Genomic DNA, 144,179 nt, shown 5'->3' with positions numbered 1-144,179 from the left:
AGAAAATGTAACAGTTTCATACTTCAAAGAACAAAAATGCTTACATTTTAAAAGGCAATTTCTGCTTTTAGAAAGCAGTTACAAATTTACGTATAATACAGAAAACACCAAAACATTTTTAAAATAATTGAGCCTTATAAGGAAATTATGACTCACAGTTCAAAATACCTCTAATATATTAAAAATATATCAAGTTTATGAAATGAATTTACTTACATAATGTGAATGTGCTAATTTCTTATTAACAGTTTCAGCTATATACATACTGTTACGAATTTGGTATTTAAAAAGTTAATGTTAGTTCAATTATAAATTAAATGGTTTTATTTCTCGCGCAGTGCAGCGCCTGACGAATATTAAAAGAAAGCTAAGCCGAAAAATTGAAAATACAAGAGCGCGTGCATTAAATAAATAAATATCTCTTTTTGATTTCGAGAAAGTACTGGAAAATTCTAGCGCGTGATTTTAAAATCTTATAAAAGTTTGTAGTAGTTGCTTAGTTTGTTGTTGTTTAGAAAACTGCTGTTGTGGATTATAGCGAATTCGCGGATTAGCGAATTCTTTAGCTGTTTTGAATTACGTTCTATTGTACATTTGAGTAGTTAAAAGATAACTACTGTGAGATATTGTAATACTGCATGATAATTTGAGAAAATTTAAGCATTTTTGTTGTGATAATAAAAAATTTTTGTTCATTTTTCATCGGACTTGTGCATTCACTTCATAACGAACCCGTACACACGCAACAATTTTTGGTGTCAGAAGTGGGATTTGAATGCCAATAACAAGAGCGATGGAAGAGCAATTAAGACATTTAATATCAGCCTTTGCCTCATTTAAAGAAGAAATGAAATTGGGCCAGGAATCCGTTAAGGACGAAATGAAAGCCGTTCAAGCTGGTCAAGAAGAAATGAAAAGAGAAATTACCTGCATAATAGAAAATAAATTTGAAGCTATGGAAGGCAGAATTGACACAGTTGAAAATAAAGTTGGACAAATTGAAGAAAAAGTTTCTTCCGTAAAAGATCAAATTGAAGAAAGAAGAAATAGAAGAAAGAGTTTCTTCTGTAAAAGAACATATAGAATGAAGAGTTTGTGCCGTCCAACACCAAATCGAGCAACAAATTGATGATAGGGTTTCTGCAGTAGCCAAAGAAGTGGATATTTTAAAGAAATTCGTAGCGACGGCAGGGAACAATAGTGATGGTTTTAAATTTTTACCCATACCTGCTAGTCCCTCTCTGAAGTTATCCACTTATGATGGGAAGACCTCCTGGCAAGTGTATAAAACACAATTTTCAATAGTGGCGGATGCGAATGGATGGGATTCCCAAACTAAGGCCTGTCATCTCGCCGCTTCGCTGAGAGCAGACGCAGCGGATATCCTGCAGACGCTTCCTGAAAACCAAAGACTTGACTTCGAAGCTCTATCCGGCGCATTGGAGCTGCGCTTTGGGGAGAAATGTTTAAAAGACTATAGTAGGCTTCAATTAAAATCCCGTCAACAGAAGCCCACCGAATCACTCCAGGAACTCGCCACGGATATTGAAAGGCTGTCCCACCTCGCCTTTACGGAGTGCCCGAGAGAAACAAGGGAAATCCTGTCGCTGCAATATTTCGTCGATGGCATCCGGGACCCTGAAATACAGAAAGCACTGCGAATGGCGGATGTTAAAGATTTGAAAAGCGCTTTAGTGTACGCCATGAAATTCGAGGCAGCCCAGCAAGCCACTCGTCGAGACCGCCACCCAGTCAGAGCTGCTCAAGTCCAGGAGCCAGGGAATAAAGTCACCGCTCGTCTAGACGATTTAACTAGACAACTGAACGTCTTGAGACGGAATAATGGTGAGAAGAAACCGACCGTTAAGTGCTGGAATTGCGGTGTTGAAGGCCACCTACGAAGGAACTGCAGAACTCCCCAGAGCACGGAAAATATAGCATACGATTTAAACAGACAATTAAATGCCACGGGAAGGAAAAGGACTGACAAGAAACCAAAGTGCTGGAACTGTGGAGCTGAAGGCCACGTACGAAAGAATTGCAGAACACCCCAGGGTACGAAAATTGAGACAATTTCTGAGCAACGATGCAGGAAACAAATTAATGACCATATCAAGGAACGGAGGTTGCCAGATAATGAAAAACCCTGTTTTAAAGCGCTTAAGAACTCTATAGTGAGTGGCAACAATAACGGACTGTCCATCAATGGGAATATCGATGGAGTTCCTTGCAATATGATCATTGACACAGGAGCTAATGTTACCATCATTAGGAAAGATTTAGCTGAACAGTTTAAAGATAAACTTATTTGGACGCCATCCTGTGTTACCTTTCAGACTGCGTCTGGTGACAAGATCGACATAACTGGGAAGTTAAACGTAAACATCACGTTTGGAAGTGCCGCCTACCATCACACGGCATATGTGGCGGATATTACAGATCCATGCATACTCGGATTGGACTTTTTAAGGAAATACAATTTTTCCTTAGATTTCAAAAACAATAAGCTGCTTTCAGCAACTGATGGCATGACTATCCATCCTCAAAAGGGATCCTCGCCTGGAAATGTCGACGCCTTGTCCGAAAGATCGAGCTCGGGAAGCTGCCGAAATCATACCAGGGTCGAAAAGAAACGCAAGACTACGAGCTATTCTCCATCCCAGAAGCTCTTCGGTCGAGACCTTCGTCTGCCTTGTGACCGCCTGTTTAGTCGCCCTACGGATGCGCCTTCAACGCCTGAGGAACACATCCAAGATGCCCAGGCCCGGTTTGAGGGGATGCACCGTTCTGCACGAAAGCGAGTCAACTTGGCGACGGAGAAAATGAAGACCAGATGCCACACAAGAGCTACTAGACATAGATCCAACAAAGGAGACAAGGTATGGTTGTGGAACCGGATTCAACGAAAAGGACTGAGTCCTAAATTACAGTCACCTTCGGATGGTCCATATACAGTGCTGAACACGAATGACGTCGTGGTTCGGATCCGTGAGTCTTCGAACTCTTAAGACAGGTTAGCTCATTACTATGGCCATAGTACGTAATGTAAATAATTGTAAATAGTATCAGACCATGGTCCTTTATGTTTTTAAATGTGTATTTGATTTGATTTGTATTTAGTATTTGATTTGTTTAAGTTAGTTATTGCATTTATTGTTCATGTTGTTTGATATTGTGATGTAATGTTTATGCCTCAGTTGCATTTATGCCACAGTTGTAAGTTTAGCTTCCTGTTCAGGGATTGTACTGCCCGGGACGTGCAGTCCTTGGGAAGGGGGCAGTGTTACGAATTTGGTATTTAAAAAGTTAATGTTAGTTCAATTATAAATTAAATGGTTTTATTTCTCGCGCAGTGCAGCGCGTGACGAATATTAAAAGAAAGCTAAGCCGGAAAATTGAAAATACAAGAGCGCGTGCATTAAATAAATAAATATCTCTTTTTGATTTCGAGAAAGTACTGGAAAATTCTAGCGCGTGATTTTAAAATCTTATAAAAGTTTGTAGTAGTTGCTTAGTTTGTTGTTGTTTAGAAAACTGCTGTTGTGGATTATAGCGAATTCGCGGATTAGCGTTCTTTAGCTGTTTTGAATTACGTTCTATTGTACATTTGAGTAGTTAAAAGATAACTACTGTGAGATATTGTAATACTGCATGATAATTTGAGAAAATTTAAGCATTTTTGTTGTGATAATAAAATTTTTTTTTTTGTTCATTTTTCATCGGACTTGTGCATTCACTTCATAACGAACCCGTACGCACGCAACAATACCTTAAAATTTATGATATAATGAGATTTATAATAGCCTGAGATATCTCAATAATTACTTCTGTAAAAATTAAGTAAGTTTAATTAATAAACTAATCACTAAAATTTTGAAATTATGTAATAAATACAATTTTTTAAAATAATAAATGATAATTAAGTAAGTAATAAATGAAGCTCCCATTTTGTCAAACGTGCTCTAAAATGAAAATATATTTGAAAGCATAATATTGTGTATGCAAAATAAAGTGCAACTCATTAGCCAATGGTTTTGTATTTATCTTTTTCTATCATTGGCTGCTCTAGGACACTTTTGCTTCAGCAGAATTCAAATGCCTACATGCCAGAAAGAATATGACATTCACGCCCTCTCTGAGATTTGATACATGAAACTGAACTAGGTTGAGGTGAAAAATTCTGTTTGACTATTAGGATTATCTGGGTTACTTGTAGAAGGCTGACAGCTATCTTGGGGTTTAGATGAATCAAGATGACAACCTTTTTTTACTAGTTACATATTTAGTAGCATTTTTTGGAAGTTTTCTTCTGGCAATTTTAGAAAACCTTTAGGAATACCTTCAGATTTTCTTCATTACTACCAGAAAAAGTATCTGGTTTCCTTTTAAGATGCAAGATTTCATTACTTTGTGTACTTAATTTATGTATTGTCAGGAAGTGTAGCCTGCTGTAGAAATAAAAACCCATTCCTTTCATTGCATAACATTAAGAGTTCTCCCCCCCCTTTTTTTTTGTTAAATATTTTTGGCAGTTTTCAAAGGTGAATTTATGCAAAGATCAATCTATGCAGTTGATTTGTCGAGCCATACATAGTATCTCTTGATTAATGATTCCATGCTCTGGTCCAATTCTTGTACTACCACTTTGATAGTTTCAATATCTATATAATTCAGTAGTATTCTTCAGTAAATGAAGTATCTATCTTGTTATGAAGTATTCATGCACAGGCTCATTCCAATCAATCTTTCCAAATGGAACAACATCACTCGCTGGCCTTCTAAGGCTGAAACCCGAATGTAAATTATATACAAGGTATGTCTTATGAATGTATACAATTATGATTTTTATGAAGGGTACACTTTTAAACTGAACACTCTGCATAATAAGAATTGAGCAAATTTTTAATTACACAAGTATTATTGGGGGCACATGTATGAATACAAGTCATTTCCAAAATGAACACCACAATAGTCTCAATATCACAGCTTAAAAACAGAAAATAAGTCCATAACTGTTTGAAAGAAAAATGTACAAATACAATGCAAAAATTTATTCCATCATAACAAAAATGTGCCCACCAGTGCTTGAGCAGTAAAGTTGCTCAAAGCTGGTAGTTTGACCTGACTACAATTCTAGGTAAACAGATTGGCTGCATGTGTAATGAGGATACGAGTGAGTGTCTTTTAGAAAGTCCTCTATGAAAACATGCTTCTGCTTATCAGGGGTGTTTGTGGGACCCCCAAAAATCCCCTGAAACTTTTACGGACTTACTACCGACATTTTGGAGTTTCGAGAAGGGAAGGGGGGGAGAAATGAAAAATTACAATTATGAAGTATTGAATGACCTAATTATAAAAGTTCAATGAATTACTTTTTTTTGAAAAATTAATAACCATAAATTTTCAAACATATAAACTACTACATTTTATGTAAATATTTTAAATTACCTGAATTAATTCTTTAAAAAAATTATCTAATTTCTGCTGCATTTTTTTATTTTCTGATGTTCGTGGACTTGTCTTTCTTTTGTGTTCATAATTGCAGGAAGGTTGACTTTTATTTTCCTCATTTACAGTTGAAGAAATTTCCTCGAGAACTGCACATGCAGAGTATGCAGAGTAGAACCAGTTTGCTTTTCTGCTAATGTAGAAGGTTTTTCAGAGACTTTTATAGGTGACTCATTTGAAATACATGTTTTTAAGTCCTCTTGATATGTTTTCCAACTTCTGTTCATATTCAGTAAGACATCTTTGTGAATTGGATCAGTCATTGGATTTTTTTAGCCATATTTTTCACATGAGGTTTCTTTAGAAGCCATTAAATCATATTTAATAGTCTGCACTGCATCTAGGGAATCAATCTTAAGAGAGGTTCTATAGTCAGGGACAAGTGCATCCATTAAGTTGAATGCACTTTCCACTAATGGGCCAGCTAAGGCAGGCTTTGACCAATTTAGCCAATGTAGGATACTTATAATCATTTGTGAAATCATCTTTTAAATTAAAAACTTTAGACTAATATTTATCAATTGTACACTTGACTTGATTTCCACTTTCATCAGATGTGTAGAGCATTTCTTTGGTGATATCAATATCACTCTGGTATAACCTTATTTCAGCTTCTACTTTTGACTTTTCATTATCACTAAAAATATGGGACATAAAAGATGATAATTTTTCAAAAGCTAATATTGTACTGGTTTTACCTCTTAGCTCTGAATCTAATGCTGTAAAACTAATTAGATATGAATTTTTAAGGGGTAATTTCTGTTTCATATGCTGTGCTGTATTAGTATAAGCTTTCATCAGAGAAATTTGGAATTCTTTTGCTATTGGATGATTTTTTAATAATTTCTTCAGGAGAGTGGAAGTTTCTGCACCAGTAAATATTACTTTGCTAGGTAGATGGAATTCTGGATTTGTGACATCAACCTATAATAAATAAGATGTGCACTCTATATTTTCCGGCTTCATAAAAAAAAAAGAAAAATTTTGCCATCAATTTATAAATACTGGAATGTATTAAATGAAGCACTGTTTTTTTTTTTTTGTTTCAAATAATTTAATATATGTGTTGAACTCTGGTAATACTGCTGAATATAATGCCATATGCAATAAAGTTTTGTTTTGCATAACAAATAACCCATTTAGTATTCTTTTTTCCCGAGCTAAAGCATCCTTTGTGAGTTGTTGGGAATGCAAGCAAGAATACACCCCTTCAACAATTTTTTTCTGAGCTGCAGAAAAATTTCCTTTATTGTATACAGTTTCAACATAAGAAAAATAATCCCCTTTATCAGTTTTATCCAAGTAGTGAAAATAAAATGCAATAAGAGCAATAATCCCACAGATCTTTGATTCTTTCTAAAACACATAAAATGTACACCCACCTATGGTCTGGTCTCTTCAAGGGCTTAAGTTTTTTAATGGCAAGGGATTCACAGATTTTTGAAAAAATTTTCTCTTTTACTGCAGCTTTTCATATCAAAATAGATGTCATCAAAAAAATCTTCTAAGTATCTATCAAAACATGAAGCAAATTTTTTTGCACAGTTATTAGCTGTGTGACATGTGTCACCATCAATACCTAATAAGTGAGGTGCTTTGTTTGATCGTAGTCTGGTTTCAACACCCTTTTTTTTTTCCACGCATGGTGTTACATGAGTCCATTAATACACTAATTAAGTTTGCCCATGGAATATTATTATCACCAATAGTATTAACAACTGCTTTAAAAACAGCTTCTGAATTGCAAGATTCCATCTTTAGACATGCAAAATGATGAACTACAACTTCATTTTGATTGTTGTCATAAAACTGCAGCAATATTGCCAGTATACTTTCTTGAGCATTGCTAGTACTTTCATCCAAATTTAGAGAAAATGGAGTCTCCTTTAAAGTTTTAATGATATTTTCCTTAATAGTTTTTGCGAGCCCATATTTCATCTTATAACACGCAGTAGTCCTGGAATGTAAATTATACACAAGGTATGTCTTATGAATGTATACAATTATGATTTTTATGAAGGGTACACTTTTAAACTGAACACTTTGCATAATAAGCATTGAGCAAGTTTTTAATTACACAAGTATTATTGGGGGCACATGTATGAATACAAGTCATTTCCAACGAGTTTAGTGCCGTCTGATCGCGGCTCAACTGTTTGCAGAGTTCAATTAAATTGGGAGCGACATTGAAAGAAAGAGAATTCTCGGCGATAAACGAAGTTATTAATACCTCTTGGCGTGCTTTTCTTGTCACTATATCCAATGGCCGAGCATCAGTCTCCGGTAAATCATCAGTATTTTTTGAATTAGCATAATTACTTAAAGCCATTGAATGTCTAATGCACTTTGAATATTTTTTGTGCGTCACAGTTTTAGAATGATTTGTGAAAGCCTTGAATCCTTCCCCACCATACTTCAGTAGTGAGTTACAAAAAACACAATATGCTTGCCCAGCAACATTTATTTTCTTGCACATGTGCCGATGGTATCCCCATTACCATCTCTCCGTTCAACCCAATTCTACCTAAATGCATTCCGGACACCTTCTTCTAATTGTATAATATCACTATTTATATCGAGAAATTTCATAGTGAAATTCTCTTGCGTACATAAATAAAAAAATATTTCAATAAACGAAACGAAAAATTTACACGTGCATCAATAAATGAAACGAAAATTTTACACAGCGGAGAAAAAAAGTTGAGAAGCGATCAATGACAAATAGCTAATACGGCGAAAAATCCCCCTTCTCTACTTATTGGCGCCACGCCAGGAGAGATAAGACCTTTGAACCCAGAGTCACGTGATCGCACATCTTGTCTGGTCGAACAAAGTCTCTCCCTTTTTTTTCTGCCGCGCCTACTTGCCGAAAAGAATCCCGAAGAGAATGTCCGAGAACCGGGGGAATGAGTCATAACTCGCAATAAGGAAAGAACAAAAAAGAAGTCCCCCCCCTTTTCACGCATTATCACTGCCTTTGGAGAAAGAAAGGAAAAGTTTTCACCACACACACTGACCTTGCGTTTTCTGCTTTCAAAGCAAACAAAATTACCCAGATCAAAATAAATAATTCATTATTATTCCTTCTTCCTTTTGAACGAGTATCGAAGTTCAAAATCCCCGGAATTCCGGGGTTTCCCCGGAGCACAAACACCCCTGGCTTATGCAAATAGCTCTCACATACTTTGCCATAAACAAATCACGCAGACCAAGCCAAATCAAATTAAAATAAAAATGAAAATCACAATAAAATAAGTCAAACTATTACTAAATAAGTAAATTAAAAAGTATGTAATTTGAGTTTAGCTGTAATTCTGTAAAATGCCCTATGCGTTATGTGTTTTTTTCAAGAAGTGGGGGGCAATTAGCTAATCTAGAATCAATATTATTGTTAAACATATTAGTTGAATAACTGTATTTCTCTTACATGAGTAACAGATTTTACATGTTTCATTATTTACATGCCTTACAGATTTTCTATGCCTCATTTTGTTTTTATTTGGTAAAAAGGGGAATAATAAATTTCATTGCAAAACATTTTGATAGGTAGTTATGTATATGACTATGATATGAACTCAATATTCAACTATCATATAAATACTATTCCTAATATACACAAAATTTAATTTTTATTTGCCTCTATAGTCAACCCTCTAAGGTATAATATAGCATGGCTTAAGTAATAATTTTCGCAATACAATGTATTGTGGAATGTGAAACATGAATACAGAAACATATTAAGTGCAAAGAACATAGAGAATAAAATGCCATTTTAATCATAGATATTTACAAGAAATAATGCTTGATATTTATCAGAATTGTTTAGATGAACTGTTACTAACTGCAATACATGCATCACAAGGACAAAGAAGTGATTGGCATATACTTTGAAAGCTATTCAGCAAGTCTCTGCTGCAGTGATGCTAATTGGCTGACAAGGTCTGCAGTAGAATCAATCTCTGTTTCATAAACAAGATACACTGTCAATTGTAATGCATGAAGTTTGCATTATCTATTTGTACAATTCATTTATAATAATTCTGAAATATCTTGCTGTAATCATAAACAATTACCAAGGACTTCAGTTTACTTAATTAAATTATTCATGAAGGAAATACTGCAAAATTTTCACTATCCCATTCTGTAAGTTGGAGATGATTTATATTTATGACAATTAAAATCAAAAATGAAACAAATTATTTTTAGTTTATTCTTATAGCATTTAAATCCACTTTTATTAACTGCATACAGCATTATTTTATGCAATCAGGAAATATTAATTTATTAAAATTTGAGACTTCTCAGTTCTTAATGCATTATATATATATAATAAAAGATGAGGAAATGTTTAATGGAAATTACTCTTTTCATTTCATAATGCATGTAACTAAATATGTGTTTAAATACTATAAAATATGTATCCTTCTAGCAGGTTTAATGAAATTTTTATATTTATACTGCAGTTAAAAAAAAAGAAATACAATACCATTGCATTTTGTCGAATTTTGAACAATTAAGACTTGAGAGTATTACATGTCTAACAGCACACAAATTTATTGCATACATTTTCTAAAAAGTTATTATTATTTCTAATTCATACAATAAATACTAAAAATATTCAGAATGAGGCTACAAATGTCCCAAAACATATATACTGCAAATATGTTTAGTCTGAGAACTTAGGTCTGTTCAAGCCAGATATTTCTAGCAACTGTGAAATAAAACTGCCACTCTATAGGCAAATTTAAAGTTCCTCTGAATTCAGATTATAGTACATAACTATAAATATGATATGAAAGCACACATTCACTTATTTTATTGCACTACAATATGAAAGCACAAATTGCAAGAAAGAAAGTAAAAGAAAATGTTTACAGATTACTTGCAATCAATGCATATAAAACAAATACTAAAAAGCTATAGAATAAACCATGTTTGAACACCGATGAGTACAGGGAAGCATAACAAAGCAAATGAAAACAGAAAATAAAGCATTAAATAAATATTTACAGGTGCAAGACACTTATTTTTACATATATTATCAATATTTTATTCAATTATGTGCTATTTCTAATTTAATACACTTTGCTTGATAAGGAAACATAACATTTTGCGAATACGTATGCGTATCCTGATTTGCTGCTACGGATAATCCCTTAGCAGGAAAAAGGTTTCATGCTGTCATCCTAGAAGAAGTACGTCATCGGATGACAACCATAACGTGGTCTACTATAATAAGCTGTTTCTCCCCGTTTTGGCGTTAAGGCTGTTCTCCGAACCTTATCCGAATCTCGGGTTCAGTCAAAGCAAAGCAGATCCGTGTCTTTTCACAAAAGTGGTTCGTGATAAAAGAATTAATTTAATAGCGTATGTTGATGACATCCTAATAAGTTCTACAGAAGAAGGACTAATTCTTCAAACAATTAATGATTTAAAGAAACGTTACCAAATAATGCATCTTGGTGAAGCTAAATATTTCTTAGGCATGGAAATAAATCGCAAGGAAGATGGAAGTTATCTTTTATCACAGAAAAATAAAATAAATCAACTTGTCAAGCAATTTCAACTTGAAAAAGCGAAACCCGCTAGCACACCAATGAAAACAAACTATTATAACCTAAACAAGGAAGAAAATCTCCTAACTTCAAATGATAAATTTCGCCAAGCTATTGGAAGTCTTTTGTATATATAGTCTATCACAAGATCAGATATCACAGATTCAACTCACATACTCAGCAGAAGGTGTAATAATCCACGTCAAAAGGACTGGAATGCTGTTAAAAGAATCATTAGATACTTAAATACGACAAAGAATCTATCCTTACAAATTTTGTTGAGTGAAGAACCTAATATTACAGTTTATTCAGATGCTGATTGGAGACAAGTTATTGAAGATAGAAAAACTACATCAGGATGTGTTATTTTATTAGGAAAAAACTGTATTTCGTGGTTTTCAAGAAAACAAACTTGTGTTTCTTTATCCTCAGCAGAAGCTGAATATGTTGCACTATCGCAAGCTACGCAAGAACTATTATGGCTATTAAAATTAACAGAAGATTTCAATCTACCTCAAACTATACCAAAAACGGTATTTGAAGATAATCAGACTACTGTAAGACTTGTAGAATCTGAAAAATTCAGTTCGCGCACAAAACATATTGATACAAAAGTTCATCATATACGTGACTTGAATAACAAAGGAATAGTAAAACTTGCTTATCTTTCAACAGACCAAATGGTTGCTGATATTATGACTAAACCAATTCCTAAAGCTAAATTTCAGTTTTGCAGGAATGAATTGCAATTGATATGAGTTTCATTAGCAAAACAGGGGCAATGTTAGCATAAATTTAGGTATTTTGCATAATGAAACTCAAAAGGTATACGAAACGAACGGGCGCCAAGATATATATTGGCGAAAGAAAGTAAAGTTCGTGTGCAATGCAGTACTATATTTGATTTTCACCCTAGCTACTTGTACCTGGCTAAAGGTCTAATACAGTTTAGTACTTTCTCTTTTCAGGTACCATGGCAAAGTATGTTCGCGTTTCTTTTTTCTTATTGCCTAAAATAGGTAAGCCTGATATTTAGGACTGATGATGATTCTATGTAAGTTACCTTCTTTTCAATACTTCAAGTTTTAATGTCTGTGAAGATTATTACTTTTTGTTATTTGTAGCAAAATTATCCTACTTTATTAAATAAAGATTTCATAGTTAACTTTTTGACTTATGATTCTTTAATGAAAACAGTGCTTGAAGAAACGTACTCATTACGCCTTCAGTGGTAATGCACAACCAACAGAATTCGACCATGGCAAGATCGTGGACTCTTTGGACTACGATTCATTCTTCCGCGACATTGCTGCCCGTGTTAGTCAGGATCCCAGAACTGTAAAGCGAATATGAGATCAATAGGTCCATATTGAACGCCGTGCAAAATCTCAGCAGCCTTGGTGCATTAAAACCCAAGAGAAAGTTGCGGGCAGCAAGATGACGTCTGCAGCACTACGGACAGTCAGCAGGGTGACCACTGTTGCTGCTTCCCATGACGCTACAACAGAAACAGGTGCACCTACAGTGGACGTCATTGACGACACTGGGCACAGGAGTGCACCATGTCGTGATTTAGACGAAATCCATTTTGCGTACAGCATGCTACGAATGCATTCGTGTGCGGAGGCACAGAGGAGAATGACGTTGCCAACTTGCATTCGTGAAAATCACACAAGCCCAGCACCTGTCGTGCTGGTATGAGGTGCCACTCCGCCTTCATCCTGGTTACGTCTTGTTCCCATAGCCGGTAATGTGAGCAAACGTCTTTACATTTGATGTGTAAATGCCCATGGCTGTGCCTTGTCTTCAAGGCCTGCATGATGCCATCTTTCAACAAGATGATACACGACCTTATGTTGCCTGTGCTGTTCTGAAGTTCCTTGAGACCGAATGTGTTCGAGTGTTGTCCTGATTAGCATATTCTCTAGATCTATCATTCATCTTATCATGGGTTGCCGGGAGATTTCCATGCCTTTACTGGCCAGAAAATAGAATTGAAGCTGCATGGAATGAAGTACCTGTGTTTGCCATTCGAGCTTAGTTTGATTAGATGCTCAGCCGGATTACAAATGTTGCTGCTGCCAGACGTGTTAGCTTTATGTACTGAATTGCGCATGTTATTAACCCCAAACCACTTGTTAATTTAATCATATCTTCCTCTCATTACATTAATAAATACGACGTCTGCAGCACCATGGACAGTGACCCTGTTGCTGCTTCCCATGACGCTACAACAGACACAAGTGCACCTACAATGGACGTCATCGATGACACTCGGCACCATATTGTGATTCAAACGAAACCAATTCTGCGTACAGCATGAGAACAAACGCATCCGTGTGTGGAGGCATAGAGGAGAATGAACGTTGCCAGCTTGCATTCGTGAAAGTCATACGGGCTCAGCTCCTGGCGTGTGGGCATGAGGTGCCATTCCACCTTTATCCTGGTCACCTCTTGTTCCCATAACCGGTAATGTGGGCAAATGTCATAACATTTGTGATGTCTTAATGCCCGTGCCCTGTCTTCAAGGCCTGCTTGACGCCATCTTTCAACAAGATGATGCACGAACTTATGCTGCCCTGAGGTTCTCTGAGACAGAATGTTTCCGAGATCAGCACATTCTCCAGGCCTCTCACTTATTGAGAAGATAACTTCTACATGATAGAATATATGAAAAGATTTATTTCCATATAATTAAAGAGTGTTTTTAAACTTAATAGTCCTCAAATAATATTAAAAATGATTATCATGGGTTGCAGGGAGATTGCCATACCATCACTCGCCAGAAAATAGAACTAAAGCTGCATGGAATGAAGTACCTATATCAGCTTAGTTCAATTAGATGTTCAACCGGATTACAGATATTACTGGCTGCCAGATGTGTCAGCTTTGTGTACTGAATTCCGCCTGTTATGAACGTCAAACCACTTGTTAATTTAATCATATCTTCCTCTCATTATATTAATAAATACAATACATACGATAAATATGATTCTGTTATTTGCTTTGCTTCCTGGTATAGAAATTTTAATGAACAGCATCCGTATTTGTTATCTTCTTATGAATCTCTACTGCAATCTAATTTTTTAAACTGTCGATATTAGCATCTTTATATCAGAATCTATCTCATATTCAGGTCCAGTTCTGTTAAGTGCGCAGTGCGTGCATGCAAAAAGGCCACCAGATCCCTAGTTCGATCTATAGTGCATTTTAAGGAATAAAATCCAAACATTTGGTTATATATGAATTTGGTGTTTCTATGCAGTTGGTATGCATAGGGTTGCCCAGACGGTATAGTGGTTAATGACGCTGAATGCCGTAGTGAAGGGTCTGGGTTCGAATCCCGAAAAAGGCGTAGCTATTGGTAAACTTATAATATCTTCACATTATAAGCTACCATGTGCATGGATGTTTCTCAGCTTATAATATGAAGCTATTATAAATTTACAATCATCCATGCTTTCTTCATGCGTGAAGCAAGCGAGCACTCAAAATACAAGGCCAGCCGAAATTCTCTCAAGAACCTGATAGTAGAGGAATAAAAGCTGGGAGACTCGGAAAACCCGCAGGGCCATCTTCCATTAAAAACTGAGATGCAGCTTACTAGTTAACAAGACACATCAATACACAATGTACTTTCGGGAATGGACGGGTGCGTACCAATTAACTTAACCTACAACTGCCTTTTCCAGTTGGGATGTTATGAATGAAACTTCTACATGATAGAATATATGAAAAGATTTATTTCCATATAATTAAAGAGTGTTTTTAAACTTAATAGTCCTCAAATAATATTAAAAATGATTATTAAGGGAAACATAGTGAGATATACCTAAATTTATTTACAACCTCTCCTGTATTCCCGAAAATTCTTATAAATGTCGTTAGTACAGGAAGTTTTCAAAGCTAAAAATTAAGAGCAACATAAATAAATGTACAGTGAGGGGGGGGGGGAAGAGAATCCAAAATGATTTATATAGTTTTTTTTGTGATCAGTACAAAATCTTAATTCAGAGTGAATTAGTTTCGACGTTGTTTGACTGATTGATAAATAGCGCTCTAAAATAATATTGGCTGGTTAAGTTTCGAATTACAAAACATCACCAGCATTATGTAGACAGACATTACTAGAAATGTGTATGTAGGAAGTCACTTGGCATGGATTAATAGAGGAAGTTCAGAGAGGTTTATTATAAGCAGTTACTATTTTTAGTACAGAAACTGAAAATACCTAAATTAAAATGATGAGTTAAGGGCAAAACAAATTTAAATTAGAATCTTAATTTACATAGTTTTTATCAATCAATCTCTAGATATACACTTAATAATATACAAGAAACATTAAAAAATTAATATTCTATTTTCTGAGGTATTTTTTAAATATATATGCGGAAAAAGACTTTATTATCTACAGTTCAGATTTCGGACACAAACTGTCTGCCTAAAGAGATTTGAATTTATTAAGTTATGGAAAAGTACGCTAGTGTATATTCCTTGATGGAATAATGCTGTTAAGGATGGCTTTCTGACGGAAACTGTCTTGTACTAATGTTATGCAAGGGAGAATCTATGAAAACGTGTATGCAGCCAATCTGTTCCCTGGGAATTGAACTTGGACTGAACTATCAGTGCTCAGCTGTCTTACCTGTTGGGCTGTGAAGGAAAAAAGATGCTTTCATGGATAACTTTCTACGAAGAACTGCCTCTGTTCATGTTATATATGGGGAAAACCACGGAAGCATCTACGGAGCGAATTTTTTCACCATAATTTGCAGTTTGTCTAACTATCAATGTTCAGCAGTCTTACACACCAGATTCCATGGTAGGCTGTATATATTACAGATACAGTTGTTAATCACATTTATGGATTTTATGCCATCTCAGTGTGTTCCCTAGGTTCCATTCCTTTCCAGTGCATATGATTTCAAACATGAAAGCAAGATTTCAATATGCAAGCAGTAAAAAATGTTTAATACATAGCACTAATGCTGTTATATGAGAAAATAAAGCAATGATTATACAAAATTCCGAAAAAAAAATTCATATTGCAGTAAACTACGTAACACCACATTTCACAAGTGACAATGTATTGTTTTCAGAGATTGTTTAAAGAATCTACCTGGTAATAACAAAAATTTTTCAATTTGTGTGAAAACTGTCACTAAATTTAGTTTGGTAATGACAGAAGATTTTCAATGTATTTTGATAATATTAAAGAACTTTGTTGTTCTGCATGTGATATGATACAAAATCAAAATGTTCATGTTATATCTATGACAGGCAATAGTTAAAAGAGGCAGAATAGTTTTAATTCTTAAAAAAAAAAAAAAAAAAAAAAAAAAAAAAAAAAAGTGATAATTTCTTAATAATACCATAGGCTTGAGCCACAGTTATATGGCAAAACTGTTGTTAATAGATATTTTTTTACTAAATTAGGTTACATTATTTATACTGCACAGCACATGAGGATTATCTGCAGAAGGGAGGGGGTACTTTTGTGGAGAACTTTCTTAAGGTGAGCTGGCTTGTATTACGTTAAACATGTCCAAAACCACAAAAATTCTTATGCAGCCAGCCCATTTACAAGGATTTGAAGCATCCATATTTAGGGATTTCACCACTGGTAGATGTTTGTTTATAGTATGGAAGACACAAACATCTACAGAATTCAGGTATGCTTGAGATTTCAGTCTCTATAGGGGTATACTGATAATCAGGGTTAGGTCAGATTAATTTATTAAAGCAAAACACATGAGAATATCTGCTCAAGGAGACATATATTTTCGTGGAGGACTTTCTAGAGCAAACTGGTTTGTATTTATGTTTCATATGGAAAGCCATCCAAACACTCATGCAGTCAGCCTGCTCATTGGGATTTTAACACGAGTCAAACTAACAATATTCAGCTTTCTTATTCACTTGGTCGCTGGTGGGCTACTTAGAAAAACTACAAGAAGTAGGTATGAAATGTCAAAATTTGTATTTCAGCTTTTTATCAGAATTGGTATTTTTATCTCTTACTCTTGCAGGGCAATGATATTTTTGAATAAAGACTAATCAAAACTATATCAATGTCCCTTTTTCAACTGACCATTTTTGTTAAAATATTCTACTTACTTAAGCATTTTAAAAAATTTTAATTAATGACTATTTAATTATAGAGATATAAAATATAAAAAAAAATGCCATCTTATTCATTTTAACTTTTATACAATAAATTATGAAAAGCAAAATAACATGATTTCTTAAACAACTCAAAATTAATTTTTAAGATGGTTTTAATATATAAATACCAAAGGAAGATTCATTAGACCAAATTATTTTTTTCACAGTTGAAAAAAAAAGTTTTTTTAATTTTATATTTTATTCACAGACATCATTGTTGAATTGATAAATAATTTAATTGCGTTAAACTGTCACATATCTGTAATTTGATAAAAGTTTAGCACAAATTCAGTATGTATTTTAAAGTACTTCACATTTTCTGTTTCTTTCTGATTAAAAAAAAAAAAAACTGTGTAAGTTTATATTTAATACAGTAGATAATAAACTGAAACCATAAAAACAAAACATTTAAAAAGGTAACATAGTTTTTTCTTTAAATAACAACAAGTCAAAATTGTTAAATAATATAAGGCTATTTCACAAATACTTTATATGCAAATATACTGTGCATTATTTACATGAATAATATCATTAACATGCATTAGTGACATTTGCCACATTCAAAACATCAGATGGCCTCCAATATTTTAAATCAAGTCCTTTATAACGGTACCAATATCATTATACTTAGAAAATAGAGCTGGTTAATTTTAAGACCATTAAATGCCACAATGTATTACATCTTAAAAATATAGATTACTGATTTCAAGAGAAGTTAAAATTTACTGTATTACCAAGATTGTTATTAGTGATAGTACTTTGATCCAGTATTTATGGTGTCACATACATTGAATGTGTACTCATAATTAAACAAGTTAATAATCATTACTGAATATCCAGTAATATAATTTCATCACTGTATATAAGAGGTAACAACTGCTAATGCCTAACTGAAACTTTCTAAATATTTTATGAAATTGATCTCCATTAGCTAAAATATTTTTCAATATACTTCACTTGATAAAACACTCACTTCCCAGTGGCGAAAAAATTAACATACATACATATTAATAATCCTTAGAAAAAACCCTTTAGCCAGGTATAAATTTCATAGCAACCATCCCTTGAATGCTTTTGTGAGATAAACATTCAACTTGATTTGAAAAATATGTTACTTTTTAAAAAATTTTCTTTCCACTCCTATCTTGATGTATCTTCCACAACAGAGATTTTCAACCAAGGGGACTTCAGAGGGAAGAACATGGTCAGCCTTTTATTTATATGTTAAGTATTTAGTTTTAGTTCATGAATATCAAAAGCTACTTTTGTTCAAGTTTTGGCACTTATCAACATTTTCTACACTTTTGTTGTTTAATTTATAAAACAAGTTGAAACATAGTATGAATCTAAATAAATGTATATGCATTTTTCAAGAGTTGGAGAGGGGGGAAGGATTTTCTAGCAATGGCAAAAGAGATGCATGGGGCAGAATAGGTTGTTTTATTATTTTTAATACATCTATGTTATAATATTTATTATAATTAAAGCTATGCCTTTCAGATACTTTTATAATTGATGAATCAAAGTAATATCCTTTTAATCTTCATTCAAAAACACATTACCATCATAAATATTCATCTAAAATGTGTACATAGGAAATATTTTTGTGTTTTTTGTGAAAGGAAAGGAAAAAGAAAGTCCATAAAGTACTGTACTTCCTTTGTATTCTCAGATTAGTCATGCTACTGTAACATTTATGTTCTCAAAACCCGTGCACCGTATTATCATTTTCCAGGTTACAACTTTAGTTTGACTAAAAAGAAAAATAAATTCACAAATGTTTTATTGCACAGAACTTATAAGTTCACAAAATGTAGAGTAGATATTAAAAATTAAGAAGAGTTGAAAATGGTAAAAATCATACCATGCAACCAACTCCAGAAACCACCTGTTGGTGTTTAATGATCTTTTGCACATGTTGGTTCATAAAGACTGGACAAGTTTCACAAAGATTTAAGAATATTTGCATAGGCAGTTATATTCCTGCATTAGCTAATTTTGTTTCAAAGTCATCAGACATCATGTCAGTAAGAACTGCATGTTACAATTCAGAAATATTTAAGAAACACAATTAGGTGCTTATCATGCTTCAAAACTAGCAAAGCTTTTCAACAAAAAAGAAATATTTTAAGTAAATTGCCAAGGGTTTCTTATTTCAACAATAATGCTTACTTACATGAATAAAGAAATAGCGGTACTGTTCTGTTATCAGGATCGAGTTCAGAAATTTATGTATGTGTTCATTGTATGCATAAGTACAAATATATGTACACATACAAATACACATATAAGCACATACATACCAACACACGAATTCCTGAATCCAGTCCCATGATAATAGAACAGTACCAAAATAACTGTTACTGCTTTTGCTCAGTATCCGAGGAAGCATATTCCTTGGATGTATGAATTGTAAACTTTTCTATACTTTACTTTTTTAGCTAATAAATAAAGCTTTTCCTTCAGATTTTCAATTTTTCTTTTTTAGTTATAATTAAAAACAGATTTTAATAGCAGTAAACAGAAAATAAAAGAAGCGACATACTGCTGTTTACAATAATGTAAAAATAAAGCAGTAATTCGAAAATACAGAACTATGGATTTTTTTTTTTTTTTTTTTTTTTTTTTGACTCTTGATCTATACAATCTCCTCATGGTAATGGTAAAAAGCATGGAAAAAAAAGGGGGGAATGAGACTGCAAGCTGTCAAACTATTGGGGTTATAGAAAAGTATAGTTAGCTTTTTGCTATTGCGTGGGCCTTCAGCCCATTTCAGGATCAAACCCCACTACTGTATCACATAACAACTAATTCGTTGGAAATTTGGATCATTAGATATGTTTTGTATTTCCTAATGCAAATCACAGTACAGATATTTATAGGACATTCAGTATGATTTGAGGTACATTATGAATGCAGGTGCTACCAGGATAAAAAAAAAAAAAATTATCTTTTCTGCTACGCTGATGACCACTACACATTTCAAGAGTAATATCAACATGGTAGTTACAGATATGGCACTGTATGACTTTTGTTTTTACTTATCAGAGATTAGCAAATAAGGCATAGTTTGAAATTATTATACACACAATGTGATTTCAAAAAATTAAATTAGTAATTATTAAAAAGACACACAAATTCTGTTTCAAATGACAATTATGTTTCAAAAGCAAAACAATGTGAGTTGCTTATTATGTGAGTAAATTACAATGAGAGTAAATTATGAATTTCGAGTCTCAGTTTGGCCATGCTCGATCTGTACATAATGTATATGGCATATAATTATAAAAAATAACTTCTAAGAAACAATATATTCTTAATTTGTTTTAAGAATATGTTCTGAAAATTATTCAAATTTTTGAAGTTTTCAAAAAACAACACTTTTTTTCACTTTCATACAATATATAAATTGCTTTTTCAGTGTTGATGAAGTATCAGACTTTCAATACTCAGCTACATAAATTTCTATCCATAAAAATTGTTTTCTTACTTTCTCATCAGCAACTAATAACAGATTGTATTTCAGATATAAAAAATGCACTCAGATATATATGTTCTGCTTTACTACTCAGAAATAATACTTAAGCGAATTTTGTGGCATGGGCTATACTTTCACATCATTTTGAGTTTATTTAATTAGAATATGGTGACTTTTATCTGGTTGCACATGTAGTCTCCCTTTTATTTTTTGTTTATCTCTGTTTTTAAAATATATTGAACTCGCATTCTCTACATTGATTATATATTCTTTATGAAAATGAATATTTAGACAAAATAATGCATAAGACAATTAACATTATATAACATTACAGAACTAGAATGGCTACTATGTGGAAGGCTATCAAATACTGCATTTTTAAAGTAAATAATAGAAGCATATTTCTATCGTAGTTATATGAGAACTGAATAATATGAGATTATAGTATAGTTAGTTATACGAGAATATCTGAAATAATATTTTCACAAGCATACACATAATGTTTCAATACTTGGGTTTTCAAAGCTGAAAAAGCTATAAAATAATACACATCCAGAAATAAGACTCAAAAGTAGTTAGTTATCTGATACATATGTAGATCATATGAGCAGGAATGGGATGTATTAATACATATATAAAATCGCATCGAAGAGTAATTGCCCTGCGTTTTCGCAATACACGCACATTACTCGACTTTTAATGCTAATTTAGCAACATAACAGAACCAAATTAGCAATCAGATACCAAACAAATACAAACACATCTTAATCCCGTTTTTCCCCATGTATTTTTCTTTTCTTCTTAGCACCTATTCCCCACATGATATTTACTTCCGTTCGCATAATGAAATGTCGCCCATATCCTGAAAGGGGAAGCGACTAAATTTCAACTCGGCAGGAAAATTTGATTGGTCAACGGTACACGTCACATGTGACGTCAAAAGCGGGATGTTTTAGATTTACCCCACAGGATTACCTGCCATTTTCGGTTGCTTGTTTGCTGAGCTCTGCAGTTATATTTTTTGGCGGGCTAAAAGTGTTTTTTGATAAAATATTTTAATTGGTAATTTAGGTATTGTTTGCTTGTAATTAAACATGTGATTACAAATTATTGTAAAGTATTTATTTTTGAGACAAACTTTTTGTAATCTATTTATTTTTCATATATTGCCTTTTGAGAACAGATAAATTTAGCAGAAATTTCCTTTGTTGAACAAAGAAAAATGAAAAATGTTTCAGAATAGCAAGCCGTGTTAGTTTCAGTCAAACATTAAATATTTTAATATCATATGCTACCATTTTTTGTGTCAAACATTAAATATTTTAATATCATATGCTACCATTTTTTTGTGTCAAACATTAAATATTTTAATATCATATGCTACTAGTTTTTATTCATTTCTTAATATATCTGATGACAAAATAAGTTTTTATTTTCTATTGCAGTACATAACTTTTTGTTATAACAATGGAATATGAAAAGATAGCAGTATTTGAATGTATGTACTGCTGCAAAAAGTACAAAAAGAAAAAGGTTTTATATGAACACATTCGGGAAGTACATAAAGTACCTGTTGTGGCTGAAGGAAATTTGAAATGTCCTATTAATGCCTGCAATTTTTCATGTAGAACGTTTGAAGAGTTAAGAAATCACGCAAGAGATCAACATGGATACACTCTTAACTCCGTTGAAATGACATTTAATACATATGAAGGTAAGATATTAGAAATTTGCATTTTCTGCGATAAACGTTTTTAATTTGAATAGCCCCAAACTGAGTACAAATTACTATTTTTGCAAATTCATTCATCAAGCTGGGGAATAAAATACATCTATTTTTGTGAGTATAATTGGTAACAGAATAATTTCCTTAGCATCTTGCTTTTTTCTGTTAGCCTGATAAACCCCCATTATTCTTCAGTAAAAATATTTCAAAGTAATATTTCTCTTCCTCAACTATTTGAAATATGAAGTAAACATTTTCTAAATAATAAAAACATATATAGAGATGCACTGCTGCATAATTATTTATACGTGTAATTCAGTGCTTCATTAAAAAAAAAAAGACTATCCTGTTATTACACAAATGGATCTCTTAATGCATATGTATATTGAAGATATCAAAAATGATGTGGACCTAATAAAAAAATTAGTAAAATCTTTATTAAAGTGGCAACCTTCAATTGTAAGTTTAGTATCATAATGATAGACACTTATTTTATTATATGTAAATGAGGCTTAAAATTTATTATATGTTATTTTAAAACTACTTAAAGAAATTTATTCGATGTCTTAAAATTTTAATAACCTATACACATTGTATCAGTTATCAAGAAACAGGCTACAATGTTTTTTTACTTTAGACATAGGCCAGATGACACTCATGTTATGGAAAATGTCTGATGACAATTTGTCTCTTAAGAATAAATTTCTTGCATTATTATACAACTTTGGGGAATATGTTTTAAGTCTTGTTTAGCTGGAACACGAGTACTAGTAACTGTCAAATAGGAAGAAAAATATGCCAATGTATAACTTAAAACAGAGTCGTAGCTAGGGTTTTCAGCGCCCAGGGACAACTAAAGGTTTCGTGCCCCTCTACTGCTTGCCAAGGATGAAAAACATTTAATTCTAAAATGTCGTAACATCAGTTTGGCGCCCCTTGGATTCTGCGCCCGGGGACAGATGCCCCCCTCTAGCTACGCCTCTGACTTAAAATTAGGCAACTTTATTTCAGTGTAGATTTTAAATAAAACTATCAGTTTTGAGAGCAATTAGACATAGGTTCCTCTTCTTGAAGAGAAAAAATATTCTGCTAAAGTGACCAGTATCTATTTACAATCAGTGCCAAAATAAGATTTTGGTTAGTTTTAAATTAGTAATTTTGTTTTAAAGATTCACTAGTTCACAATTATAATGGGCTTTTATATTGTATGTAGGCTAATGTTTACCCTTCAAATTTAGATTTCTTACAATGGAAAAGTGAGGAAGAACGAAGAGAAAAAATTTCTTACTTTTTGAGAAGTACAATAACTCTTAAAGAAGGTGGGAAAAAGAGTTACTTCCTTTGTAATCGATCTGGATTTTATAATTCTAAAAGTAAAGGTGTAAGAGCTATAAAATCACAAGGTACCTGCAAAATAGAGGGGCACTGTCCATCTACTATTGAAGTTACCAGTAATGGCATAATTAAGATTTTATATTTCCAAACACACGTGGGACACACAGTAGATCTAGAACATTTGCCATTAACAAAAGATTTGCGAGAAGTGATTGCAGGTAAGTTTCTTTATGAACTTGATTGTGAAATTCAATATAAAACAGACATTATTATACAACATTATCATATAAATGCAATATTTTCAGGTAAGTTAAATGAAGGCATTCCACCACAGAAAATATTAGATTCCACAAGGAATAGTATTAAAGAAGACATTTACAGGGAGCATTTATTGACAAAAAAAGACATACATAACATTTCTAATTCTTACTGTATTGGTAATGATGAACAATATCATCCAACTGATGCTGTCAGTTTAAGGATCTGGATAGAAAAAATGAAATGTTTAGATGATAATCCAGTTCTTTTTGTAAAATTCCAAGGAGAAGCAGCAGATCAGCACTTGGAAATTAGTGACTTCTGCATCATCATAATGACAAACGTTCAAAAGCATATGCTTTTAAAGTTTGGATCCGATAGCATATGCATCGATACCACACATGGGACTAATGCTTACGATTTTCAATTATCGACAGTTTTAGTCATAGACGAGTTTAATTCAGGATTTTCTGCTGCTTTTTGCCTAAGCAATAGAGTAAATTTAAGTTCAATGCAAAAATTTTTTCAGTGTATTAGGGACAAAGTTGGACTGCTGTCTGTAAACTGCTTTATGAGTGATGATGCACCAGTATATTATACTGCATGGACATCAGTAATGTGTGATGCCAAATTTAGGATTCTATGCACCTGGCACGTTAAAAAGGCATGGCTGCAAGCAGCAAATTCAATTATCCCCTCAAAACGAAAGGAAGTTTTGAAATTTTTAAATGTAGTATCTGAATGTCATGATATAAAAGAATTTGAAGCACTGATATCTGATTTCCTCAGCAAACTCTTTGCTGATAGAGATACAGACAAGTTTGCTAATTATTTTGCTTCAAATTATGCAAACAGATGTGAGTTGTGGGCTAAATGTTATAGAAAAAGATGTAACATCACAACTAACAATCATCTTGAAGCACTGCATCGAGTTTTAAAATATTCTTATCTTGATGGATTGAAAAACAAGAGGGTTGATAGGTGCGTTGCGAAGCTTATTAATATGGTGCAAGATAAATGGTTCCAGAGATTTATCAAAACAACAAAAGGGGCAAACACATCAAAGATCAACCAAACAAATTTACGACACAACAGAGCAATAAATTTTCCAGCTAATAATATCACAGAAATCAATGAGTTTTCTTGGCATGTGATTTCAGAAAGTGACCCTACTCTTGAATATACTGTTACTCAAATACATACACAATGCATTAATTGTAACATTGTTTGTAAATGGTGCAAAATTTGTAACGATGCATTTGTATGCACATGCACAGATGCCACGATTAAAGGAAGTGTCTGTAAACATATACATGCAATAATTTTAAAGACAAGATTACCTAATAGAGAACAGCCAGCTAAAACTAAAGAATCAAATGATGTAAAATCCTTTCTTGATCTATCAGCACAAAAATTTAAAAAATCAGGAACCAAGCACCATATTATAGATCAACTGAGTATCATATCAAAACTTGTAACATCAACAACAGTAAATAATATAACTTTGGGAGATATTGAAAACACACTGAATAAAGTGATTACAAAATTAAAGAACGAAAAGCCGAAATTGAAAATGGTGAACTATGAACCTACAAATAAAAAAGCAGAGAAACAAAAGAATTTCTTTTCTACGAGAAAGAAAAGAAAACGTCCATGCAGTACTGAAAATATTGCAACAACTTCATACAAGAAAGCTGCTATACATGCCATTGGAAATAATGAAACTCTTATAATTCATGATTCTTTTGATCATGCATATTGATATCTCATCATGTAAATATATTGTATATAAAATAATCTCTAAATAGTTTATAAATTAAAATATGATGAATTAAAAACAGTATATAAATTTAAAAGGCTCTTAATCTTGTCACTACTTCATCCTTGCTAGTTACACAAGTAATTTATTAATCAATTTTTGATCTGCATATTCTGTCGCAGTATTTCACTACTAAATTATTAGTGTAAAGTTCTCCAGTTGATGGTACACATACAGTACAGTTAGCAACATCATTTTACAAAACATCGACATATAATGTGTTTATTAGGACGTATCACAACAATATGTGCAAAAGAACTAAAAGTTTCAGCATGAAATATGCAGTTACAGATTCAGTCAAATATAGATAGTAACATCATATACAGATAGAGAACATAACAGGAATAACAATTGCACTTGATTATTACAAAGGAAAATCATAATTTAGTATCTGCTGACAAATGAGAGTGTGCTGGTATTTCTCTAAATAAATGATTAAAAATGCCACAAAAATATAATAAGTGCTTTAAAATTCTTAAATTCATATAAGTGTAAATCTTAGTGTTTTTGAAAATGCTACTGTATTTTGTTATTGAGCATTTTTGAATCGCTAGTTATTACAATAACAATTTATGAATAGTGAAAACTTAAATTATTCCAAGAGAATTGATTAATAAATTTCATACAGTAAATAAATCATTGGGCTGCAAAAGTATGCAGATATATGACAACCAATAACAGAAATAAAAATAAAATCTTTAAAAATTTTATGAAGTGGCGAAGCATGCAAGAGCTATTTATTTATCTTGTAAACAATACATTTTCAGTAGAATCAGTACTTTAAAAAATTGATATACTTTGGAAACATGCTCTGCAATGTAGTTGTTTTGTGATGAAACTGTTAATAGTGATGCTTTGATAATGCTTTTGTTGATTTGCTCCACACAGTAAAACTGTAGAATTTATGTATACATAGTTCTTGCTTTTATGTATGGATGCAAATTATACAGCTTTTAATTTTTCATGAAACTTGCATACATATTAAAGTCAAGTGACTTTTCAGAATATTACAACATTATAAATCTCACACCTTGAGATTACTAAGGCTTATACACAGATTTCAAAGGAAAATATTATTGATATAGACACAAGTATATAGTTTCCATTAATTAACACATTGTTATTGATGAAGATCTCTTTAATGATTCTTACATAAAGCTATTTGGATTTTTTTCCAGAGGAAAAACAAAGTTTCATTTAAGAAAATAAACCACAGAATATTCTTAATTTTATTATAAACTTTCATTACATCACATGAATCTGTAAACACTGAACTAATCGTTTTTAATTTAAATCACAAATGTATTCTTCATATTGATTTATTGACAGTATGAATAACGACCAAAACTTAATATTATCTGTATATAATAAGAAATCATTGATACATAGGGTAAAAATAAGCATGAAGTTAGACTATATTAGCATGCTAATGGATCAACTAATGGCAAAAGACTTAAAAACCTTTACCTAATCATTTGTACAAGATTATTTAATGAACACAAAATGTATAGGAGTTACTCCAACCCTTTTTTGACCGTGGACACATTCTAACATATATTTTGAGATCTTGTACCCTTATGACTAAACATTCAAACAGATTTCAGGCATGAGACTTTTAAGTGCTTCTTTGTCATGAAATTACCTTATGATCATTTCATTCAACTACTACAAATCAAGGAAAGGAGAATTAATTACCAGTGTTTTATACTTTTAGCCACTTGATAACGTTACATAATATGGATTAACTCAAAGCACATTCTACTGATTATAATCAGATAATTGCATATCTCTTCTAAGAATTTAGATTCTTCCGCATTCATTTCTTTGCAGATTTTGCTCTAAATAGATTTCAATACATATTTACCACTAATAATCGCAAATGATAGTAAATAACAAATTAATTTTTATTCTAAACATGATTTGGGATGGCTGCATAGGCGTTTTCGTGTTTTTCCTCATGTGTAACGTGTATATGAGCCAGTTTCCCTTAGAAAGTTCTCCAGGAAGGCATTCTTCCCTGTAGGCAGTTAGCTCTCGAGTGCTTTAATCAAATAAAAACCTATTTTAAACTACAATTTCAAATTTTGTATTTTGTCCTTATTTATTTCACTAAATAATTGAAGTCCTCTTTAGTACATACACATATCAGGCGCTATTTTATCTTCATTTACAAAATAAAACAGTTGAAGTAGTTTTAGGACTTTTCTCTCATGGGGAAAAAATATCTGCATTTTATCCAATTTCCTTTATGAAAACTGAAGTTTTCATACCAAACGACATTCTTACAATATAACCTTCCTTACGAACTCTCTTATTTACCATATAAACCATTTCGGATCTTTGCTTTGGTAAATGGTCTAAGGCATTTTACCAGTATATGGCTGTCATAATTCCTAAGGAAGCATATTAGAAAAACAAAACGGTCAGCTATACACAGGGTTTAATTTCAAAAATTAGAAGTACCAGAGCCCTATAGAAGACCTTCAGGAAAGAGGAACAAGAATAAATAAGAGAATAAGATGACTAATAAAATCATTAACAATTAAAAAATTAAATAATTCATTATTAAAAAAATTAATGGTTAAAGTAATTAAATAATTAAAATTTAATAAAATGCAAAGTGATAAATTAGAATTTAATAAGCAATTTTTAATATAATTTTATTGTTAAAAATAAAGCTTCCAAGACCAGGTTTCTACTGAAATTATTGTTCAGTTACATAAAAGAAGTGCCAAAGCCTTCTTATTTAGGGCTCCGGCTAAAATTATGAATTTTTCCTAAAACTAATAAGTATCTGAGCCAGCCTCCGGTGGGCTCCGACGCAATTTAAGCCCTGTCTATACGGATATCTTGGTAAAGCAAGAGAAGAACCCATCTTTGGTCATGACCAAACATGGCGCATGATGAGTTTTGATTGTAAACCACATGAGAGGCGGAGTTTAAATACGTTGAAATGACGTCACCAGAGCCAACCAATCAAAATTTCCTGCCAAGTTGAAATTTAGTCTCACCCCCTGAAAGGAGCCAAGTTGGCTCAACCAAGGCTGTTCTCCGAACACCGCTAATTCAACACCGAAATATAATGGCTGCTGTCCAGCCTCATGTATAGGAGCTCATGATGACGCATTTTTATTTCTGATACTTTTCTATGAAGGTATTGGCAACACTTCTTAAAATATCGTTACTGAGACTATTCTGAACGTGCATTGTTTTAATATAAGCTTCGATGTTGAGTAATAAATTTATGTTTTAGATTATCACGAACGCCATCAAAATTCTATTCGTTTCTTGAACAATTTTAATATTATACTGTGAAGGAAAAAAGAAGGCTTTTGGGTGAACATTAACACTGGTGTAGTAGTGGCATCTAATCGAATGGTCGATTCCTAGCATGGCTGTTTCTTGTGTTAATGGAAAAGTAATTTTCGTTGGGTGAGGTCCAGTCATTATTTGATACTTATTAGTTTACTGTGTGGAACGACAAACGCTCTTTGAAAATTTTGAGTAAATTTAATGTCTTGAACTCACTGAAAGAACGCATTGTATAATTTTTTAGGAAGTCGAAGTAGTGTTAATCGCTCTAAAAAAATTGTTTACTTTATTCTTTTGTAATAAGTTTCTGATTCGTTTTGATAGCTCAACAAAAAAATTGTGTGTAATATGGCATGTGCTACCTTGAAGAGGAGTTGCGAATGGGATCCTTTGCAGAGTCCTAATGGAAGATCCCCTAAACGACGACGATGTACCCCAGTTATGTCACCATCGCCCAAAGTTTTCAAGTCCGCGCTGGAAAGTCCATCTCCGTTTGGAGACGTAGCAACAAAGTTGACCTCAGAGCAGATTGCAGTAAATCTTAGGGAAGAAATTAAAAAATTGCATCGAAGAAAGCAGCTGAAATTCGATGCGAATGAAAGCTGTGACAACACTTCGACATCTTCTGGTGCGCCAAGCAGCCTAAATACCGGTCTGATGGCTCCATCATGCCGCGACCAGCCGCTCTTCACTTTTCGACAAGTTGGCCTAATCTGCGAACGCATGATTAAAGATCGAGAAAACCAAATTCGAGATGAATATGATCGTATCCTCAATGCCAAGTTAGCTGAGCAATATGATACATATGTGAAATTTACTTATGACCAGATACAGAAGCGTTTTGAAAGCTGTGTTCCAAGTTACCTGTCTTAATACCGAAAATTCTGCTGCAAATGCATATACTTGATATAATGTGAACTGCAATGTCTTATATTTCAAAATAAACTAAATTGCCAATAAATATGGCTTTCAAAATAATTGCTTAGTTATATATATTTTTCTTTTGTGTGTATGTTTCCTTGAACTATATTGAGTTCCATGTAGATAATTACAGCACAGTTTTACAGTATCTGATATTTTGTCAGGAAATACTGTTATTATTTTACAGATATTTCCTTCATCCTGTAGCTGTTAAATTTCGTTTTTTTAATAATGCGAGACCTGGAAATTTTGATTTTTTAGTAACTATTAGAATTTAATTATGTATCTTCAAGAAAGCTGCTATACCAAAAAAATTTTCTGATTTAGAATCATTTTTTGAACTGAAATCATAGGTAATTTGTCTTAAATAAAGAACTGCATTTTCAATATATTTGTTTTTATTATCTATGCAATATTTTATCAAACATTTTGTGTCTTTTTTTTTCCGTGTGTGCTTCTTTTTTGCATTTTTTAGTTTGAAAGTGCCTAATGAATATTATTATTTAATGTGTATACATATTGCATTCTGTAATTAAGAACGATATGACAAAGTATATTTTGTCTGTTATGTTATTGTATGTTACGTATTTTTTTCTTATGTCACAATTAACTTGAATATTTCAGCAATCAAATAAATGGAGGATCTTCCAAAAAAGCTCTGATCTCTAGGAGATTTATCTGATTACTGAAGTAATTAATAAACTTTTTTCATGTGTATCAGATTGAATATCTTTCTGGCTTTAGTCTAGATATTAGCAAAGCAAGAAAGGCAATATTTATAATTGAAGTGGGCCAATACGTTTTTTATGTATGGAATAAATCAAATCTGGTTGTGAACTGAATATTGGCTAATATGTTCTAAGGTGTAGCTGATATGTTGTTATTTAACTAAAGATGTCCATGAAGAAATATATTTAAAATTAATCTTACTATTTGACATTTGGTCAGTGATTGTCATATTTTTGCTTGCAGCGTTTTTCTCAGAACATTTGGATATGCTTTTCTTTCCAGGTATATCTTTTATTTCACCCTATTTATATGTTATGAGTCCTAAGTTATCATTTTTTGTACATGTGAAGTATGCATGCAGTGTAATTTTTTGTTTCAGTTTTATCTGGGACTTTGCAGATTTAAGGTAATAAAACTATTATTATTACCAAGCTTAGGAACTTTTTAAGTTTCAGTGATGAATGCCTTAAATTTATAGTTCAATGTTAGCATGTAACTTGTAAACATTTTATACTTGTACATTGCATCTTGAGCCTAAAGTAAATTACTTCAGATGAAGTGTCTGATGTATAGTGATTGTCTGGTACTTTATTTTATATAAGAGTGCATTTTGCATCAGTTCACATTTAGATATTTTGAAATTTGCTGATGGAGTTTATGAAAAGGCAAATGTATATACGTAGTTAATATTTGTCTAAAATGTGGCCATGTAATAATTTGAATATTTTATAGGCTCCTGTTACTGGTCAAAGACATAGTGTAATGCAGATGTTCATGATTTTTTTTTTCATAAATTGTTTAATAAATGATGTAACTTAATTCAAATATCTGTTATTTTTTTCACCCACAAAGTGTTATCGGATTTTTTCTTTCCTTTGTTTGAAATTTGGTAATTTCAGAACTTCGTAACTTATGTCTGCTACTATGAATTTAAGGCTCAGGGTTTTTTTTTTTTTTTCCGTTTAAAAGAAGTCTTTTGCAGTTAATTTTGGGAGTACTGATAGCAATCGAAGGAGAAAGTGCAGAATCGCCCGATGCTTGGTGCATTTTTAATTGCACATACTCGGCGTCCATGTACACGTCAACCTAGTTTCACTTTAAAAAAAAAATCCCAGAATTGCACAGCGCACTCCCTTTATCCATGTACACATCGACTTATTTTCACTTAATAAGTCAAAGAAACAAAAATCCAATTCTTCTTACTCTTGTAAAAAGCGCCAAACAAATAAGAGGGCGATTCTGCACTTTAGCTGTAATCCTATTATTATTTGACATTATTGTTCAGATTTGTTGTAAGGGTCCAAGTTGTTTTCTGAATATTCAAAATGGCATTATCATGGTAATGGTTATGATTACACAGCCAGATATTTTTAACTAGCCTATATGCACCTTCAATGCTATCATAGTTTCTCCTAAAGATAAGAGAACTTTTTTATATATTTGAAAACTGAATTAACAAAATCTGAATATGTGAATAAGAGTGTATGGTCGCATGTTTGATCTGCCATCATTTGAAAATTCTACCTCAGTTTAACATATTTTTATCATTGATAGTACCAGTTTACACCTTAAAATAAAAATGTTACTGTTATTATTTGGTAAATAAAATGATTTGGTCATGATCATCTGAATTGACATAAATTATAAATTCAAAAGAAAATGCATTCTGTGTAAAGTTTTGTTTTGTTCACTTTCCATATTTGTTTTCCACCTTTACAGTGATAATTTTGTAAAATATACAACAAGTATTGTTAATGTATTCATTATATTATTAAAAATTAAGCCATTTGGAAATATGTGTTGTGATAAATAAAACTGATTCACTTATAACTTAAATTTTTGTAGGATTTTGAAGGCAGAAACCTTTTGTGAAATATACTCCAATTTAACAACATTAATGTGAAAATCTACATTATATTCAATTACTAGTTTCTGTAATAATAACGAACAATCAACAGGGAATAATTTTAAAATATCCATAAAGAGTTCTGTGTCATTTTACCTGGAAAAAATTCTGTGAAATTTCAACTTACGGCAGTGCTTAATCCCTGAGCAAGTAAAACTTTGTTTTATGGTAAATGTAAACTGGAAGAATCATAAGTGCGTAATGTGAAGAGTATTATGCTAGATTTTTATGCATGCATTTTACTGCAAATTATGATTAATATTTTCATATTCATTTCAAGATTTTATTAAAACTTCTTTGTGCATTTTGTTGCATAAAGCAAATCTGTTAAACATTAAAAGTAATTTCTTTTAAGAAGCTCAGAAATATAGTTATTGCCATTCCAAATCCATTACCTTCAAAATGAGTAAATCATTCCAGTAGTAATATAAATGGCAGCCTAACTTATATTTACTAATGCATGTCTTAATCCTCTAAATGACAAGGCCATGTATATACGGCCTAGAATATTTTTTGTGATATTTTTAAGAATGTATATATATATATATATACATGCATTTTAAAATATGTCAAAGAAATTAAGGCAATATATCAAAAGAAAACAAATCCAGGTATGAAATACCAGGAGAATTTTTACATTAAAATCGAAAAAATAATTGGTTGATCTTTACATTACGGTAACTGGTAGTTTGGCGACATTTTGGAGGCGATAAAGGTTACTACCTGGGACTTTGGTAATAATGTGAGCAGTACTGAGTTCCGATTACGCATTATTTTGTGTGGGAGAAATGAGAGATCATGGGATATGTCGTGTGATATTAATCGACGAATTACGGTTCTTTAATCGGAAAAGGGGGCAAATCGGGAAAAAATCTGGAAATTTTGTATTTGGCTTTATTCTGTGTTGTGTGAAATAGTGTTTGTGAATTTTTGGATCCCATGGCCGTAAGTAAAGTGAATTCGAAATGGGTATTTAGTGGTATTGAAAAGGATAGTAAGAAATGTTTTTTAAGGTTGTGTGAGAGAGAAATAAACATGTTTTATTATGTTATTTATTTTATCTGGTATCTTGCTTTGAAAGATAAGTATGATTTTAAAGATTCTGAAAGAGAATGAAGAAAAGTGTATCCGCCACGTAATGAAGATTCTGAAGGAGATTAGGTAAGTTAGTATTTTTAATTATTTTTATGCATTGTTGGAAATGTAAGGTGGAAAGGAATTTGGTATTATTGGGAAAATTGTTATTAGCAATGATTTAGTTTAAAGTAATTAGGATTGTAAGGTAATTTTTATTAATTGAATGTATGTGCTCATGTATATTTTAAGTGGTGTTTTTGAATTTAATTATATTTTAATGAAATGATAGTTATTTTGTGAATTTTATACTTCTAGGAATTTGGTGTATGTTTAAGTTGAAATAAATGTGCATGGAAATAATTTAAATATTTGATAATAAATATTTGTAATGCTTCATGTATGAATTCGTTGGTGACGTGTATAATGTAATAGATGATTTAGAGGTAAAAGTTTTTGGATATTTTATTTATTTTATATGTGGAAATGTTCATATTTGTAAAGGGTAAATACTTTTTCGCGATCATGTAATTTCATACATGTTCTTTTTACCGGGTTTAAAGATTGAGAAAATTGTCATGTATTTTCGTGAAATTTTTTTAATTTATGAGATAAAAGCAGTGTACATGGATATAGTGAAGAGTGTGCGCAATGCCATTTTTGTGCAATTCTGGGATGTTTTTTTAAGTAAAAATAAGTCGACGTGTACATGGTTCAGTGACATTTTAATGAAAAGATAGTTATTTTGTGAATTTTATGCTTGTAGGAATTTGGTTTACGTTTAAGTTGAAATAAACGTGCATGGAAATAATTTAAATATTTGATACTAAATATTTGTAATGCTTCATGTATGAATTCGTTGGTGACGTGTATAATGTAATAGATGATTTAGAGGTAAAAGTTTTTGGATATTTTATTTATTTTATATGTGGAAATGTTCATATTTGTAAAGGTTGAATACTTTTTCGCGATCAGGTAATTTCATATATGTTCTTTTTACCGGGTTTAAAGATTGAGAAAATTGTCATGTATTTTCGTGAAATTTTTCGAATTTATGAGATAAAAGCAGTGTACATGGATAAAGTGAAGAGTGTGCGCAATGCCATTTTTGTGCAATTCTGGGATGTTTTTTTAAGTAAAAATAAGTCGCCGTGTACATGGTTCAGCGATATTTTAATGAAATGATAGTTATTTTGTGAATTTATGCTTGTAGGAATTTGGTTTACGTTTAAGTTGAAATAAACGTGCATGGAAATAATTTAAATATTTGATACTAAATATTTGTAATGCTTCATGTATGAATTCGTTGGTGACGTGTATAATGTAATAGATGACTTAGAGGTAAAAGTTTTTGGATATTTTATTTATTTTATATGTGGAAATGTTCATATTTGTAAAGGGTAAATACTTTTTCGCGATCAGGTAATTTCATATATGTTCTTTTTACCGGGTTTAAAGATTGAGAAAATTGTCATGTATTTTCGTGAAATTTTTCGAATTTATGAGAAAAAAGCAGTGTACATGGATATAGTGAAGAGTGTGCGCAATGCCATTTTTGTGCAATTCTGGGATGTTTTTTTAAGTAAAAATAAGTCGGCGTGTACATGGTTTATGTGTATGTGTTATTTTGAAAAACGCGTAAGGTGTATGGTATTGTGCACTTTTTCCGAATTTTGCAGTGAATATTTGTCATGATTAAGCAGTTTTGTTTGATAAAATTTCTAGCATAAGTGTAATTCGGCTAGTAGATTGTTGGAAGAAGTGTTCAGTAGATAAGAAGAAAAGAAACATGTCTTTACTTCGTGAAGACAAAATGGCGGCGGGGAAAAAAAAAATAGAGGGTTGCTGTAGGGTAGTTGGTCGCCAAATTTTCGCCAAAAAATCGCCAAGTTACCGTAATGTAAAGATCAACCAAATAATTTGTTCTCATAGTAGTTTTGGGAAATTTGTGCTTTCTTAGTGAAAACCCTGGCTGCTCCGAGGGTTAAGTCACATGTTGGAATGATGACTTCTATATGACGATTTAACTCGGTATACTTTCAGTTGCAAGCAATATACTTATACCATTGTTGAACAAAATTTTTGAATTCTCGTTTTTAAAAATACATGTACTTTTTACAGCCATTTTATGTATGTCAGTAAATAATTTTCTCTGTCCTTAATTAGGCTGAAACCGTTTGAGGTTGGGATATCTTATCTACACTGGTTATCATAAATTAAGGAAAAATAGTGATAACTCCCTCAAAAATAAGCCAAACGGTGTAAAATTTGAATATGTTTCCAAGTAAACTGCAATATGCAAATTAGTGGCGCTGCTTTCGGAATAAGTCATCTGCGAGGAGCATGAAAAGTCCATGTGTGAGAGCAAGCCTGCATATTTCACTGTGATAGTGACATCAGAAATCAGATAGCCAATTCGTAACAATGACCTACAGGCATCATTTGCCTGCAGAATTACAATAGAGATCCATTGGGAGACTAGAGGCAGGACAAAGTCAAACAGAAGTGGCCAAATGCAGGGCTAAAGAAAGAGAAGGGCTGGGTCATCCGTTTGAGAATAACGATGCCGACACGAACCCTCTTGGGGAGCATACCCGATGTTATGTGACGTCACTGGGTTCGTCCCATCGTCGACTGACCAGAGCATCAAGTGCGAAAGATTGAATCTTTAGTTCTTAGATTCTCTTTCTTTAGCCCTGTTAGTTTCAGAGAAAGAGGTGGTTTTTTATTTATTTTTTTTTATTTTACTTATTATTATTATTATTTTTTTTTTTTACTTGAAAGTTATAACTGATGATACTTTTAAAGGGATTTTGTATTTAGAAAGTTCTTGTAATGAGAAATCATTGAAAAAATACTATCGTGTGCCGTTGCTACCTGTAGTAATATATATCATAATACGAAAGAAACTAACGTGGTATTTCATAGATTTTCGTACAAAAATATTCGGTTAACGAAAGAATGGTTGCATAGTTGTCGAAGAGCGAATATTGTCAACACAAAGAGTGCTCGAACATGCAGCAATCACTTCACTGAATCTGATTATGAGGATGATATGAACAATAGCTGGGATTGCTGACAAAAAAGTTACTGAAGTCAACTGCTATTCCAACTGTTTGTATCACTTGGTTATTTATCAGAATACACCAAGGCAGCAAAGGCAACAAAAAAGAAAAAATTTACAAAGTGCATTTGAAAGAAAGAATTTAAGTCCTAAAAAGGCATGTCTGGAATTTCAAAACTATAACGATAATAGCTATGAGAAGCTCACTGAAAATAATATTACTCAGCAATGTTGCAACTGTTCCAACCTCCAGAAAAATGTGAATAATTTAATCACAAAACTATTTTACAGACTGAGAGAAAGCAGCATTTAAAAGCTATCTTCCAGCAAAGAAAAATATTTAAAAGGAACAGAAAACTAATATTAGAGAAAGTTCAGAAACTGAGGAAAGAAATTAAAAAAGTGAATCAATAAAATGAAAAACTAAGAAAAATGAAAACATATTTACCGAAACTCAAAAATAAATGCATTAATGAAAAAATGAGCGAATTAAATGGTCTCCAGACGACATTTCAAAAAGCATAGCAATCAGGTCATTATCCTTAAAGTCATATGACTTCTAGAAAGAAAAAATGGGTATTCCGCTTTCAAGTGCAAGTACACTGAAAAGATGGTGCTCAAGGTTCAATTGCATTCCTGGCATTTTAAATTATGTACTGTTATTAATAAAAAAATTTGCCAAAATGCAACTGACGAAGAAAGATTATGCGTATTAAGTTTCGATGAAATTCATATAGATTCAAGATTCTGTTATGATTCAAAATTAGATCAGATATTAGGTCCTTTTAAAAAGACTCAATTTGTATTGGTTCGAGGACTCATTTTGCAATGGAAACAGCCCATTTATTTTGATTTTGATCGTCAAATGAAGGAAAATCTTCTGTCTTCCATTTTGTTTGCACTTGTATCGTCTGGGCTTCGAGTCAAAGCAAGTGTATCTGACATGGGAGGTAGTCAGACCCTTTGGAAAGAATTACAAATTTCAACAGTTAAATCTTTCTTTTACATTCCCAAGTTCAGTACCAAAATATGGGTTTTCGCTGATATGCCGCATTGCATAAAGCTTTTGAGAAACCATTTTCTTGATAAAGGTTTTATTCTCGGAAATGGTACAATTATAAATAAAGACGTTATATATGAAGTACTAATAAAAATATCGGAGAAATTAAACTGTGCTATAAACTGAAACCTCAATTTTTATCTGTAAAAGGAAACGAGAGACAGAAAGTAGCACCAGCAAAAGCATTATTTTCCTCCACAACGGCTAAAGCAATTATGCATTTGACTGGTAATGCTGCAACAAGTAATTTTTTTTTCAGTAGTTGATGGTAATTTTTGACATTATGAATTGTAGTGTACCATTACCCCTAGCAATAAGCCTTTAAAAGCTGTTTTCTGCCTAGAAAGCTATTATGAAGTACAAAAAGAAAAAGTAAATGCGATCAAGCAAATGATTTTTGATCTCAGAATATGCGGAAAGAAGACAATTTCCAGAAAAGTATTATCATATCGATAAATTCGCTTTTCGGTTTATTTGATGACATAAAATCTATAAATGTGAAATATATTTTAAGACTGACTCAAGATGTATTAGAAAGCTTGTTTAGCCAGATACGGTGTCTAGGGCGTTTTAATGACCATCCGTCTCCACCAGACGTAATAATTTGCCTGAAAAGGTTGCTATTGGAAAACAAATTGTCTAAATTGACTGTGAAGATGTGAAGAAAGTTGAAGCATATTTGACAAAAGAGCTGTTAGAAATAGCTTTTTCTTCAAATGAAAAAACACAAATGTTTGAGTCTTCCTTATACGAAGATTATTTAATTAATTACGAAGATATCTATGATGAATGTACGTCACTTCCTTGGGAAACCGAAATTTATGATTCAACGAGAGATATATCTGTATACGAACAAGAATCGCTCACTTATTTGGCAGGTTATATTGCATCTTACTTTGGGTGAAATATCAAAAAAATTCGTAGATATTCCTAACGATTCAAATTGGATATTTTTATTATCTAAAGGAGAATTAACTGTACCATCACCAGTTTGGATGGAAACGATGATGAAAATAGAAAATGTTTTCCGTTCTTTTCATGGCAGTTCTTTCTGAAAAGGTAGAGGTGTAATTCAGAATCTTATTTTTGAGAAATGTTTTCCCTCCATGAATAAGAGTGCAATTTGTTTATTTTGCTGTTTACGAACATTTATAAGGGTTCGGCACTTGAATAGGAATGCAACCCGTGTATCAGCAAGAAAAGCTGACCAGAAAGCAAATAAATGGATGAAAATTAACAGAGGATTATCGAACTAAACTATATAGGAAAACAAAATCATGTAAGTTGATTCATATTATTCCTATCAAAAATAATAATTTGAATCATTACTTGGTTTATTATTCATTTAATTTGTCACCTAATTTATGCACGTTTCAGCTAATTATTTGGACTATTATATAAAATATTATATATTATTATATACTAATTTAAACTGCTAAATTTTACTATATAAAATAAACCATGAAATTCTGCATAAACATAAATTAGTATCAGAGCATATACTTTTAAAATGTAAGAATATATGCTATTATTACAAAATATATAAATACTACTTAAAAATATTTAAATTATTTTTTGAGTAATTGACGTTAAATAATAATGCGGTTGATCTTTACAATATGGTAACTGGTAGTTTGGCGACATTTTGGAGGCGATAAAGGTTACTACCTGGGACTTTGGTAATAATGTGAGCAGTACTCAGTTCCGATTACGCATTATTTTGTGTGAGGGAAATGAGAGATCATGGGATATGTCATGTGATATTAATGGACGAATTACGGTTCTTTAATCGGAAAAGGGGGGAAATCGGGAAAAAATCTGGAAATTTTGTATTTGGTTTATTCTGTGTTGTCTGAAACAGTGTTCGTGAATTTTTGGATCCCATGGCCGTAACTAAAGAAAAGTTTATCGGACACGTAATCAAGATTCTGAAGAAGATTAGGTAAGTTAGTATTTTTAATTATTTGAGGATATTATTTTTATGCATTGTTCTAAATGTAAGGTGGAAGTAAAGGAATTTGGTATTATTGGGAAAATTGTTATTAGCAATGATTTAGTTTAAAGTAATTAGGATTGTAAGGTAATTTTTATTAATTTAATGTATGTGCTCATTTATATTTTAAGTAGTGTTTTTGAATTTAATTATATTTTAATTAAATGATAGTTATTTTGTGAATTTTATGTTTGTAGGAATTTGGTATACGTTTAAGTTGAAGTAAACGTGCATGGAAATAATTTAAATATTTGATACTAAGTATTTGTAATGCTTGCGGTATGAATTCGTTGGTGACGTGTATAATGTAATAGATGATTTAGAGGTAAAAGTTTTTGGATATTTTATTTATTTTATATGTGGAAATGTTCATATTTGTAAAGGGTAAATACTTTTTCGCGATCAGGTAATTTCATATATGTTCTTTTTACCGGGTTTAAAGATTGAGAAAATTGTCGTGTATTTTCGTGAAATTTTTCTAATTTATGAGAAAAAAGCAGTGTACATGGATATAGTGAAGAGTGTGTGCAATGCCATTTTTGTGCAATTCTGGGATGTTTTTTTAAGTAAAAATAAGTCGGCGTGTACATGGTTTAGTGATATTTTAATTAAATGATAGTTATTTTGTGAATTTTATGTTTGTAGGAATTTGGTATACATTTAAGTTGAAGTAAACGTGCATGGAAATAATTTAAATATTTGATACTAAGTATTTGTAATGCTTGCGGTTTGAATTCGTTGGTGACGTGTATAATGTAATACAGTTAAAAGTCGTTAATCCGGACTCGTTGGGACTTCGGCGATTCCGGATTATCGATTTTTCCGGATTATAGATCATCAGTTTAAATCTAGTAAGATGGCATGCAGAAATTACAAAATTAAAAATATGAAACCGTAATTTATGAAATAAAGAACAATTATGATCTAAAGGGTATCAAAATTTACAAAAAGAAGAAGCTTAATATTTATTTGTTTACTTTATTAAACATTTCTTTCGATGTAAGTTGCTTCATTTCATGTAATAATACTTTCTCTTTAATTCTATTAAACAGACATAATTTCTTGTTTAGTTACAGAGTTCCGCTGTTCAAGTCCTATAATTGCTGTGTTGAGAATACCGACTAATTTGCCAATCGAAATGTTTTCGTTTTCAATAACCTCTGGGTCACTTTCTTCACTATCGGAAGCGAATTATAATGACGAGGAACTTGATTTAAATCATATCAAAGACGGACTACACTTAGTAAGGAATTATAAGCCAAATAAAATAAAAACATCTGCCCTGAAGATAAGGATAGTGCTGACGGATCAACTTCCAATCCCCGGGGTGTAATTGATAAACAGATTTCGGATTTCAAAACATACTTTCGCTTTGTAGATACAAATTACATATTAGTAAATATATATCGGAAATTCTATTTGACGTAATCGAAAGTTCAAGCTTACTTTTATGAAATTGCTCTAACAGTCTGCAAAAAATAATAAGCCGGATCCAATTCGCAATCTGCAACATTAACTGAATTAGATAATTTTAGCTTACCTCCGTTACACGCGCATGCGCACAAACATATTTGCAGCCGTAAAGGTCTTACGTGCACTCGTAAACGCCTGTGCGCATGCGTGAACGCAACGCATGCGCAGAAAGTTTGTAGCTTTGAGGTCCGGATTATAGATCATTCCGGATTATGGGTGTCCGAATTAACGACTTTTGACTGTAGATGATTTAGAGGTAAAAGTTTTTGGATATTTTATTTATTTTATATGTGGAAATGTTCATATTTGGAAAGGATAAATACTTTTTCGCGATCAGGTAATTTCATATATGTTCTTTTTACCGAGTTTAAAGATTGAGAAAATTGTCATGTATTTTCGTGAAATTTTTCTAATTTATGAGAAAAAAGCAGTGTACATGGATATAGTGAAGAGTGTGCACAATGCCATTTTTGTGCAATTCTGGGATGTTTTTTTAAGTAAAAATAAGTCGGCGTGTACATGGTTTATGTGTATGTGTTATTTTGAAAAACGCGTAAGGAGTATGGTATTGTGCACTTTTTCCCAATTTTGCAGTGAATATTTGTCATGATTAAGCAGTTTTGTTAGATAAAATTTCTAGCATAAGTGTAATTCGGCTAGTAGATTGTTGGAAGAAGTGTTCAATAGATAAAAAAAAAAGAAACATGTCTTTACTTCGTGAAGACAAAATGGTGGCGGGGAAAAAAAATAGAGGGTTGCTGTAGGAGAGTTGGTCGCCAAATTTTCGCCAAAAAAACGCCAAGTTACCATAATGTAAAGATCAACCAATAATGCTGATGTTCCATAATTATGCTTTCATAATAGCCATTGCAAAAGCTTACAAAATTCTACTTCTCATTATCAACGTTAATTGATAATCAAAAATGAAAGAAGTGAAATTTGTTTCGTTTTAATGTGTTATGAAATCTATTATTAAGTAATTTTTAATCAGATAGATGTGTAAAGTCTTTAGCATGTATTCTCATTTGAGACTAACTGATATTTTAACGCAAAAGAATTCTTCGTAAATGTAGAAATTTACGTGTTATCGGTGGGTTACTATTTACATATATTAAAAAATATGATTACAAAAAAGAGTTACTATATTTAGGGTATACTCGACCTAAAAATTAGTTATGTTTACGCATATGCGTTAATTAAAAAATTAGTTATGTTTATGCATGTTTTACTTACGTTTTACGCATATTAGAGTTTAATTTAGTATGACGTAAATACATTACTAGTTCATAAATAGATGCATGTGTATATTGCAATTTCATGAGCTAAAATCTCGGCTCATATTGGTTATTAAACTATTCTTCAAAGCGTTTTGACTCTCGTGCAACTGCTTAAGAAACTGAACAGCAGAACTGAGCAAGCGAACCCAACTACGTCATCAGTCTCTTCTTTTGGTTTCAGCCGCGAGAAGCTGATGAACTAGCCCTTTAGCCCTGGGCCAGATAGCTAAATGCGAGTCCTTCTGTGCTTCGCTTTGGAGGCTATTTCAAATTACAGGTTCAGCCAAGGACGGCCAACTGCTACGACGAATGCCGATGACCAATTTTTGACATTATGTGCACTCAGGAATAGAACCGCTACTCCGACTCTTCTTAGATCCTCCTTTGCTGCAGCTACTGGGAGGTTGGTGTCAGCGTCATCTGTGCATAGAAGGCTTCATGAAGGTGGTCTGTGTGCGAGGCGAACAACCATTTGCATGCCACTTAAGTCACGCCATAGGAGGGACCGTTTGCAGTGGACACGACAACATGCCCACTGGACGCCTGAGCAATGGAAGGCTATTCTCTTTATGGATGAGTCCAGGTTTAGTCTATAAAGCGATAATATGCGTTATTTGATATGGAGAGAACCTGGAACCCGTTATCTTCTGTCAAACATCCGTGAAACAGATGTATACAGAAGAGGCAGTGTCTGTATTTGGGGTGGCATCTCTGGGTGGAAGCATAGACCTCCATGTTTTTCCAAGGGGAACCGTGAATGCTCATGTTTATAGATGACATCCTTGATGCTTATGTGCGCCCATATGCCGGGGCAATAGGTGATGCTTTCCTGTTACAGGATGACAATGCAAGACCACATAGGGATCGCATTGTGTATGATTATTTTCAACAGAAAACAATTATGCGCATGGAATTACCAGCTCGATTCTCGGACTTGAATCTAATCGAGCATGTTTGGGATGCTTTAGGGAGACATCTAGCTGCTCTCAATCCACCCCCTTAGACCCTTGCCGCGCTTGCAACTGTTTTGCAAGAGCAATGGCTCTCGCTTCCTATGGAACTGATAAACCGCATAATTAAAAGCATCACACGTCGCTGAATGTGCTGTATTACTTCTAGAGGTGATTATATTCCATATTGAAGGTACTTTTACTATAGCAAACTGACATCTTCGATTTATTCATTTTATACATGTGCTAATTTCTATACTACCATAATTGTCTGGTAATTTCTTTTTATGTTATTTTATACCTTACTATGTGTTGCATATTGTGGGTAAGTTCCATAAAATTCTACATGTAACTTTTTCAGTAATCGTGATTATTGTGATTTTTCCTTAATTTATGATAACCAGTGTATATGATGAAAGTTCAGGGTTGCCACGCTACCTGGAAAACCGGGAAAAGTCAGGGAATTCGAAAATTGACCAAAAAATTCAGGGAATTTAAGTATTTTTGTCAAAATCTGGAAAAGTCGGGGAAGTTCATACAATGATCCCGCCAAAAAAACATATTTTTGCGCCGACGTCGGAAGAGAGAACTTTTTTGGCGAATAGCCTATCACGTGAGTGTCTGTTGGCATAGAGCCAATTTTCGCAGCTCCAATTTGATTGCCTTTTAGAAAGGCAAAGCAAGTTTCCCGCAACTTTTGGTTTCCAGTATTCTCGAGAATCGCATGTGCAGTGCATGAACTAAAGAAAGTACCTGTTCTCGTATAAAACAAAATGGGTTTAATCCTAGTATACGGTACCATGAAGAGTAGAATAAAAAAATATGTATTGTAAAGAAGGAAAACCTCTCTGCAACAGACGTGGCTCCGTTCCATCATAGAGGGAAACAGCTGTGCATGCGTGATATATCTGCCGCCAAAGCTGGAAACCGGTGTCGAAGTTCGAAGGTCACGTTATCAAGAGTTCATTAAATGAATATCCTTTAAAATTTCTTTAACCACTTGCTCTAAAAAGACGTGCCACGCACGTCAAGATGTTTTTGTCTCAAACTGCGAGCAACGTGAACACCACGTCGATAAGCATTTATCGCAAAAATGAAAATAACATGGTGCACACGTCGCCTAACAACGAGATTGTTTATTTCTCGAGTTACAGCTCTGGATTGCACTCGCAGATGCGGAGCGGCGTAAATGAGACACTTTACCACTTGCTATATTGTAGCGCACGGCCCCGCAACCGTGAAGTTTAGTCTTAGTGCAAGTAGTTAAACTCTAAATTAAAAGAAAATATTTTTTGGCGCAAGTAAATTAATTCATAGGTTAGTAATTTTCAGGGGGGGGAACTACGAAAATCCGTTTTTAAAATTATTGCGAAAAATCCAAGAAGAAACGTCCTTTGATAAAACGTTTCTTCTTGGATTTTTCGCAATAATTTAAAAACGGATTTTCGTAGCTTTCTTTTTGTCAAAGAACGTTTCTTCTTAACACGTTTCTCAATTTCCGGTACACATCGCGGAGAGGGAAATTCTGGCCGCCAGGTTCCGTCGCCAAATCCCTTGGCAAATTTTCCCTCCGCATTCTAGTGGCGTAATAGCATTTTACTTGTATGGAAAATTTTCTTCTTTACATAGACCAAAGAATTGGAGATTCTTTGCATAGACGTTTTTTGGTTAAAATAATCTCCATGTATGGATTTGGCGACATGATGATGCGCAGCAAACGAGTCATTTTGGTCTTGGCGACAATTTTCAAAATCGTGCCAAAGCCTTACCGTATACTAGAATTTTACCGCAAAATCTTTTTAAACTTTTCTTTTTAATAAATACCTTGCCATTTTGCAGTAAAATAAAAAATAGTAATCTGTCATCTAGGCTAACCATGTAATATAACTATATTCGCTAAAATATCGTTGATTATTCTAATTCAATTTTTAAGTAATTATCTTTATTTTTATGTTATTCGTATAATTTAATGATGCTTCTTCCCTCTAAATTTATTAATTATTAGTAAATAATATTTCTAAATTTCAGGAAATTTTCTCTGGCATAATCTTGAAATTAATTCTAGCAGTATGATGACATACCATCACGAAATTTAATGCACATATTTTTTTCTTATGTATGCTGGGAACTAAATATAAAATACCTCAATTTATTAAAATAGATTTCTTTGTTTCGTTTAGCTGCAGAATGTCTGCAAAAAAAGCCTTATTTTATTCCAGATTGGGAAGATTCTAATCTCAATCTTCAATGGAGAAAACAACAACTATTATAATTATATTTGTGTTTTCAAGTGTTAAGGTGCTTTTTAAGAACATACCTCACACAAATTAAATTTACCTAAAATCTAACCTAACTATTTAGCATTGCGTTGGGATTTATAAGGACCAGATTAGCCTCGTGTTGAACTGGTGATGATCATGAGTAATAATTAAATAAAACATACATTTGTTATCCAATGTATATATCTTAAATTTTATTAAGTTTCTTAAGTGGAAAAGTAAACAAAATTATCAAACAAAGTATACCAAGAATAATTAAGAATAAATGTCCTCTGGGATTTATTGAATAATTAAGTGAATTTGCTACACAATACAAGTAATACCATAATTTACCTCTTAGCGTAGCCAACGTACATTACGTGGATAGACTGGAATTTTCTTGAAATGCACCTGGAAAACCTGGAAAAGTCAGGGAATTTTATTCTCCTGTTTGAGTGGCAACCCTGTGAAAGACTACTGACCAACCCAGTTGGCGAATTGTATGAGTTGTTGCTAAAGATGTGTGAGGGTATGTTTTATCAATATGAATTTGGATCATGTTGAGATTTCTGTTAGGTCAACTCTTTCTAATGGCTTTGCAAAATTTTTAGCGTATCATCTGCTGGTTACAATATGATCATGTTCCAAAGTAATAAAGAAGAAATATGTCTTTGTCATGTTTAAAAGCAGTCATGAACTGTTGTGCAGGTTGCTAATCCTTGAAGATTTGTCTCATCTTTTGTCAAAATTGTAAAAGATACATTTTTATTGATTTAAGAAGCTTCTAGTAAATTAGTACAAATTGCTTTTTTTCCTTCTTTTATATCTAATGCCAGCTGTTGATGTACTCACTATTGTCTTTCACCATATTTTTTATTCCATTATGATCATAGCCCACTTATTCAGAAAGTTAGCAATCCAGTCCATCCTATCATCTGTTTTAAATTAAAGTCCTTGTTTGCAGTTGATGTTTTCAGTGTTGATTTCCCCTCATTATTAATTGGTGCTCTTTTATCATAGCCATCAAAGCAGAGAAGTATAGGTCCACTTTGCTTAGAATGCTGCGAGTATAAAACTTCCTGTAGGTAATTGGGTTAGAGTAGACTAAATGGTACCCCTTGTGTTATTGCAAAGTTGTCGTTTCATTTATCGCCAAGTTTGTGTAATTCTCCGATTTTTTTTTTTTTTTTTTTAAGTGATAGGTCGATGTGTACATGGATAAAGTCGAGATAGTGTGCAATGCCTAGTTTATGCAATTCTGTGATTTTTTTTAAATAGGTCAGTGTGTACATGGATACCAAGTTTGTGCAATTCTTTGACATGTTGTTTTGGCTTTGTGTAGCAGCAATTTTCAAAGAATTGTATAAATTTGGTATCCGTGTACACCTCCATTGCACAAACTCGTATCCCCAATTTTTGCCATGGGGTACCCGTAAATATACTTTTACAGGTAATTGTTCCAGGCTATTAAAGTTTTGTTGGCTGTATTCGGCTGACCATATTGTGTCAATTAACACACTTTTTTTTTAATGGTAGAATCTCATAACTTTAAAGATAATGTACTGCTTGCTGTTCTGTAAAAGGAAGGTCCTAAGATTAATCTTTTTTCCTCCCCAAACTACAGTAATAACAGATAATTTGCATCAGAGTTCGAATGCAAATTAACTGTTATTACTGTAGTACTGTCCAAACGAAAGTGCAGATTACTTGAAGACAATTTCATTGTTGATTACATCATGTGAAGGTACCAAAGGACCTTAACTAGTTTTCCCCATGCAATACCTTGAAGCAGAGAGATACCCCTTGTGATACTCAAAACATTTAGTTATTACTATTGAGCAATACAATTGTAGCCAAGTTTGGAGGTAGAAAAAATTATCGTAAATAAAAGTATAAATTTCTATATTTCTTTATTAACAATGAGAGACAATACGAAGTTCGATAATGGAATCCTGGGGACTTCAGTAATTCTTGATTTAAAATCATCAGTTTAGTAAGATTGCATGCTAAATTTATAAAATTAAAAATGTGATCCATTGTATGTGAAATAATAAAGCATTTATCATCTTCAGAAAATCAAATTTTTTTACAAGAAAGTTATTAAAGCAATTTTGTTTTATTGTTAATTCCTGAATTTTATCGAAATATATTTTCTTGTTGAATTACAAAACTTCACTGTTTAAATCCTATAACTGCTGAGAATTTTCAGTAAGTAATTGGAATCTTTTCCATATTAATAACCTTTTTATCTCTTTCTTCACAATCAGTGGCAATATTTTCTGGATTTAAAATTGCTGTCCATCTTTTAATTAATGAGTAGGGCATTGTTATCTCAGTGAAGACTTTAGTTATATCATCTTCATCTCCTTGCATTTTTTTCACACACAGACATACTACAGTATGCAAATTAATTGAGACAAAGTGATTTTTTTCAATAATTTATGTACATGCCTTCATTTACAGTTATAAAATGAATAGGATATATGTCCTCCTATAGCACAAATGACCTCTCTAATGCCCTTAGGCACTGACTCCGGTAGTCTTGTGCATATAATATTTACTTTGTTATAGAATCACTTTTATAGCATTATTATTAACCCTCTGACTGCTCAATTTGTGGACCGAAATCGCTTCAAAAATTGTGTAATTTTTTTTTTATTATATTGGAGAACTGAAAAATGCATTTTTCCTTTCTAGAAAATATTTTTTTATAGGTTATCATGAGAAGCTAAGTTGCCAGAAAAACAAATTTCAGATGTTATCACCAAAAAAAATTTTTTTTCTTTAAATAAATTTCAGTCAAATTACAGTTAATTTCTATTTATTGCATAATATAAAAAAGTAAAATTTAAGAAAATATAAACACTGAGGAAAACATACTTTAGAAATATAGTTTAGTACGATTAAAACGGTTCAAGGCAAGTGGACAACTAACTATATCTGTTCGCCAAAATGTAAACTAAACGTCTAATACTGTGTATAAATTATTTCAGTAGTTAAATGGGATGCGCTCCTCAATAAAGGAAGAAAAACACATGCCCGCAGGATGAGCAGATTTTGCTACTTTTGAGTTGCCCATGGAAATTGCGGGATGAGCAGCCAGAGCGTTAATGTACTATTTTGATGAGATATTCCGTCAGAATTTGCCATAAGTTTTCCATTGTTTAATTCTAGTAAATTTCCAGGCCAATTAGCTCAGTAATTTTATTTTACAATGTGAACTTTCTGACATTTTGAATTGTGGCATGGAGCCAGGTCATGTTGAAATCTTCCTGCGAAAGTTTTCTAGAAAGCCAAACAATCTTTTATTTCAAAATTTCCATATACTTCGATGAATTCATCATTCTGTCTATGGGAACTATATTTCCAGTGCCATCCGCAATGAAAAAAATCGGAAAACATGTTTTTAGGGTATTTTGTGGTTATCGTAAGATCTTATTGATTCACCCTTGCTTCTCCTAACAATGTTAGATGTATAACCATGAACAAATAAATCAGTCTCATTGTTGAAAGTGATGTTTTTCCAATAATTTGTGGTTCAGGTTTGCATTTTTTGGCCCATAATAATCACTTTACTTCATTTGATGTTCATTTAAGTTTTTGTATAAGAAGCAATTCTCATTTGAATGTCAGTGTCAGTAGGTTTTTTTTTATTATTATTTTTTATTGGATTAATAATGCTGTGTCGGAGTAGGTAATGTCAAATTTTTGAGTTATTTTCCATTTCTGCTTTTCTGGAGAAAATGATCTAGTTTCATTGTGTTTCCCCAAAATTCAAGAAACGCTTGATTTTCCAACTCTAACCCATGAAAACAATATTTGCTACAGTCATGGATGTGTGATTGTTAAGTGTGATAATAATCTCTTTCTAGGTGGTATATCCATTTTTAGTATGCTGAAATGAACAAATGCAAAACATACTTAAAATGCATGCGAAAGTAACTTCCTCCTTTGGTAGAAATAAGTTTAAAAATAAGGTGCAATAATCCTAATTTATTGCCTAAACCATTTTTAAGTAGTCAAAAGCAGACATCCAGATGACAATAACCCTTGAAAAAATCGAACCTATATACTTAAAATACCGAAATGCTTTTCATGCCAGTATCCCCTCCTCTCTGTCCATTAACACACAAAGAGGTCTGAGGTTGTGTAATCTAAAAAAGAGAAACTACAAATAAATCCTTGGAACTACTCTTATATGCGCCCTCCAGTCGCCAAATGCAGCGAGAAACTCCACTGTGCCATATTACTATCTAAATTTTTTGTCTACATTTCGAACTTTAAGCCTAAAATGTCTCCGAAAACGCGGTTTTCGCATATGCAAAAATCCCAAATAAAAATGTAAAGTTTCTAACCAAAACTATATGACAAGAATCCATGTACACAGCGATATGTGTTAACTTAAAAAATCTAGCCAGCGAAAGAATCTACGAACTATGCACACCTCGCTTTAATAAATTAACATAACAACAATAAATTTCAAAGAATACCATGTACACAGCATTCCCTTTTTAAAAAAAATCTACGAATTGCACTATCTAGGCATTGTGCACAAATCAACGAAATAAATTACAAATAATTCAAAAAACAACAATACTAACAGAAATTCATAGAAAAAATCAATGAACATAACATTCTACAAAATAAAAACAATAAAATAAAATGCACTTACCATAATCGATGCTTCTTCGGACAGTAGAACGTAGCTTTAACATGCCGCCACATACTCTCTATGGTATTTATATGACAGCCAGACTCACTATCGACAAAATTCATACTGGGATTCACAAATAAATGTTCAAAACTTTCTTTTCTTAAATCCTTGTAAGATTTCAAGCCATCCAAAAATATAGTTGTACAAGGCTCAATCCACTCTTTAATACACTGCATCAGTGTTCCCTTACTTCTATCATGCACACCACTAAAAATAATCTTCCACACCCTCTTGCAACCATGTCTCTCATTGCAACATAGGCCATTTCAAAACACGCATGACACGAACCAACGAGTAATTAAACCACTCCACCAAAAGAGTTTTCAACGTCAAAAGGGTTGCCATACAACACGCAATCACACCAGAAACCAGCACAGAACATGTATCGCCACATTTGGTGATCTTAGGGTGCATATAAGAGTAGAACCAAATCCTTTTAGGTCAAGTTGTCTGAAAAACTATTATAGTGCATTTGGAGAAACTAGGGAGAGAAAAGAAGAAAACATTGCACTCTCGGTTGGTTGTGGTCATTTGAATGAAAGGCTGTCTCTGGTGTTTTGGTCTTGAATAGGTTAAAGCAGTGAAACTGCTTTGAGGGACTAGCTGGTAACCAACTTTAAAGTCTATAAAAAAAATTGCTTTGTTCCAATTAATTTGCATACTACAGTCAAAAGTCGTTAATTCGGACACCCATAATTTGGAATGATCTATAATCCGGACCTCAAAGTTACAAACTTTCTGCGTCGCGTTGACGCATGCGCGTAATTCAGTTAATGTTGCAGATTGGGTTGTTCCTAAATCTTCGAATTGGATCCGGCTTATTATTTTTTGCAGACTGTTAGAACAATTTTGTAAAAGTAAGCTTGAACTTTCGATTATCTCAAATAGAATTTCTGATATATATTTACTAATATGTAAAGGATCTACAATGCGAAAGTATGTTTCGAAGTCCATTAAACAAAAAGTGGAATTGCTGCAAAAAATGGATAAAGGCATATCCTTTGTTTATCTAACCATTCCGAAATCTCTTTATTAATTGCACGCTGCTCTGCGGCGATGGGGGGGGACGCCGCGGCACGCAATGAATTGGAAGTTGATCTGTCAGCACTATCCTTATCTTCATCTTTTTATTTTATTTGGCTTATAATTCCTTACTAAATGTAGTATTTCATCTCGATGTACTCCATCTTTGATATGATTTAAATCAAATTCCTCGTCATTATAATTCGCTTCTGATAGCGAAGAAAGTGACACAGAGGTTATTGGAAACGAAAAAATTTCGATTGACAAATTAGTCGGTATTCTCGACACTGCAATTATAGAACTTCAACAGCTGAACTTCGTAACTGAAGAAGAAATTATGTCTGTTTATAGAATTAAAGAGAAAGTATTATCACATAAAAAACGAAGCAACTTAAACAACTTACATTGAAAGAAATGTTTAATAAAATAAACAAATATTAAGCTTTTTTTTTTTGTAAATTTTGATACCCTTTAGATCATAATTGTTCTTTATTTCATAAATTATGGTTTCATATTTTTAATTTTATAATTTCTGCATGCCTACTTACCAGATTTAAACCGATGATCTATAATCCGGAATCGCCAAAGTCCCGACGAGTCCGAATTAACGACTTTTGACCGTATAATGTATTTTTATACTACAAGTGTTGCTTATTTCTGTAAATATGTGTAACATTACAACTATTCATCTCATTTCACAACTATACTGCATACAGAAACTATTTCCTCTAAATATCTTAATACAATGGTTTTCAAGTCATTTTTACAGAACCTTTGAGTGCGTTGCAGGTTTTAAGGGTTCTACAAGTCAAAACAAAATTCGAAAGAATATTTTAATACCATGGTGGATTGCAGAGCTAATTCTCAAAAATAATATTTTTATTTCTATAGTTATCATTACTTAAAATAATATTAAGTAGATCCGTTCTTTTAAATTAAAGTTATGATAAAGTAAAATTAAGAGATGAAGCATATGCAGCATTGATATATTTTCAATATTTTTTTAACATATACTTTTCTGCAAACCATAAAGCGTTCCACAAATAAGCTAGTGTGGAATATGAGTAAAAAGGCATGTATATACAGTAAAAGCTTGGGAAATGTCAAACACTATAAAATTATGGAAATAGCTTATTGTTACCAACTTGAATATTAAGTGTACATTTAAAATTTTTTAAGATTTTGGCAACAAATGTGCATTTTACACATAAAAGCCAACATGAATGTTAGGAGATATCAGCTCCATGTGCCAATCATTCTTTATTTATCTAGATAATAAATATGTACAAATTGTCGATGCAAGTATATAAAACTTGCTTACCATAAATTTCACTTTGCAGTGTCAAATAAGTCATATATTGTGCATTGTGTGAAACCATGATTCTGTAACCAGGGGTGATTGTGGTTCGGATGTAACCAAATCCTAGATTTTTTACTTTAGATTTGAAATTTTTAGATTTGTGACATGTTCACTCATTTTCTTCCTCAAAATTTGTTTTAGATAAATTATATTACTCGGAGATTACATAAAATGAAAACTCTCATACTGAATAAACACTAGATACCTTTAGACATTTGTACAGAAACAAAAAAAACTGATATTGTAAACTTTTGGACTGAGAGGAGATGGAAAGCAGAAAAGCCTAGTATTTACGAAACTGATTAATTCTGTTTTAATTTGCTTCCATGGACCTTTTGCTGAAATACCACCAGCACCCAAGTGATAAATTAGCTAAACACTGGTAGTTTAGTCCAAGGCTAGAATCGCACTGAACGAGCTGGCTATAAGGGCATTTTCATGGTTTTCCCATGTGTAGCATATATACGAGACAGTTCCCCTTAGAAAGTCCTCCACAGAGACACCCCTTCCTTAACCAAACAGGCCTAGAGTGTTTTGCCGTAATTAAATAAACCAAACCATTTAATTATGAGGGTGGTGATATGATAGAATGCAGAACATCTTCTAACACTTATAGTTTGGCTTTAGAGACTATGAAATATTTCTTATTCTCATTATACAAAAATAAATAATGAAGCCTTTGGGATAGAGATTCCCTCTAAAGACCCTGTTGGTAAAGATTCTAGTGATAACTAATTGAATAACTGGAACAGCCTACCAAAATTCTTTACGTCCCATATATAAATTTGAAATGAAAAGCTGCTGTCTATCAAAATGTCATGCTGATCATATTGAACTTTAAATTATTAGCAAAGAAAAATACAAAAGCAGCAGTTCTTCCCCAAAAGCAAGCTAAACTGTGCAAAAGTGTTAAGAAACCAAAAAAGTGGGTAACTGTGAAGTGAGTATTAAAACATAAATTGATTTTTAATAAATTTTTAAAAAAATGCTTCAGTAATAAAATTGTTTGAAAATACGTGTGTATATCTGTATATGCATTAATATTCTGAATAATGTTGAAATTTTATTTTAATCATTTTGTAAAAAAGCAAGGAGGAAACAGAACTTATATCCTTCTTTACAAAAATCAAATTAGCATATCCAGAAATAATTAGGTTTACATAAAACCAAGGCTAAGTTTTTATGACTTGTGACCATGCATATCCATTACTGTCATTAAATCATACTGTGACAAGAATGTATGTGCTAATAACATAACAAACTCTATAACGGCATTTCAAATCACACAGTTGATTTTCCTAAACTATATTTTTGATTAGTTGAATGCTGACAGAGTTGTAGCTAGGGTTTTCTTTCAGCACCTGGGGACAGTTGAAAATTTTGTGCCCCCTCCTGTTTACCAAGAATGAAAAACATTTCATTTTAAAAATTCACAGTATCAGTTTGGCATCCCTTGGATGTTGAGCTCAGGGACATTTGCCCTCCTTTAACAATGCCAACTAGTTCGACTTTTACTTTGTCATGCAACAATCAATCAATCTGATTTTGGAACTCTTACATTCAGAATGTCAATATACAGCCATCCATTGTATGTACAATGCTGAACACATCATGAAGTTCATGTTATTCAGTATTTATAGGGTCATTTTTAGAGCTTCACCTAAGGTAATTTTTAAACAAAAATGCTATCATACAGCGTGTAGTTTCTGACTGCTACTATGTATATTGGAAGCTGCAGTGCATTAGCAGATGTTGTATCATAAAAGCATCTTGAAGATTAAAAATGCAAAGCTGAACTATTGTTTGATACTTATTTTGATTTAGCAAATTAAAATGGCTTCAAACTGGCTGTATGAAATAGCTTGGTGCTTCATCGTGCTAGAACGAAATAGTATACAAGATTTCTGAAATTTGCTGTTGTAAGATGAACTAATAATTTTTTTTGAAGTAATTCATAAACTAATTTTTATACCAATAACTTTTTCCAGTAATTGCCATGGTTAGACGACCTTACTTATCGGTGAATTGACATCATGATAAAATCCTAATTTATGATGCTCAAGGGACTAAAAAAAAATAGGATGAAATCACAATTCTTAATTCAGTTTTAAATCTGAGATATACTGAAATGTTTATGCACTGATTTTGCATTTCACTGCATTACTGAAGAGAAACAACATATCTAGTTTTGATATTTTCTATCGCATGTAAGAAATACATTTTCATTGCAAGAACAATTAACTTTTTTGCATGTGCATGAGGATATCCTTTTTCAGTAATTAATTCGGATATTTCATAAGAAGACATAATTAGATTTTCAGACAATGTCTCCTGAGAATAATTTGAAGACATAGTCTGTTTGCTAGCAATTAATTCTCCCTTTTTATTTGTAATGAAATCTAGCAGCTTGTTATTGTTGTAGTTCAAATGTTTTCATTCCAACTTCCACTTCTGCTGAAAGGCTCATGAACTCATTTCATAAGCCCATATAACAAATAACACACAACAGTTTCCCAACAGCAACTTTCATGAAACCAAATTTTATACATAAGTCAGAATACTGTAGAATACATTCTTTGTATGTGCAATGGACTTTCCATACGGCCATTTATAACAGTCATTCTTAAAACTTGTGCTGGGTTGAACAAGTAACTGTTTATTGTTAGTGTCATGAATAAAAAAATGTTCCTGTCTGGATGTTATTTTATTGCTTATTAATTATAAACATCAAAATTTTTTGTTTTATTAACCATTTATCTATCAATAGTTAGACCTGATATAATATTACTATAATAAATAGTTAAGTACAAAAAAAATTTTCCATACGACCTAATTAATAACTAACAAATCCTCACTGAAAGCGCGAATAAAGCTATGTCCCCATCAAAAGTTCACAGGAATACAGCAGTAGACCACAGCAATGTTTTCTTATTCGGTGATATTGCTCTCATACATAAACATTGGTTGGGTCTGCTGCCATACTGCAGTCACGCTTAATCATGTTCTGGCGATGCTGCAGATAACATTAAAATGAGAACTAAGAAACAAATTAATAAGCAAGAAGTTTCACTATCATATGTCATCTATGGAACTTTTAACATTATCTAATGACATTCATAATACAGTTTCACATTATTGTAATATGTAATGTTAATTTCATTAAGTTTATCTGTGACCTGGCATTTTGCTGGGTCATGACTAGACACTTGAGAAATACTGATGTAGACAACAGTATGCTAATGTAGAATGCAAAAGAGCATTAATGTATTTTATGAGGATATATGCATATCAAATTTGTAATTTCTCTCAACTATTTTAATCACTACACACCGAAATAGAACAGAAAATTCAGGAAAAACAACTACATTTTTTTAATAATGGTACACTAATTACTTAAAAAAAGGGGGATCTGAAATGTAATGATTCTTTTCCATAGAAATATAGAAAAAAAAAAAATAATAATAATGGCATAGTTGTTTAAATTATACGAAAATGTAAATGATTAACAGAAACAAATGTATTTTGTTATGTTTAAAAACTATATCTATGAAATATAGAAGTACATACGCGAATTTTTCTGATTCTCTTTTTGTTTTTAATCTTAAAAATAATGCACAAAAAAGCAACTAAAAACTCTTTTAACAGCAATCAAAAGTGAATACAAAGATATGATAAAAATAGCAAAATCTAATTTGAGAACTTCACATATTTTTAAAGCATTTATTTTGATTCCTTAAAAATGTAACATATATAACTTTCCATATCAAACTGTTTAAATAAATTAAAATTATTTATGATATATATAAAAAATACAACAGATAATAACTGAGATAGAAAAAGCAAATTCTGTTAGGATCTGTTTAGATTAATTAAAATTCAGAATAATACAAAATGTAAAGAAGGAAAGCTATAGTTTTAAAGAAAGAAATCACCATTATGAACTCTCTACATTTTTAAAAAGAACAGTAATATATTGATTATTCATCAATAGTCAATTAAAATTCAGAATAATACAAATATACTGTAGAGGGAAAAAGTCACATTTATTGTATTGCTACCGTGGACGGTATAATGTTAGTAGTACATGCTTGACTGCTAACCCAAAACCAAGAAAGTGGGTTCAATTTCCAGGTAAAGCTTTATAACGTATGAGTTACCTTCCCCTTCCTCTCTTGTGGGTGTAATATTAATTGCCTCCTAGGTAGCTTCTAACTGAGCCAGGAATGGTTAATAAATATTAACAGAGTTGAGAAGCTATTATATTATTGTGACCTTAATAAAATAGGAAAATTCTTTTTTTCTGCATACCTAATAAATCAAGTTTTCACTTCCTTTCAAGTATGAATCACACAATACCTGCAATTTTTGAATGCCATGCTAATTCAAAGGAAACAGCATAATTAATACGCAAATCCTAATGAATTTTTGTACGAAATACCAAATAAATGCACCATCCAAACTGTTAAGTAAGCAAATGGGGGAAAAAAAAAAAAAAAAAAAAAAGCTCCGCACTATTGTGCTTTAAAAGGGTGTTGGCAAACAAAGAATGAATGAAAAATATATAAAAAAATTTATTAGAATTTCCTATAGAGTTCACTTACATGGTCTTCACACACTAAAGGTTACTACTCAAAGTGTAATACAAATACCTGCATCTCATTCCTTATAAAATGCCTTTATTACAGATATTGCATGAGGAAAATCAAAATATTTGAATATGCTACTCAAGATATAAAGATGAAGCTACAAGATGTCTATAATGATGAAGGTACACAATTCACCAAGAAAGTAACTGCCTAGCAAAAAAATGGAGGCAGATATAATTTTCCAGTAGTAAACCAAAATCATATACAATGAAATAAAGCAAAAATTTTTATTATGTTGCTTTGAATGAATTACTGCATTTTTAACACCTGCTCAATTTATGAGACACCCTATATTTGAAACAAGAAGCAAAATTTCATGTTTGCAGTATTATCAACGGGAATTAATATAAATTAGGGTACTGAAAACCTATATGAAATTGGATGCTAAGATTAACCTGAACAGCCTATCAAAGTCAAACAACAATGTTTGATGTAGTGTCTTGCACAGTCACATCATAAATCCATTGAATTCTGATAAAAATAAAAATAGGCCTATCATTTATTTAAATATACTCAGTCATGACCCATTTCAGTATTAGCTACCAGTAAAATAGCAGATACTGTGGTCCTTATTCATTTGGACATGCCAGAAAGAGTTTGTTTTCTCTGGATGTTACCTGCCAGTAAACAAAAACATGCTGTTAGTTTCTTAAAGAAAACCTTCTTTGATACATGTGTTAGATTGAATGGTTTAATCCTTCAGATAACCCCGTGAAGACACAATATTATGTAATACACAAAGTTTAGAGATTTTAACGAGCTTAATTATGGCATTATAGCTCTGTTCCAATAATCATCAAAAATATGTTTACTGAAGGCATTTTATCTTGTCGTATGTCCTTGGCTTGTTTTTTGTGACATTTTAAGTGAAAGTTTTAAATATAATTTTTTATCATCATGTAAGTGCTTGGGCATCAATTAATAATATAAAATTTGAATTAATGCAAAGATATTCCTACAAATCTCCCATGTGATTTTAAATGAACAAATGGATCCATACATCAAATGCTATCTTTTAATGAGTCTTTGACAGCGACATCATAGTTCAAATAATAAATGCATGTTAAGCACCAAGCATATATTTTGTTATATTTGAAAATAAACAAAAGAATATAACTGTCCAGCTAATAAAGCAGTACTAAATTATTTTTCACAGGCATGAAGTGTTCTGCATTTTCATTTATAATTTTTATCATACTGTGGTATTAGAATATATATATATATATATAATGGACAATTACAAACAGATATAAAAACGTAATTTTTTTAATTATAGATTCCAAAATATTCCTAAAATACAAATTAGCAAACAATTCTTAAAGTGTTAAATTAATCTATAAAAATTCTGCCATTCTACAACTAATTATTCATTACATATGCAGGTACTAGAAATAATTAACAATGGCAAAATTTAAATATCTTCTTAATCTATATGTGCAAAAACACATTACATATTTCAATACCAAGATACAAACGCATGATTTATAAGTATACATAAAAAATCAAGGCACATGTCAAGTTTGATACACATCATGTTTAGAGTGCTTTTAACAACTTATGTACACAGCAGCCATGTGCTATAACAGCATCATTACAAGTAGAAAATGAAATTACATTACAGTACATTTTCAACAAACAGACTAGTTTCATTACATGTTAAATTTTCAATGAAAATTATTTAAATACATTTCTTAAATATTATTATATTAAAAACTCATTTAACACATAAAAACTGAAATTTACTGTCATCAAAATAACAAATGAATTTCATTTAATGCACGACAGAGCCACTATCACTACACTTTGAAAAACTGCATGCCACCTAGAACAACTCCATTTTGCTCTTATATAATAAATTCCTGAAAAGGTATTAATTACCATGACATGATTTGTTATTTATCCAAACAGGAAGTAAAAAAAGTGCTTGTGATCATTCAGTTACACTAAACTTTAAACTCAAAAAAGGGAACACTTGGGTTGAGAGTTCAGATCCTCATAGAGTATTTAAAATATAAAATTATACATTGTTTTTTCAATTCAAAATGCAGAAAAAGATTTAAGAATTTTTAAAGCTCCCTTTATTCTAGTTCTAGGCAGAATGCTTGCATGCATTGATTTAACCAATTAACTTTACATGAAAAATAAGATCCATGTTTAAAATATATCAATTTTGACCAACACAAACTAAACTGAAATTATAAAAACACATCATGAACAAATTTTTTCATTTAAATAACTTTTAATGAAAATATTAAATTATCAGATTATTTCATATTTTATTTTACACAGCTGGTACTAACAACACCTGCTATGTAGAAAGAAATTAAAGAGCAGGGCCTCCAGTTTTGTAAATTGGTCTCTGTTCAAAGAAATGATCTTGGAAAATTTATCAGTATTTTTAGAGTCAGATATATCACTCAGTACGAGCATATTTAGACTAAAATGTGAAGAATACAAGTAATTACCATACTAAATTAAGAGATGATAAATAAAACTGACTGTTGCTATAAAAACTTGAAAAAGTTTTATTATTCCTAAATGTTAGAAATGTATATATCTAAGCCTTTCTACCTTCCTTTCACATTTATCATTCATATGAGTTGTAAGTTATGAAGTCTTAGACTCACTGCCATTCCATATAATTTTCCTTTGAAAATAAAAAAATCTACAGTGTTAATAAACTGAGGGATATGTAAAAATATCTCTCAGTACTTAAAAATTTATATGCAGTTATCCTTCTCTAAGCACCCTTAGTTCTAGATGGCCATCTTTAAAGAAAATGACAATTATTGATTTCATTATAGACTGAACGTGATGAATAGAATTTATTTTAAAAAATCTTAACTAAAAGTGTGGTATACTGGTTCATTAAAAGCATTACATTAATAATATTTTGAATTAATTTTAAAGAAAAACTATTTCACATCAATTTTTGTAAATTATAGTCAGAGAATAATATTTTCAAACACAGAAAACTAACTTCATGCATAAAGCAGAAAAAGAACTAAGAATATGTATTATGAATTTTGTTCAGTAACTGCAAAAATATTTACTGCTATTTTAATCTAATGAGTCGCTTTGTGTAGCATAATGGTTAGCAGAGGAAGACAGATAGTCCAAATCCAAGGATGAGGGTTTAACCCCATGTAGTGCACTTGGAACAACATTCTTGGAGATAAGATGGCTAAATAGCTGATACAATTGCCATTCCTTATTCCTTTATGAATGCTTGAGAACCAAATGCTCAACCATTTGGGGGAAAAAAATATTGGGTTGACGAAAAATAATTTCAATTTGCATAAATAGATAGCATTATGTTCATTTTGCTTTTCTTCTGTCAATCTCATACACTTTTTGGTTGCTATAGAAACAAATTCTGTGTATTTTTATTTACAACTGTTAGTTAAGGGTTAATTTTAACATGGAGTGCAAAATTAAATATTTTCAACATATTTTTACTTTTATAAATCTTTAAATTTTTACTTTCATACTAAGGCTCATGAAGAGATATCTGAAGTTAATGGTGTTGATTGTTTTAACAGAACGTGAGTGTCAGAATTGGTTTAAAAAAATTTCATTCCGAACATTTTTCTCTTGGAAGTAACCAACGTTCTAAAGTTAAGGATGACAAAATTAACGACATAATTTAACTGAACTGCATATAACTGTGTGAGAAAAAACTGCAAAAATAGTTAAATATATCAAAACACAAAAACTGAAAATCACATAAGATGTCTTGGACTCATTAAGAAGCTCAATATTTGGGTTCTACATGAATTGAAAGAAATTCATTTAATACAATGAATCAACTTATATGATACACTTTTCAAATGTAATGCAATCCACCCTTTTTTAAATGAATTATCAATAGTGATGAAAAATGGATTGTCTATAAAAACATTAATAAAAAAATATCATAATGAATCAGCACACATCATACTGAAAGCTGAATTGCATCAGATAAATATCATGCTGTCAATCTGGCAGGTTTACAAAGATGTTGTACATTTCAAGCTACTTCTAAGCACCCAAATGATAAGTTTGGATGTTTACTGCCAACAACTTATGAAATTGAAGCACTCAATCAAAGAGAAAAAGGCCAGAATGAGTAAACCTCAAAGGAATCATATTTCATCATGAAAATGTGAGTCCTTACACACCTTTTAACAATATGTCCAAAATTACTGGAGCTTAGTCGGGAAGTGACCTTGCACTATCAGATTATCATGTATTTAAAAGTTTACAAAACTTCTAAAATGGTTAAAATTTCAGTAAAATGATAATCCACACTTAGTTAAATTTTTTCTTGATAAAGACAAGAAGTTCTATAAACACGGAATCATGAAAGGTATTTGACTGAATTAAGTTTCATTTTTTGTATAGAAAAAAATTAGTTTTATTTCACACTAAAAACTTAAAATTACTTTCTTGCTAACCCAATGTATTCATCTAACGAAGACAGTCTATTTGATTATGATTTTTTAATGCTCCTTTCTATTAAACAATTGGAAATTCATGATATACATCAACCATCTTATTATTACTAGATCATGATTTAAATCTTTTAACTTGTATACCTAATTCAGAGCTCCGTTTAAGGGAGCTGCTGGGATAACTTTCATCAGAATTTCTTTCATATCTTTCAAAGCAGATGCATTGGCTTGTATTTGATAAAAGTATTTTATTCTCAATACCTATAAGTCTCAGTAGCATGATTTCATTTTAGGTCTGGACTCAAAATTTTATTGTCTGAATCCTCTCGCACAGCTTGCAAGTAATGCTACTATTCTTAAAACTTTTCGGCGCTGTCCCAATAGTCACTGTATGATGCTAACATTAAAGTTATAACTCGATAATTCCCAAATCCGAAGACAGTATATATTAGTTGTACCTAGAAAATAACAAATCATTGTTATGATATTATGGGTACCATAGGTGCTACCTGAAAATGATTTGTTATGCGTTGTAAAATATGCATACAGCAGCTGAAAAATTCAGTGTAAACAGCATTGTTTAAACTGAATAGCAGCCTATATGCCAGGTCATGGTATGCTAAAAAAGGATAAATGTGATGATTCAGAAATTATTTAATTATTATTTTTGACTTAAAGGAAGATAATCCACTTATTACAGTACAATTTGACATTTAACATTTTATTTAATACATAAAATATTTTAATGAAGAGTGAAATTATATGTTTTGGTGGTCATGTTTATGAATATAGTGCCAATCAAGTTAGAGAGGGTTCACTGTATTTCCATTTCTTAAATAAAACTTCTAACTGGATCAATTTACAATGCATATAATTTACATTTGATATTAACTTTTGCACTATTAGAAAAATCTAACAGTCTCTCGCATTTAGTTAACAAGCGTGACTTTAAAAATGTTTTTAATGAAAATTTTAAGTTTTAAAAAACTTTTATGAAAGCACACTTACATAGAAATAACAGATTAAAATTTGTATTGAACTACAAGAATATGAAAAGTCTTTATAAATGATATTTTGATATAAGTTCAAACTGAATCAACAGCAAAATCAAAAGTTGAAATATTTATTCATTTGATAATCAATAGTATTGATGATTTATACAGCCAAAAACCATACAGCTATATTAATTAACAAATAACAAATTGTACTGTCATATGAATGGCATTCAACATTTTCATATTTACTTAGCTTGTACAAATATTTATATAACATTTTAGCTTGTACAAATATATTATATAACTTGTATACAAATAATATATAACTTCTGAATAAATGTTAATTTTGCATTTCATGTATTCTGCTTAGGCAATAATAATGCGCAAATGATTTTACTGAACTCAGAACATTCATAATTAATTATAGGGGTGTAATGGATATTCAGCAAGCATTCATTATCTGGCATATCTAGTATTAAGTTCTGAGTACTTGGTAGTTGCTGAATCTTGTGATAATATCAATTAAATATTTGAAAAAACCTCGCACTTTTATAATTTAAATTCTCCTTTGCATTTTTTACTTTTACCGCTTTAAAATATTATAGTGAAATAAATTTTTAATCAAAAACAACAAAATAATAATTTCTTTGCTCAAGCCAAATTTATTAGGTTTGCAAAGAAACAAAAAATATCAAGTTAAGCTTCAGTATTGAAGATTTTTTATTCTCCCTCAATTGATAAAATTATGGTACAAAAACTTTTATTGCTCAACATCTTACTATATATGCTGCTAGTCGACAGAACAAAATAATTCTTTAAAGCAGGGGTTCTCAAGCGGTGGTATGCAAAGAAGCAAAATATTTTTAACTATTAAATTCAAAAATTAAAACCCCAACATCTTGATTGAATTTTTTTTCCAACACTCATAAATTTATGTGATTTGAGCTTTGTTCAAGAGTGGTGGTGGTAGTAGTGCTGGTAAAATGTGTTCAATTTTTTGTTTCGATGGTATGCATTAGCCAAAAGGTTAAGAACCACTGCCTTAAAGCATTTTATAACAAACAGGATTAGAAGCTGCATTTATGTTCCATAAGGAGATAATTTTTATTAACTTGTTTAGAAAGGTATTTATTTAATTTCTTGAATAAAAATTAAATGACCATTCTTTGATAATTAGGAATTTTTGTAAAGCAATCCTAAAACCGTTTATGATCTTATTAACATGCTCAAAATTTTTTCCATTATTTTGAAATTTTGATTCTGTTAGTGATGATCTTGCATTATCTTTGAAAATGAGAGGAACAATTTTTAGCCACTTCATTGTAAACTTAATTTATATTTAAAGCAAATATTTTTTTTAATCAAAAAAACATTTATAAATGAAGTGTGTTCAATGAGAAATAATATTTGTTAATGCTCTTTTTCAATGTCCTTTATGCATCTAACAATAAAAATTAACAACACTCAAAAACTGATTTTGAGTATTGATTAAATTGCTTTTACAATGATTTCAGAAATTATTAGGTCCAAGCAAATGTAAACAGTTTTTAGTTAGTGACCATTGATATTTTGGTCAACTTGGAACAGAATATTTGTAAATTGCTCAGGAAATTTAACATAATATTAAGCAATTTTTTATGCTATTAAAGTACAAATACTTAAAATAAAAAAACAACATAATATTCTTCAAAATTCAATTATGTTATCATAGCTGCCAACCTTGAAACAAGAAAAACTGGGAGTCAGTGGAAGATTTTCGCTTTTTGCAGCAATACCATTTCAAAATAACTTTAATTATCTTTATAACACATCATTCGGATTGCTGAACTAATTACAAACTGATTCTGATGTACAATATATTAATTTTAAATTTTATGTTCTTTGGCCAATTTCATTTTCTAATTTTCTTACACTTTTACACTGGGAAATTCCTGAGTAGAGTAGAAAATTTTTTATTTATCAAAGTTCTTTTAAATATGATGGAAATAAAATATTTAATGAATATATTATTGTGAGGATAAATTTCATAATGTACCATTTATTGATGGGGGGGGGGAAACCACTAAATGGTTAAACACTGGTTGAATCTCCACAAGAAATTTAGCAAATGTTTACATCAGATTAAGACTTAACGAGGAAAATTATGAAAATCTCTAAGGTTGAGGGAACAGGATTTGTACAATTTAAGTTTCATTTATTGCTGAGAAACGTTTTCCTTAATAAAAAGTAAAAATTAAATACAGGGAGCATGAGAAATGTGATGAAAAACCGGGACAGTTGGCAGCTATACATAAACGTCGTGTAAATAAGAGTCACATGCCAGAATTCAGGAAAATTGCAGAGCTGCAACTAAATTTTAAAAAAGCCACAAGCCCACATTTACATCATTTTAAAAGTGGTGAAACAAGTTTCAAATTGAAAGAACATTATGATTCTAAGCAGTCATTTAATGACAGTTTTCTTTCCGCCCATGATCATACATTGAGGACAACTTGATATTATAATATTGAAGTTTTGCAATGTGTTTGATTTCTCCAATTACAGCTTGATGCGTACTTGTTTTCAGTTTTTAAAGATGCCGATTCTTCCACAATACCTTTTTGTAAATGTTGACCTACCACAGTTTGTAATTCTCATGAAACTTTGGATTCTTCTTAAATTGGTACCACAGTGATTCAAATCGTTTTTCTGCTACCTCAAAATGATCATGTAATTGCTCTGCATGCTTGTTCCATGGCAAGCATGCTATACATCTGTTCTCAAATTTTACAAATTCTTGAAATTTCTTACAGGTAATACAGTCACAAGTCTTTAATCCGAACTCGTCGGGACTTTGGCGATTCTGGATTATAGGTCATCAGTTTAAATCTCGTAAGATGGCATGAAAAAATTATAAAATAAAAAATATGAAACCATAATTTATGAAATAAAGAGCAATTATGATCTAAAGGGTATCAAAATTTACAAAAACAAAAACAAAAAAGGCTTACTATTTATTTGTTTACTTTATTAAACATTTCTTTCAACACGCGCATGTGTAAAGCATACATTACACATAGTCGAAATTAGAAAATTGCAACCAGAAAACCATTTGATGTGTATTCGTGATATTTATAATGACGAGGAATTTGATATAAATCATATCAAAGACGGAGTACACCGAGATGAAAGTACATTTAGTAAGGTATTATACGCGGAATAAAATAAAAACATCTGCCCTGAAGATAAGGATAGTGCTGACAGATCAACTTCCAGTTCATTGTGCGCCGCGACGTTCCCCTCCCCCGCAGAGCAGCGTGAAATTGATAAGCAGATTTCGGAATGCTGAGAGAAACAAAGGATATGCCTTTATCCATTTTTTGCAGCAATTCCACTTTTTGTTTGATGAACATCGAAACATGCTTTCACTTTGTAGATCCTTTGGCAGATCCAGAATTCCTTTTGACATAATCGAAAGTTCAAGCTTACTTTTATAAAATTGCTCTAACAGTCTGCAAAAAATGCGTAAACATATTATGCGCATGTGTAAATGCATATGCACATGCACAGAAAGTTTGTAGCTTTGAGGTCCGGATTATAGATCATTCTGGATTATGGACGTCTGGATTAAAGACTTTTGACTATATCATCTTTTAAGTTATGACTATCATCATATTTATAAGAAATTGCAAAGCTTCCATTTGCCATAAATTTCTCATCTCATTTGGACGTTGAATCATCTTCTAAATTATTTTTAATGTGTCTGAAATTCTGTGCGACATCAAATGTTCCTGATGCATTGTATGTGTTTTTGCTCTGATCACAGACCTCCCCAATTTAGTTTCAACTACTACTAATGATTTCAAAACTTCTAACATCTGTAATGTGTTGTAAAAATGCAGCTTATTAATTTTAAAACTGTTTTGAATAGAATTTCTCTAAAATATACTTTATATCTTCATATCGAATGAATATATTACTTGAACAAGGTATTTTTTATTCTGCACTTTTTTGTTAAAGATATTCAAACTTTTACACAGTAATTATGGATATTAGCTATCTGTAAAATCTTGTCAGATTACAAAAAGTGAAGAAGTAGAAGTTATCGCAAGGCCCGCCACGCCCCTTTTTTTTATAAGCAGCTTTATAAAATGCAACTTATGAACATTTTATGAAGTAACACAACTGCATTTTTATTACATGTAAATGTTTAATCACAATTTCTTTTTAAATGTATCCAGAACTTTTAAAACCATTCATGACAATACTCTGAAAAGTCCTTCAAAATTAAATAAACTTGACTGGATGACAGGAGGGAAGAAAAAAAAAAAGGAGCACTTCAGGTTCATAATGCAAATGAATTCTTAGGTTTTTATAGCCTTTTAATTATCTCATGTTAAGTACATCACACCAAAATTTAAAATAACTGATATGAGATTTAAAATACTATTCACTAAAAGATTTTGCTTTTTGTCTTTCCATAATTGCTATAAGTAATAGTTATCTAAAATAAAATACAAAGCTAGCTTAAAACTATGAAATGCTTATGATTAATCCTGCCAATACAGCATGCATAAGGTATACACAATGATTTTTATAGTAAAGAAATAAATTTACAAAGAGAAAAAAATGAATATCTGTTGAGAACAGTCCTCCACACTTCAAATTATGATAAAAGGGAACAAATGCATATTGACTATGCAATGGTTAAAAAATAGATGTAACCATGAATGAAACGTTCAATGATGGTTCATCACTTTTTTTTTTTAAATCACACACACAAACATACATATATTATCTATATTACAGGTAAAATTTTAAAATCACACACATGTGAGCAAAAGTCAAATATACTACAGATAAAAACTTATAACAAAAAAAGATCCTTTTAAAGGATATTTTTGTTTTCCCAGAAAAATTATTTTCATATGATGTAATATGATTATGTGACATGCATGTGAAATAGATACAAAACATGAAAAAGATGATTAAAAGATGTATGGGATGAGGCGACTGCGAACTTTATCAGTATAATTGCTCCATGCCGGTCCATATTTTTCTTTACAGTCAGCTTCAACTCTGTAACAGCGAAATATGAGTGCAATGAACAGCATAATCAAAGGTCCGTATGGTAAAAAGTGTGAAAACCCTGTAAGATAAATTTAATACCTAGATTAAGTTACAGAATTCAACATATGTTTCATATCCAATTATAAATATTCTAAAATAGACGAAATTGTAAAATACAGCAAGATTCTCATAATATGCCCACCTTTGAAAAAACAGTAATGTTGACTACTAGTCAATTCTTTAGGTTCTGTTTACATTTCCCCCCTTTCTAATTATTATACTTAAATTTGTATTGTGTGCATATTAGAAAGCACTACAACATATTGAAAGATAGGAATGATTTATCAAACAAATATTACAATTTTTTAACATAAGTGTATACAACGTTGAATGTGATATGCTTAGTTTTCCTCAACTTACCACAATTCCATAGTGAGATTGCTTTCTAACCTTTTTCTTCCTTCCAGAAACTGATTAACACTTCTAAGTGTACATCAAACAATTTGACAGATGAATATTTTTACGTTCTGATTTTGGTAATACTGGTTGTGCAAAGCAACTGAGGGAGCTTGTGAACTTTACATTACACCAGTATATAATATGTCAATGTTTGGTAACACATTTTCTGCTTTTGTAAAAATTTCGAAATTGTAATATGCTTGTTAACAGTAATGTTTAATAATCTTTGTTAATTTCAACATTTTAAAATTTTTATTGCATTACGATGTTTCTTAAATAGCAAAATAGGTTAAAAAAATTAATAAAATAAAAATGCATACGGTCAAAATGGTCAAAATGACCACATGTGCAACTTTGTGTTGTAACAAACATGTTCTTATAGGTGATAATAAAATTATACAGATTAATAACTAAAATAAAAGTATCATAAAACAAAGCTGAAAACCATTTTTTGGTAGGGGGATGACCTCATGTTCATATTACTAGTATGCAACTTATAACAAAGAAGTTTCTCTCTTAAGGTGGTCTACTACAGCAGCATTACAATACTAAAAATTTGTTTACACGCAGAATCGCTAATTAAGAAACTATGTTGCGTGAAATTTGGCAGAAATATAAAGCAATAGGTCAGTTTTCGAATCACAATGTTAGAATCAGGTTTGGAATGAAATTTACTTAAATATTATATTTTAAAAAAATTAGTTTGAAATACATAATTTTAATGTGTAGTTTGGAAAGCCGTCAATAGATGGCGCTACGAGTTAAAATTTAGCTTTGTAATCTTATTTCTGTAAAAATTCACGAAGTAATTGATTTTGATATCAGTTATAAATCATATTTTTTTCTAAATAATATTTAGAAGCGTTTCATATATTCCTTTATACACAGTTTTCACTAAACAGTGTCAGCTATCAGCGGAATGACGTTTACGGCAACCCTATTGCATTGCTATTCCGCACTTGTTTTGTTTACATTTATTTGTACTGTGGTCAGTTAGCAAAAAAATATGCGTAAATATCAAGGACGACAGAAAAAACAACCTGGTTTTAATAAAATATCCAGAATTCAGCGAAAACGTCGAGCTCAAGAAAAAAATATGAAATTAAATTCCCGAGATGTGGAAGATTCTGAACAAGCGGATGTTTTCGAAAGGTGAGAAATAATTTATTCTTTATATCGACTACCTCGCGTTTATGATTTCGTAGTAAGTTAATTCTGAAGTAAAATATGCGTTTTTTTTTTTTTTTTTTTTTTTTATTGAAGGTCAGAAATTATTGATACAACTGCATCTGTGTCAAAGGAGAATCATTGCCCGGATGATTTTTTTACAAAGTAAGGTTTTTTTTTTTGGTATGTGTTTGTGTGTGTATGAGGGGATGCTAATAATTGTTCAATTCTTTTATAACAATTTATTTCTCCATTCACACTAAATTGCTGGGAAATATTGAAAGGGTAAATTCTAATTCACAAGAAATTGCTGAAATAATTGAATCTTTTCAAAAGTATGAGCATGTTCTTGCAATCTAAATTGAATTCACCATCATTACATGGTATTATTGGAAATTTTATAGTCATATGTTTGCTACAAAATGCTTTGTCAGTTACCTATGGTATATTTTTACAGGTGTATGCACATTTCATTCATGTGCTCGCGTTTATGATTTCGTAGTAAGTTAATTCCGAAGTAAAATATGCGTATTTTTTTTTATTGAAGGTCAGAAGTTATTGATACAACTGCATCTGTGTCAAAGGAGAATCATTGCCCGGATGATTTTTTTACAAAGAAAGGTTTTTTTTTTTTTTTTTTTTTTGGTATGTGTTTGTGTGTGTATGAGGGGATGCTAATAATTGTTCAGTTCTTTTATAACAATTTATTCCTCCATTTACACTAAATTGTTGGGAAATATTGAAAGGGTAAATTCCAATCCACAAGAAATTGCTGAAATAATTGAATCTTTTCAAAAGTATGAGCATGTTCTTGCAATCTAAATTGAATTCACCATCATTACATGGTATTATTGGAAATTTTATAGTCATATGTTTGCTACGAAATGCTTTGTCAGTTACCTATGGTATATTTTTACAGGTGTATGCACATTTCACTCATGTGCTCGCTGTTCAACTTGCTTTTTTTTATTATGTCATTTACTTGGATGTTAAAACTTTCTTTTAGCATTGGAACATTTTATGATCATTTAGTAAAATTTATATATAAATATATATTATTGCTTGTTTATTTATGGTTCTGTGTATTTGTCATGCATGCATGTTGTGAAGTGTAGTTTTTGAAAAATATGTCACAAATGGTAAATTCCACTTAAAGCTGAATTGAATTAATATTGGGATGCAGGTAATTAGAAAATATCTGCCGTGTATTTTGAGCGTAAACCATACTAGTGCCAAGAATGGGACCAATACGCTCAGGCTTGCTTAGCCTTTTTGCCATTGTCCAAATTGAATTTTCTCTAGTAGAAAGGGAGTGAATGCTTTCTCTGTATAACAATAAAATATCTGTCTGATCAAAAATCTACCTATAAGAAACTTTTCATATGTTATGTGACAGACTTTCTGCAAACAGAAGTCCTCAGCTCTGTTCTTGTACATGTTTTTTAATTTTGGTTCAGATGTGTACTTCTCAAAGGAATTCTTCTCATAGGAAGATTGTCTGAACATTTAAAAACTATATTCTGCTTTTAGGGGCCTAATATTTTTGGCCATGTGGTCTCATATGAATTAATTTCAGCCATGTGGTCTGAAAGTGAAACAATTTCAGCTGTTTGAAAATGCATTTTTCTGTTAGAAATTTGTATTTCTTGCAATTTCTTTTTTTTGGGGGGGGGGTATGTGATGTACTCTGTTGTCGAGTATATGGTGTTAAAAATATTTTATCATATTTTTTTTTTTTTTTTTCCCAGGTGTAAATTTTGTGCATGATTTGGCTTTCATTGAGACGTCTCTGGGTAAGGAGTTACTAAGGAAGAGAAACTTACATGCAGTGTCAAATGTATAAGGAATATAAAAGATGCTGTATATTAGTATAAGTTTGAATAACCATAATAAAAAAATTTCTTGAAAATTGTGCTTTTTCTGCGAGTTATTAAAATTGGAAATAATTAATTACAACATTTATGAAAATTTTCGAAAATAAAAATACAAGTAGTATTTAAAAAGTACTGCAAAACTCATTTTTAAGTAGAAAAATTATTCTCAGATGAAATCCTTTTGATTATGCAAAAGGACTTTTTTAGTATTTGAAAGGTTCATTTGAACCCAACAACTGAAACTAATGTATCTCCAGTTCATTGATACCAACCATTTTTTAAATGCTTTTAGAAAGTAGTGGGTTCATTGATACCAACCATTTTGTTGGTATCAATGAACCCACTACTTTCTAAAAGCATTTCTGTCAATTACTAAGGGCTAATGAACAGGTGTTGAATTCTCAAGATGAATGTTGCCGAAACAGAAAAAAGTGTACTTCAGAACATTTTGCAGTAGCTCAAAGTCACAGACCTGATCTATACTGTAGTCAGGGAGAAATTATTCCCCTTCCTTTTCTTTCAAAAGCTGAGTTTCCAAACGCACAACGGGAGGCCGTTGCTAAAAGCTGTGGAACCAGTTTCATAGCTATTCTTAGCAACTTGTGAGCTGTTTTTCACATAACACAGTAAATCTCGGGGAGGGGGGGATTTGAAATCATGATCACTGCCGGTACGGCAGAATTTAGGTACAGCAAAATTGTAAAATTCAGCGAAGCATCAAGCAATAAAATTTTAGAATTTTGGGGAAAGGGCACTTGACAACAGAATTTATTGCGTACAAAGTCAGCAAAATGCATAGCGCCGTACCTGATTCATGATACAGCAGTATTCATTACCAATAGCAAACTTGTTTGAGGATAAGCTTGAAAAAATGTTTTCTAGTTGTTACCTAAAATCGGTAAACAATAATCTTTGAAAGATTATTCGATTATATCGTTACTAATATGGTAAAAATTTGAAAAGCAATCAGAAGCCGTATCTCTAGGGTCTTCAAGTCACGATTTATTTTTATTTGTTCGAATATGATATTTAGATCTCTCTTCCTACAAGTATGTGTTTTCGTACGTATAAAGTATCAAGAATAATAAAAGTAATTAATAAATTTTCTCTAGTTGCTCTGAAAACTACATCTGAATATAAAGATAAGAAAGACATCAGTAAATTGCTGTTGTTATTTGCTGATCATAATGGTAATCAACCGAATGTGATCACATATACCGTCTTCAAAACTTTGATTTTTATCAAGCTTCATATAAATATTAGGTTTTTGTTAGTCACGTAACTTGGCATCCTAAATTTGAGATGACAGATGAAATAACACTAGTTCTGAATTAGCTCACTCAGGAAGTAAAATTTTCTCCTTCCTGTCAACATAGCATATTTATAGCTCCCAATGATGGCGATCACTAACTAAATATGTTATGGATTAGAAGCCTATTGCACTCCATAAGTTTTTCTTTATTCGCTTTATGTGCATGCATGCTAGCTTGTGGAAGAAATTAAAAAGCCCCTTTTTTTTTACTTAGATTATTCGAATGTATACGCCGGACATTTATTTGTTGAACTGTAATTATAATTTGGAACGCGGTGCTAGAGCCGCTGGAGCCGAACCGAACGCCAGTTTGTTTAGAATTATAGAGTTTGATTACGCCAAAGCAGGTGAATTTGAAAAACACCAAAATCGGTCATGCATCCAATTCGTTCATCGAGGCTTGAACTCCGGATGAACTACCAGTGTTAGGCGGCTCGCTTGCTAGAATTTAGGGAGGAACTGATTGTTAGAATTGCATTAGGCTCTTTGAATGTAGCAAAGCCACGAGGGTTACCTTCTTAAGATGGCAGACCTTCGTGAAGGAATTTTCTGAAGGCTTAGATTAGGTTATTATGGGAAAGCACGGTAGGATGCCTTTATGTTGAACTTTTTTTAGAGAAATTGGCTCCCCATACACGTTACACATGGAGAAAATTATGAAAACGTCCATGCAGCCGGCCCGTTAGCCTTGATTCGAATCCAAGTCGGAACTACCAGTGTTCAGCGATTTAATTCCTCTACCGCGGGAGGGCCTGATTGCTGAAGGGAACTGGCTTGTATTCATGTTACACACGGTGAAAACAAACAATGCAACTAGCTGATTCGTCTGGCATCGAACCCAAACCAGTTCGAACTTTCAGTATTCAGTAGTCTTAACCACTCGGCCACTGGTGGCGTGTGGGTACGAGCCACAGATAATGTAGTGAGTAGCAAAAATCCCTAATAGTGGCCCTGATTACTAGTAGGATTGTAAGTATATTGGTAATCATCCAATCTACAACAAGGAAATTTCGGAGCTTAATTGTAAAGTCAAATATGACACTCCGATAAACGTGGTATATGTAGAGATGGAAAAATTTATTATTTAAAATATTTGTATTTATTAGTAAACATTTTATAAAATTTATTCTTAATTTAGCGTTTAAGAATTCTAAGAGAGTTATCTGAGTATTTTTTCCTCCTCTGGTAATCCAATAAAATTGAGTAAATTTATGTTCTGTAATATCTTTGCGTGTTATATACATAGTTTTTTTTTTTCGTTCAAAGTTAGACAAGTTTACACAAACAATACAGGTCGAAAACAGAGCTGGTCTGCGCCCGGTGAGCCTGACGGCAGCGTCGCAAAGCATAATTTGACTAACGAAAAGATCATGCTATGGATCTGGTGAGATTGCCGTGGTGAGATCCATAAAATTGAATCTCTTCATTAGTCGCACTATGCATCACATAAAAGTCAGCTGTGCGCCGCATGAGCTGACTCAAGCAGATAAGGTCAGATGTGTTCGAGCCTGTACTATTCTTCTCGAATATCAACGCAAAGTTAAAGTTCTGGACCAGATAGTCACTTGTGTTGAAAAATAAATTTATTTCAACAACATAGGCCAAAAATTTAGTTGATCTGTGCCCGTGAGTCCGTCGGCAGCATCGTAAAGCGTAATTTGACTAACAAAAAGATCATTCTTTTGTATTTGGTGGGATTGCCGTGGTATTAATCACATATAGTATATGGAAAAAGGTAAAACCCTTGACAGTAAAGGATACAACGAGATGCTAGTGCATGTTGACACTGCTATCAAGGAAAAGAGTCGAATTGAGTTCGGGCGCAGAAAGGTAATGTTCCATCAAGATAATACCATATGTGTCTGCATTCACCGGCTGGCCTCTGTACGGACTCGAAAGGGATCTTTCACCACACCCACCATATAACTCCGATATCGCACGTTCGGACTTCTACCTTTTTTTCACACTTGCAGCTACATCTTGCTGGTCCTATCTTCACTTCTGCACAAGACGTCCGAAATGAGGTTGACCTGTGTTTGGACTCGGGCCACCAAGTTTCCGAGCCGAAGGTTTTGAAAAACTACCAAAACATTGGCAGAAAAGCATAGATTTTTGGTAGTGATTACTACCCGCACTAAAGGTACTGACTGCTTTTTTTTTTTTTTCATAACTTTATGAAGAACGTTCGTGCTTAAAATTTTCGTTACAACCATTAAATTCTGTAATTTATGAATTCCTTCCCACTTCTCATGTATTTATCAACTGTACTTTATGAACCTGATATTCCTACAATTATCAGCTGTACTTTATATATCTGATCTGTAGAAACACAATTTGATTTTATGCATTTCAGTATCAAGTGAAATTTTTAAACTAATCGTTCATTATAACACTTTATGTTGTTTTCATTCAAAGCTGAACTCAGATAATGTGCCAAGGTTGAACTACCAGTAATAGGCGACTTTAGCGCTCGCCCGCTAGAATTTAGAGAGGAACTGAGTGCTAGAATTGGGTTAGGCTCTTTGAATATAGCAAAGCCACGAGGTGGCAGATAGCAGATGCCTTCATGGAGGAAGTTTCTGAAGGCTTAGTTTAGTTTATAGCAAAGCTCCCCATACACGTTACACACAGGGAAGATTATGAAAATGCCCATGTAGCCAGCCCGTTTGCCTTGATTCGAACCCAGGTCGGAACTACCAGTGTTCAGTGATTTAACCGCTCGGGCGCGGGTGAGCCTAATTGCTGAAGGAAACTGGCTCGTATTCATATTGCACAACAGGAAAACAAACCATGCAGCCACCTGGTTCGCCTGGGATCGAACCGAAACCAGGTCTAACTTCCAGTAATCAATATTCTTAACCACTCAGCCACTGGCGGCGCGTGGCAGAAGTAAGAGCCACAGATATTGTATTGAGCAGCAAAAACCTCTAATACTGGCCCTGGTTACTAAAAGGATTATATATTGGTAATCATCCAATCTACAGCAATGAAATTTCGGAGCATAATTGTGAAGTTAAATACGACACTCCGATAAACGTGATAAAGATGGAAAAATTTTTAAAAAAGGAAACTTACTATGCAAATACATGTATTCATTAGCAAACATTTTATAAAATTTATTCTTAATTTAGCGTTTATGAATTTTCAGAGAATTATCTCATCGGATTATTTTTTTCTCCTCTGGTAATCCAATATAATTGAGTAAATTTATGTGCTGTTATATCTTTGCCTGTTATGTACATAGTTTTTTTTTTTTTTTTTTTTTTTCTAGTTCAAAGTTAGATAAAACTGAACATACGTTGCACTGAAATTACTTTGTCTAGAAAGTAAGCGCTTGGATAGAAACAGATGTGGGATTTCATTTTTAGAAGACATGAGATCACTTTCTGTAAAGTAATGTTATAAAATTTTGAATTTGAAATAATCGTACTTCATTTTTAGTAGCGCAGAATGATAAAGATTTAATGAGAATATAGCAAAGCATCTTTTTAGAAACGCTGTTATAATTTTCCTATTTTATTTTTTTATGGTAGGTCAAGGAAAAAAGGCAGGCTGCTAAATACGGTAACAGCACATTGCTCTGTTTCATATATAGCGAATCCGCTTTGAAATGAGGCACGAAGCAGTAAAGTAGCTGAACACCAGTAGCTCGATCCGACTGGCTGCGCTTTCGTGGTTTTACCCTGTGTAACGTGTGTAGGAGTCAATTCCCCTTAGAGAATCTTCCACGAAGGCATCCTTTCCCTTAGGCAGATAGATCGTACCGGTGTTTATGTTATCAACAGTACTGGTTATTTTCAAAAATGATCATCCTAGAAAGGTGATTGCCAAAAAGTATTCACTTCGCTTATTTATACGTTATGCATGAATATACTCTTTTTAGTCAATCTAACATATATAAATTACTAATGCTCAAAACAAATTCAATTTTCAATATTCTGTTTCCTATTTGTTCCTGTTCAATGAAACAAATTCATACACAGCAAATCCAAATGCATCGCTACAGGAAGATGATAAACCAGCTCAGTACGTAGTTACAGTTGCATCCGGAAAAGAGTACATATACATATAAATATATAATATATATATATATATACGATATACAATATATATATATAAATATTATCGTTTTTTACGATGTATCTATAATTTGTATCATTTTACTTTACTAAAATATAATATTCAATTTTGTAATTTAGGAATTTCTTCCCCCTTATCATGTATTATGAACTTGTACATTACCCCTTCAATTATCAGCTGTATTTTATAAACCTGAAACATAGAAACGCAATTTGATTTTATGCATTTCAATATCAAGTGAAATCTTGAAACTGATTGTTCATTATAAAACTTTATGTAGTTTTTATTCAAAGCGGATCTCAGATAATGTACCGCAAATTATTTCCACACTAAGTTTTTTGTGCAAATAATACGTCCTGCTAGTGTTTTTGTAATAAAATGCATGTTATTAATTGATTTCGAATTTTTGTTGCATCTTGATATTGCTGCCAAAGATATTCAATCAAGAATAGTATCTTTTACTACGTTTATGTGTATGGATACATAGACCATTTCTCCGTGTACTAGAAAAATTTCATAATGATTTATCCACTTTTGAAGTAAAAAAATAATAGTTAGGAGTGTTATACGATTTTATAATACAAGTAAAAAATATATATAAAGCTCTGGAAAGTGCTAACACGTATTTATGGAATATTATGGATGGTAATTTATGAAATATTATGGATGGATGAGTAAATGGAATATTATGTGCATGCTATATATGTATACACATATCATCAAGTATAAAATCATTTATATATAATTTTTATGTCGCGATGAAATTACCGAAATGCTTAAAAATCTAGTATTTTTAAAAACTGTTTTCTTCCGCAGAATAATGGCAAATTATGAAACATTACGCAACACTGAAAAGCGTGATGAACAAATTTTGCGAAAAGAAATAGCGACTGCTGCACGTATCTCGCAGATATCTTTCAACACAAAAGTGGAAAAGTTCTATTCCTGTTCAAAACATACCCTGCAGTCTGAGTCACAGACGGAAGAAATGACAGCAGGTCTTTTGTTCAACTGAGGGGAAGTGTTTTATGGCTTACTCACTTTCCCGCCAAACGAGTACAGTGGAAGGGAAGCTTCGTTGCCATAGTAACCAGGCTGTAGGTAGTCTTACAGATTTGAGTATTTATCGCTCAACGTTCGTAGCGCCATCTGTTATTAAAAATCGACATGAGAAAGGGGTATTAAACGCTCTTAAAGGATATTTTTGCATCTCAATGAGCCTCTAAAGAATGCAAAACACTTTTGCCAAGTACAAAAGAAAACTGATATTCCTCAGCTACATCTTATAAAGATGAATAGTAAAGGAATGAGAGAAGTAAATTTGCTAAATTGACTTCTTGGGACTTATCGTCCTTAGTTTTCAGAGTAAAAAATGGTACTGGAATTTATTCAATGATGCAATGGCATGTGTGTTGTTGCTGAATGGATTTTGAATACATATGCACATAAAAACATAGTCAAGTACTGTTGCATCTTAGATTTCAAAGAGAAGTAACTCTAAATTTACTTCAAATGAAAGTGAAAATTCATAGCGTTCCTGGATCTCATGCATATCAGTCACAATCTTTAAGAAATTCTGGCACACATAATCTTGTAGAGACTTTTCAGCGTCACTTATTTAAATCCGTGCCAATGCTTTGAGTGCAAAAAAACATTGCACAAAAATTGTTTTTCCCAGTACCACAGGCAATAAACAAAATTACACTTTAAATAATAATAAAATTTTTAAGTCTGCAAATCATTTACTAAGTTATAATTTTCCATTTTCTCATACTAGCCTTTTTACAGAAGTATGAATTATTTTCTGTAATTTATATTTAAATTCGCTTTCAAATTTTTCTATTCCTAATTCCTTTTATAAGTATATAAATAAAAAACTGTAGGCTTTATAAGTGATTGAATTTTAATCTACATCATTTTATAATAAATTTTACACTTTAACAAGAACTATTTCAAATAAAAACTGTCTTTTATTTTTTTTTTCTCTTCCCGTTTTCTTTTAAAAGTACGAGGGCCATCCAGGAAGTAGATTACGTTTCCGTCTGTGTCCGCTAGGGGCGGGGCTAGCGCGGCCATCTTGGGGTCAGAGCGTTGCGCAGCTCAGTCTGCATCTAGCCATGCTAGTGAGAGGTTCGTGCTGTGCTCCGTTCAGATACTGTGACGGTTTGAAATGTCTGCGTTAATTGAAAATCCCGCGAGCTGCGCTCAGTAATAAGGTTTCTGACTGCAAAAAACTGTAAACCGATAGAAATCTATCGGCAGCTTCGTGAAGTGTATGGGGACAACATTATCACTGAAGGTGGAGTGCGTCAGTGGGTCATAAGATTTCAAAATGGCCGAACCAATGTTCACGACGAAGATCGAAGTGGGAGACTCAGCATAGTGACCGCCGAACTTCTCGAAAAAGTCGATGCTAAAGTCCGTGAAAATCGAAATTTCACAATAACGGAACCTTCTTTGAGTTTTCCACAAATTTCGCGAAGTTTGTTGCACAAAATCATCAGCGAAAAGCTTGGTTACCACAAGTTTTGTGCAAGATGGATTCCAAAAATCTTGACAGAGGACCACAAAAATCAGCGAATGGCTGCAGCGTTGAACTTTTTGGACGCTTACCATAAGGATGGTGACTCTTTACTTGATCGCATCGTCACTGGTGACGAAACATGGGTGAAACATGTGAACTGTGAAACGAAATTGCAATCAATGCAGTGGGGGCACACAAGTTCTCCCCAAAAACCCAAGAAATGCATGCAAACAATGTCGACAAGGAAGATGATGGCGACTGTTTTTTGGGACAGAAAAGGTGTAATTTTGGTGGACTTCCTGGAAAGAGGCACTACAATAAACTCTCAAAGGTATTGCCAAACTCTCCAAAAACTCAGAAGAGCAATTCAAAACAAGCGCAGAGGAATGTTGAGCTCTAAGATCTTGTTGATTCACGACAACGCCCGGCCCCACACGGCAAATGTCACTCGTAAAGTTCTTGAATCTTTTAAGTGGGAGTTGTTTCCTCATCCGCGGTACAGTCCCGACCTGGCACCGAGCGACTTCCACCTATTCCCAGCAATGAAGAAGTGGCTGGCTATGCAGCGTTTTGATGACGACGCACAGCTGCAAGAAGAGGTAACGAAGTGGTTGAAGGCGCAGGCGGCCGAATTTTTCGACGAAGGAATTTCCAAGCTCGTACATCGCTACGATAAATGCCTTAATTTGTATGGTGACTATGTAGAAAAGTAGTATTTGAGTGTGGCTTTCATCTGTATATAATAAAATTTGTTTCCTATACTTTGTTTATTTTTTTATTCCAAAACGTAATTTACTTTCTGGATAGCCCTCGTATGTTCAAAAACAACTTTATATTTTAAAGGTAATTCTAGAATAAAATTAAATTTTTAGTGAGAACTTTTTAAAAGTCGTGCATAATAAAGTACATAGACCGTAGTTTTATCTGTGTCCCTTTCTACAAGAATTTCCATAGTCAAAATTTAAATTAATATATTAAATTTAAGAAAAAAATTCACCCAATTATAAGAGATTTGCTTTGTTATTTTAATGCCACATATTTAATGACTTCCAAAGGCAGGAAGATATTTTTTTAACTAGATTTAAACTGATGATCTACTAAAATCCTGATAATTCCCAATCTCAGACTTTGTGCTGCATTGCTTACTATTAATTAGTCCAAAGGGGGAATTTGCCCAGAAGGACTATTAATTTCGTTTTGGCATTTTGTGTTGATTTACTATAAGCGTTGTTTAACTTTTCAAATCATTGCCAACAAATATTAACGCCCTGTATTATATTTAAAGAAATTAAATAATGAAGAATCTGCTTAAATTAATGTATGTTTCACGCATTGTGATAAAACAGCGGTACCTAGATCCATCAAATTTTGAATAATGTAATCCTCCTGCAAATATAGGCATTTGGGAGCCCAAATTTGGAATTTGTTTTATTATCGATTTCTTATTTTGTAAAACTTTGACAAATTGTTGATTAACAAATTCAAGGATTTTAAAGTGATCACTGGCAACATTGTACAATAAATCCATCTTTGTCTCCAGCACGTGAGACTTCATTTCAGAAATTCTAAAGACATGCTCAAATTAAATTATTTTGCGATATTGCTCTTGAACTGAATTTTAAGTGAATATATTTAATAAATAAAGGCAACACAAAAAATGTTAAAAAAAAACACCCCTTTGGACGTAATTTAAAATCTGAAACATTTCACATCTTAAGACACAATAACACGCCGAATAAATACTAATTCAGAAGTCAAACAACAAAAATCAGCGTTAATTCACAAAATTTTCATAGGACTAGTTTCGATGGTTTTACCGAACCATCATCTTCAGCTCCAAAACCGCAAATGAACAAGATAGGAAATAATGTTTACATAAGAAAGCCTGGACAAGAATAAGCAAGTGGCGCCATCTGTTGGCAAAACCAGAAAACATTATTTCCTATCTTGTTCATTTGCGGTTTTGCAGCTGAAGATGATGGTTCGGTAAAACCATCGAAACTAGTCCTGTGAAAATTTTGTGAATTAACGCTGATTTTTGTTGTTTGACTTCTGAATTAGTATTTCACATCTTTTTAACAATAATTAAATTTTATTTATTTATTTACTTATTTTTAAGCCCAAAGAGCTTTAGGCCCTGGGCTATTAATTTCATTTTGGTATTTTGCGTCGACTCATTATAAAAATGTATCACTTTTCAAATTGTTCCACCAAATATTAGAGCCCGGCATTATATTTAAAGAAATTAAATAATGAAGAATTTGCATGAATGTATGTACGTTTCTCGCACTGTGAAAAGACAACAGTACCTAGAGACATCAAATTTTGAATAATGTAGTCCTCCATTCAAATATGGACATTTTGAAGCCCAGATTTGGAATTTGTTTTTTCATATTTTGCCAAACTTTAAAGAATTTTTGATTAACAAACTCAAGGATTTCAAAGCGAGCAATGGCAACATTGTACAGAAAAAAAATTTTTATCTCCAGCATGCGAGATTGTGTATCAGAGATTCTAAAGATAAGCTCATTTTAAAATTACTTTGCAATATTGCTGTTAAACTGAATTTTATGGCCTAAATGCAAAGAATATATGGGCTCTCCACTTTTACCACTTCACTAAAACAAAAACTTATGTGACAACATATGATAGAATTATGCAATGTGAGTAGAAAAGACCATCTTTAAAAATTTGCTTCGGTCAAGGTCGCTCCTTATAAGCAGTAAAAAATAACTAGAGAAAAATGAGCTTCAATTTGAAAAACTGCAGACCCAATATTTAAAAGTACATAAATCCACCTATAAAATACCAGGAACAATCTAGCATTAAAATCAAGGAACAACCTCTTTCTCATTGCAGGTTTTGGAAATTTGGTTTCTATTTGTAAAATTCTGTGCCAGTCAGGAGGTTGATGATTAAAGCACTGTTACCGCAATGGAAGACTTCTGTCATGTTATCCTCATTTAGCATTTCTTCTTACATTCTATTAATTGGAATATTATACATTTTACTTGCAATCTTTGAAAACGTTAAAATTCATTTAAATTTAACCGATGCCAGGCTTCTCTACTTTTCAGTGAAACTGAAATTTAAGCCTAAGCCTCATGGAGTTTCCATACTTTAATTTATTACTGAATTATTTGCTACTAGTTAATTTATTTTTTTCTGTTTACAGGTTATTTATTTTTTTCATCTTTCCTCATGCAATTTCATAGGGGTTCCACACTTCTAATTTTAGAAATTAAGCCATGGCTACCATCCCCATGAAATATGGTACTTAACTATAAATTATACGAAGTATTATTTAAAATATTTGCATCCATGTCCTCTCACGACCATGCAATGCTCCCCACAGCAGAATTTACATTAAAATAGTTCAAGAATTTTTGAATGATCCTACTGCTGTACTGATTTTTTTTTTTTTTAAAAAAAAAGAAAGAAAGAATGATATACTGAGCAAAAAAATTAGTTGGATCAAATCTGAAAGTTAAGGAAACATGCACATGGCTCTATTAGCCCAGCTTAAGTGCATTAGAATCTAATTCCTTCATCAATCTTCTCTGGTATGCCAATGAAAACAACTAGTATGTGCAACATTCTACTCCAAACAAACATGACTTTTTTAACTTCATTTATTGTGCACAGGGCTAGATAAAATTTAAAAAATGCTCCCACCCCCCAAAATACCATGGACTGAAAATGAAAATGTGGTTTGTTAACTTACTGCATTTAAAAGCAAAATATAATAATAAAATACTGTCAAAGATAGTTTCTCATTCCCCCCAAAAAAACTCATCCCTCTCTTTTTCTTTTCAAGATCTGGATAGGAACATTTCAATGCATAGGGGACACCTGCACAAATAAAAACTAGGTGTGGGATCACTTTTTTTAATATTACTTATCATCAAATGTGATACTATAATCAACACATGAATCATGTAATGCACTTCAGTACCTTTTAGGATCCTAAATTATGTTATGATGAAAATAAAACATAATAATATTGGTTATTTAGAGTTATTACACAATTAAAAACAATACTTTTACTAATGTGGAGATCATCGACGACCTATGCTGACTTAGCGAATACCTAGCGAGGTGACGTCATCGCAGCTTAGGAGAGTGTGGAGCAGTCGAGACAACGCCAGATAGCTTCCAGACGTGGGAAGGAGCGAGGCAAGCAGACGGCTTGCAAATCCTCCAAGAGTTGGTGGAAACAGACGGTTTCCTTTGATTCTCAAGTTCCTTATAGCCAAGCTGATCATATTATCCAAAGCTAGCAGTGGATGTTACGAGAACAAACATATTCTCTCAAGAGCCTACGTGCCTCTAGAACTGATAGTGTGTGAGAAATGTTCATCATTACATGAATCCTGTGGACTGAGACTTTAATTGTGAGGTTACCAGCTGTACTATTCTCTTTCACCTTAATTTATCTTTAATTTCATTTATTTAAGATTAGTACAATAAAGCCCTTAATAATGCAATAGACGTCTCTACTATGTTTTGAAAGTAAATGCTACAAAATGTGGTGACCAACGGTGGCGCGAACTCAACAAACTCTAAGTCGAAAGTGTGCCAATAGTATTCTTGAGTGCTCGACTATGTATTGATTGACTGTGAATTTAGTGGACTGTTCTTACAAGTTGTTGGATTTATTGGATTACTTTTTAAGTGTTTGGATTACCAATTGAAGATGATCATCTGTCGCGTGAGTACAAAAGTTTCTTTCCAATATGAAGTTAGTAGAAATTCCAGAATTGGAAGCAGCTTGAATGAACAGTAAAAGTTCTGAAATCAAAAGTTTGCATAAGCTTATTTTTAATACTGATGGAGACCGAAATAACCGGAAAAGATTAGGTGAATTTACTGGCTTTATTTTTAAACCATATTCTGAAGAATTTACCGTATTTATGCGAATCTAATGCGCATCGTTTTTGGCCAAATGTAGTATTCAAAATTGGGGTGCGCATTAGATTCGAGTGCAAAGTTCGCCGATGACGTCAACCAAATTTCTCGACTACATTTACTGTTACATTTATCGTTGACACATTATTGCATAGAGGATACAGTCTGCAGAGTACGTAGTCACGAAATGGAGGGCAAACAGAGAAGAATGTCATATGACGCTACTTTCAAACTTAAAGTAATTCTTTATGCTGAAAAAAATGGCAATAGAAAGGCAGGGCGAGAGTTCAACGTATCTGAGAGCAATGTTCGCTTGTGGCGGCAACAGAAATTGGCACTGTTTGCAACTAAAGCTAGTAGAAAGAAATTCACTGGCCCTCGCAGAGGAAAACACCCTAAAATTGAAGAAAAAGTTTTGGAATTTGTACGTGAAAGGAGGAAGAATGGACAACCTGTGACTAGTGACACCATAAGAAATAAAGCAAAAGAGGAGGCTGAAGTTCTTGGAATACCGAAACAAGAGTTTAAGGCTAGCCGTGGATGGCTGGATCAGTTTATGAAGCGGATGGGTTTATCTCTAAGACGCCGTACAACAATATGCCAAAAGCTTCCTGCAGATTTTGAGGGAAAACTACTAACATTTCAGCGGTATGTCATCACACTTCGGAAGTAAAAGAATTTTTCAATGGGGCAAATTGGCAATGCTGACGAGATGGCAATTTGGTTTGATATGCCTCGTAACTACACCATTACCGAGAAGGGAACTAAGGAAGTTATCATCAAAACTTCTGGATGTGAAAAACAACGCGTAACAGTGATGCTGGCAATAACAGCAGACGGGTGCAAACTTCCCCCTTTCTTAATCTGCAAATGGAAAACATGCCCTAAAACCCCTAAGAATGAAAAGCTGTTCCCAGATAATGTCCTGATTCGAAACCAAGAGAAGGGGTGGATGACGGAATCATTAATGCTTGATTGGCTCCGAAATGTATGGAAACGCCGTCCCGGTGGGCTCTCTAATCCACCATCAGTGCTTTGTCTGGACGCATTTCGTGGTCATCTCACCGATGATGTAAAAAAGAAGATGTACAGCCTAGGCAGTGATCTTGTTATCATTCCTGGAGGGATGACGTCTGTGTTACAACCCCTGGACGTTAGTATAAATAAACCTTTTAAGGGGAACGTTCAGGCGGAGTACGAAAAATGGTTTTGTGAGCCAAACCGTGTATTGACCCCGACATGAAAAAATAAGCGTGCTGCACCGCACATTGTTGCACACTGGGTTTCTGCTGCCTGGAAAAGCATTGAAGCACCAATAATTGTGAAATCTTTCAAGAAATGCTGCATTTCAAATTCATTGAATGGCAGTGACGATGACGTGCTCTGGAACGCCGAGGATGACGATGACGATGATGAGGAATGAAGAAATGAATCTGCTTCTGACGAAGAGAGCTGCGAGGATTCCAGTGATGAAAACATTAGTGAATAAAGACGTTTACTATTAATCACTGATTGTAGAAACTGTTAGCTAGATAGAAATGTTACGATTTATTTAATGTTCATATTTTACGATAGGTACCGTATATATGGTAGTGCTAATTAACAATGATTGTTTCACATGACAATAGCCCACTAATAGGTTAATTCTATGTTCTGCTACTTTATGTATAAATCCATTGTTGTATAAAATAAGATTCAATAAATTCCTCATATCATTGATGCGCATTACATTCGCCGGCAAACAATTTTTTTATTATTTAAAGTTTTAAAATGGGGATGCGCATTAGATTCGCATAAATACGGTAATAAGAAAATAGATACTGTGCAGAATAGTTTTTCTTTGAACAAATTAATTAAAGTTTGTAATGTATTATGTATAAATTCTTCGAAAACGGAAGTAGTAACCCGAATTGTCTCTTTTCTGTGTGATTTATCTGTATTATTTGTAAATATTTTGCATGAAGAAAATAGTGATATTGAAGATGAAACTGTTAATAAAATTTTTGAAGTAATGCTCGATGATAATCAAAAAGACAATCCTAGTTTTAATGAGTCTCAAGTAAATAACAGTATGCAGCTTCCAACTGAAGATCATTTTAAACCTCATCTTAGTTTTTCGGATATTGAAAGTATTGTTAATCCTTTTTCTGGTAAAGCATATGAAAATGTTGATAAATGGATTGATGAATTTGAAGATGTCATAAATTCTTTGAAACTGAGTGATTTGCATAAGTTAGTTTTTGCTAAAAGATCATTAAAAGGTAAAGCAAAACTATTTATACAGAGTGAACCTAATGTTAATGACTGGTGTACGTTAAAAAAGGTTTTGAAATCTGAATTTGGTAAAGCTTTTAATTCAGTTGAATTGCATGAAATGTTATGTAAGCGTAAATTAATGCCTAATGAATCTTTAGATGATTATTTTTTGAAAATGAAAGAAATGTGTTCGCGAGGTAACGTTGAAGATGCTTCAGTAATTAAATGTGGCATAGATGGTATTCTCGATTCTGTGGTGAGGAAAACTATAATATATGGTTGCGAAACAATATCTGAATTTAAACAAAAGCTAAAAATTTATGATAGAATGAGATCGGACAATGATAAGCTTAAAAATTCGAAACCAAAAGTAGACACTCATATTAAAGATAGAAGTAAGCCTGCGTCATCAAACCAAAATCAATCTGAAGTGAAATGTTTTAGTTGCGAGGAATTTGGTCATAAATCGTCTCAGTGTATAAACAAATTGAGTGGGATAAAATGTTTTAAATGTAAAAAATTTGGGCATAAATCGACTGACTGTCAAAACCAGAACAGCGAGAAGTAAGATTAAGTGCAGCATATTTCTGATAATAGTAGAATTATGAAGACTATAGAAATAAATAATCATTTAGTTGATATTCTAGTTGACACTAGTTCAGATGTTACATTATGAAGTGTAGAGTTACATATACAAATTGGTTCTCCAAGTTTAAATCTTAGCAATATCACATTAAAAGGAATTGAATCAAAGCAAACGTATACCATTAGCTTTTTTATTTCTGTTTTTCACTTCGTACGAAAATTTTTGTTGTTAAGTCATTATGTAATCAAATTGTAATAGGTTTTGACGTAATGAATCAGTTTAACTTCTCTTCTACGGAGAATGGCCTTCAAATAATTTCTCATCGGAATAAAAGTAATGTAAACTTGATAACTGCTGAGTCATATCGAAATGCTAACGTTCGTTGCGTTATGGGAAATTTGAATATTGGTATGTCATTGAAGAATGTTTATGATCTTTCGCAATCGCCTTAAACTATAATCTCTTAATCTGAACAAAAAATCCCGAAAGCGGACGTGGCTTGAAATTTAATTGCCCTTCATATCTGGTGAATGCTATTTCTGTCAACGGGATTGCTTTATTGCATATTTCGAATGTGGAACATAAAGAAAGACTGTGTAAATTAATTAATTCATATCAGCCTCGGAAGAATAAGCAATCTGACTTCAAGATGCAAATAAATTTATGCCATGAAATTCCTGTCTTTCAAAATAGAAGATACATGTCTTTGTTGGAACAAAAATTGTTGAGCAAATTAAAGAATGGTTGAACGAGGGTATAATAAAGCCTAGCAATTCTAATTATTCGGCGCCTATAGTCTTGTGTAACAAAAGGGACTTTTCCAAGAGGTTATGCATAAATTATCGGAAATTAAATAAGATTATTAAAGACAAATTTCCATTGCCTTTAATCCCAGAAATACTTGATTGTTTAGAACAATCAAAGTTCTTCATGACACTAGATTTGAAAAATGGCTTTTTCCATGTAGACACATATGAAAAGTGCACAGAATACACCGCGTTCGTAACACATAATGGTATTTACATACTTGCCAACCTATCACACTCAAAAATCAGGAGATTTTTCACAATATTAAAAAGACTTTTTAAATAATAAAAATATAGTTTTAAATAATAAGCAATTAACTTTAAATAGTTACTAATTCTTAAATGCAAGCATCATAAAAATACCTTACACATAAAAAATATTTTTATTACTTGCATCGAAAAAAAAAAAAATTCAGTTTTTTGTACAAATGTTATGAACAGTGGCAGGTTTTGCTTTCGTTAAGAACGAAACCTCATAATTTTATTCATAGCAATTGCAACGTAGGCCTGCTATCGCTAATAAAATTTTTTCTTATGTGTCATCACTAATATTAGATCTAAATTTAGTCCTCGGTTTCGCAACAACATAGAAAATCCTCTCCCACTCTGCATTACTATGGGGAACTGTCAAGATGGCCAACATAATTCTAGGCAGTTCACTATATTTTAAAATTCCATCAGCATCTTTCAGTTTTCCAATTAAACTCCACTGGGTGTCAATCCTAGCTGATTTTATAACTTTATCCAAGTTTTCTAATTGTAAACTGCTGTTATGCAGCTGTTGGAACTTTTTCAATTTTTCCTTCCTTTTAGAACTAACTCCTTTCAAGATAATAATAAATATCAACAATGTGTTCATCTACATTTATTGGTAAAGAAGCTACCCCTTTTTCAGCTGCTAAATTTAAAGGCCCGTTCCCACTGGGGTTTATCTGAGCTAACGAACACAACTAACATAGTCGACCCATCCCCAAAACCAGTTTTTCCTCATAGAGAGCAGCAAGTTGAAAAATCTGAACTGCAGGCACAGCGGAGCTAGTCGACACAGGGAACTGACTCCGTTAGCTCAGATAAACCCCAGTGGGAACGGCGCTTAAGAAGTGACAGGTGCATCTCATAATCTGCAAATCTCAATTTTCCTTTCTTAAGATGCCTGCAACACCAGTCTTCTCAAGCCTACCAATACTGGTGAATTATCGGCACTAAGAGCTAAGCAATTATCGAGAGGGACTGCATTTTCTTTTAAAGTTTTAATAATTAGCTGTGCAATATTAAAGCCTGTCAAATGCCCTTCTAAAGTGGGGACAGAAAGTAAACTGCACTCAATTTCTGAAGACTCTGGATTAGAAAAAGAAAAAAAAAAAAAAAAAATGGATACAGTTTTGAATCGGTATTATTGGTTTCCTTCGATGCTCAAGTTCCTTGTAGCCAAGCTGGTCATATTATCCAAAGCTAGCCGTGGATGTTACGAGAACAAATGTATTCTCTCAAGAGCCTACGTGCCTCTAGAACTGATAGTGTGTGAGAAATGTTCATCATTACATGAATCCTGTGGACGATATTTTAATTGTGAGGTTACCAGCTGTACTATTCTCTTTCACCTTAATTTATCTTTTATTTCATTTATTTAATATTAGTAAAATAAAGCATTTACTAACACAATAGACGTGCTCTACTATGCTTTAAAAGTAAATACTATACTAATGAACTAGTAATGCTTGAACATGGAGATACATACACAAAATGACAGAATTGTAATTATTTCCATTATTCATTCAGAATTTCAAATTTTTTCCACAGGATAATAATACAGTAAACCTTATAAAATCCAAATGCTAGACTTCTGGCACTCTGGGAAAGAATCAAGAATTTTTACAACTCATAATTTAAAAAACAGCTTCCTATCACATTTACAATAAATAAATTTAATGTAATACTCTTGTACACATTGAATAGCTGAACACAATGCTTTGTATTTCAATAGAACTCCCACACAAAGTGTTTTAAAAATACTCAATAAAATCAACAGAAATTTTATAGTTTACCTATAGCTGCTCATGTTTCAACAGCTCTGTTATTACATTAAAAATTATTTATACTATACATTATGATTTCAGAAGCTTAAGAAATGTTAGTTGTTTTGATAGGAAGCACTAAAAAAATACACAGAACATAAAATTCTTATTTTATACACACCACATGGAAGTGTCCATGCGACTGCCATTATGAGCAAACCCAAGTAATTGGGATGACGAATTACTCCCCAAAGTCCAGATGCTATAAGTCTTTTTTTTTGACTTGTTGGAATTGACGCCACGTCTAAAAATGAAATAAAATAAAATATTTAACTAAGATTACATTATTAAGTTATATATAACAAATGCATTCCAATCAGGCATATTTTTCTCATGAGAGAAAAATGGAAAACACATAAATCAGATTACACATAATCTCAACAGTTGAATGTTAAATGTCAAAATACACTCCAAGATTTACAAGCTTTATTTATTTATTTAATTATATCAGATTACAGCAGTTTGTAATCTCATATTTCACTAATAAATAGCACCATAAGCACAACTGATGTAAGCATCAAGGATGAGTTATATGAGGCCAAAGGAAGAAGACCCTGCATTCAGTGATGCCTTTGCAACATGACGATGCAACAGCAGAAAGCATTTTGTGTGCTTGAGTATCATGTAAGCTAGTCTATTATCATCGTTCAGTGCCACTTTCGAACGAAATACAAACAGACAGCGCTGAATAACAACGCAATTCATCATTACTATTCACAATTTCATGACAGAGGCTGCATTTGCAAAGGAAAATCAATAAGTAATCTTTCTAATTTAATTACTTACTAATCTAATTTTGATTCAGAAAACAATCTCGGTTGCAAACCTGTTACTCATTTAGCACCACCCAGCGAGCATGTGTAGCTTAAGGAGTGCTGCGGGTGCATGTAAAATTGGCCTCACATATGTCATTGCTCAAATGTTTCGTGGGAGTTAGATGGGGCTGTGCAACCTCAACTTGCTACCTACAGGACCTTCATAAAACCTGTAATGACTTATTGCAATGCTCACTCATTATGGTCTTTCCAAAAAGAATGAATAGACTGAAACGTTTGCAAAAGCTTTATCAAAAATTAATATGTTTACCACATACTGGACATTAGATTAATTCTGGGCTTTGCCTCTGCAGACTGAAAAGTCAGGATGGCTTCCTGCAAGCTGCTTCGAGAGAAATGGATGGGCTTAAGATTTCGACTCAGGCTACACCATTATTACCACCTACTAACCCTTTGGAAGTTATAATGACTTCCTAGTTTTTGGATCTTTTGAACCATGTTTCAAAGACTCACTATTGTACTGTAGGGTATGGGAATTATTTATAAGCATTTTCCTCTCAATGCTTGGTTGCATATCTTTACTGATGGCTCAAAGCTTGATGTAAATGGTGTTCTAGGAGCCGGAATTTTCTGTGAGCATTTCTCACACTATCTTTTTCTGGGAACTGACAAGACCGCATTCGATGGGGAGGCTGAATTATGATTAAAGTTGCTTTGACCTATGTAAATGCTTATCCTTCTCTTTCTGAACAGTTCATCATATTCTCAGACTCTCAAACAGCAATACTGGGAATTGCTTACAATTGCCAAGCTCCTTTTTCGACATCTGTAATGCAATGTAGTCCTACTATGAGAATTGCATGAAAAACATAAAATTGTTGTTCCACAGTAAATTGTGGCTTTCTTGGAAATGAAACGCAGATGAGCTGGTCAAAAGAAGATGCGAAAATATTATTCAAGTTTCAAATGGCCAGGTCGGTTTAAATCAACATGGCCCTCAAGACCAAGCAACTGTCACAACTAAAAGAGAGAACAAGAAATAAACTTTGAATCGGTGACATCCTTAATCTCCCAGACTACCCCCAGAAGCAGTGCTGTAGTTGCCTTTCGTCTAGCTACAACGCATGACTGTTTATATACACACCTTCACAGATTCTAAATAGTTGATAATTCCAATTCGATTGATTTGAAATAGCTGCAGCAAAGAAGGCTGACTGCCCCCTTTGCTGCAATGGTGTAGTGATATTCTAGGCCATATACACATGGCCTTGCCACTTAGAGGTTAAAGAGATTTAAGGATCTTTAAAACACAAAAATGACCCCTAATGGATAGAATGGCAAACAAAAGAGAAAGCAACATAAAAGAAAACTGATATTATTTGATAAAATGTTAAACACATTTACAAAATTTGCAGGGCATAATCCTCAAAATATTAGTTAATTTTCATATACTTGGCAATGAGTTTTTTAATAAAACAACTACGTCTACGATAAAAGCAAACTCTCTCATAAAACTTTCCAAACTAGTTTAGAATATTGTGTGAATTCAATAACACATTTTTATTGCACTGACACAAACAGATGCTAAAGCTAAAATTCTACGGTTGCCAAATTATAAAAATTTCCTCAAATCTGTGAATTTGAATTTACACAATATTTTAATTACCATCATTGCATTAAATGTGCTCGAGAATTAGAAACAACTTCCAATTAAATGCAATTAATATTTACAAAATTTTATTGAAAATATAAGCACTTCTTGACAAATTATTATTGGTTGATCCAGTACAAATATATGCAAATATGATTTTGCTTTTATTTATGTGCCTTACTTATCAGGTAAGTAATAACTGTTACTTATTACTTACAGAACTATACACAGATAGTCTCCAAAAAACTTGTAAAGTTTAAAATTAGCTAATATTACTTTTTTTTTCATTTCTTAAAAATATGATAAAAAATACTAGATATGTAAAAATTAAACTTCTGATGCTAAAACAGTACTGATTTAAATTTTTAATAGAAAAATCATTCAGTACTTATAATGGAACATGAACGTCTTTCAAAAGTAGTGATACTGAACTCATTCAAAAATATTATTCTATTGTTTACTAAATACACAAAGCCATAAAATTTAACAGGGGTCAGCTGGGTTATGGCACAGCACCGTAAGAGCTATCTACCTAAGAGGGATGTTTTTAGAGAACTTTTAAAAGGAAACTAGCATGTGAAAAACCATGAAAACCACTATACATGTGAAAAACCATGAAAATTTTCATGATACCAGTCTGTTTACTGGTATAAGAATCCGGGTCAAACTACCAGTATTCAACAGCTTTACTATTCAGCCACTGGTGAGTCACAAAAATTTTAAGAAACCATGGATATATAAGATTCTTACCACATATTTACATACTAAATAAAAATGTCATTCCATAATTTTCTTATTTTAATTACTAATTTTCAACCATCCTTTAACTTTTAAGACAATTTTAAAATTTTAATCCATGTTTTTCCATGAATTTTATTCTAAATGACATCTGCTAGGAAATTAATTACATCTTTCCAAAATAACAAGATTGAGAAGCTAAATATACCTGCCAAAGAGGAGCTGAAGGGATTTCTTCGGAAATTGTGCTTCAGATTGCTGGACGTCAAGTAAATGTAATAGCCAGTCACTAAAAACATATGTTTTAACTTATTTTTAACTTAAGTAACAAAACATTTCATAACAAGAATTTCTTCACAGATCAGCGAAATATTGGCAGTTTTGGAAAGAATCTCATTAAGTACACATACACTGGTAAATTGTCTTTTACAATAAGTACTTCATTTAGTTATATCTTAATTTAAACCAGGGTTTCTTAAACTTTTTTCAGTCGCGACCCCATAATATTTACAAAAATTTCATGGGACCCCATAAGCATTGTGCACATGAGCGAAACTGCCAAATTTTTCACTTGTACTGTAACATACCGTTGCAGTTTTAGGTCATTAACTCTTACTTCTAGTTTTAAGGCATAAAACATAGTGTGAAAATTTTAAATAAGTAACAGACGAGATGACAGCGTCATGTGCAAAGAAAGGAAAATAAACGTTTATATTATAAAAATAATGTGTTGAAACATTTTTTTTTTCTTTGCCTGTATTGGCTTATCTTTATCTGTTTTCAGATACATTATGTAAAAATATTTGGTAATAGTAAAATTATTATAATAGGTTAAAGAAATATCAAAACTGCTAACATTTTTGGCAACCCCCTGCTGCAGGCCCACATTTTAAGAAACCCTGATTTAAACAATTACTTTTACATACATAACTAGTTGCATACACAAATTAAAAGAAATCTGGAACACTTATCAAATACTTAGTGGAGTATTTCACACAAATTCTGCAAGAGTGGTGTAGTTCATTGTCTCAAACTGGTGCCCCCAAAACAATTTTATGCAGATTGCCAAACATTTTAGTTAGGAATTTGTTTTAATATAGTTATTATATATTTCAATACAACATATTGCATCAATACAGCAACATAATGTTTATAAAGAAAATATAAAAACACTAATTTCAATAATCATTACCTAGCTATCGAGTTTCCACACAGCCCAAAATACGTATGTAACAAATATAACAACTGATAAAAAAATACATGAATCACTGTATTTCAAGAAATGACAATATATAAATAACAGAGAGATACACATTATGTGTATACACATAATAGCTTGTAAAGTATATTTTAATTTTATAACAGTTACTTTAATTTCAATGTGCTTTCCTATCGATTCTTGTTTCAACTTATAGCTCACTACCAGAATGAGTTTTTAGAATCGTGCTGAATGCAAATGAGTTAGAAGAAGTATTTAAGAAAGGTGAGAGAGAGAGCTAGGAATCCTGAGCAGCACGTGTTTGCCTTCGGGCTAAGTCTCTCTTTTGAAGCTGTTACGCTCGGCCGTATGATTACGTGCCTTTTGATATTCGCCGGCTAGTTTAAATTCAGGGCCAACTACATTAGATTTGTATTAGCTTTGGCCAAGTTACACTTAGTTCTAATTTAGAGTTCAAGCCTGAGTGGAGGCTTTGTTGTAATCTCAAGGAAGGGGCGACTGTTCATCTTATTTTGAGTGAAACAAAGGGTAGTTACCCATTCTTGAGTCTCCCTCTTAGTTGTTTGAACTCAGCGATAAGTTGTTAACAAATTTCACTAGGTACGTCGGCATTTATTCAGAATAAGAGTGAGGAATTCTATAAGCTATTGAATGAAGAAGAAATAAAATGATTAGATTTATGTCAGTTAAATAAAAAAATTATAAACTTTGTATGCTTACATGCTGAGCTGCCTGAGCTAAGGTGGGAGGTCATGTCAGTAACAATCAATAAATTAACTCGCCAGGCAACAATTGGTAGAAATTTTATATTATAGTATATTCCTTGCCCCTTCTCCCTTTTCACTAATAAGTTGGTACGTTTATTTTCAAGTTAGTTACTAGTTGAAACTGTCATCTAACAACTGGTAAGAATTTGATATTCTAGTATGTTCCTTTCCCCCTTCTCTCTTTTCACTAATAAGTTGGTACATTTATTTTCGGGTCAGTTACTAGTTGAACTCACCAGCCAACAACTGGTAGGAATTTTATATTCTAGTATATTCCTTTTCCCCCTTCCCTCTTTTCACTTATAAGTTGGTACATTTATTTTCGAGTCAGTTACTAGTTGGTAAGCTGGATGTACAGCTACGAAATTCATATTGCTAAACTGACAGAGACAAACTAATACACAGCTTGTAAAACCTGTTACTTGTGCTCATCACTGGACCTATGTTATACAATACCAATTATTTGAAATAGTGCAAAACATCTGAGTATTGCTTTCACATGAAATTTTATCTTGCTGAATTAAAGTTGTAAATAAAATTATCACTGTGATTTTAATGAAGAGATTAAAATGCAAGGCATGCCTATAATAAAGAGTAAAAGAAAAGTGATAGAAAAAGGGTGTGTTCTTCCAAGATAAATGTGAAATTAGTATTTTTCTAACATTCTCAATAGCAGTTAATGAGAGAAATGACATTAGAGATACAGCACAACTTCACCTTGAGTTGAAGTTAGGCCATGCACACTTGCTGCTCTGTTGGCAGGGGACACAGTGGAATGGCAGACTGTCAAGACAAGTGTAGAGCTAGAGGTAAATTTTTTTATGATGTTCTTCCCCCACCCTTTGGCGACTATGAATATCAATGATCAAATGGAACAAAGAATGGACATAAAATTTTTGGTGAAACATGGAAAAAGCTCTTGTAAAATTCACGAAATGTTGAGGGGTGATTATGGAAACAATGCATTGAAGAAAACAGCTCTTTAAGTGAATCAAGCATTTCGGTGAAGGCTCTGGAGATTTCACGGATGAGGCAAGGCCTGACGACTGTCATCCTTCTGTATTGAAGACAACACTGAACATATGTGGTTTCTTGTACTTTCCACTTGTTGATTAACTACCCAGACGATTGCTATCAACTGAACTTAGGAAAATCATCAGCACACACAGATTTAAGAGAACATTTGGAGATGAGAAAATTGTATCCAAAAATTATCCCAAAGTTGCTAACACCTAACCAAAAGCTGAGAAGAACTGAATGTTACACCGACTGGAAAAACTCTGTTCAAACATCCGATTTCCTTGATAGGTCAGCATTGGTGATGAATCATGTAGAGTATTTTGAAAGGAATAAGATTAAGTACCCTAATTTCATAAAATATAGTGTTTATGACACCAGTTTATGTACTTATTGGATACGTATGCATTTTTTCAGTCACGGACACTTAGCCAACGGAACACTTAACCTACAAAACATTTAGCTGACACAGACACTTAGCCAACATGACATTAAGCTGACAATGAGTCTCACTCTTCTCAAAGCTATTAGATTTCTAATACTTTCACATTTCATTACTACTTTGCTGAACACATCACACTACATTCATTCTCGTATAAAGTTGTTTCACTCCTCCCACTAATGAAATTTCCTTTCCCTGTTAGGAAGTAGAATGATTCGCCCTACTCCTTGCCACACTGGAATTACTTTTTCATCTAAAATGCTATTTACACCCTCAGAATGTTATTTACAGGTTAGGCATCACATATTTATCAATCTGAGATAGGGCTCCGGCATGGGAATTCATACCTTGTGGTCTACAGCCACTTAACAGAAGAAGGTTTGGTTTATGTAATTACGGCAAAGCCAGAGGGCTATTTGCCTAACGAAAGGGATAGGGAAAGGAAATTTCATTAGTGGGAGGAGAGAAACGATTTTGTAAGGGAAAGAATGTAACATGATGTATTGAGTAAAATAGTAATAAATCGTAAATGTATTAGAAATTTGAAAGCATTTGAAAGAGTGAGACTGGAAAATTAATATCATTAAGTAAACAAAAATTATTAATGACGTGAAAGTGTTCACAGAAACCCAGTTGATTAAATGAAGAAGCTTTACAGATAATGTTTGAATTAAGTGACCACCGTACTTAGCTATAAAATTTTTTCCCTTTCAAAATTTAATTCATATTTCCTGACGAGAAATTTCAATGCTTCTTCAATTTGGCCAATATACACCAAACAGCACAATACATATCAAACAATGCTAAATTATCTCAATGATTAAAAGCACATATGAGATCTTTTAAGAATCGAAAAATGAATTTTACTGATAGGTGAAAAAAATAACTTGATTTATTGAATATTGAATTTGTGGATAAGTCGAGAAATTTTGTAATTCATAGTAAGTTTAAATAATTATTGGGTACATGTCAGCTAAACGTCACTGTCGGCTGTGTCCTGTTGACTAAATGTCTTGACAGTTAAGTGTCCCTTTGTCCTGACGGCTAACTTTCTGTGTCGACCAAATGTACTGTCGGGTAAGTGTCCTTGTCAGCTAACTGTTTTCAGTTACGTGTCTCGGACCCGCATTTTTTTCTGTGTGTTGATAAAAATTTAACACATAAAAGAAAGTAAAGTTGCTGTTATTTATTCTCAAATTTTGATCCACTGGGGAAGTTTTCTCTATAAATTTAATTTCATAATTTGTGCATTTTAAGTTTATGTTCAAATTACATTATTTAATGGTTAATTCAAAAGATTAGAATTATTTGAAATAACTGTCAATCCAAGAATTTAATACTTAGCTGCTAGTACATTTGAATACAAAATATAACCAACAGAAATTTGTTACAGATAGGAAGTAAGTATGATAAATTTGATTTTCTTCCTCTGCATTATTATCATCATTATTGCTTATGTATGTTTTAAGTACGATATCCAGACATCCAATATCCAGAATGATCTAAAATCCGGACCAAACCTTTTTATTATTATTATTTTATTATATTATATATATATAGTGTATGTGCACATTTGATTCCCCCCCTGGTGCATAATAAAACATGTGGAAAGTCCTGATTTTTAATTTCACTTCACTAAATAAAATACTTCATTACTGAAGAAACAATCATTTTAACATAAAATTGTATGATGAATAATTTGGCTCTGTAGCTGTCGTTCATACATTTCCAACGAAACATTCTACAGATACATCGTTGATTTTACACCCCCTAATATTTTATACCCCTGAAGAATCATTATTTATCATATTTTGCTTTCATCACCGCATGCTTATCAACACATGGTAACTTGAGTAAATGACTCGTGGAGGGATACCTAAACACTTTTTTTATTATTATTATTTTAGTAATTGAGAAACAGCATGGTAACCTTTTATGTTGACATTACACTTGGCAATGATTTAAGATTATTAAGAGTACAGATTTAAGTTAAATGTGCTAGGAAATGTCGACAGAAAAAATTTAACAAAAAAACTTTTTTTTTCCATATGCTAAAAGTAGATATCATTAATGATACTCATAGGTCAAAAGATTACATTTAGTGCTATTTGAATTAAGAATAACTGATTTGTTATTCATATAAACCTAGAACCAGCGACAGAGTTCATATGGCCGCTACACAGCCAAAACTCATGATTGAATACACGGAAAAATCCCAAATCCAGAATCGCGGAAGTCCCAAAGAGAAAGCTTGGATCTGGGACTTTGTACTGTATTTAAGAAGTGAAATTTTAAATTAAGTTACAGTACAGTTAGTTATTTCAAATTTAGTTGGAAAAAATTTGAATGTTCATGAGACACGCCGGCAGTTTTTAGGTCGTGCATGTGACCCGTATTCAATTTGAGTTTGAGACTGCTAAAGGTGACATACCTTTCAAAACCAGAAAATTTTTAATTTCTACTTTTAAAATCCTAAATCAAGACCAATATGTCAAAATACACATGACAAAAATTCAAAATAAGAACCTGAATATATTTTTCAATAAAATAATTGTGGCATTAAAATGTTATACCAGTAAATGAAAACTGTGCGGGCTCTATAAAAATACATGTAGTATACTTACAAAATATGCAAAGGATGGCAGCAGAATACCAATGAGGAATTGTACTTGCTTTTGCTTCAAAAATAAAGAGATATATATTTTGCAATGCTAAACCAATCGGTATCAAAAAGGCATTTGTCATTATAAAACCATAACCAATTGTATCACTTGTGTAAGTGGCAGTGCTTAACAATTTCTCCTGGAAAAGGAAATAATAATAATTAAAAAAATTCAGACATTTCATATGATACTAATGAAAAGCAATTACTTTTTTCTAACCATAAAATAAATCATTAAAAGCTTTGCCAAAAACCTGATGATTCAGTCATGCTCCAATTCATGTGAATGTGCCCTTTTGGCATTTTTTCCTTAACTGGGCACAACTGTTGCCAACAGCACATTTTTCTTTTGTCTTATTTTATTTTTAAAATAATTTATTTTCAGATGAATAAAATTGTTTCCCTGATTTTTGATTTCACGGATTCAGAGATTTCACGGATGAGGCAAGGCCTGACGACTGTCATCCTTCTGTATTGAAGACAACACTGAACATATGTGGTTTCTTGTACTTTCCACTTGTTGATTAATCATTTGGACAGGACTGAGGTGTCATCAACTTCAAACACTTATTTTGTATCATCATCTTAATTTGCAGACCACTTTTGTTCACACAATTTCAACGAAATTTCTTTGACAATACTTTAATTTTTCAAGATTTTTTTAAAATTATAAACCCTTCATGGATTAAATTCTATATGAAATAATTCAGTCTGACTTATTATCATCAATTTCACGCTTCACTCTAGCACTGTCACAAACTGTTTCAACATCATTTTATCATGTTCATTAATAGTTATAATTATTACGAGCTTGTTTATTTCTTAGAAAAATATTTTAATCACACAATTACAATACTTTGTCTTTCTATTTTTTATACCATTAATGGTTTATGAATTTATACTAAAAATATTAAATGTATCATACATGATTCAATTTCTGCAATGGTTGGATATTTTTTTAAAAAAAACAAAAAACAATAGAAACTAGTGCTATGATGTTACTATTGATATTCCTATATTTCTGTAAAGCCCAATGATGTATTAATTTAGGTAAAATGAAATAAGACACTCTCAAAGCTGAAGTAATACCATCACAAATTTAAAAAAAAAAATGAGTAAGCTAATGTATACACTACACACAAAGATACTGGTAACTGCTCAGCAAAGAATTTAGTAAGCATAATTCCTAGTCTCCCCACAAAACTTAATATAGAGCATATACATAACAGAAAAATTATGTTTTATCTTAATAATACTTTTTCCCATTCCAAATAAGAAGATAGTAATTCTATAGAACTTGCAATTTGATATAATAAAATATTATAATTTATTTACAATTCATGTCATCTTTTAATAGAACTAGATATCAAATGAAACATTGATGACCGTTCATCTTTTTAAATGAACCTCTCTCCTCCCTTTCAAAAATTATTTAGAGAGATGGACAATGACTTACCTCTCGGAAGAGTAAATCAAAAACGAAAAAGATCTGCATTCCTGCTGTTGAAGCCAAGGGAATTGTGATATAGCCTTTCATCAAAAATAATTTCAAAAGAATGCTGAGGTTTATCAATGCCTGCGACAAAAATAAATAGAATTCAATTTACAAGCTTGAAAATTATTAAAGAATTCAAAACATCAACTAATACACCAATTTTCAAATAACATATTACAGTCAAAAGTCTTTAATCCGGACTCGTCGGTACTTCGACGATTTCGGATTATCGGTTTTTCCGGCATGCGGAAATTATAAAATTAAAAATATGAAACCGAAATTTATGAAATAAAGAGCAATTATGATCTAAAGGGTATCAAAATTTACACACACAAAAAAAAGGGGGAGCTTAATATTTATTTCTTTACTTTATTAAACATTTCTTTCAATGCGCGCAAGCGTAAAGCATACATTACGCATAGTGGAAATTAGAAAATTGCAACCAGAAAACTATTTGATGTGTATTCGTAATATTTATAATGACGAGAAATTTGATTTAAATCATATCAAATGCGTAGTACATCGAGATGAAATACTACATTAACTAAGGAATTATAAGCCGAATAAAATTAAAACATCTGCCCTGAAGATAAGGATAGTGCTGACAGATCAACTTCCAGTTCATTGCGTGCCGCGTCGTTCCCCTTCCCCCGCAGAGCAGCGTGAAATTGACAAACAGATTTCGGAATGGTTAGAGAACCAAAGGATATGCCTTTATCCATTTTTCGCAGCAATTCCACTTTTTGTTTGAAACATGCTTTCGCTTTGTAGATCCTTTGGTAGCCCCAGAATCGGAAATTTTTTTTGACATAATCGAAAGTTCAAGATTACTTTTATAAAATTGCTCTAACTGTCTGCAAAAAATAATAATCCGGATCCAATTAGAAGATTAAGGAACAACGCAATCTGCAACATTAACTGAAATAGATAATTAAATAATTTTAGCTTAGCTTATACCGTCCGTCATACATTAAACGCGCATGCGTAAAGGTATTATGCGCATGCGTTAATGCATTATGCGTTGACGCATGCGCAGAAAGTTTGTAGCTTTGAGGTCCGGATTAAAGACTTTTGACTGTATTTAAATGCAGTTATAGCATAATAAATATATCAGATATATATCTCTCCCTCCTCAAAAAAGGAAACTTTTCTCACCATTACCAAATATAATATAAAAAGAGATACAACAGAACTTAAACAAAATGTCAAAATAAGGATCACCATTTTGTATCATAATTTTCTGCCTGAGGTAAATTTCTTTTCTGTAGCATTAATCAAAGGTGAATTTGATACATAATACACAACAGCAAATTTTATTCCATAAATAAGCTATCCAACAATATATTATATTAAAATTCATCACAAATTTCATAACGCAAAATATCATTCAGATCATTTTGGATGAAATTTTAATGCATTATGTTCATGATCAAATGAACAGCATTCTCATACAGTTTCTTCAATGCGTATAGCTCTTAAAACTTTAGCTTCATACCAACAATTTTATAGAATGGATAATAAATTACTATTCAATTCATGCAAAACCTACAACAGCTGTCTGCTTAAGTTTCATCTAATTTTGATGAAGATTAGTCTTAGAAACAGAATGTAAAACTTCTCCTCCTATCGCCAACCTCTTAAAATACAGTTAAAATAATAGATAATTATACAAATTTAAAATATAAAGAATAATAATAAAATATGTTAGTTATTTTTGCAATAATAATTTTTTTATGGGCCTCAAAATGTTTCAGTTATACAGGCATGATGAAAAATATACTGTATTAACTCTTTAAGCGGCATGACCGGCTTTATCCGGCCATGAGATTTTTTGTTACTTGATACATAGTAGCCTATTAACTTATGATATTTTGCTTTTTTACTTTCCTTAATAATGTAAATGTACTCTTAATGAATGTAAGTTTATGAAAATACAGGCTAAAATAAGTAATTATATAAATTGAGCTAATAAATGTTGCATAAATACAGGTCTTCATAACAGATCCCAAAAACCGTGTTGCTCAGAGGGTTAAGAGAAACTTTAGAATAATATAAAATAAATTCCTTAGAAATCATTAAAGATAAACAAAGAGTTTTATTAACTACAGTAAGTTTAAAAAAAAAAAAAAATGTAGAGCCATGCACCCACTACACACAAGGAATTTACCCTCAATGAAATAATTAGAACTACTGAAACTTTAAAACATAATATAGCGAACAATGATTCTATCTTGAGCAATCAATGAAAGCTCAACAGGAAACTGAAAATTAAATCCATTGCTAATTTTACAAATGAAAGAAAAATTCCACCAGACAATTCTTTTTATTCAAGACTTGCTCTTCTCTAAGAGAGACCAACTGTATGTGCTTTTACTTCGTTTTTTTTTTTTTTACCTCATATATAAAATTCAAACAGGTTTGAAAAATCATTAGCAATGATCATCCATCTTAAAAGCATAATTTATACATATTACCATGGATTTGATTATTGTGATATATTCCTCTTTAACAATCAATAACTGTAATAATCTGTGTATTCCCATATGCAAAGCCTTAATATTTTAATTGCTATCACAAAGAAAAATAAACTGAATCTTTAAAAAAAAAAAAAAAAAAAAAAAAAAAAAATATTGCATGCAATTTTTTTCAGAATCTAGTCAAATGCAACTTTTCTCAGCGTCATCAAAAGTTGGACATAAACAGCTTTCTACTGTTTTTTAATTAGTACTTCAAGAATACATTTCAAGAAAAAACTGCCTACAGCATTTTGCATTCACCGGTGCTACAAAAGCTACAGAATTTCAAAAGTTATTACAGAATATAATTTCTGAACATCTTCAACACGAGATCTATCTAACCATGCTCTACCTTAACTCTGTCCAGCAGCATATAAAGAGTACATAAATTAGGAATTATAATTTAATAGAAGATAACGGATTAGAAATTGTCAACAGGACTTATTAAACATGAATAATGCAAAATTATTATTCAAATTAAAATACAAAAATTGTTTAAAAATTCTACTGTATAGAATTCCACACACATTATATATATATATCTGGTTGTAATACAAGTTTCCACCAAAAAACATTCTTAACAAAGTTAGGATAGAAAAAAAGGTGAAAATTGCATACTGATCTGCTTCCACAAGTTCTCATCAACATCAGTAGGCCGGTCAGAGTGTTTAGTTTCTTGAATGCCAGTCCTTGTTTGAGTTTTCGATACCAAACCTTCACAGTGTCATATGATACAACATTGCACCTAAAGCTATATAGTCCAAAATCCGGACTCGTCAGGCCTTTGGCGATTCCAGATTTGGGATTTTTTCGGATAATAGATCACCATTTAAATCTAGTAAGATGGCATGTAGAAATTATGAAATTCAAAATATGAAATCGCGATTTATGAAATAAAAAATGTTTAGGCATCGCTACATCTTGAGTCATTACTCAAGTTGTCATGTTTTGATAAACATGCAATAATTAAAAGAAAGTATAATAAATGATTCGCTACGTTGGCGTCAGATCAACGATGTATCTATATGAAATGTTTCAGTTTGAGATGTGTGCCAAGCAAATACGCAGCAACGGAGCCAAATTACTGATCGTACAAATTTGTGCTAAATTGATCGTTTCTTCAATAACAAGGTATTTTATTTAGTGTCAAAATGAAATTAAGAATCGGGACTCTCCAGATGTTTCATTATGCATGGAGGGGGAAATCAAATGCGCATGTGTAAAGCCTATGAGAAAAATTTTGTTGGTGGTTTTAAGGTCCGGATTATAGATCATTCCAGATAATGGACGTCCAGATTTCGGACTTTGTACTGTACATATGATTTGGTGACATTTTGTAGCTGACTTTTTATAATAGAACTTGAAGTAAATGATGGTTCTAATCTGGTAGCATGATAGTTCCATTTCAGACACCTTGTACTTAATGATGATATTTTTTTAATTTCACAACACAGTGTTCTAAAATAAGTCTTTCTTTCAGATGCCAAAAATCGCTTGACAAAATATGATTTTGCACAGATGAAATTTGCAGTGATGGGAGACTTTTGTTAAACCCTGATAGTACTGCAGCTCAACAATTGATAATTTCTGTAGTAGTCATATTAAATTTTTCCTTACCTGTTCCTGTTTTTCAAATAGTCTAAAAAGTTACAATTTTATAAAAATCATGTAATTTTTATATTAAATTTCTAATCAATAATGTTTTTGAAATATTACAACACACACTTACACATAAAGAAATTTTTGCCATTCAGTATTAAAAATACTATTCACATTTTACAGATTTCAAGATATACTATGTTATGCAGTGTGTTATTTTATCAATGGACAATATTTATTAATAAGCCAGGCATTTGTAAAGCAGCAAACTAAAAAAATGAACATAAAAATCACCTTTATTTAAATTATTTTTTAAAAAAATATTTTTTCAGGCATACAATCATAAGATCATAGATAAATATGAAAATCATTATACAAATTAGATAATAAATTTCTTCACTCACCGAACCAATCAAACCTGCTCGAATAAAGGATGTTTTGATATCCACTTTCCCAAACAAAACCGGGTTGATATATACTCCATTATAAAAATTTCCAAGAACAGGAACTAAAGAAATATAAACACAGATCCTAAACAATTAGGCTTCATTTATATATTCAAATTATATGATTATATTATGAATCTTGGAAGAATACAACAAAAAGAAACTAAAAATGCAAACTGAGAATGTTTTATTTATCAACTACATATAAAGGATCAGAAAAATAACAGCAAACTCATTTAATTTTAGTAAAAAAAATCCTTTTACAGTTTTTTGCAAGTGTGGGAGAGATTCAAGGACCCTGTGCTTTTTCTCAAAAATTAATTTCTTGAAAATGTTTTTAAAAGCATATTTTCGGTATTGTCCCAGTTGGCGAGCTACCGAATTTCCTTAGTTACTTTTATACTAAATGGTGCCACCTCTTTTCCAGACTATTTTGTTTGTAAAAACAATGTTTAATTCTTACCGTTTCTTTCACATGCAATTTTTATGTTGAATTTCTGAAGAGTTTTTAAAATGCTGTCTTTGAACCTTTGTTATAAATAATTTTTACATTTTCATTATAAGTTGTAAGAAGCAAATGAAATAACTGTTATCTTAAGTGGCAACAGTGTTCCATTTATCTCTCTTAAATTCATTCTCTCTCTTTTTTTAATACTCTGCTTACAATAAATTGTTTGTACATATGTTTTGAAACAATTAAATATAGCAGTACAAATCGGGTGTTTTTTGTCTTATCTCTTTGTTTCATTCACTATATGAATGAAATTCTTGATATAATCTATATCAATAAAATTTAGGGGCCCACTTTTAATTATACTAATTTCGAATAATTCACCAAAATATTTAAAACAGCTAATCTAATTTTTTTTAAAATATTTCATCCTTTTCACACAGTTAAGTACGATAAATTGCCTGTTAGGAGAATATTGTTTTTCTTAATAATTATTGCAGTTGGTTTAAAAAAAAAGAATTTCCCCAGCAAAACTTAGAAAGATGTTCAGAAGTCAAACAACAAAAATCAGCGTTATACCTACAAAATTTTCACAGGACTAGTTTCGATGGTTTTACCGAACCATCATCTTCAGCTGCAAAACCGCAAATGAACAAGATAGGAAATAATGATTAGATAAGATAAGACTGGACAAGAATAAGCAAGTGGCGCCATCTGTTGGCGAAACCAGAACTAAAACATAATTTCTCTAAAAGCCGAAGGCAAATTTGGATTGGAATTAGGATCGTTAACTAGAACAGAAAGATTTTTATGAATGTGAAATGCCTCTAGAAAATCCAGTTCTCCAACGGAAGATGTTTTTTGAATAACTTTGGCAGCAGAAAAATTGAAAGTGTGATTTTCGGACCAACAATGTTGAGCAACAGAAGACCTCTGTGTTTCCTTTTTTCTAACATATGCCTCATGTTCTTTGACGCGAAATTTTAAGGCTCTCTTAGTTTGGCCAATGTAAATTAAACCACACTGACAAGGAATCCTATAAATACCCCAGGAATTCATATCCGGAATGGGGTCCTTGAGTATAGAAGTTGGAATTTTATTGATGGGAGAAAAAACAACCCGAAAGTTAAATTTCTGCAAAATATGTGCAACTTTATAGCTAATTGATGGAAAGAAGGGAATGACAACAGAATTTTTATAATCTCCTAAAATAAGAGTGTGGCTTTTAGTGTGTTGAGATGAGAATTTTTTAACTGCTTGATTAATAATGTTGGGTGAAAAGCCCCTGTCAATAGCTATTGCTTTTAAATAATTTAGTTCTTCATCAAGGGCTAGTTTGGAGAAGCAAACTTGAAGAGCACGGAAAACATAGGAATAAAATGAAGCTAACTTTTGTTTAGTCGGATGACATGATTTAAAGTGTGGTGGAAGGCAAACCGATGAAGGTTTACGGTAAACTGTAGTACTGAAGTTGGATGTGTTACGTGTGATGAGAATGTTGAGAAATGGAAGAGAATTGCAAGTCTCAAGTTCAAAAGTGAACTGAATAGCAGGATCAATAGAATTCATTGTTGAAAAAACTTTATTTAAATCATCTTTATTACTTTCAAACAGGGTAAAAGTATCGTCTACGTAGCGGAACCATGCCGGGAAGTTTAAAGTTTCAAACAATTTTGATTCATAATAATGCATGTAGATATCAGCCAGGATGGGACTGAGGGGACTTCCCATGGCTAATCCCTCAGTTTGCTTGTAATATTTATTTTGGAAAACAAAATGTGTTTGTTTCAAACAGAGTTGAGTGAGAGAAATTAGCTCATCAATTTCGATGCAAGAGAAATGAAATTCGCGAAGTCTGGTTTCTAGACATCTTAATGCACCCTCCACTGAGACATTGGTGAATAATGATTTTACATCAAAAGGAACCATGAGTAAATTACTAGGAGAAATGTTTTTAACCTTTTTTACAAACTCTATTGAATTTTTTATGGTGTAAATGTTATTGTCTAATAGAGTGGAAAATCTAGAAACTAAGTATTTAGCTAAAGGATACGAGGCAGTACCTAAATTTGATACAATAGGGCGGAAAGGAATACCACTTTTATGAATTTTGGGAAGAGCATATAATCTGGCACAATTCGCAACAGATGGGATAAGCGAATGTTTTAAGTTGCTTGAAATGATTTGCGAAGATTTGATCGCAGTTTTTATTTTGGATAAGTCCGAAGGTGAAGGATCTTTAGGGATCGGATTATATGGTCCTTCGTTTAAGAGTTTAGTGACACCATCGATGTAAATGTTCTTATCCATGACGACTATCTGGCCACCTTTGTCGGCCTTTGAAATGATAATGTCCGGGTTAGAATGAATTTCGCGCATTGTAGCTCTTTCTTTCGCAGTTAGATTTGGTTTCAAAGGTTTATTATTGAATTTCACATTATGAGCGATAAGATGCCTAATCATTTCTTTCTGTGAATCTGAAACTTTACTGAACTTGAAAGCTTTTTCGATAGGAGCCAAAATCTTTGGAATCGAGGGTTTACAGGTTTCTGAGAAGTTAAAATTATATTTTAGAATTCTCTCTTGTTCTTCTGAAAGACTAACATTAGAAATATTAACTATTGGCTTGATGTTTACAATGGGAAGATTTTTTGAACTACTTGAACTGGAAGACTGTAAAAGAAGTTTTTCGAATTTAACTGCAAGGGTGTTTTTAACTGCAAGGGTGAATTTAACTGCAAGGGTGAATTTAACTGCAAGGGTGATTTTTGTTGTTTGACTTCTGAATTGGTATTTATTCGGCGTGTTATTGTGTCTTAATTATTAGAAAGATGTTTTAAATGGTAAGGAGAGAAATTTACATAATATCTGAATCATTTTGCCAATGAAAACATTCAAAGATGCTACATTAATTATCAAAATTAATATTTTTATTCATTAGCCTGTTTGGGAAGTTTTAGTTGTCTTAGGAACAGAGATTAGATATTTATTTTGTTTATTTAATCTACAGTCTGTTGATTTATGCATATATTTAGCATTTTTTAACCATTATGAAATGTTGGCACCATAAGCATTGATGTCTTTCTGCCAATGACAAGCAGATTTTTGTATTCCATCCCTGCAGTACTGATTCGGGTAAAAATAAAAATCTACGAGATATTCATTCGCTGGTGAAGAAGCAATTCAACATTAAGAATAAATGGCAGTCTGTTACTGCAAAATCTAGGCACACAGTGAATAAGGAAAAACATCTAGATTCAGTCCTAATTACTCAGAAAATGCAACTGTATAATAAAAGAATTTCAAGAAATTAACTGTAGAGAATAGGCACACGATCCTCCTTCACACTTGTAGAAATAAATAAATAAGTAAATAAAAAGATTTGTACTAAAGTTAAATAAGTTTGCCATTATTTTTCTAGTTCTTTCAATATAGCTGATGAATCTAACATTCAGCATTTAACTTCCACTGAGCTGTTTGAGTCTCATCTTGTTTCCCACTGTCATCAGGAAATAGATAACACTGCATTGAGGACAAATCTGAGTTTGTCAGCAAGTTGCTGTAATTGTTAACAGGTGGAGATGCTGTTGCATAATGACAAAAGCTCTTAAAGAACTATGGGTGCATGAAATGTTATTTAACATAAATGGCTCTTTTCCTTAGCAAACAAAATGAGATTTTCTTCCTCCAAATTCAAGTGTATTTTATGGTGACACAGAGACACCATTTTTCATCTGCTTGTAATTTCTATTCAACTTTATGTGATGATAGAATTGGACCAGGTACTGGCCTAGCAGTAAAATAAGACACAATCTGCATCATTAGTGGACAACATCTCATTGCTAAAGTTTTCTTACCAAATTAAGAATGAGCATGATGTCACTCATAATAACAAACCTCTAGATGGTCATGCAGAATAGTTTATAAGCATGTTATGTGTTACAGCAAAGTGCTATTATATGGGTCCGATCATCAAAATCAAAACTGCTATTAAAAATATGGATTAAACTGCTCATAACTTTTCACAGTACATTTATTGAATAAAGTGTTAATGCTATATTACATCTAAGGCTTGAAGCCATGAATTAAGAGCTTATTCAAAAATACATCAAAGCTGCTCACATTTAAAGGGATTATTCAATCTGAGTGTACTTTTGTGTTGCTTTTGAAATACTTCTACAACAAATATTTTAAAAATATTCTGGTGAACAATTTTTTTTAATATCTATTTTCAAAATATCCAGAACTTTCCTGATACCCTAACACATATATTACTTAGCATAATGCATAAATATTTGGGTAACTGAGCAGAAAACATATACTTACTAGTCTGTTAAGATTGTGAACAAAATTATAGTTTATTTATGCTAGATACACATATCTAGAACTCAAGAAAATGTTTTCACCATTTCTTTAAATATTTCAGAATTTTATAAAACCATTTCCTGTTTTTACCCCCTAAAAAATTCTTGCATTTTCTGAAATATGCACTATTTTTTACATAACACAGTTACTGATTTTATGTGCCTTTGATTAATGAAAAAATCTGCATATTTAGTCTACTCAATTACTACTTTTTACATGTATATTAACAAAACAAACTTATGCGAAGTTATAAACAGGGATGACCCTTACAGCATGATTATTTACAAATACAATTTTTGATTATCATAGTTGTTACAAACTGTTATAAAAATCTTTTAAAATATTCAAAATTAAATATTCGCACGAGTAAATCGCAATTATAGAGATTTTAAATAACCGATTCAAAATAATGCATTAAAATTAAAACAACTTACCTTTACTTTGCACAACTCCATGTCCTTTTACTGTGGAGATTATGTGCAAAATAAGAGCAAAGAGAACACTGTAAATAGCACAGCTCAATCCAATGGCCTTGAACTTATCATAGCCCCAATTCATGTAAAATCCCAAATATGCAGGTATCGAGAATCCCAAAACAGAGAAAATAAGACACAGAAAACCTAAAGAGAAATTTACATATTTTTATTTGTTAGAAAATGAATCTAGGTACTATTAATCTACTCCATGGTTGGACAGAAGCTTTACTTTGCTTACATATTACTACATATTTACACACATATAAATAAATTAATAATGAGATTTCAAACTACACAATTAGTATTTTCAAAAACAAAGCATTAAAAAATTGAAACAAGACATATATCAGTACACTTAGAAATAATAATTTCAAAGCACTATTTCTTTCTTTTTTTTTTTTTTTTTCTTAATAAATTGTTGTCTATTTTTGTAAAGCATGATGATGATTTTGCATTAATACGCCAGGCAATTACCTCAGACATTTGCTGAAAATAATTAACTCAAAAGAATTTCAGGCTAAGTAAAAAAGGAAAAGCTCTAAACTTATACTATATTTAAAAGGGCAATGGCAACCAATGCAAAATTTTTAGGGTAGAATAAATATATAATAATAAAACAACAATGACAAAAATACTTCTACATATTAACATTACATTTAACATACTTTTACGCTATCATTTTTTTAAATATTGTTTTCATTTCTATATAGTCAGTTATTTTTAACACTTATTTTAAAATGTAAAAATAAAGGTGTAAATTTACATTTTTGTCTCAGTTAAGCATGTTTTAATAAAATTAATAATCTAATATTATTGCATTAACACTATCAATTGATTTTAAAATCTAAATACCCTATGTCTCAGGAAAATTAACTTTTCACAATACTTTTCAGCTTTCACTATGAAAACTAACGTTAAGTTGCAAAAAGAACAGTAAGATTTCAGTAATTCTTGCACCCAATTTTCATAAATATTTTTAATTTATACAGTACTTGTCTTAAAACTCCATTCAAAATATTTACATAAATTAAACAAGAAAACACACCTTAAATGAAGATAATTTCAGAAAATACAAACCATTTAAGCGATATTCCAAAGTAATTTTCTTTGCATCAAATGGGAAACCAGTTACTTTCCTTCCAAGAGGTATTAAAGCTAAAATGCTTTGAAATAGATGAAATGCAATAACTGAAGAGAGAGGAATAATAATAGAATTGAAAAAATCCCTCCACTTTGAATAAAACTGTGGCGTATCAAGAACTGTGCACTGTTTCTGCAAAAGTTAAACAAGCAAGTTATGAAACTTAGAAACAGGAATAATACTAAGTAAAACATTTCAGGCCAAAGATAATAACACTTATGTACATTATTCAAACACATATATGATAAATAAAATATTCTTAACAACTTTCAAATAGAATTGCAGCTATTTTTCAAAACATAACCAAATTTCATTTTGAATTACTTATTTCATAGTTTCCTCAGTAAAGCAAAAAATAACAGCAAAACTGAATTACACTTTATAATAAAGGCTCCTAAAAAAAAAGAAAGAAAAGGGGAAAAGGCCACATATTTTTTTAAAAAGTTCTTACTGGCATGTAGAATAATTTATATTGTTTTTACGTTATGCTCGTGTATTATCATGGTTATTCCTCATGTCCAGACACAGATGTGATAAAACAGCTCCTTCCCAAAAAAATTCGCAATATAATGTGAACCATGAATGAAGGAACATAGTAAATACAAATAGTAACATAACGAATGAAAAATTTTTTTAATCATAGATATTTATAATAAATAATGTTTGATATTTAAAATGTTTGTTATATACAACCTAAAACTGCAAAACATGCATCACAACAATGGCACATCTCATTCATGAAATACAGATTGATCCTCCTGAAGACCTTTTTGCCATAATTAGCATCTTTGCTTCAGAAGTAGCGGATATGCTAGGTATCTTCTAAGAAAGTTTGCCAATCATTTCGTCATGCATTACAGTTGGTGGTCATTCATTTGAATAATTCTTGTAAATATCCATGATTAAAATGATTTTTCATTCACCATACTTATTGTATTTTTGCATTAGCACTTAAAAAAATTGCTGCTTTTGCCATGCTCTAGTTCCCCCTAAAATTGAGATCATCAATTCTGTTACACCCTGTGTAATCATGAATGGAATAAACAAGCATTGTTGTAAGAAAAAAAAAAAAAAAAAACTTTCATCAGAAGTAGTGCAAAACAGTTTTACACACGGTTCTGATCAAAAAGGACAAGGACGTTTTCATGTCTCCGATTCCCCTTCACTGATCTCTTGAAAGGATTTTTGGATAAACAGATTTTAGGCACCTCCATTCCAAAAATATAAACATATGTGTCTTATCCGGGATTCAAACATGAGCCCAGTTGGCTTTGTTAATCACTATACTATGTTTGTGGCTTAATCTATATATATAAATCACTCAGTTTTATATTATTAATATCATAATGATATGTTCTAGTAAAGAAAAAAATTTCAATATGTTTAACCTCTTCGCTCCAAGCACATCAATATAGTCAAAAGTCGTTAATCCGGACTCGTCGGGACTTTATCCGTCCGTCGGGCGATTCCGGATTATAGATCATCAGTTTAAATCTCGTAAGATGGCATGCAGAAATTCTAAGATTAAAAATATGAAACCATAATTTATGAAATAAAGAACAATTATGATCTAAAGGGTATCAAAATTTACAAAAAAAAAAAAAAAAAAGCTTAATATTTATTTGTTTACTTTATTAAACATTTCTCTTAATGCAAATTGTTTAAGTTGCTTCATTTTATGTGATAATACTTTCTCTTTAATTCTATAAAAAGACATAATTTCTTGTTCAGTTACAAAGTTCCGCTGTTCAAGTCCCGTTAATTGCTGTGCCAAGAATACCGACTAACTTGTCAATCGAAATTTTTTCGTTTTCACTAACCTCTCTGTCACATTCTTCATGTCTTTATCCATTTTTTGCAGCAATTCCACTTTTTGTTTGTTGGACATCGAAACATACTTTCGTTTTGTAGATCCTTTGGAAGTTCCAGCATCGGAAATTCTATTTGACATAATTGAAAGTTCAAGTTTACTTTAATAAAATTGCTCTTACAGTCTGCAAAAAATAATAAGCGGGATCCAATTCGAAGATTAAGGAACAACGCAATCATTATAACATTAACTGAAATAGATAATTAGATAATTTTAGCTTACACCGTCCGTTATACATTAAACGTGCAGGCGAAAACGTATTCTGCACTTGCGCACACACATATGCGCAGTAGTCAAGGTCTTACGCGCACGCGTAAAACGCCTGTGCGCATGTGCCGACGCGGCGCATGCACAGAAAGTTTTTAGCTTTGAGGTCCGGATTATGGGTGTCCAAATTAACGACTTTTGACTGTATATGATATGACTCAGTTTTTGTCTGTGGGCACACTGTATCAAATGTGATGCGGGAGGGAAATGTCACCGACAGCCTACTATATCATATTTGATACACTGAAACAGAATGTTTCATTTCAAACATGAAATGCATATAAATCATCCAGAATGTTGCAAAATTTTACGGAATAAAATCTCTACAGTCTCTTACATTGTTGTGATGAATATTATTTATTACTTTATCCTATGAAAGTAAAACACGTTCATAATTTAGAAAAATTTCACGCAGCGCAAGAGGCTTAAAATATTTGCAAGTTGATATGGCAACAGGATACAATAATCACAGACATTTAAATTCTTAACTTTGTTACTTCATTTCTGTAGAGATATAATTTAAGTATTGGAATATAATCAATAACACTAATATAGCATTTTAAATTATTCTGAATTTTTATTTTAAGTATTATGATTTTCTGTTTATGTTAGAAGAAATGCTATTTTTAATATATGCAAGAATCCAAATACAGTGGCTCCCAAAAGTGTTCGTACACTTATGATTTTCATTGAAATAGAGCTCTATCCATTAATTAAAGGTAAACTTTCTGAATGAGATTTTAATAATAAGATCTCTAATTTATTTGTAACAAAATTATATGAAATATTCTTAAAATATAGCGAAACTTTATTTTTAAGGAATTAATAATAAAAAAATGACAAACATTTCATGTCACAAAAGTCTTCATACACTTCAACAAATTCTTGACATATTAGTAAATATTTTCATTTTTTGTTAAATTAATATTTAGTAGCATATCCTTTAGCATCCCCAACAGCTTTTATGCATCTGGGAATAGATTTTCCTAGTTTTTTTTTTTTTTTTTTTAATGTATCAACGTTCATCCATTCTTCCATCATGATTGTTTTGAGTTCGATTTTTGTTTTGATGTGTTTTCATACTCTAACCTCCAGTTCTTTCCAAATGTGTTCTATGGGGTTTAAATCTGGAGACTGAGGTGGTGTTTTAAAAACCTGTGGAGAATTACAGAGACACCAAAGGCGAACGTTGAGAGCTGTATGCTTAGGATCGTTATCATGATTAAAAATAAAGTTGTTTCCAATACCCAAATTTTGGGCTGATAATTTTAAATTGTCTCTTAAAATATTTAAATAAAGAGAATGATTCATTATGCCATCAATAAATACCAAATTACCTAGCCCTGATGCTGACATGCACCCCTACACAAGAACACCTCCACCGCCATGCCTAACTATTCCAACTACGTTCTTAGAATGAAGTTCCTCATTTTTCCTTCTCCATACAGTTATTTGACCATTGGAACCAAAAATGTTAAATTTGCTTTCGTCAGCAAATAGGACATTATTCCAATACATTTCGGGTGTACTTATCATTGATTTTGAGAATGAAAGCCTAAGCTTTCTGTTTTTCTCACTAACAAAAAATTTTTTACGGGCAGAACGCCCATGTAATCCAGCTTCTCTGAGAACTCGTCGAACACTTTCAGGTTAAATTGAAGTAGAAAAGTTTGCCTTAAATTCTGCAGAAAGTTTTACAGCACTCAAACATGGGTTTTTCACAAATTTTCTAATAATAAATTTCTCATCACCTTTTCTTACCTTGTTTTCAATCCGATTTTCTTCTTTATTGCCAATCATGCACCAGTGCGTGACGTTTTGTTATCAGCAAAGAGCCAATCACGCGCCAGCATGTGATGTCTCAGCAGCCAGTCACGCGCTGGCATGAGAAAATTCTATAATTGTTATTCATTCTCCAGTTCATTTGACATTGCATGCAGGGCATTTCTTATGGTATAAGCATGGAGTGAAAATTAGAAACTACGTATAAATAATCGCGGTTTCGAAATTATTGTTTTACTTTTTAATAAAAAAATAATCTTTTAGTATGAGTTATAGAGATGATAATGCAGAATCTTCGCGCCGGAAAAAAGAAAAGTTCAATATAAAAAGGCTCTTACGGATGACGAAATAGCAAATTTGTTGGTAGAGCTATCGGATGAGTACCCGAGCGATTTTAGTTATGATAGTGATGAAGAATTCGTTCCTCCGACTGGTACCCATGATATTTCGGATTCTGATGATGATGAAGGACGAATCATGAAAGAGGCTGCATGTCAGCAGGATGATTCAACTATTACGGAAAACGATGAATCGATGGTATTGTGGCATGGATGGCTTATATTCAGACAGTATATACCAAATAAACGTCACAAATATGGTATCAAGTTATACATGATTACAACTCCTGATGGTATGGTTCTGAAATTTATGATATATACACGCATGTTGGATGATTCTGATGGAAGAGTACATGCAAAAAAAAAAGTTGTTATGAATTTACTCGAGGAAATGCTGGATGTAGGACATAGCATATTTATGGACAATTATTATAACAGCTGCACTGGGAAAATCAGAAGGAACAGAAAGACATTTCCGAAAGAGGTAAACGAAAAAAACTGAAGAAAGGGCAAACTGTAGCAAAGTATGATAATGGTGTGATGATTGCAAAATGGCAGGATAAGACAGATGTCACATTTCCAATGAATATAAAAATGATATGGCGGAAATAACAAACAAAAGAGGTGAAATTAAATTGAAACCTCTACCTGTAATTCAATATAATAAATTTATGGCCGGTATTGATAAGCAAGATCAGATGCTTGCTTATTATCCTTGTGAGAGAAAAAAAATTAGCTGGCTCACTAAACTATTTGTGCATATTTTGCAAATAACGATGAACAATTCCCACTTTATCTATAATAAGTATTCCAATGAAAATACATCACTGTATGACTACCGTTTATCCATCACACGAAATTTACTGAAACAGCCATCTGTTCTTCGTGTTCCTGTGTGTGATCAGTCTGAATCTGAACATGTGCTGAGTACACGGGAAGAAAAAAAAAGAAGGAAAAATTCTAAGAAAGCAATGCAAAAGTTGCTATTCCCAAGGGAAACGTAAAGATACAATATATGTTTGCAAATTTTGTGAAGGATCTCCCAGGTACTGCTTAGATTGTTCAAAGATAATACACAAATAAGATTCTAGATGTATCTGTATATTGTCTTTGTAATTTTCTTGTTATAAATTCCTTTGTAATATGTATAATTGTTTGTAATACATATTGATATAAAAATAATGCGTACTGTCACTTATTTTTTTTATTTAAATTTATTTTTTACATTCCACGTGCCAGCGCATAATGTGGCATTTGGGGAAAATTTTGACATGTAGTGCCAATCACGCACTGGCACGCAATTAAAAAATTCTTTAATAAAAGCCTTAAATAATACTTATGTATCACATAATTATCTTTTACTAATATTTTTAAATCATATTTCTTATAATAAGTATGTTGGCATCTGGATACAATTTACTTCTATATGGGTGGCAATAACTATCAATCTAACTCTAGTGATTGGCAGTCAATGTGTTAAAGCATTTTATCACATATTGCACTGAAGAATGGGATAAATTAACTAATTTAGCGATATTTTGAATTGATTTACCACTATTATGGTGAAAAATTATTAATTTTCGAATGCTGTTTGTAATTAATTTCTTTAAGACTGCGAACCATTTTTCAATAATAAATAGAATATTATGAAGCAAACGGTTTTTTTAAATGCCACCACAATGCAAAAATTAAAAAAAAAGCGGCAAACAATAATTTTAATTTTGATTTTATCCAAAAATATTTCGGTGTACGAAGACTTTTGTGAGATAAAATGTTTGTCATTTTTTTATTATTAATTTCTTAAAAATAAAGTTTTGCTATATTTTAAAAATATTTTATGTAATTTTGTTACGAACAGATTATAGATCTTATTATTAAAATCTCATTCAGAATGTTTACTTTTAATTAATAGATAGAGCCCTATTTCAATGAAAATCATAAGTATATGAACACTTTTGGGAGCCACTGTATTTATACAAAAAGCAGAATTTCAGTGTGTTAGGCTTAACTGCAAAATGCACTCAGAAACAAAGTGACATTACGTTCCAAGGTCACGGCACATGGAATAACTTTGTTTGCTCGAACATTAGGAGCAAAAAGGTTAACACAAAAAAAAAAAAAAAAAAACTCTACTTCTGTACTTTATTCTGTTTAATAAAACAGACTTGAAGGGGGGTTACTGGTAGTAAAAATTTAATCAGAACCACAAACATACTTTTTTTCATTTTTAATTACACAACCTTTACAAAATTAATATACATTCTTTTCTTTCCAAAATTAGGCAGTGTCCAACTCAGGTAAATTTAATCCAAATTCTCAATCTGAATGCTTACATCCAAAAGTTAAGAGAAATAATAAAGCCAGATTTAATAATGTTTTAATTGTTTAACTTTCTGTACTTAGCTTAATCTGGAATTAACAAACCATGAATAAATAATATACTTAACTAATTAATAACAAGTTTTGTATTTAGTTACTTTTTTAAAAAGAAGAAACTGGCAGTTACTTTTACAGGAACTAAGATTTTAACTATGCAAAATGCTTGACAAATACAATGCTTGAATAGCAGAATTAAATCCTAACTAGTGATAACAATTACCTTAAAGAAACAAAATCGTGTGGCTTGGTAATATGGAAATACGCTAATACAAAAAAAGTGCAGAGTAATATGGCTTAATATAAAAGTATCCCTTTCCAAGATTTAGACTATATGGGTTTATAGTCTAAATCTTGAAGTAGAAGTAGATTTTTTCAGAACACTTCCTTTTCTTCAAGTGCCCTATTAATCTTTCCCCCCCCATATCCTTGAAGAATTTCCAGATTCATTGATAACTGTAGAAAGTGTGACTTGCCGAACACAAAGTCTGAAGTTAAGAATTTCTTGATGGTCATGTTTTCATTACAGTAAGTCAAAGCATGGACATAAGATCAAGGTCTAAGTCCAAAATATTCTTATCAATAACAATTAGGCTGGGCAAACAATTAATCCAGAAACCAAAATTTCCCTCATAGGATAGAGCAGCTGACTGTTCCTTTTTATTTATAATGCCAGTTTGCAATAGTTTCACTACAAACTGCTTGGTTCAAATTCTATATTCATACAAACTGATAATTCAGAGTCATAATGGGTCATAATTCAATCAAGGGAAAGAGGTGGAAATATAAGATGATCAAAATCAAAGACTGCTTGCATATTTTAGCCAAAATTAATGATTTTTAAAAATCAAAAACTATTCCCCCAAACAAACCTACGGATTTTCAGGGACAGTACAAAACCCTGTGTGAAATTATTATGGACAATATACGCAACAGCAAACATCATTCAAGTGTTTCACTGTGTTTTTATGTTGATTTTAAGAAGACATTACTTCATATATGGAATAGCACCAGCTGACAAATTTTGGACTTAAAATCATAAAAAAGTTATAAGATAGATGTTATTCTCTTGATTACAATTCTAAAATGCCTCTGCCACTTTGCAGCTGGATCATTTTCCTTCCAAATGCCTTAGTGGCTCAGCCATATTTCATAATGCTTATGTTTAAGGCATTTGGACAAACATTGTTAAATACAAGTTTTTTCATTTCTATGGAATTTCCAAATTTCATAAAAAATTGGCAATCATATATCTTATGAAGATCAATTTATTTTACTGAAGCGTTAGATACAGGAGAATTCTAAGAACAAAAAATTAATCAAATAAATGGTAAAATGATTTAATTTCACAAACAATGCATAACTTAATAAATTTGACTCACCTTTGTACAAGAAAAAATTAAAAATAAAAGAGATGTTGGCATCAAAATAATTCTTAGAACTGTGCCAAAGAAATATACTATCTGCAAACTTCTTCGAGTTTTTGGTTTTGGAGTAACTTCCTCCTCCTCCTCTTCTTCTTCATCATCAGAATACTTTGCTTCACTTGTAGGCACTGCATTTTTTTTTGCAGTCTCAGTATTTGAACCAGAAACAGGCTTGGTAGTCTAGAAGACCAAATGAAACACATTAAGACATTTCTAAAAAATAATAAAACTCAAATTTTGAGTCATAAATAATAAATTATGTATAAATACTTCTAATGCTCGCAGAGCAGCAAGACGTGATGCCCTGTAATGAGCAGAACCCAGATCTGACACAACAACATGAGCTTCCTTAAACATAAAACTGTTTGTTATACTTTTTGAGAAACTTTCTTTGCTCTCCTCATTGGCTGATCCAATCTTCTCTCGCTTTAATGAGCTCTTAACAGCACTATCTGTTTCATCTTTCTTTATACTGTTGTAAGTTGATGTGTCGTCTGTCTTTTTCTTCTCAGCCTTCGATGGTGTCTTTTTTTCTACTTTTAATGCAACAACTTTTGCTGTTTCCTTTGCTTTTCGTTCAGGAGTTCGTCTAGAGGGAGAACGGGACTGTGTCCTTGCAGCTCTACCACCTGATCGACTTCTACTCCGTGTTGCTCTTTTGACAGTAGATTCTTTACTGGGTGGCAGTTCCTTATCATTAAAAAGAGAAAAAATTAAATTTTTGAAAGAATATATATATATATATATATACCACTGGCAAATAACAACATAATTATACAATGCAGTTCAAAATTTACTTAATCTTTGATTAACCTGTATTCCATACATGCAATATACCAAGTTTAAAATTTACTTGATCTTTGACTACACTGTATTCCATATATGCAATATACCATGTTTAAAATTTACTTGATGGTTAAGCTTGTATTCCATATATGTAATATACCATGAAAATAATTCACAGAATAAATTATTAATATTTTCACAGTCTGCTTTGTTACATTATCCATATTGTTTTAAGTGTGTCACAATTTTGGGAAATGCTAGCAATACTATTATTACTCCATGACATACACTACTTTTGTCACAACTAGTTGAATTTGATTTAGATGTATTAATATTTCTTCTAATATCCTTTTATACAGCATCTACATATTATAAAGATCTTAATTTTTTTTCTAATACACTTATACATACTTATTGTTATGGGCCTAAAAATTGATTTCAATATGCAGTAACTACATCAGTCACAATAAACAGTAATTAAATGCTGTTTTTGTTTACTTTGTAGAGTCATTAGGTTAATTGGAAGCAGAACAGAAGAAAAATATGCAACCGCCTTCGCCGGGAATCGAACCACGGACCTCTGGAATACCAACCCAGCGTACTACTGTTACACCACGAAGGCATGCAAGGGAAGTGGGAGAAATACCTTATATACTTCCCTTTTTAAAGGGCGATTAGGGTTTTAGGGGACCTAGTCACCAAATCCTGGGTGCGGAGAATCATCATCCACAACCCTTTTAGTTCGGGCGCCACTTGTAGAGTCATTAGGTTAATTGGAAGCAGAAAAGATGAAAAATATGCAACCGCCTTCCCCAGGAATCGAACCACGGACCTCTAGAATATCGGCCCAGCGTGCTACCGTTACACCACGAAGGCACGCTAGGGAAGTGGGAGAAATACCTTATAACTTAATTACCAATCTACTAATTACATTACTTAAATTACCAATCTTTGTTGGTCTCATGATATTAGGTTCAGCATATTTGGACATATCATTCAATTCAATATATATCAGATGATGGGAATTCTATTATGTTCATAATAATTTGTATTGTACTGCAGCATTTCTTATAGAAGTTTTAAAAGTAAAAAAAAAAAAAAAAAAAAAAAAAAAAAAAACTCAATTACTTTATAAGTACTTATTTAGTTTTAAACTAAATAATCAGATTTTGTTCAGTTATTTACCTTTTCTATCTTTCCTCATTTCCTGCCAGAATGTTATTTCACTCATTATGCAAAGTAGGATACAAAGATACCATGTAACTCTTTCACATTGAGAGAGGACTAAATCTGTTTTCCTCAAACATCGAAAATGCCTGTGTGTAAGAATTTCTCTTGGAATGGGTTTCTTTCACCCATGACTAGTAGAATGCTATAGTGCTAACAACCTCCTATTAATTTAAAAGTCAAACAACAAAAATCAGCAATATGTTTTCAAATTTTCACAAGACTAGTTTTGATGGTTTTACAAAACCATCATCTTCAACTGTAAAAGTGCAAAATGATGGTTCGGTAAAACCATTGAAACTAGTCCTGTGAAAATTTGAAATTATAAATTTGATTTTTGTTGTTCGACTTCTAAATTAATACTTGTTCAGTGTGTAATTGTACCTTAATTAACAATAATTTAGCTAAGCAAAAACTTCTGTCTTGGACGCTTTCACCACTGTGCATAGTTTCCCCAGGACAGAATTTGCAACTTAATCAATGGCTAAACACTGACAGTACACAAAAGAAAAAGAAAGTGCATTACAATAACGGAACTACATTTAGTCGCTTCAAAAGAATGATTGGCATGTCTCAACTCCCGACAGCAATGAGCAATGCACTAATGTGATGGGGAAAACACTAGGTAGAAAATGATTCAGGTGTTTAGGCGACCTGCCGATGTCTGAATGGTTGGGCGTTTTGGGTGACTTCCATGCAAAACAGTTAAGCAAGTGTCTGAGCTACTTCAGAGAAAACATGTTTCTCCGATATTTAAGTTAGCTAGTTTATGGCCGTGCATATTAAATGCCAGTTTGTCTACTTCAGTGGTAGGGTTAAGAGGCAGCTTGCATTAATTAGCTCTATGCAGCTTCAGCTGATTATTTAGTTTTAATTTTATATTTCTATTTTGAGTTACAGATAAGTATTGACTAAGTGTGGATATTGAACCCTTGGCTGTTTGTAGTAGTAGAATTGGCTAATCTTTGGAATATGGTAACAGGTAGTTTGGCGACATTTTGGTAGGGGATAAAGGTTACTACCTAGGACTTTGGGAATAATGTGAGAAGTACTCAGTTCCGATTACGCATTATTTTGTGTGAGGGAAATGAGAGATCATGAGATATGTCATGTGACATTAATGGACGAATTACAGTTCTTTAATCGGAAAAGGGGGGAAATCTGGAAATGTTGTATTTAGCTTCATTCTGTGTTGTGTGAAACAGTGTTGGTTAATTTTTGGATCCCATGGCCCTATCTAAAGTGAACTCGAAATGGGTATTTAGTGGGATTGAAAGGGGTAGTAATAAGTGTCTTTTTAAGGTTGTGCGAGATAGAAGTAAAGATTGCTTATTAAGTTTTATTAAGCAGTATATTCTACCTGGTACAATAATAATATCTGATTGCTGGAAGTCATATGTCTGTTTGGAGGATGAAAGTTTTAAACATCTTGCTGTGAACCATAAGTATGATTTTAAAGATCCTGAAACAGGCGCACATACGATTGCTTTTTATTTAGCGGAGGAAATAAGAAAAGTTTATTTGCCACGTAATCAAGATTCTGAAGAAGATTAGGTAAGTTAGTATTTTTAATTATTTGAGGATATTATTTTAATGCATTGTTCTAAATGTAAGAGTAAATAAATTAATATGGTATTATTGGAAAATTGTTATTAGCAATGATTTAGTTTAAAGTAATTAGGATTGTAAGCTAATTTTTATTAATTTAATGTATGTGCTTATTTACATTTTAAGTAGTGTTTTTTAATTTAATTATATTTTAATTAAATGATAGTTTGTGAATTATATGTTTGTATCAATTTGGTATACGTTTCAGTGGAAGTAAACGCGCATGGAAATAATTTAAATATTTGACACTTAAGTATTTGCAACCATTTTTAATGTTTGCGTTATAAATTTGTTGGCGACGTTTATAATAGATAATTTAGAGGTAAAAGTTTTTGGATATTTTATTTATTTCATACGTGGAAATGTTCATCCTTGGAAAGGGTATATACTTTTTCGCGATCAGGTAATTTCATATATGTGCTTTTTACCGAGTTTAAAGATTCACAAAATTTTCCTGCATTTTCGTGCAAATTTTTGTAATTTATGAGAAAATAGCAGTGTAGATGGATAAAGTCAAGAGTATGCGCAATGCCATTTTTGTGCAATTCTGCGATGTTTTTTTAAGTAAAAATAAGTCGACGTGTACATGGTTACTGTGTATGTGCATTTCTGAAAAACGCGGCAAGGAGTTTGCGATTCTGCACTTTTTCACAATTTTGCAGTTAATATTTGTCATGATTAAGCAGTTTTGTTCCATAAAATTTCTAGCATAAGTGTAATTCGGCTAGTAGATTGTTGGAAAAAGTGTTGAGTAAATAAAAAGAAAAGAAACATGTCTTTACTTCATGAAGACAAAATGACGGCGAAAAAAAAAAAAAAAATAGAGGGTTGCTGTAGCAGAGTTGGTCGCCAAATTTTCGCCAAGTTACCATAATCCAAAGATTAACCGTAGAATTATATATCAATTTCAAAAACATTCTAAGTTGGTTTCAGTGTAATAATTTCTATCTGAACATTAGAATACTTTTGCACACTATATATCATCAAAACATAATTAAGGTTAGAACTGTATTTTTAACCATAATTATGGTTATAACATTCTTAAATTGTCAGCATGTCATATTTAAGGTTGCTAAATTGTTGTCAGGTCGTCTTAATATTTTTTACACAATTTGCTGTTCATACACATATTTGGATCTTTTTAATAAAGTTAAAATTATTAGGCTCAAACCTTATATAACTAAATACAATGATTATGGTAGATATTCAGTTATTTTAAATGGCCTTTTTTCCCCCAATTTTTAATCATTTGTGTTTTGCTATTTGTGAATTAATATTATCATGTAATTCAAAAATATTATCTAGCAATACTTCAGCGAAGAAAAATGATGGCATAAATATAGTCAATAGTGTAAAGGTGCGAAATAATTAAATATGAAAGTTTTCAGTGTATGAAAATAATTTAAAATATTATAGTATTGCAAGACTGCAGTTAATACATTTATTTATATATGATATATCAAGAGACAACATATAAATAATCAATTTCCAATATAAGAAACTTTGATACAAAAAAATTCATTTATAAAAATGAAAAATAAAAGTTTGGTTAGTGTTTTGATTTCTAAAGGCGACTGTAGTACTTGATTTGAATGTTAAAGACTACTTGACAATGGTGGTTTATAAACAAATTAATCCTGTTTTGATTCAAACAAATTTTAGCAATTGCTTCAATTGCTAATTTGAAATAAAATTTTTTTTATTAAACTATAAAATTGTCTTTTTATAGTTTAATAAAAAAAAACATCAAGATACGTCACATTAATACAGCAACAGTGCTACAACTGTTATGCAGCATAACACATAGAATATTCTCTATTGGTGCAACAGCGCCCTCTTACGATGAAAAGTTGCTAAAGTTAGAACCAGGGCTGCGAAGTCGGAATCGGAGTCGGGCAGATTTTGGGGTAAAAGGAGTCGGGGCTGGAATCTCTACAAACAGGTCGACTCCAACTTCAGTTTTTGTGGGACAATTTGAAATGAAATTTTAATGCATTGAAAAAATTAATGACAACTTGAGTTATTTTTATTTATGGACTATATACATTAATAAATAGCTATTTTCTATTTTATTGACATATTAATAAATAAATATAAGGGAGGAGGATGGATGTGATATTTGACATTAGTGATTAAACTGATTCATTTAGCTACAAATCTCACTCTTAAATTTAGGTAAGCAGCAATAGCAGCAAGAACTCCCAAAATTGATGCCTTTCTTAGGAAGCAAGCAGGAAAAGGAGAATTATTGATCAAGCAATGTGATAAGGAAGTACATATTTGATAATAAAGAGGTTGTTAAAATTAAGAACTTTTTTCTCGCAAGTTTTACAAATCTCGCTGGCAAATTTAGGTAAGCAGCAATAGCAGCAAGAACTCCCAAAATTGATGCCATTCTTAGGAAGTGAGCAGGGAAAGGAGCAATTATTGATTAAGCAGCGTGATAAGAAAGTACATATTTGATGATAAAAAGTTTGTTAGAATTAAGAACATTTTTAGAAGATGTAGATAACAATAATATTTCACTAACAGAAAGACTGTGGAATGATCTTGCAGAATTGGAAATCCTTCTTTCAACACTGTATATAGCCACAAAAAAGCTACAATCTCAAGAATTAACAGGTGATGAGAATGTTAGAAGATGTAGATAACCTTACTCTTTCACTAACAGAAAGACTGTGGAATGATCTTGCGGAATTGGAAACTCTTCTTTCTATACCGTATATAGCGACCAAAAAGCAACAATCTGAAGAATTTACTAGAATGTGAAAAGAATGTGATGTTTGTTCTTTCTGAAATGGAGGGCTTATTGCAGAAGGAATCATTTCTTCAATGAAGAAAAGAGAAACTAGTTTGCTACACAATAGGATCGCACTGGGTTCAATATATCTAGATCCAAAATACCGAATTTTGTTGGACGACAAACACATTAAAAAGGCAAAGAAAGCCATCTATGAACTTTCATTAAGAATGAAATTAGTCTCAGAACAACTGGAGTATTCAAATCAGGACAGTCAAATTGCAAATATTGCAACTGAGTCTCTATCATCTTCTTCCACTGATGAATTAGATTTTGAGAAATATTTGAATACTGAAAAGGCTAAGACAAAGCGAATGAAAATAGAGCCTTTAGGTATAAAAATGAAAAAATACAAACAAGATTTATACACGGCCTTTGAAGAAATAGATAAATACGATTGCTCTTGCAAGACACCTCTTTTAGAACTTACAAAAATTTATCTTGAAAAGTTAAAGAAAGTAGCTGTAACAGTAACAGCTCTTCTTCCTACTCAAGTCAGTGTGGAAAGACTCTTCTCAATTCTGAAGTTTATCAAATCAGATCTATAGTCTTCTAAAAAAGAAGATCTTGCCGAAGTTTTACTTTTTCTTAGAAATTACTAATGCCAGTTTTTCTATTTCATAATAAATGCTAATTAATATAAAAAATTTGCTATGCATCAATTTTTATCTGTAGCACCTACTACTTCTTTTATATTAAAAAAATAAGCTCCACCCATTTTTATATGCTTACATATATATGAAGGAGGGGTCGAAATCGGAGTCATTAAAATTTCAAAAATCAGAGTCGGTCATCTTCCCTACCGACTCCACAGCCCTGGTTACGACTCGTATTAGTTTGCAAAGGAGCATAATATAAAGGCACAAATTAAACAAATGTTGGTTCTTTTAATGTCTTGCATACATTATTTTTTTTAAAAAATCTGTTCAGACGCACTGTATGAAAATCCATTTTGTTTCATCATTCGTCGCAAGCGCCTTCACTCGCCTTGAATTGCGATGTAGGAATGTCTTCTCGTGCTGCAGCAAGCGCTCTTATTTGGCACATTTCCCATATTACTGCGTACCCTTGAGCACGTATATCACGAACATATGCAACTAGTTTTTTTTTTTTTTTTCTAAATTTGGAAACTTATATTTTGAACTACGAAGCGCACGTCTTGTTTTGTTCATTGCTGGCAGTTGATTACACTGTTTCCTCTAATTGCGCACACACTTTTTCGTCCACCTTATATACTTTTGCTGCTGCTCTTTTTCCATTTTCCTGAGCAACTTCTATGACTTTCAATTTAAGAAGCCGCTGTATTTTCCCATTTCAAGCATGCTACTTGCTAATGACCCCGAATTCCAAATGATACTATGAATGAAAAGAGAAAGCTTGAAATATGCAAATGCTCCAAAGAGGAAGGAGGGAAAAGTAATTTCATTACAAAACAGTATTTCCTGGAAGCCAGTGTAGTGAAAACCTGTTTGGACTGCCTTAATTTGTTATTGTGTCTGCCGAGTGGATTGCTGGCGCCGATGCTATGACTGAACAATAGCTGCACCAGAATTCAAGGAAAGTCTCTGCTTTCTATCCTGGCGCCAACCAAAGACAAAACAAATTCATTCTTTCTTTAAAGATACTTATTAACTAATGTGATTGACTAAAGGGGAAAAGGTGGTGTTAAAAAAGGTATATTTTAAAGTAAGAAATTTTTTAGTTTTGAGAGTGTGGACATTATGCGGGGTCACATTTTTTTCCTTTACATAAATTTTATCTGTAAAGTTGGGGTGCGGACATTACACGAGCGTATACAGTATTAACTCTGTCAGGAATTCTTCACCAAGCATTGCAAAATTTGCACTTTTATGTGTGCTCCATAAAGATCAATTAAGTATTATTTAAAGAATGAAAAGGGCTCAGCAGAGCATTTTCTCTCCCCTTCCTCAACAAAGCTTCAGCAAAGTTTACCTGGCAAGAGGAAAAAGCATACTGAAACTTTTCAATAACATATAACATTGTTATATAAAATTATGAAATATTTGTGAATAAATAAAAATTAGCACATGAAAAGCAGTTTTCTCTTTTAATGAAACTTCTAAAATTTTATCAAAGCCTAGAAAAAAAAAGCATTTTAATCATCTTAATGCCATAAATAAATCTACACTTAATGCCATAAATAACATTTTATACTTTTAAAATAAAACCTTGATTTTTTAAAACAGTGATACACATAACAATATCCATGATATAGTTTTTAAAATTACTTAATTATACTACAAAATTAAACATTAAGACCTGAGTTACTTTACCTTTATATCAGAGAACTTAACGGATGATATTGATCCATCATCAAACTGTACTTTGTATGTTTTTGAAAAAACATCTAAAATTTTAGCATCATAATAAGTGTTACTTCCTGACCACCGGGCTTGAATTCTGTCACCTTTTTTATGCTTATTGCTTGACATCTTTCAACTACAAAATTAAAAATTAACCAAAATATATATAAAATATATATATATATGTAAAACAAAAAGATTAACAAAATTATACACACCAAATACTCAAATTCAGTATAATTAAAGTTGTTTTCATGTTAAGTTTATTATGCTCTATAAAAGATTAACAATCTTGTGGAACATTTTTAAAATCAAAATTGACATAACATAAAAAAGCAATTACTTTCCAACTTTTATAATGTTTATTTTTCAAGTATACATTTAAAAAATAAACTACATTTTAAAGATTTTTTTAAAGCAAATCACTTTGATACCAGACAAAAATTAGATTTACAGTGATAAAAAATGCATTTGTATGCTTTGCTTCCAATCAGACATTTCACACCTAATACTGATAATGTAAACAAAGCTAGTTTCAATTTGTACAGTCTAGCATTTCAATTCATAATGGCTTGGAAAAAGAAATCACCTGTCAGAAGAAGGTCCAATTTCATGACTCTATGCTTTTGCAATTCTTAATGCTTCAAAAAAAATATTCATTACTTACAAATTATCACAACACCTTGGCACTGGTTGGTGAATTTTACAGAAGAAAAAGAACAATTACTTTTCTTGTAAACAATTACATACTGCATATATACATGATAAGATTTGAAACATTACTCCTTTAGCACATCCGCAGCAAAATACTGTATTCCTGAAGTAATTTACCTCTGTTTCTCCTATCACAGTAAAATCCCACAAGCATGGATTTTCAAATTGTGCTTAAAAGAAAAAATATAATCATAATTTTGTTATAAAAGCCAATGGAATTTGCAATACAGCAAAAAGAACATACATGAAAAAGGGGATGTTGGAAACTGAATATTTGTCATGTGCATGGTTGCATGTAAAAAATCTATAAATGTAGCTAGTTAATTAACTATGTGACATTGTTATTCAAAGATTTCAAGACACAGATTTCATTAAATTTTATTGGTACTTCTCAAAAAATAAATAACCTCAGTTAAGAACTTTTACACTAAGAATAATCATTTTGTTTGAGAATACATTTACTCATGAATAGCTTTTTTTTTTTACAGTTGATCAGTTTCACAAATTAATAAGAAAAGAACTTGACTGACCAATTGCAATCTATAATCTGTGATGAAGATGATGTCTAGTAATTTCTCTCCAAGGCTACAAATTTTATCGGAATCTAATACCATCAAATATCAAGCTTTAGTAAGAAATAGTTTATAAGTATTTGCATATAAATATTTTTTTTATTTATATGCCAAAAAAAAAATAAATAAGAGAAAGAAATTTGGTATTCATTATTTATTCTCAAATTTTGTCCCACTTGGAAAGGTTTCTCTAAAACTTAGAATTTTTTCATAATTTGTTTATTTTAAATTTAAATCAATTAGTTAATTATGTAAAACATACTAAAACTGTTTCAAAGGAATGTCAGAGGAGGAATTCAACATTCAGCTGTCAGTACGTTTGAATTTTAAAATGTAACCAACAAATATATCTTGCAAGTACCAAACTTTAGATTTCAGACAGAAAATAAATAGAAATTTGAGTGGAATGTTTCCACTTGAGCTGCATTTCGTTTCAGGAGAAAAGTAGTGAATCCATGACTCATCTCCAGTCACAATTTTGTCCAAAAACTCATTTCCTTCCTTTTGCTAATATTGCAGATATTTCAATGCAATTTCAAAATGCTTACCTTTATGTTCCTCCGTCAGTAAACGAAACACCCATCAAGAACAAACTTTATGAAACTGAAGCTGATTGGCAGTAATTTTACGCACACTTCCATGAGAAATATCCAGTTCATTAGATTTCAGCTATTGTTATGTGCCTCTTTGCAAGAATGCATTCATTCACAGGAGCAGACATTTCAGAATTTGTGGCAGTTGACGGTTTTCCATCACGTTCAGGGTCATCAATATCTATACGTCCGTTCTTAAACATGTAGCACCACTTTGCAATAGCTTGTCGCTACATTGCATTTTCACCTTAAACTTCATACAACTGCCGATAAGTTTCACAGCTGTTACACATTTTCACCTACAAAAAAGCAAGTCACTGCACGCATTTCCAGTTTGGACGTCACTTGCAGCTGTCCAGACATGCTTACGACTGATTATCAGACAAACTAAAATTGCCTGATAAAAGCCGCTATGCCACAAGATACAGCTTAATGTCTGAAGTGTTGTCAAATAGTTTCATCAAAATAGCCTTTGAAAGAAAGTTTTTACAAAGGGGTGCAACTAACTTTCTGACTGACCTACATATGAGAACTTCATATTCAGAGCCATGTATTTTGGATCAATGTTCTTTTGAAAAATGAAGTTGTCCTCTAACCCTACCTGACAGATATCTTTTCCATTTTTTTCTATAGGTATTTATATATACATATTGATCCATAATAAATACATCAGTAATTCATTTAGTAATTTTCAGTGCATCCACTTCAGTTGTTGACATCGAGATCTTCTATTTTTTTTTTATCCTGTAGAGTATTATAAATGCACAATCCATGTAAAAAGTATATCTACAATAAAGTTTCAACTTCCAAAACTGAAAAGTGTGAGCATATATAGTGGCTCGCGTTTATTTTTGGATACTTGTATTTTTAAAATCTTCATCTTATAATATTGAAATATTATCAATTTTTTTCCTAACATATTATATTTTCTCTACTTTAAAAGCCTTGCTTTTTGGAAATTAAATACCATCAAAATATTCTTTATAATAAAATAATTTGTTCAAGAAAGCATTAGTTAACTTACATAATAATCTGGAGAGTAAATTTTTGTTGAAACGTTTTGTTTGACAATGTTTCATGCTATAATTTTTAGTTTTAAATGAAAATATATTACAAGATTTATTATCTGCATATGGAAATTTTCAGTTGTTTAACAAAATATATGGTGCAGTAGAATTAACTCTCACATTTCAAAAAATCGCTGTGGCATTGCCAAAACGGATACAAGGATGCGCCCATTCTGTTAAGTACAGTACATGATCAAATTTTCAGTCGTCACCATGCCGTGGTTGGATGAGCATCATGGCTTTGTAGTGGAGGCTTTTTTAAGAAATCGGCAGTTGCGATGCAGAGTGCATTTCATTAGGTTTACATACTAATGAAAGTGTTCCAGACCAAAAAACATTTTGCTATGGGTTCAAAAAGTAAGGGCAAAAGGATCTTCACTGAAGAGAAAACCACTTAGACGTCCCAAAAATGTGAGAACATAAATCATCCTTGCAGTGAGGGCTTCGATTCAGCTGTCTCCAGTGTACTCAGCACAGAAACATCCCCTTGAATGTTGTTCATGAATAGCAGCAGAACAGGTTGAATCACCAGACTACCATACAAATTTGCAGTCAGGATGTATGGGATAACCGCACCTGCTGCCATACGAAACTGCTCTCCAGAATATAACTCCAGGAGTAGGTCCAGTGTGTCTAGGTTGCAGAGTGGTTAGTTGCAGGTGCTCATTTGGCCTCCTCCTAACCAACGCACGGTAACCAGCTGCCACCAAGGCAGAATCAGCTTCCATCAAAACACAAGACTTCCACTCCATCCTCCTAAGAACACTACTGACATCTCAAAGAGCAGTGGTATGCATGCTACAGGATGTCTGGTTTGGAGTTGTCCTTCAAGTAACGGATTTGTAACAGTTCGTTCTGTCATTGTGGTGCCAACTGTAGTTCGAATTTCTGCTGCAGACGAAGTACAATTTGCCAAATGCAGAACTCTTCTCTCTCAGTAGCGCAACGTGGCCACCTGGAACACAATTCTCTTTAACCAGTACCTTCCCTTGACCATTGCTGCCAACAATCATGTATATGGGATACAAGTCTTTCTACAATACTGTGGAAAGAAAATCTGCCTTCTCAGTCAAACGCACTGAGCTACTGATAATGGCTTCTTCATCCTCTTAAAGGCATTCTTGACTAACATCAATTCGCTACATCGAATCTCGAAGATAAATAACGCTCATGAACTTCACAGCACATATTAACAGCAAGCTTGATTTGCACTTTCATAGTGGCACTTCGGTAATGTGTTTTAAGGTGAATTTCTACAAGTATTTTAACAAACTGAAGAGTTTTGGTCCTTATAATCAGACCTCAGCCTTTATTTTAAATTGGACAAGCAATTAAACACCTAAAGCGAGACTTAGTTATGTGTGGAATTCAGATTTTAACAGTTTTAATGCTGAAACATCTATACCTTTTAGCCGTTATGCTTCAGATACTTCATTTAATCATGTTAACATCTGCAAATGCAGCATCAGAAACTCTGATCATTGCTCTGTCTTCAGATCGGAACTTATTGCCATCAGCAAAGCATTTGAGTATGCTCTCTGTTCGACTACTGACATTATTTGGATTCTCACAGACAGTAGAACCTACCTTAAAAACTGGCCTAAAATGATGGATAAGGCCAGTCAGAATATTATATCCAAACTTTTTGAGCTTGGACAGTATAAATCAATGTATCTCCAGTGGATACCGTCCCATGGTAATGAAATAGCCGACGATTTTGCAAGGAAAGGTTATGATCTTCCTACCCCCACTTCACTGATTTAATCCAAAGTGAAATACATTCCTACTACAAAAATAAAATTAACATGGCATGGAAAATTTCTCCTGCTCACCACTGGTATACCGCTGAGCAACCAGGCCAATCACTCCAGAGTAAAAGAACTAGATATCTCTAAATGGCTATGGCCGAATTCAGAAGTGGGCATCGTAGGGAGGGAGGGGGGACCTTCACCTTATGTGCCTGTTCCCTTCCTGCCTCTTCCCCGAGACAGCTGTCGACTGAACAGGATGATGTCAGCGATTTACTTGTATGACAAGGTCTCTTGGTGTAGGCTTTCCTGCCCCATGAGGACTAGCATAGTGGCACTACTAGCCATACACATATGCGCCTAGCATGAATTATGAACAGACGTCATCTTTCAGATATATAAACATGCCTATCAAATTTCGTTTATTTAGTGCAACTCCTTCTTGGTCTTGTGATTTTTTTTCCTATCAGCATATATAGGACATATGGCAACCATATACACAGAACATGTCTATTTTGATTGGTACACAGTACCAAAACTGTCACAGCAGAGTTTAATTATGTGAAGTTTTAAGTAAAAACAAATTGCTGCATACATTGGGGAGCACAGCAGCAATATATATATTTTTTAAAGGTACATTACATTATAGATACTTCTTGCTTTTTAAAATTTATTGTTTGCTCTTGTACAGAATTCTTAATGCACAGTTTTTTTTTGAAAATGCCTGTTGCCTTTCATGTATTAGCTTGGTAAAAAATTAGACCAACGAGTGTGTTACTTTTCAGTGGGGATTGCAGATAATCATAAATTACCAACAAATTTTAACAAGTTTTTATTTACCGACAACTCAGGAAAATGCTACGTCTAAGCACGAGGCATTTTACTCTATTTGAGGTGAGCTTGGTGATAATTTGGCGCATTTATGAAGGGGAAGTCAAAGCAGGAAAGTACTAAACTAAAAATTGGGGATTTTGAAAATATTTTACATTGCTAAACTCTCATAAACAAAGCCTGGCAACAAGTGATTAACAGGCTCATGAATTCAGACAAGAAGAAATTATACTCAGTGTTAAAGGAGGGATTTTGAGGGACTCCCACTATTCTTTTGTTATCTACAATACTGTCTCTCTTTATGCAAAGCCATGGGCTTGGGAGTTAACAATGAAGACAGAACTAGAGGATCATAAAAATGAGTTCAAAGAGAAAGAACTGGAACACTTTCAGAAGAAACAACAAATGGCGAATGTTCAGAAGGTGTCTTAAAGAGAAAGGAAGAAAGCATGAACCTACATCTTTGACTCGTAAAATCTGTGCAAAATGAATTCAGGTTTTTTATGAAAAGGTATAAAATGCAGCAGCATGCACTCTGATAAAGCACTAGCAGTGTACAGTTTAAACATTTTACATGATCATGCCATGTCTCACTTTAGAAACATTTAAGAATGTAGAAAACAAACCACACTGGATAGTCAATAAATTTTAAATGAAACTGAGGTCCAGTGGGTCTCATATAGACTCAAATGACACTACCAAACAGAAAAGTAAAAGAAGATGCCCAGGAAGCCAGTTAAGAAGAAAAAAAAATGCCTCACACAAACATTAACACCTTTTCCCTGTCTATTCTTTATCATTTTTCACTTAAGCTTCTATTATCCATTTCAGTCTTAAATTTAATGAGTTGTATTGGTTCTGTATTAAAAACTATGTGCAAAATACGGCTGTAAACTTTAAATAAACAATCATTATTGGTCCCACAGCATATTTATTCTTTCATATCAATTTTTATAGGAAAAACAGTTTTGATTTAAAAACATTTCAATTTTTATAGCAAAGCATTTGAGTAATAAATTCAGGATGAGCAGTCTTCAGAAATGAACTACAGTATACAAAAAATTTCGCTGTACTTTTTCTGACAGACAGCTTATTTTCTTTTAATAAAACATACAGACGTATTGCTTTATAATTTATATGTTTTTCTCTAACTGCAGAACGTTTTGGTTATCATTGTAGGAAACAGCAGAACGTTTTGGTTATCACTGTAGGAAACAAACGCTAAACAAAATTTTCATGTTTTTTTTTCACACAATTAGAATCCTTTCTATATTTTTTAAGAAATTTATTGAGAGACATAGTGCCTAATTAAGTATTTAATTAAGATTAAGGTATCTTGTAGAACTGAGGTGATAAAAAAAGAATATTTAATTCAGGAGATATTTGGGTACAATTCCGTTATAGGTACCGTAAAAATATTGCAGTGAAAATATATGTGCAAAAATGCCAAATATAGTAAAAGTTCCCATTTAACCATGCGCCAGATCTAGGAAACACATCGACTTCGTAGTTTAGATTTTAAATTATCTACATTTGTAAGTTGCCACTACTGGTTTAATTTTGGAATTCTTTTTGGTAATGCTATGGATCTAACAATTTGGGAATCCCCAATAACGAAAATTGTGCAACAGAATTTTTTCAAAGAAAAGGCATCATTCACGATAAATTACGCTCGAACAACCACGAGATGAAATTATGCTTTACCGGTAACTCAGTGGCGAAATGGTGGTGCAGGAAAGTAACTTGAAATGAGAAGAAAGGATTACGTCAAAACTGCTTCAAGGGATCGAAAATCCCCTTTCTTACAGCCGTTAAGTTCATATATTCTTGGTTTCAGGAGATGACATCTATTGAATTTTGTGAACTCGAACTGAAGATGAACATGAGTATAACTGTAGACTGGAACAGTTACATGCATGAGGTACGTGTCGCAGCTTTAATTGCTCGGTTTATGTTGAAAAATGACGGATGTAGAAAAATTACTGATTTAGATTGAAGCCTTTATAGCAGAAGAATAACGTTGGATGTCTTCTTCTGCTACGATGGGTTTTCATCGGTTTGTGCAGAGAATCAAGTGAATGTTTCTTTGTCATTGTTTCAGATCAATTGCCGAAAGTTTATTAAGCGTCCTAAACGAAAATATGGCAAAAAGAAACATTATACTAACTGCTGGAAATCATAAAAGCCGGATAAACTGCGAGATCTAGCTTTTAATATTTTACTGTCAACCAAACCTATAATTTTGTGGACCCCCGAAACTGGGTGTCATACACAAGCAAGAGGCTGTCGGGTAGTGTTAAATGGCATAATAAACACCACCAGGACATTACTCAACAGCATTTAGATTCTTGGTAAAATTATATTTACAGGTACCCCTTGGCGAAAAGCAGTACATGGATACCGAGTTTGTGCAATTCTTTGACTTGCTATTTTGGCTTGTGTAGCGAAATCGCTGCTACACAAAGCCAAAATAACAAGACAAATTGTACAAACTCAGTATCCATGTACACATCGACCTATTTTCACTTTAAAAAAAAAAATCCCAGAATTGCACAAGCTTTGCTTTGCGCACTCCATTGACTTTGTCCATGTACAAATCAACCTATTTTCACTTAAAAAAAATCAGAGAATTACACAAACTAAGCATTGCGTACTCCCTTGACTTTGTACACATCAAACTATATTCACTTAAAAAGTCGAAGGAGCAGTTGACAAAAAATATATAATCTCAATAAACAACATTTTAAATCAAACAATGAAATAACATAAAAAAGGAAATTAATCTTTGCACTACACAAAGGAAATAACCACTTACCTTATTTACGAATTAACATGTCTTCAGTCAAACAAAATTCCTTAACAGCATCCAAAAACTTCCTAAAATTATCTGAACTAGAATCAGTATACTGGCGTCACCACATAAATTCACAAAATAAGACTCCAAAATATCCTCCGTAGCGCCGTATCATTCGGCCATACTCATTTCCTTCATACAAACAGGACACTTAATAATGGCTACTAAGTAATGGTCTTTTATCCTTTCTTTCCAAATTGTACAGAAACTTCAAATTAATCTTACCACATTCAGCTATTTTATTGTCTAAACCAGAAAACAAGCATTGTACTTCCTAACCAACACACTCGACAAGCACTTAAAAATTCACCGCAATCATGCAACCGATTATGTCATAATAGGGTTTCCATAACATTCAACCGCTCAGGATACCAAAAATAAACCACCACTTGGCGATAAATGAAACAACTTCGCGATGATACAAGAGGTACCCTTCTCTCTGCTCTAACCAGATTCTTATGTGTCCAAGTTTATGTACAGATGGTTGAAAAAAAAAACTGAAATTTTGGTTAATCTTTCATAAGTGGGGGAAATGCGAAACTCGGCAAGAGCTTTTATTTGGTGAGATTTCGATTTGGTTTTTTTTTTTAAATTTAATTTTAATATTATTTTTAAAAGTTTTACTGTTTAATATTTGCAGGAGTTTAAGCTGTTGTTGGTGGGAGAATGTTGGATTTCAAATGATGTGAAGTTTATAATTTATAAATGTTTCCATTTAATTTTATTTACTTTATTGAACAAGAATATGCATACTGCCGTCAACACATAAATTCACAAAACCATGAGTCAAAAATATCCTCTACAGTGCTAGATTTCGGAGGGGGGGGTGCTAGATTTTACATCGCCATTTCTTTTTACAACAAGCAATTGCAAAATGAAACAGCAATGTGAAGTTTCACTTTGTAAACGAAAAGAGTTTGGCACAACTTACCCTACTCATGGAAGATTAGCCGAAATTTACTCTGCAATGTTGGAAGAGAGAAAAAAATCTCACGTCTCCCATCAATTTCACTTATGTTAAAATACACTCAAAAGTTAAGCACGAAGACGTAAAATGCAAAAAAATCAACAAATACTGCTTTGATTGACACAAAATTCGGCAGGAAAGTAGCATATATATTTATGCATGAAACAAAATCAATAATTATATACAGAAATGAAAACAATATTAAATTTTTGTAAGTTATCAGATAATGACATACTGGAGACTTAAACAGAATTATGTATAAAGTGAAAATAAACAGCATAAAATGAAAAAAAAGGACATTAATAGGGTATGTGATCTCCCCTCATCTGTATACAAAGTTTACACCTTGTGACCATGCTTTCAATTAGGTGGTCAACCACTGCAGAATTAAGCAATCACCATTCTTCTTGTAGAGCAGTTTCCAATTTAATAAGAGTGGCTGGAGGTAGGACACATAAAGAAACAGAACGGCCGAGAGCATCCCAAAGATTTTTAATGGGATTAAGGTTGAGCGAATATGCTGGCCATGCCACACGCATAATCCCTTCAATCTACAGGTAGTCATTGACGATGTCAGCTCTATGGGGACGTGTGTTATCGTCCATTAAAACAAACGTAGGGCCAACTGCTGCAGCATACAATCTCACAATGGGTTCTAGCATTTCATCTCGATACCGGACAGCCGTCAAAGAACTCCGTTTAAAGATGTGCAGGTCAGTGCCGTATCCTAATGAAATCCCTGTCTACACCATAATGCTTCCGCCTCAGAATGCGTGATGTTCGGTGATGTTTTGAGACTGATTGCCTGTTCGTTGTTCATGCCATATCCTCATACTTTTGTCATCTGGCTCCAGAGCAAATCTTGACTTACCAGTAAACATGACACAGCCCCAGTCAGACACATTCCAATTGACATGTTCCCCGCATCACTGTAATCGTGCCCCTCTTGATTGGACAGATAGAGGAACACAAACTTGAGGTACCCGGGCATACAGTCCACTCATATGTAATCTTCGGCATACAGTAGTGGCAGATTACCAATGGACGCCGTAACCATAGATGTCACACGTGTGGAGGTCGTTCTGCGATTCCATTTGGCTACAAAATATTGATCTTCCGCAGGGGGTTGTAACCCTTGGACGACTGGCTACGGGCTTTTGGACAACTGTCTGTGTGGTTTGGAATTGTTTCCATAAACGTAAAATTACAGAATGATGAACGCAAAAGAAAAGAGCAACATCTGTAATCCACTGTCCTGCTTCAATGCAACCCACAGCATGCTAGCACTCAGAATCTTCCATTTGTCTTCTGGAAGTCATAGAAACATGTATGTCTTGAAAACAAATTGTACGAAAGTTTTAAACACTTTCTATCAGCACTTACAATCAACTTCTGTAACCCTTCATAAAGCTGCCTTCTTATAAGACTGCCTTTTTTTGCATATTTCTTGACACGAAAGCACGATTGGCTGTTACCTAACACATTTGCATACTTCCATCTAGCTCTGCAGCAAACTACTTCCTCTTCAATTCTGATCGACTTCCGGAAATTATCATTTTCCTCTCCGTGCTTAACTTTTGGAAGTGAGTGTATTTTTATAAATTATAATAATAAAAGAAAATGAAATTAACCCATTATCTATATTAAAATAATAACCTGAGATAGTTATTTAATATTATGCTTCCTCTCTTGCATTAGGGTTACCATAATTATTCCTGGCATCAACAATAGTTTGGCAATTTTCTACGGTACCTATAACCGAATTGCACTGATACTTGTATCAGAAGCAAGTTGCTTTTGCATACCATATGCACATTAAACAGACAAGATGAAAAAAATGGTACTTCCTTATTATTATGGCCCGTTTCATAAACACCAGCAAAATTAATGATAAATCGGCAATTCAAACCACCTTCAAATAGTTAACAGTCCTAACTAAGATCATTTATAGTTTATTCACAATGAAAAACACTTTGAGCACACCATCTATTATCACATTTTCTTCCCCTCCCCCACATTTATGTCAACAATTCACGACTACTTATAATTTTCTCATCACAAGAACTCCGAGTATTCATCATATTGATGCATGTTTCTTTTTTCAAAATAACTTTAGAAATTTTTGATTTATTGAGAAATGAGAGAGATATTATGTCTCTCTTCTAAGAAAGATGCATTTTATTTCACATTTGAATACGACGGTTAGAGTAGACTTTAAGATAGCCCTTGTATTATGGTGAAGTTGTTGTTTCATTTATTGCCAAGTTGTTGTTTCATTTATGGTAGCCTGAGTAGTTGAATTTTATGGAAACCCTATTGTGACATAATCAGGTACATGATTATGGGAAATTTTAAATCATGGGATGTTTTGTAAGCGCTTTTGTGGTTTGTGTTGGTTTTATTGTTTAGACGGTAGAATGGCTGAATGTAGTAAGATTAATTTGAAGTTTCTGTACGATTTGGAACGAAAGGGGAAAAGAGCGTTAATTGACCAGTATAAGCCATTATAAGTGTCCTGTAAGTAGGAAGGATATTGTTCTAGTCAAACATAAAAACCGTTTAGATGGATTTGAATGGGTTTGTAGGAAGAAAGGTTCAGATGTGGATAATCGCCAATATACGGATTCGAGTTCAGATAATTTTAGGAAGTTTTTGGATGCTGTAACAAATTTTGTGTGCCACAGACTAACGACGAAAGAACTTCTAAGTAGGATAAGTGGATATTTGCTTTTTGTAGTGCTTAAATGCATGTTTTCCTTTTTTATGTTATTTTATTGTTTGGTTTAAAATGTAGTTTATTAAGATTATGTATTTTTTTATTACCTGTATTGTAGAATTGTTGACCATTCACAAGACGGAGCAATGATTAATTCTGAGGGTTGAAAAACATATAAAACACAGACACTGAAAAATGCAGCTTAGAGACAATTTACTGTGAACCATAAATTTCATTTTCCTGATCTAATAACAGATGCTCATATACATAATGATAAAAGACTGTAGCACTCTTAACCTTTTCAGGACGGGCGTCCCATATACGCATTCCCTAAGAACGTCTCTTACAGCTGAGCATCCCATATACACATTCCCTAAGAACGTCTCTTACAGCCGGGCGTCCCATCCACGCATCAGTAAAGATCGCATTCATAGGACGGGTGACGCATATACATATTTTAAGGTGGAACGTTTTTCTGAAGACCACTAGATGGCATCCTGTGTCCATTACTTTAGAAATGAACACAATTTTAGATTACTGACCTCGAATTTGATATATTCTGCTTGACTTTGGTACTTTACTCATCAGCTGTTCGAAGGTGGGGGGTAGAGGGAAAGTGTAAACAGAGGTGGGCTCTTTAAATCGGTGCAAGCTAATGAAAACATTCTCGTATCTGATTTATATCCAATTCCTTTTTTTATTCTATTTTTTCTCCTCTACTGTGTACGATCTTTTAGGGTTACTGTGCGGAATTTTTTTACGTTTTGCATTGCCTTCAGATATATTTCCGTTCCTTCTTTTTATATTTAGGAAAGCCTCACCTCCAGTCTATTATGGCGGGAAAGCACTATTTATCAGAGGAAGAATACCCTAGTATGGTTAGTGAACCATTTACTAACGTAAATGAGAATACCAAGAGAAAAAGTTAAAAAAGAAGTTAAAAAGTGATACTTCTCTGTGCTTCAAGATTTACCACACTCGTTTTCATTTTAAATTTTGTTACTTCTTACTGTAAATAGTCTTTATTGTGTTCTTTTTATTAATTTTAAACTTTATTGATGGATTTTATCAATTAAAACTTTGGAATAATTTGAATAGCGTTTCCGAAAATTATTTTAGAAGATAAGCAATTTTTTAAGTATATTTTCATGTAAAATAAAGAAAAAAAATGTTTTAAGATCTAATTTTAACATATATAAGAGCTCAAGTAATAATTTAAAATGATACTAAAAATTACGATGCTAGAAGCGAAACTTTTGTTTTTCTGATTTTTGTTATAAAATTAGGCTTAGCGATGCAAAACCTCCATTCTGTACAGTGACTGCCTTCGATTCTCTTCCGCCCCACACGAGCGTCTTAAACAAAGGTGCGCCATCGCAAAAAGGTTAAGTGGTGGAATAAAAATCAAGTAGGTGCTGTTTGCCAGTTTCATGAATCTTACATTGCAAAGTTTATGTGACAAGAAAATGCTTCTGATGCCATATTAACAGCAGTTGCAGAAACATAGCAGCCACAATGTATATTTGGGAAATAAACATGAACTTGGGCAATAATCCTGGCATCAACTTCACATTTAAAAAACATACATCAGGATCAGAAATTATTGAAAAATATTAACGATGAGTGAACATTATACATCATAGTACAATTTACCTCTTTAAAACGTTTACATCTTCATATCGGGGAAAATGCAGAATCGCTCACTGCTTGGAGCGTTTTTAAGAATTGCACATACTTGGTATCCATGTATCTTTTTCACTTAATTTATTTTCACTTAAGTAAATCCCAGAACTGCACAAAAACGGCATTGTGTACTCCCTTGACTTTATCAACGTACACATCGACCTATTTTCACTAAAAAAAGTCAAAGAAAATTGACAAAAATTGAATTCTTCTTACTCTTGTAAAAAGTGCCAAACAAATAAGTGGGTGATTCTGCCTTCATATCAACTAAGTTGCAAGAATATATATGTACACATTTAAAACAGATCTTTTTTTTATTCCTTATTACTTCACCTATGCAAAATTAATTTTTTTTTTTTTTTTTTTTTTCTAATTTAGAGAAAACACTTCATTTCTAAAACAAGTATATTTTATTACTGAAAAGTAACTGAAATAATAAAAAAAAAAAAAAAAAAAAACATAAGAAAACTTATATTCGTTTAAGCATAATATGAGATCATCACTAATTAATGCACTGATCAAACGGAATTTCAGATTTTTTTGTGAAATTTAATTTCTTAGAAATGCTGTGTAAACTCTGAAAGTTCTACGTCTTTGTTACATAAAAATATAATTATTCTTTAAAGAAAAGTAATACAAATCTTATATAAATATTTTGGAATGAGAGTTCAAATATATACACACAAGCTCGTCCGATGTGTTTAATATCTGAAACTCCCGCGCTTATAAACGCGCATGTTTTTTTTTAAATTTTTAATTAAAATTTGTACTTACATTTTAAATATAATAACGACCAATTAACGGTTACCCTAGCGCTTACATTAAAACCCACTACATCCAAATTTAAATATGCAAAATGCCGAACATAGGCACAGCATGACCTCTCCACCAAAATTCCGCGGATAGTTTGAAAGCGGCAAATACAAGAAGACACGATACCATGCAATTTTACATTTCCTATGTATGTTACAAAAAATACAATATCAACAGAGTAACTCGATTGATGACAATGATTAATTAGGAACAAACCTTGTTTTGAAGTTTAAAATGGTAACGACAAATTTTCAGCACACCATTTTGGTAAACAAAATTGTGGGTACACTATGTCACAAGGCAAAATTACAGTATTTTTAATACTTTCAATGACATAAAATGGCTAAAATTTAATAAGGATTAAATCAAAAATTTTCAAATGACATCCGAAGTTGTTAGTCGTAACTTTAAAAGAGGTTAAAATTTTAATTAATTACTTACAAATTTTGTTGCTGCGTAACGACATCAACTATCATAAGGACGCTAAAAGCGTTCCACCGGGAGGATGTTTGATTGGATGATTTGTAAATAACAGAATTTCTGATTGGTCTCCATAACTCTATCCGTGCAAAAATACAAGTTCGAGTTTTCTCTTGAGATCTCTGTGGGGTCTTTGGTAATTTTAGATTACATCGAGGTATTTTGTTTCTTTATTTTTCAGAGCAAAACGTGATCAAATATTAAAATTGAAAAATGTAGAATTTTATGAAAATTCAATTTACATTGACTTACAAATTAGTATTTTTGGGATTTGTGCTTAAAAATATCTTAAAAAAAAACGAAAAGGAAATCTTAAGTGTTTCAGATTTTAAATTACTTCCAAAAGGGGCCTTTTTTTTTAACATTTCGTGCGTTTCCTCTACTTATTGAGTATGATGTTCTTCGCCCTTAAACCATAAAATTCAGTTCAAGAGCAATATCGCAAAA

At 32.2% G+C, this 144,179-nt stretch overlaps 2 protein-coding genes across 4 annotated transcripts; one reads left to right on the top strand and one right to left on the bottom strand.

The window, feature by feature from the left end:
• Nucleotides 1-29,007: 29,007 nt before the first annotated feature.
• LOC146997537 (akirin-2-like) lies at nucleotides 29,008-31,625 on the top strand. Its single transcript, XM_085814784.1, has one exon. The coding sequence runs from the start codon at nucleotides 29,505-29,507 to the stop codon at nucleotides 30,027-30,029; it is 525 nt and encodes a 174-aa protein (XP_085670910.1). The 5' UTR covers nucleotides 29,008-29,504; the 3' UTR covers nucleotides 30,030-31,625.
• A 26,980-nt stretch (nucleotides 31,626-58,605) lies between these two features.
• On the bottom strand, nucleotides 58,606-143,832 carry LBR (lamin B receptor). Of its 3 annotated transcripts, none has more exons than XM_085814781.1 (12): nucleotides 143,694-143,832; nucleotides 128,665-128,830; nucleotides 120,220-120,639; nucleotides 119,905-120,129; nucleotides 111,826-112,021; nucleotides 110,707-110,892; nucleotides 105,415-105,518; nucleotides 100,857-100,976; nucleotides 99,363-99,540; nucleotides 93,502-93,582; nucleotides 90,250-90,372; nucleotides 58,606-68,160 (listed from the first exon to the last, which is right to left on the bottom strand). In XM_085814781.1, exons 2-12 carry the CDS (start codon nucleotides 128,821-128,823, stop codon nucleotides 68,000-68,002), a joined length of 1,953 nt encoding a protein of 650 aa, XP_085670907.1. In that variant the 5' UTR covers nucleotides 128,824-128,830; nucleotides 143,694-143,832; the 3' UTR covers nucleotides 58,606-67,999. The 3 variants fall into 3 exon arrangements, with proteins under 3 accessions (XP_085670907.1, XP_085670908.1, XP_085670909.1); XM_085814782.1 differs by lacking the exon at nucleotides 143,694-143,832 and adding an exon at nucleotides 143,469-143,623; XM_085814783.1 differs by lacking the exon at nucleotides 143,694-143,832 and adding an exon at nucleotides 143,214-143,327.
• Nucleotides 143,833-144,179: the final 347 nt, after the last annotated feature.

Source organism: Stegodyphus dumicola, chromosome 4 (genome assembly GCF_044657685.1).
Source record: "Stegodyphus dumicola isolate Sdum_Otavi_A_Nest chromosome 4, ASM4465768v1".
NCBI lineage: Eukaryota > Metazoa > Arthropoda > Arachnida > Araneae > Eresidae > Stegodyphus > Stegodyphus dumicola.
This window is presented reverse-complemented; position numbering and strand designations above follow the sequence as displayed.

What these genes read in the sequence shown, in the direction of transcription:
- LOC146997537 (XM_085814784.1), top strand. Translation starts at nt 29,505, where the DNA reads ATGGCATGTGCTACCTTGAAGAGGAGTTGCGAATGGGATCCTTTGCAG.
- LBR (XM_085814781.1), bottom strand. Translation starts at nt 128,823, where the DNA reads ATGTCAAGCAATAAGCATAAAAAAGGTGACAGAATTCAAGCCCGGTGG. An exon ending in TGCCATCCTTTGCATATTTT is followed by an intron (nt 93,583 to 99,362) that starts GTAAGTATACTA and finishes ATATGTTTTTAG; the next exon opens with TGACTGGCTATTACATTTAC. An exon ending in CTTCAGCTCCTCTTTGGCAG is followed by an intron (nt 90,373 to 93,501) that starts GTATATTTAGCT and finishes TTTCATTTTTAG; the next exon opens with ACGTGGCGTCAATTCCAACA.